Source organism: Mus caroli, unplaced genomic scaffold, assembly GCF_978045245.1.
Source record: "Mus caroli unplaced genomic scaffold, Mus_caroli_1 scaffold_18, whole genome shotgun sequence".
NCBI classification, from domain to species: domain Eukaryota; kingdom Metazoa; phylum Chordata; class Mammalia; order Rodentia; family Muridae; genus Mus; species Mus caroli.
In genome coordinates, this window is record NW_028227273.1 from 38,216,856 (window position 1) to 38,355,204 (window position 138,349).

Below are 138,349 nucleotides of genomic sequence, written 5' to 3' on the forward strand. Positions count from 1 at the left end.
GAGGGCAGCCTGATCTACAGAGCCAGGTCCAGGCCAGCCTGGTTCAGGGCTGCACACACTATGTCTTGAAAACAAACAAACAAACAAATAAGTAATAAAAAAGATGTATTTGTGTTTGAGTGCTATGTGTATGCAGTGCCTACAAATGGCTAAAAAAGGAAAGGCTATCCTGGAACTGGACTGTGGGTGACTGGTCTAAGCCAACTATGTAGGTGCTAAGAACCCAGGCCAGGCAGTGGTGGCACACACCTTTAATCACAGCACAGTGGAGGCAGAGGCAGGCGGATTTCTGAGTTCGAGACCAGCCTAGTCTACAGAGTGAGTTCCAGGACAGCCAGGGCTATACAGAGAAACCCTGTCTCAAAAAAAAAAAAAAAAAAAAAAAAAAAAAAAGAAAGAAAGAAAGAAAGAAAGGAGGAAGGGAGAATGGAAAACCAAACCTATATTCACCTTATACTGACATGACACCTGAAAGCAGCTATTACGTATTTTAAATCTTTGGGTATACTCCTATAGATCTGTGAGATAGGGAGACACTGTCACAGTGTAGTCCAGTCTGGTCTTGAACTCAAAATTCTCCTGCCTCATCTTCCCAAGTGCTGGGGCCACAGATATAGAAATATCTCTCTCTCTCTCTCTCTCTCTCTCTCTCTCTCTCTCTCTCTCTCTCTCTCTCTCTCTCTTTCTCTCTCCCTCTGTCTCCCCCACCCCCAATTTTGAGGATTTTATGTAGCCCAGGCTGCCCTCGAAATGGCTTTGTAGATGAGGATGCCCATGCACTTCTGATCCTCCTGCCGGCATAGCCAGAAAGTTAGGCTAACATATGTCACCATCAAACCCAGGTTCAATGGTTTTGTTTTTGTTTTTGTTTTTGTTTTGTTTTTGAAAGAGAGTGTCATTACCTAGTTCAGGCTGGTGTGGAGTTTTCAGTAATCCCCCGCCTCAGCTTCCAACTCCTGGGAACATGGATGTGTGCATACAACGCGCAACCTTCTGTCTCCCTGGTGTATGTGGTGAGTGTGGATGTATGTGCACAGCAAGTGCACATGAAGAAGTCGGGGGCTTGGGGGTCCTGCTCTATGTGTCTGCTTTATTCACTTCAGACAGCCTCCCTCACTCAACCTGGAGCTACACTGGGCTAGGGTCACAGGCCCTCCCAGCCATCCTGGCTTCTCACGTGGGTGCTGGGATTTGAACTCCGGTCTAAATGCTTTACCAGATGAGCCATTTCTCCTGGTCTTCACAGTCCCCTTCTCCCCTGTGGCCCTCCCTGTCTCTGACCCTGTGACCTTCCATCACTGTGATGTTTTCCTGAGTGCTGTATGAGCCTTGCACAGTGACTCAGTTATCACAGAACTTAATACCAGCACCCAGGAGGGAGGGGCAGGTGCATCTCTGTGAGATTGAGTCCAACCTGATCTACAGAGTAAGACCCTGTTTCAAACAAACAAACAAACAAACAAACAAACACCCAATAAACTCCTAAACTAGTTAAACTAGTGGACCTCGAACTTCGTAACACTGCAACCTTTTAGTACAGCTCCTCATGGTGTGGAGATCCCCAGCCATAAAAGCATTTCCTCGCTACTTCATAACTGTACGTTTTCTACCGTTCTGAATCATAAGGTTAGTAGTTGATGTGTGACCCTCAAACGGGGGGACCATGTGAGGACACTGCCCCAAGCCATAACAAAAAGATCTTTGTAAACTGAACAAGGAAACAGGCTGGAGCTACAGCTCCAGGGTTCTGCACACTGGTTGCTCTTGCAGAGATCCCGAGTTCCCTCCCCAGCACCCACATCAGGCAATGCACAAGATCCTGTAAAGCCCAGCTCCCAGGGTTGTGATGGCCTCTCGTGGCCTCCATAGGAACTGTGTTTACATGCACCAAACCCACGTACAGACACACAGATGTCCATATGGAATAAAAGAATAATTTTTTTATTTTAAAATTATTTTCTAAAATTTAAATTTAAAAATTTTAAAAAAATGTACTTTAAATACTATGAGCTTTCTACTCAGGTCCCTGGCGTACAAGTGGCCAGGCATGGTACCTTCTCCCTCCAGGGAGATCCCCAGCCATACAGTACCCAGGAGTTAGTTAGAATTGAAAATTAACAACGGTGCTGACATCCCTGTGTCAGTAAATCTCTGTACAGTCTGAAGCTATGTCACACGTCATGTTCTGCGACACCTTGTGACCAACTGCATAGAATCCAGCAGTGGCTTTTTGAGGGACATCAGGAGACTCAGGAGCTCTGGACCCAGTAGGCTAGGTTTACACTATGAGTTGATTCTGCTGTGGGTGGCTGGTGGCCTCCTGTCCCTCAGCCTTCAGTTCCACTCAGCCAGTATCCCAGGAAATAATTCTTCGTGACTGAGAACTGTGTGTAGAGGGGATTGAAATCTGGGCTGTAGCAGAATCGGCCGTACAGTCCCACAGAGTGCACAAGGCCAGGCTTCCATCTGCAGCACTGCATAAAACACACGCTTGTCATCCTAGCACCAGCATGCAAGGTAGGGGAAGTAGGGGTTCAAGGTCAACCTCAACTACACAGTGAGTTTAAGGTCAGAATGAGTTCCATGAGTTCAAATATAAAATAAGAAAGGCCCAGGCAGTGGTGGCACACACCTTTAATCCCAGCACTTGGGTGGCAGAGACAGGCAGATTTCTGAGTTCGAGGCCAGCCTGGTCTACAAAGTGAGTGCCAGGACAGCCAGGGCTACACAGAGAAACCCTGTCTCGAAAAAGAGAGAGAGAGAGAGAGAGAGAGAAAGAGAGAGAGAGAGAGAGAGAGAGAGAGAGAGAGAGAGAGAGAGAGAGAGAGAGAGAAGAAGAAGAAGAAGAAGAAGAAGAAGAAGAAGAAGAAGAAGAAGAAGAAGAAGAAAAGAGAAAAGAAATAGCTCAAGTTCTTTGGCTCACTTCTCATCCAGAAATAGGGGTCCATTTCATCTCCAGTAGGACATGTGTCAATCAAAACCAACGTAGCTTGTCTTCAGTGGAAGTATATCGCAGTTCCTACAGGGGACAGGAACACAGCTTCCCTTCCTTTGAGAGTAGGTTTGTCGTCTTATTATTGTTTATTATTATTATTATTATTATTATTATTATTATTTTGAGCCAGGGACTCATGCAGCCCGGGCTGGCCTCGCACCACTCCCTATGTAGTCGAAGATAAACTTTACCCTTTGACCCTGCTGCTCCAGTTCCCGAGCTGGGTTGTGAGGTGCATGTATGCCTTTACTGCCATGCGCTGGTTGGTTGTATTTCTGACACAGGGTTTCACACTAGCCCAGGCTAGCACAAATTTGTGGGAGATCCTCCTACCTCCCCTTGTCCTGTACTGGATATGTGGACAGAACCTGTGACGCCTCTAGATCCCCAAATCCAAACTTGAAAGAGGTTTTGCACAGTGACCACTGGGGAGCAGCAGAGGACTGCTATGTCAGAGCCAGAGCGCGCTCGTGCGTGAATGCCCGCCCATGCGTGTGCGTGCGCGTCAATGAGGGGCCAAAGGTAGGCATCAGGTGTCTTCCTCACTTTACCTAACGGTACCCCTGCGCCCTGTCCTGCAATCCCGGCGCCGTCATGTGCCGCCATGCACCCCGGCCCAGCAGCGCTGCTGTTCAGCTGTTGAGGGGAACAAACTGCAGTCTTAGGATCACAAAGCCCTTCCCGCACTGAGCCGGCTTCCCAGTTCTGAAGTCACAGACCCTGCATCCGGCTTCTCTGTGGATTCTGGGGAGCTGAACTCATGTCCTCAAGCTTGCATGCATCGGCCCTGCCCAGGACTTGTAGGTCGTCTGGGCGACATCTAGTGCTCTGGTCGCCAGCACCAGAGCTGTGCGGTGTTTAAAGGACTCCCTCATTCCGCGGAGAGCTTCCTGGACCCGAGAGTCCCGCAGGACAAGGGTGCACTGTTCAAGGGAGGAGGAGGGGGAGAGGGAGGGAAGCAGGAGGAGGAGGAGGCTGCGGCGGTGGCAGCAGCGACAAGGGTCAGTTCAGTCTTGGGACTGGGAATCCAAGGAGGAATGAAGGACGCATCCTCCACCCAGTCCAGTCTCGCCAGCATGTATGCATTGAACCAGGCGCTCTGTTCCCCACTCTGGCTACAGGGGAACTCAGCCATAGTAAGGAGATGGAGCCTGTGATCTGAGATTCCTGGAAAGGGAGAAAATCCACCCCTGTGGGAAGAATCTCTAAGACTGGTGGTTAGAACATCCGACATTAGAGGGTTGGAATGTTGCAGATCCAGAGCCAAATTATGGACTGTTTAGCCCCTTAACAGCTGGTGTGGTTTGCCCACTCTCCCTGCCACCCACGCCACCCTGTAGACTCCTGTGTGAATGCCTGGTCCATAGGAAGTGATACTATTAGGAGGTGTGGCGTTGGTTGAAGAAGTACATCTGAGAACAAAGAAATCTGCCTGCTTCTGCCTCCCAAGTGCTGGGATTAAAGGCATGTGATGCCAATGCCCAGCGGCTTTGAAGTTTTATCAGCTCAAATCTGGCTAGTGTATCCCAGTCTCTCCCTGCTGCCTGTGGATCAGGATGTAGAACTTTCAGCTTTGTCTCTAGCACCATGTCTGCTTGCATTCCACCATGCTTCTCACAATGTACTCAACCTCTGAAACGCTAATTCCATGCTGCCCTGTGGTCATGGTGTCTCTTCACACCACAGAACACTGACTAAGACAACAGCCATTCATTAGTCACTTCCGTGTCATCGCTGTCCTTGTATCAGCTGGGTGAGTCTTTTTGAACTGCATAAAGAGACCACTGGCTTCTACCTGTCCCAAGGCTAAGGATGAGGTCGGGCATCATCGTCTGAGACCCACAGCAGAAGTTTTCAGCTTTGGGGTTACTGGCAACCTAGTGTGCATGCCGATCGATGTCCTTGTGAAGTGCTGAACAGTGACTTTCCGCGTCCTCTTTCTATTAGTACTCTCCACGGCTGTCCCTTGTGGTATTTGGGGAACCGTGCTCTTGGCATCCGAGGCATATTCAGCTTCAGAATATAACTCTCTTATCCCCTATGAGGTGACAACTGCGTTTCTTTACATTGTCAAGCCCCATCCATGCTCCCAAGAATCTGGCTGGAGCCTCAAGAATTTCAACACAATTGATGTTGGCTGCAATTGGACACCAGCATAGACAGAATAATAATTATTACTGTTTTAGATGGGGGGGGGGCCTCATGTGATCCAGGCTGTCCTCAAACTCACTGCATGGCTGAGGAGGACTCTGAACTGACCCTCCTGCCTCTGCCTCTGCCTCTGCCTTCTGCTAGGATGACATGCATCATCATGTCAACACACTCAGCCTGGGTGGTTGGGTTTTCAAACCCCGGGGCTTGGTGCATGCTACACACTCTACTCACTGGGTCCAGGATCAGCTCAAAGACAGCTGTGGGTTTGCAGACAGAGATCTGGCGCAAATGTTGACTTAGCACTGAGCAGAGCCCAAATGCATGCAGCCTTTGTCCTGCCCAGCCTGAAACCTGCAGCTTCTCTGGTTTTTACTGGAAGCCCAGTTCATCATAGAAAGACTCTTCCCATGGTGTCAGAGTGAGCATGCCCCTCAGGCCCATATGTCAATGCTCAGTCCACAGTTACTGGACTGCTAGGGAAGGATGAGGGGATGTGGTCTTGCTGGAGGAGGTTCAAGGGCTCGCAGCAGGCCCCGTGTAACTCTCCAGCTGCTAACTGCTCCTGTGCCTGTCTGCTCCAGCCATGATGATTATGGACTAACACTCCTAACTGGTAAGCCAGCTCGCAGTTAAGAGTGGCCACGGTCATGGTGTCTCTTTGAAAGGATGACATTTGTCTCCATTTTAGGACCACACCTGATTTCAAAAAGAAAGCCACCAGTCCCAGGAACTAGGCCATAGGTCACCAGCTCCAGGAACAGACCATAAATTCCAGGAACAAGGTCAGAAAACTCCCTCCCAAAGAAGAGCCTAGAGATAGCCACAAGAAGGGAAAATCTCTTAACTTGGGCCCTCTGTGCTGGGCAGCCCTATCTCATCCTGTGGTTAAGGATGTAGACCACTGGGCTGGAGAGATGGCTCAGAGGTTAAGAGCACTGACTGCTCTTCCAGAGGTCCTGAGTTCAATTCCCAGCAACTACATGGTGGCTCACAACCATCTGTAATGGGATCTGATGCCCTCTTCTGGTGTGTCTGAAGACAGCTACAGTATACTCATATACATAAAATAAATAAATCTTAGAGTTACAGAGACAAAGTTCAGAGCAGAGACTGAAGGAATGACCATCCAGAGACTGCCCTACCCGGAGATCCATCCCATAAACCACCACCAAACCCAGACACTATTGCATATGCCAACAAGAGTTTGTTGACATGAGCCTGATAAAGCTGTCTCCTAAGAGGCTCTGCCAGTGCCTGACTAATACAGAAATGGATGCTCACAGCCATCTAGAAGACGGAGCACAGGGTCTCCAATGAAGGAGGTAGAGAAAGTACCCAAGGAGCTGAAGGGGTTTGCAGCCCCTTAGGAGGAACAACAATATGAACTAACCAGTAACCCCAGAGCTCCCTGGGACTAAACCACCGATCAAAGAAAACACATGGAGAGACTCATGGCTCTAGCTGCGTATGTAACTGAGAATGGCCTAGTTGGTCATCAATGGGAGGAGAGGCCCTTGGTCTTGCAAAGATCATATGCCCTAGTATAGAGGACTGCTAGGGCCAGGAAGCAGGAGTGGGTGGTTTGGGGAGCAGGGGGAGGGGGGATGGGATAGGGGATTTTTGGAGGGGAAACTAGGAAAGGGAATGACATTTGAAATGTAAATTTAAAAAAAGGAAAAAAAATAAACAAATCTTTAAAAAAAAATGTAGACCACTGGCCACCCAGCACAAGCCAATCAGAAGCCGACCCCCGTGACCCACCAATGAAATTTTAGATTACCTATCATGTTCTCTAAAAATAAAACTAACATAGTTGCCAATCAAAGCTGTATTAATGTTACTGCTTTGCCGCTGCCACATTAGAGATTATCTGGTTCTTCTAGAGAGCTCCCTTAGTTCCCTATAAGAGGGCCTGCACACCTTCGTCTGAGGTCGCCATTTTGCACAAGAGTTGCTGCTGGTTGTCTCTGCAGAATAAATGTTCTTTGTCTTTGTATACTCTCTGGGTCTGGGGTGGTCCTTCAGTGATTCCAGATCCTCACATCCTCACAGTGATGGAACAGTGACTGAGACTCCTCTCAAGCCCCACACATGAGCCGTGTGGCCGCTGGCTTATTTTTTTTTTTTAAAGATTTATTTATTTATTATATGTAAGTACACTGTAGCTGTCTTCAGACACTCCAGAAGAGGGCGCCAGATCTCTTTACGGATGGTTGTGAGCCACCATGTGGTTGCTGGGATTTGAACTCTGGACCTTCGGAAGAGCAGTCGGGTGCTCTTACCCACTGAGCCATCTCACCAGCCCCCACTGGCTTATTTTTAACCTGATCTCATCCCAGGCACCTGCACAGGCACCCTGCAATCTCATAAACCCCAAAAAGATGTGGAAAGGTACACACCTTTGACCCCAGCACTTGGGAGGCAGAGGCAGGAGGATCTCCGTGAGTTCAAGGCCAGCCTGGTCTACAGAGTGAGGTCTAGGACAGCCAGGGCTACACAGAGAAACCCTATCTCAGGAGAAGACATCAAAATCCAAGTAAATAAATACCAGTGAGATCATGTGACTTACTGTTCTCAGGGACACCCTATGAATCCCTAGCCTCTCTTCCTGTTGTCAAACACAGTGTAGGCCAAGAGGCTTCTCTTGGACTCTTCATTTAGGGTGCTCCATCACCATGGGCTGTGTGGGGGGTGATCTTGGGAAGTTTCAGTCAGGTGGCCCAAGTCCCCAGCCGTGATATCGGTACTTCCTGCTGGGTAAGCCATTTACTATTGTCCCATCCTTTCCCAGTGCCTTCACTCCACAGCTCAGCAATAAGGACAGTTGGAATGAGTCACCCAACCCAACACTCACTTCCCCCTACTCATGCTTCTGACCTAGAGGACCCTGCCCCAACTGGCTTCCTTCTGAGCTCTTCCCCTACAGTCTCACAAGCACTAGGAGAGCAAGGGAAAGAGAAAGGGAGCCAGGACAAAGAGGGGCGTGGTCAGAAGTGGTCCCCAGTGAGAAGCTGGAGCGTGCCTTGGCACTTATCAACCTGATCCCTTCATTGTTAACAATTTATTGGGACAAAAGCCAACATGGACACAAGTGGAGGGGAAGGGAAAGGCCTCTCACTGGAGCTCACTCTGAGTCTAGGGTGGCCCCTATGTCTCTGGATGTTTCTGGGCAACTCGCATCTTGCCTCTGTTCCGGTCTTTCACCCTTCTGGGGCGCAGCCACTGTCTCAGTTTGCCACGAAGCCAGGTGCAGAAGCAGACCCCTAGGCAGAACTGGAGTATCTGGTAGCAGAAACCCAAAAGTCGCTGGCCTTTCTCACTCCTCAGCTGTTTGGGGATAGCATAGGCCAGCCACGCAGTCAGCAGCGTTGTGGTGACCATCAGGAGGATGGTGAGCGATGGTTGGAACTTCGTCACCGGTAAGGCCCCGTGCACGTACACGCTGAATATGGTGTTCAGGTTGCAGTAGCTGCAGGGGACAGCGGACACAGCCTGTCAGGTTGTAAATCTGGGTCCTAGATGGCAACACTCATCCTTTGATCACACAGCTGAATCTCTCTGTGTGAGGGTGTTAAGGCTTGCTTGCTTGCTTGCTTTGGTTTTGGAGTTTTGCCCAGGGAATACTAGGACAATTTCATCAGAGATAGAGAGAAAAATGCAGTTAACAGGTCTTCAGCTTTCCCAAGAGGAGGACAATGGTGGGGGGAAGGACAAAGCTGAAGTGCTGAAGTTGAAGGTTAGTCACACAGAGGATACACAGCCTTGGCGAGGGGAGGGAGTCTTTAGTGAGGGCAAGAAGCCCCAAGTGTCAGGGGGATAGAGAGCAGGAACAGGAAGAGCAGGCAAAACCTCCCCTAGGAGGTAGCTACAGCGCTAGCTGCCTCTGTGTGTGAGTTTTGACACAGGTCTCTTGTAGCCCAAACTAGATATGTAGCCAAGGATGGCCTTGAACTCTAGGTCCTTCCTGTGTCTGCCCAGCTCCCTATCATTGGGATGAGTGAGGTGCACTACCACACCAGGATCTGTGCCGCACCTCTCTCTCCTCGAGGCCCCCCAGGGGCATTGTCCCCCCCACTCACCTGTAGTATGGATCCACCACAGACAGATGGAAGGTATAGATCCCATTTCTTTGGCCAAAAATAACCCTGTTGTTTGTCCGGCCACCTAAGACCTGATACTCGACATTCGGCCACAGCAGGGGGTTGTCCTTGTTGTCTTCATGGCAGCTGACATAGTTCTGGGGACAAGGACAGAGGTGCTATTCCCGATGGCCTTGGTCTTGGCCTTTGTCTTCACACAGCACATACTCACTTCCCCTCAACTTCTAAGCAAACCCATGTATGTAGGGTCTTGGGCTTCATAACCCTCGAAGCCTCCTCCCTCTGCCCTTCCCAGGACTCCTGGCAGGATATTCAATCGCCTCGCCAACCACACAGGCATGAATTGTGTGACCTCGGAATATGATCTTATTCAGAAAACCAGTCTTTTAAGTGGTCGTTACCTTATCTGAGAGACTTTTGTGAAGCCTAGGCTGGCCTCGAACTTGCTCTTCAGTCTCCAACACCACAGGGATATGATGGGATGACTGAAACCGGCGCACAGCGGCAAAGGTGCCAGGGTTTCATGTGTTCTGGTGACAGTGGACAGTGGGGGCAAGTGCGCCTACCTCTCTGTTCCAGAGGAAAGGTTCTTCCTTCTCAATATCCGATTCAAAGGTGCTCCAGTTCTGGGGCTGTGACCGGCAGTTTGCAGTGGCAGCTGTCAAGGAGTATGAATAGGTGGCTAGTCCATTTATCTCCGAGATGACATACTCTGCGTTCATGATTTCTTCTACAATCCCATTCTTCCACCTGCAACACAAGGCGAGGCTGACAGCCTCAACCACAGGACAGCGATGGGGTCAACCCTACAGGAGGACACTGACAGGGTCATCTGGACCGGAGGACACTCATGGGGTCATCGGCCAACCTAGACAGGACTTCAAGGCTATGGAAAGCCACGTCTGATGGTCCATGCCTGTGGTCACACAGCACTCCTGGGGGTGTCTGTGCAGGAGCTCCAAGCTAACCTTGGTTGTAGAGTGAGTTTGTGACCAGGCTAAGTGAGACACTGCCTTAAAACTGTCACAGGACAGAATCATGTTCCAAAGACAGCTCTTAGCAACATGGTCATTGAAGCTTCCAGATAGTCAGAGGTGATCGCAACTTATCTGACAGCTTCCAGCAACTACAGAAGTTCTACCTCCAGAAAGCTTTAGCAAGCAGTCACATACACTCCCCAAATTTCTGTATATTTAGGAGAAAGTCTGCATGTATTCAGCCTCCACACAACTTTTTAGCAAGATTTTCTTTTTTTCCTTTTTCTTTTTTTTTTTTTTTTTTTTTCGAGACAGGGTTTCTCTGTGTAGTCCTGGCTGTCCTGAAACTCACTCTGTAGACCAGGCTGACCTCAAACTCAGAAATCCTCCTGCCTCTGCCTCCCAAGTGCTGGGATTAAAGACATGTGCCACAGCTGCCTAGCAAAGTTTTCTTTTAAAGACAGAATCCTGCTGTGTAACCCAATCCTGCCTCAACTTCCTGAGTTCTAGGATCACAAGTATCTACAACTGCACCTATCTGAGTGTCTTTGAGTCTCTATGTGGCCGTGACTTCATTATCATCATCTGCCTGACAAACTCCTAATCATCCTTCAAAACCCAACAACCAATCATGGAAACTCAAACAGTGCTCCAGGTGGGGGGAAGGAGTTGGGAGTGAAGTAGATGAAAGGAAACCACAGACTGCATAGAAGGGGTCGGAAGAAAAGATGCAATCCTGGTAAAGTGGCATAAGACATTGCAGTACCTGGAAGGTTGAAGCAGGAGTAGTTCGAGGCCAGGCTGAGCTACATAGTGGGTTAGAGGCTGGTATCATATGAACAAAAATAGTCAGAGGGCCACTGTGTGGATCTCAAGTCAAGAGGAAGCAACCCCGGGGATGAAAGTGTGTCTCACACTACAACCTGGGGGTGTGCTGCCTTAGCTTCTGGCTCAGTAGCTGAGCCAGCTATGGGGCTGGCTCAGGACAGCCAGAGTTGGTGTGAAAGGCCAGTGAGGAGAGAGGGGCAAGGAGGAGAAGCTGTCCAAGGGGGAGGGAACGGCCGGGGTCTTACAGTTCCACCACAGGTTTCCACGGCTTGTCGTAGTAGACTAGGCGCGGGCAGCCCAGGTCCTTGTACTCGTAAAATACTATCAGGTCATCCTGGGCTTCACCATTGTGGTTGATGGGGTCATATGCTTCCCTTTGAAGAGACAAGGCACACAGTGACCAGCCGCCAGCCAGCCGCGGCAACTCACGTTTGTTTATTTTCTAAATCACAGGTTCCAGAAGTTGAACTCAGTCCTGACCGCCACTGAACTCTCCCCAGCCCAGGGCTGACCTAAAACTGAACCTGCTCCACCTTCTTTCTCCCAGACTCCTGTCTGGTAAGACTGATGGGGGAGGGCCCAGCCCATTGTGGGTGGAGCCATCCCTGGGCCAGTGGTCCTAGGTTCTATAAGCAAGCTAAAAGCAAACCACTGGGCTTTCGCATCATTGAGGCAAAAATCTTCTGAGAAGTGTTTCCTCACACAGAAGCTAAGGTTCCAGGCGGCCAAGGTCATACCTTGTGCTGCAGCAAAAACTTGGTAACATGCAAGGGTCACCCAGGTGGGGCTGGTTCTGACAGCGTGAAGGCACTGAGAGGCCACAAGAGGCCATTGATGAAGGTTCAGCCTCAGTGGCAGTTGATGGCCCCTGACTGAGGGGTCACACAGAGAGGGTGAGGCCTGGCCTCATGGTGAGAGCCTGTGCTAGGCCATTGGTCAAAGTGTAGCCTCTTTTCACAGAAGATTCCGGGACTGGGGGCAACCACTGAGGACAGCAGCGGGTGTGAGGTGGAACCAGCCTGTGTCTAGCCCACAAGCTGTGTGTGCTGCACAGGGCAGAGCTGTGAAGGCCCTGTGGAGCCCAGAGGGTCCTGGGTGAGTCCCAGATGTGGGGCACCGAGCTCGGGACCACATCTTCAATGCTGGATCTTGGTTTTACTTTGATTCGGGTGGCTGAGGCTTCGCTTGAGGCAACATGCCATGTCAAAGGAGAAGCCTTGTGAAGGGAGGGCCCCCTGTACCCACTAGCAAGGTGCCCCTGGGCCGATTCAGTTTTAAATCAATCACCCTTGTTCCCTGGGGTCTCTCTCCCAGGGTGTGGAGGACTGGGAGGTGTGCAGCATGGGACTTACTTCTCAATGGTGTAAGTGTAGTTCTTCTGCAGCTGCACGGGGTTCAGGATTCCCATGGTGCAGGCGGAGATCTTGCTGTAGTGGAGAGAAGTGGGCAGACCCAGCAAAGGGACTGGAGACTCTGGGACATGACAGTGGTGGCGGCAGGGCAGGGCACTAGAGGATCACCAGCCAGGCTGGGGGTGGGGGTGGGGTGGGCAGAAGCTGGGATACCTGGCCCCGGGCTTTGGAGGGCAGGCACTCATGATGATGCCAGGAAGGATCCCAAAGCCTTCTTAATCAGTTGAAAATGTGAAGCTTACAGAGATGGCTTACACTGGGGAGGGGCTCACAACATGTGTAATGCCACCTCCAGGGGTGTGACACTTTGGCACTTTGAAAGAATTTCTACTTTCACACCCACATGATCATACAGTCTCACACACACACACACACACACTTACTCACTGTGGCTGGCTAATTCCCTCCTGACCCAGGATGGGCTGTTTCCACGGATGTAGGGTTTTGGGGTTCTGACTTATTATAGAACCATTAAGCATATACAAAAGTAGATGGACTGAGGTCACCTCGCTATAGTGATGTGCCAGCCCCACCCTGCCTCCTCCAGCACCAGGGCTGTTACACTTACTTTTGCACAACAATTTTCTTTGTCATGTCACAGCCAACTGAGATGAGCGTGGACTGCAAGTAACCGAGGCAGAAAGGTGGTCACTCACTCCATGAGGAGCCACGGTCCACCCTGCTGTGCTGGGGTACTAAGTGGGACAAGCTCCCACACCTGATCCTGACACAGTGCCTTTTAGTGCATACCTCATCACCCCAAGTTGAAGCAATGTCTCCAGGGATTCCCCTCAAAAGTGCACAGCCATACACATTGTAACTTTGTGTAAAAACTGCATCTCTTCTCCTTTTTTTTTTTTTTTTCCAGACAGGATTTCTCTGTATAGCCCTGGCTGTTCTGGAACCCATTCTGTAGACCAGGCTGGCCTCGAACTCAGAGATCTGCCTGCCTCTGCCTCCCAAGTGCTGGGATTAAAGGTGTACGTACACCTGGCCTGTATCCCTTCTTGATGAGTAATATGTGATTGACATACAGGTCATATATTCTGTTTGTCTGAGTTTCCCCACCTTTTTCCCACTGTTAATAATACAGCTGCCAATAATGCATGCACAGGCTTTTGCTTGCAGGCATGTTATTTTCAAGACTCTGGAAGCATCTAGAACAGAGGTACTTGACCTGAGGGTTGTGGCCCCCTCTAGCAAACTTGTCTCCACAACTATTTACATTATAATTCTTTTTTTAAAAAATTAACCAATCAGATTTAAGTATCAATAATATCATAATTTACAAGATGCCAACATAAATTTCAGAGCCAATTGATAATGATAAAAGCTTTATCCCAATATTTCTAACCTTGTGAAATCATAGCTACTTGTGGCTGGAAAATGCTATGCAGGTACAGGTCAGCAGCCATCTTCCTTCTCCTCACATTACAGTTCTTAACAGTAATAAAATTATAGTCTATGAAGTAGAAATAAAGTTTTTGTTTTTGTTTTTCGAGACAAGGTTTCTCTGTGAAGCCCAGGCTGTTCTGGAACTTTCTCTGTGGACCAAGCTGGCCTCAGTCTCACAGATCCACCTGCCTTTACCTCCTGGGTGCTGGGATCAAAGACATACAGCACCACTGCCTGGCAATGAAAATAATTTAATGGCTGAGGGTCACCACAGAATTTGGAATTGTACTGAAGGTTCGTGACATTAGGAAGGCTGAGAACCTCTGTTCTAGAAGTATTATCTTCTCTTCTTGCCCACGGATGATTCTAGAGATAACCAGTAAGAAACAGCACTTCCGCTGAGGACTCTCAGGAAACCTCCGCAGAGGGTTCTAAGGAATGGCAGTGGGCAACAGTGACCCCAGCAACCAGATAATATCACTGTAATTTTGCTTCCAAACTAGGGCCTATCTAGTGTGGTAGGACCTGCTCCCGTGACTTAGCACAGGACTCAATGTTAGGCAACACAGATCCGCACATACCAGAGGCTTTAGGTCCACACACGAAAGTGTCTTGTCAGCTATGTCCACGGTTACGGAGGAGATGGCATGGCGCTTGATGCTGCAATGTGACAGGGACAAACCTTTCACCCATTCTGCCACACCATCCATCTGTCCACCCCCTCAATCTTATACCCTTTGTCCATCTGCCTGCTATCATATCTGTCATGGCTACTCTTGCTGGTCAACTTGACACTGGCATGAAGAGAGAGAACCTCAGCTGAGAATCTGTCCCAGTCAGATTGGCCTGTGTTTTTCTTGATTAGTGATGGATATGGGAGGGTTCGGCATAAAGTGGGTGTTGCCATCCCTGGGAGAGTAGTCCTGGGTTGTATAAGAAAGCAGGCTGAGCTGGGTGTGGTGGCACACACATTTAATCCCAGCACTTGGGAGGCAGAGGCAGGCGGATTTCTGAGTTTGAGGTCAGCCTGGTCTACAGAGTGTGGTCTGGGACAGCCTGGGCTACACAGAGAAACCATGTCTTGGAAAAACCAAAAAGAAGACAAAGAACAAGGAGAGGGGACTGGTGAGATGGCTCAGCAGTTAAGAGCACTAACTGCTCTTCCAGAGGCCCTGAGCTCAAATCCCTGCAACTACATGGTGGCTCACAACCATCTGTCATGAGATCTGACTCCCTCCTCTTCTGTAGTGTCTGAAGACAGCTATAGTGGACTCATATACATATAATAAATAAATATTTTTAAAAAGAACAAGGAGTGGAGGAGGAGGAGGAAGAGGAGGAGGAGGGAAGCAGCTGAGCAAGCCATCAGGAGCAGCCAATGAAGCAGCTGTCCTCTATGGCCTCTACATCAGTCCAACTTCATTTTCTGATTCAGCTTCCCTCAAAGCTGGACTGTGATTGGAATGTGTAAACCAAATAAATCCTTTCCTGTCCAAGTTCCTTTGGGTCATACTGTTTATTAGAGCATCCAAAAACAGACTAGGATACACACACACACAACAAAACACTTACACACAACACACACTCACACGCAGACACACACTCATACACACACACAGACATTAACATATACTCATACAGGCACACACTCACACACACCCATGGAGTGGGTTGGCTTAATACTGCTCATATTCTAATGCTAATTTGGGGACCCTCAAGACTCTTTGCTCTAAAGAGTCTACAAGTAACCCCTGAAACCCTGCTCCCAAGTTAATTCTGACTGGTGAATATAGATGCCATAGCCAATAGCTTGGGGAGAGAGAGAGAGAGAGAAAGAGAAAGAGAGCGCTGTGCTTGCTCACAAGAGCACCATCATGGGATAAGGGCCAAGACAACGAGGCCCAGAGGGCTGACTAATGGAGCTAAGAGCAACCCACATGAAACATAGTAAGTACTAAATGGGGTTATCAATAGGAGGTAGATTCTAACAGCATGGAGGGTGGGCAGCTGCCCAGCTCTTGTGCTGCTTAAAGCATTTTAGAATATAAGGCTGTGTGTGTGTCTTTCATACACATGGGAACATAAATGGTCTAAGGCGGGAAGAAACCATGTGCAAGGATTTGTTAAGTATTTTAACTCTACGCACTTCTCTCTCTCTCTCTCTCTCTCATACACACACATTCACACACACACTCTCTCACACACACAGACACACAGACTCTTTCTCTCTCTCTCTCTCACACACACACACACAGACACACAGACTCTCTCTCTCTCCCTCTCTCTCTCTCACATACACACACACTCACACACTTTTCTACCCAGGCTGGCTTCCAGCCAAGGCTGACCTCAAACTCCTGCTCCTCCTGCTTCCATAGCACTGAGGTCACAGCTACACGCTGCTGCACTCAGGACCTGAGGTGCTGGACCTAGAGCTCCATGCATCCTGGGTGAGCGCACCACCAAGGATGTCCGGGCCCAGACCCCGCACAGAACTTCAGATCAATTTTATCATCATGTTCCAAAGCTGAGGTTGCAGCTCTGCCCCGCTTCTACTGTGCTCTGGGGACCCCTGTAGATATCAGTGTGGAAAGCCTAGGGCCCCGAGACTGGGTTACATACCTGGCAGTGAAGTTGAAATCTGAGTTGCCCCAGTGATGCTGCTGTTTGAGTTCAATATCCTATGAAATGGTAGCAGGGGCAGACACCAGATAGACAGAGGGAGGGAGATAGACAAGACACACGGATGTCAGCCGGGCATGGTGGCGCACGCCTTTAATCCCAGCACTCGGGAGGCAGAGGCAGGCAGGTTTCTGTGTTCGAGGCCAGCCTGGTCTACAAAGTGAGTTCCAGGACAGCCAGGGCTATACAGAGAAACCCTGTCTCGAAAAACAAAACAAAACAAAACAAAACAAAAAAGACACATGTATATCAACCCATTGGGATGAGCTGGTAAGAAAGGGTGACTGGTGGGCACCATGGGGGTGCCTATCTATCAGCTGTCCAGCCCCACTATGTTCTATGTCATGAGTGACACCAGTCCTAGGTGTCCCCCATGAGCTGCAACTGTCTTCCTGCTCCACATTTAATATCCCAAGGTGTTGCTTGAAGTATAGGCTTGGCTAAGTCCTGCCTACCAAGGTGATGTCATGTAGACTGGCCATGTGTTCCAAGGTAGCAACACGCAAGTCCAAGCTCCTGCCATGATGGGTGCCAGGGGAACAGATAACATGGCTCTAAACATTCCTGTGTATGGTGCTTCCCTGACTTCCCCCGTGACAGGGCATGTGTGGGTGGTGGCTGCCTGTCTTGCTCAAGGAAGAGAAGTCAAGGCCTGTGTCAGAAGGGAGAAGGGAGATTGATCTTTTCAGAGCGCACAGCAATGCTGGCACAGGGGGGTTGAGCACAGTGGCCCATTTTTACCATCCAGTCCTTGAGAGGTCAGGGCAGGATGATATCTGCCAAGGCTGTCCTGGCCTAGAGAGCAACATTATGTCTCTCTAACACTAAACAAACAAGCAAAAAATGGTGCCTGGGGTGTGCTTGGGTTTTAGTCTAGACTCCCAACACAGACACGGACACATACCAGTTTGTACTTAGAGTTGCCGTCAAACGTATTGCCAAACTCATTGAGGCTTGCCTTAAACCCCAGGGCATGGGGATTGCTGACCATGACCTGAAACAGAATGCACAGACAGTTGTCCCCCAGGTAACAAGACACTGGGGGGACCCCTGCGTACCCTCAGCAAACAGAAGCCGGTTCTGAGCACAAGCTCCTAGGTGCAGCATAGTTAGTCACCTGGAATCTGCCTATTAGCTACAGTCTTAGAGCCCAAAGGTCACTGAGCTGTAAGGCACAGCAGAATGGCAGGGACAAGAGAGGGAGAGTGGGAGTATGCTGGAAGAACCCTGACTAGGAGCAGGAAAGAGACAAAAACAAAAACAAAAACAAAAAAAAAAAAAAATGAGCCGGGCGTGGTGGCGCATGCCTTTAATCCCAGCACTGGGGAGGCAGAGGCAGGCGGATTTCTGAGTTCGAGGCCAGCCTGGTCTACAAAGTGAGCTCCAGGACAGCCAGGGCTACACAGAGAAACCCTGTCTCGAAAAAACAAAAAAAAAAACAAAAAAACAAAAAAACAACAAAAAAAAAATGAGATGGAGGAAATGATAGAGGAGATGGAGGAGGAGATGATGGAAAAGGTGGAGAACGAGATGGAGGAGGGGGAGAAGGAAGGAAAAAGGAAAAGGAGGAGGAGGAAGAGGATTAATGTGGAGGGGGAAGGCAAAGGGAGAAGAGAGGAATAAGAACTTCTGGGGTTACAGCCTGGCAGCACTATGGAGTATGTAGCCTGTGGGGCAGAAAGATGTGGGGACAGGCTGAGGGTCCTCCTATGGTCCAGGCAAGCGTGTGCAGGCGGGCTCCATACTCACCACAGGGGTTGGGTTCTCGCCCTTCCGGGGTATCATGAGGGCAGACAGTTTCAGCTTGCTATTCATATCTATTGTGAACATTGTATTGATCATGGTGCTTTCCAGAAGTTCCACCTGGGGGCGGGGCGGGGGGCGGGGCATGGAGGAGATGGCAGGCTGCAGGAAAGACTGTTCCCCAGCCCAGTCTCCCGAGGCAAAGGACAGGTGAGGGGTGATGCTGTGTGCTACGCAGGGACTCTTCTCCTCCTTCTGCTGGAAGCCACAGCCAGACCCAGTGCTCCCAGAGAGCCTTATGGAGCCAAGCATCCCCGCTACACTTTTCTAGAAATCGTGGTCTTACAGAATGTTTTCTTTCGCTTGTTTCTTTCGCTACTGAGTAGTGAACCTGCACAGTGCCATAAGCCATGCATAGTCTCCACTCGTGTCCCCTCTCCCAGCTACTCACCAGGGCATTTTTGATTGGGGACCCACCCTTGAGCCACACACTTAGCCCCATGGTCATTTTTTTTTTCTTTAAAACAAAGTCTTGTAGAGTTGTCCAAGCTTGAAAAGAATTTGTAATCCTTTTACCATAGCCTCCCAAGGAACTGGGATCTCTCAGATTTTCTCCTTCAGTCCCCCCACACCCCCCCGACCATGCTAAAAGTAGAGATGAGCCCAAGGAGTACCACACTGAAAGGTGATTCAGCTCCATTGTACGAGGCCCTAGGTTCCCCGGGACACCAGCTCCCCGGAAACAGACAACCACAAAGCTCACGGGGTATTGACTTGCGTCCTAGGGATGCGTCACCTACGTTACATGGTTGAAGCGCCAGCTTTTCATCCATGAGAGAGGACTGCACATTCACTGTACACTTGTCAAAGTCATAGGCTGCAAAGTGTGGGTCAGCAACAGGGGTGAGGACCTGCAGTATGCCGATGTCCTCAAAGTGGATGCTTGTGTGTTTAGACCAGAGAGGCTGATGGGGCAGCTATGGGGAAAGCAAGTCCTGAGGTCAAATCAGATTGCTGCTTCTTTGCTCTCGGTCTTGTGTCAAAGGACAGGGTCTCACTTTGTAGCCCACTGGGCTGGCCTCACAAACACAGCAACCCTCCTGTGTCAACCCTCCAGAGAACTGTGAATGAAGTGTAGATCCAGCATAGTATGCCTAGCTGAGTACTTTAACAAGCACATTTTTATTGCCTTCATTTATTGTGTGGTGCACACATGGCAGAGGCCAGAGGACAACTTGGTGAGAGTCAATGCCCTCCTTTCAGTATGTGGTTCTTTCTTGGGGATAGAACTGAGGTCATCGGTTCAGTGGTATTATGAGTTGTGATCTCTGCAGTTCCTGAGTCCATGGGTCAAGTCTGCTTGGTGTGTGTATGAATAGAATGTGGCTTGGGCTTGGGATGAGCTTGGCCATACCTTGCATGCCCTCTCAGGAGCGACAACGTCGTCGCTGCTTCATATGTATATTTCACTGTTTTTCTTTGTTCTGCTTTATGGTTCTAAGTTTTTGGGGTTTTTTTTTTTGTTGTTGTTGTTGTTGTTTTTCTGAGACAGGGTTTCTCTGTGTAGCCCTGGCTATTCTGGAACTCATTCTGTAGACCAGGCTGGCCTCGAACTCAGAAATCCGCCTGCCTATGCCTCCCAAGTACTGGGATTAAAGGCATGCACCACCGCTGCCCGTTGGTTCTAAGGTTTTAACCTGGGGCCTGGTCCTGATTACATGGCCTGTGAGGTGTAGGGTGGGTCTCAGTGGCTAAAATGCTTGCCTACTATACATAAAGCCTTGGATTCGTGGGCAGGATACCTCCAAACTGGGCATGGTGGCAGCTGTCTGCCAAAAGAGCACTCAGGGGTGGAGGCAGGGTGATTAGGACTCCAGGGTCATTCTTGCTACATATAGGTCTAGCCTTAGCTACAAGAGACCTTGCCTCAAAACAAAAGGACACTTCACTGGCATGGTACCCAAGCTTAAGAAGGAAGGTTCACATCCCACTGTTAGCCAAACGCTCAGACACACTTTGATTACATAGGTTCCCATGTAACTCTGACTTCCATAGTACAGATGATCTTCTGCTACCAAAAAAGCCAGCTCGTAAGCATCTGGGGAAGAGAAAGAAAAAGGAGGGGTGATATGAGATGCAAACGATGGGGATGGAGTGGGGTGGGGTGGGGTGGGGGCTCAGCAGGTAGATGTGCTTGCTGTCAAGCCTGAAGACCTAAGTTTCATTGCTGGGACCCATTTAATAGAAGGTGATCCCGAAGTTCTGTAAGTTGTTCTTTGACCTGCACATACTAATCCAGGCACACATGCAAATAGCCTCACAGTTACCCTTGGCAAGAAATTAGCAGATGTCGGGCTGGGCATGGTGGCGCACGCCTTTGATCCCAGCACTTGGGAGGCAGAGGCAGGGGGATTTCTGAGTTCGAGGCCAGCCTGGTCTACAAAGTGAGTTCCAGGACAGCCAGGGCTACACAGAGAAACCCTGTCTCGAAAAACCAAAATAAAAAAAAAAAAAAAAAGAAAGAAAAGAAATAAGCAGATGAAAGAAACAAACAACAGAATGTAAACATCAGTCACCTCTCATCGGTAAATGGGCCAGAGGTCAGAGGCCAACTACAGCCTAGCTGAGAAGGCGTGGAACCCCAGCCAATCATACACACACTTTGGCCAAACACTTTGGCCAATCACAGGGCTGAATCTTAACCAATCATACTTGACTTTGGAGCTTCCATCCAAAGTGTGTGTGACAGGCAGGGCAGCGTTTCAACTAGTCAGTTGTATTGCTGAGCCTCAAAGCAAACAGGACAGGCAAAGCTTCAGCCAATCACAGACAGGGACGAGTAGGAGGGGTGGGGTTAGGGGGAGGCAGGATAAAAGCGAGCAACCTGAAACAGGTTGGCCACATACTTGAGGCAACACTGTAGATGCTGATGTTGGCAAGTTCGACATCTAAGTCCGTAAAGATCTTCTGATCTATCAGCCGCACGTGTTCAACAATCTGGCCTAGGAGAGGACAGTTAGGACTGTGATGACCCATAAATGTATGCCATAGAGGGCATCCACGGCGCTGCGGTGGGGCTTCCCTGCACTGCCTCCCTCTACCCCCCCCCATTTGGTTTTATGGCTTGCTATTCAAAAGAACAAGGAGAGAAGCTCTGCGGATACCTGATTTTTTTCAGAACACAAGAGACTAGTATACTCTAGGGAAATGGGACCCCTTTGAGTCTCTTTGGTGATTGGGCTCTGAAAAGTAACTACCGGACCCAATAAAAAAAACGAAATGTCCCATGTTCTCGGAGTGGGTGCCTCAGACTGACTTTTCACAGTCTATCAAGAAAAGGCTGGGGTTGGAGAGATGGCTCAGCGGTTAAGAGCACTGACTGCTCTTGCGAAGGTCCTGAGTTCAAATCCCATCAACCACATGGTGGCTCACAACCATCTGTAATGGAATCTGATGCCCTCTTCTGGTGTGTCTGAAGACAGCTACAGTGTACTCACATACATAAAATAAATAATTTAAAAAAAAAAAAAAAGAAAGAAAGAAAAGGCCTGCCTCATGGCTGGGTGGTGTCAAGCATTCCATGTGCGTTTGTGCACTCCATGTGCGTTTGTGCACTCCATGTGCGTTTGTGCACTCTTCATCCCTGACCCCTCCCCCAGTCCAACCCCTCTACCCTCCACCCCTATTACCCCCTCAAAGACAGTCTGATCAACTTAGTGAAATTTTGTATCAAATTAGCTAAGAGAGGCTTAGGGTGAGGTTTAGGGGTAGAGCACCCCCACCTAGAGTCCCCCAGTTGAGGAGCTGGGTACATAGCTTGGGAGTGGAGCCATCCTCCCAGTACAGCCCCTCTCCCCAGTGTAGACCTGACTTTAGCCCTTCAGCACCTGTGTAAAAGTCTAGACTGGTTTGCAATCCTAGCAAAGGATGCACCAGCAGGAGGATCCTTGGGACTTCCAGACCAACCAGCAAGTCCCAAGTTTGATGAAATTGTGTTTTGTTTTGTTTTTTAATGTGGAAATTAAAAAAAATAATTGAGCAATTGGTGAACCCCTTTGGTCTCTATGTGCACATATACAAAAGCCTGGGGTTCCCAGTCTATGTCCATCCCCACTGGTGGAGTCCTCGACAGGGTGTGGCTCACCTGAATTGGAGGACACCAATATACTTTTCTGATTCCAGAGGACCATAAACCCCCTCTGGTATGGTTTCATAATGACTTCAAGGAGATTCTTGTATGAAAACGATATCCCCATACTATGGTTCAGGGGGTACTCCATGTAATGAAATGTGCCCTGAGATAAGAGAAGAACAGAGTCACTGTGGCCTCAAGTCACCATGACAGTCCTGTATGGTCCAACCAACATCCTGAAGTGGCACAGAGACAGAGGAGCTTCAGAGAGAGAGTGTGGGGAGAGGCCAAGGTCATTGCCTAGCCCCAGGTCTTCCCAGGATACCACAGAGCACATGTCCTACAGGGAGACCTTCTCTGCTGTCTGACGTAATGAAGTGTGTGGCTTTTTCTTTTTTTAAAGACATCTAAAAATTACTGGTATATGTGTGGGGGTAGGTACATGTAAGTACAGGTGCCTACAGAGGCTCCGGATTCCTAGCAGCTGAAGTTGTAGGCGGTTGTGACCCAACCAATACAGATGCTAGGGACTGAATTCAGGTCCTCCTCAGTATTAACTGCTGAGTCACCTCTCTAGCCCTTGGTGGTCAGTGTAAATTGTCACTGACTGGATCTAGAGTCACCTGGGAGACAACCTTCCAGGCACCCCTAGCAGGGATTATCTGGTTTGGGGAGTGTGTTGATTAGGTTAATTGAGGGGATGATCCAGCCACTGTGGGTAGCCCCAGTACCAGGGCAGGAGCTCTCAGGCATGTAGGACAGTTGAGCAAGAATGAACGAGCAGCTGCATTCCCGCATGATTTCTGCTTCTGCTCTGAGTCCCTTACTTGATTTTTTTTTTCTAACACTCTGTGACTTGTATAACCTCCGTAAAGCCTTTAATCTCCAAAGTGGCTTTTGGTGGAAGTGTTTGTCACATCTACAGAAGGAAATTAAAAGGAACCAACTTCTTCACTCCCTATAGCCTGTGCTTTCAATGTAGGCAGCAGCATCCTAGGGCAGCGATGGGACAGGTGACCAGGGTCAGTGAGCGGGTGGCACAGAGTCTCTTGGGGTCTGTGATAGCTTTGTTAAGAGACATTTGTGGTTAGCTGGCATGGGAGATGGGGGTAGCAGGGATACCTGAGGCACCCAAGGGGAGGAGCTGGCTCCGCAGCCACAGCCCCGAGGCTGAGAAACCCTGAAGCTGCCTGTTTGGGAGCACAATCCTTCCTCAAGGTATATTCTGGCTGCCATTCTCACTGCCCAGGTTCCCATTATGCACAAGGAGGCTGACATGACCTTCCTCACAAGAAGAAGAAGAAGAAGAAGAAGAAGAAGAAGAAGAAGAAGAAGAAGAAGAAGAAGAAGAAGAAGAAGATTGGCTCCTTGTTATCATGTCCTTCTTCCAGGACAGTGACACCATGCAGCAGGCTTATGATGGGAAGCAGGGTCAGGAGGATCATGAAGTTACAGACCAGCCTGGACCTCATGTGAGATACCGCCTGCAGAAAGGCTACATGGGCTGGAGGCCAGGGCAGTGCTGGTGCACACCAGGAGACAGAGGCAGGAGGAGCTCTGTGAGTTCAGGCCAGCCTGGACTATAGTGTGAAACCCTGTTTTAACAAACTAAATAAAAAGAGGCTCTTGCAGAGGACCAGGGTTCAATTCCCAGCTCCATGTGGTGGCTCAGGCTGTAACTCCAGCCCAGGGATCCACTGGTCCTTTCTACCCTCCACATGCAGCAGGCAGTGGTGACGTGTGGTATTGACATACACTCGGGCAAAACACCCCACATATAAAACACACAAACACACAATTTGGCTGCCTCAGCTCTTGGCTTATAAAGGGTTAATGGTGTTGACTGGCATGGCCAGTGTGGAGGGAGCCATAAGGAAAGCCCACCTGCAGCTTTACAGACCCACAGGCCATGGGGTGAGGTAAACAAAAGGACTCTGTATAGAGTGAGGGGACAGAAAATCACCTTCAAAGTTTTGCTTTGGCTGGGGGTATGGATCAGCAACTGAGTTGTGCATAGGACACCCCCAAAAAGGGTGGGTGGGTGAGTGGATGGAAGGGTGGATATGTATATATGTAAATATGTATGTATGCATGCATGGATGGATGGATGGGTTGATGGATACATAAATGAATGGACAGTGGACAGATGGATGGTGAGTGGATGAATGGGTAGGTAGATAGTATGTTGGGTAGAAGAATAGACAGACGGGCAGATGGATGGATAGATGGATGGATGGATGGGTGGATGGATGGGTGGGTGGATGAATGTAGGGATGGATGGATGGGTGGGTGGATAGATGGTAAGATGGATGGATGGAGGCCTGGTCTCCAGTGGAGCTGAGGTCTTGAACCCCAGTAGGACCCGGTGGTGGTAATTTTCATCTACATGGGACGGTAGGCGGTCGATCATGTCTCCTGGACCCCTGGCTACTGTTGAAGTTACCACCCCCACAGCCACCATAGGAGAAACATGTGGCTAGCAGTCACATACACAATGTCCCGAGCTTCTGGGCTTCTGGCTAGACTCCTCCCCACAGTTACCCAGCAACAGCAAGATAAGCAGCCCACTATAAGAGGGGCTGCTTGGTCCCTCCTCGCTCTCTAAGCTCTCTCTCTCTCTCTCTCTCTCTAAGCCTTCACCTTTCTTACTCTCTAAATTTCTTTCTCTCTTTCCCTTCCCGCTTCTCTCCTCTTGGCCATGGCCGGTCTCTCTCTCTCTCTCTTTATCTTCTCTCTTTCCCCCTGCCTTTCTACAATAAAGCTCTAAAACCATAGACTGTCTCTGTTTACCAAGTCCCGGACTAAAGACACTCACCTGCGTGGAAACCACGTCCACCCCTCTTAACCCCTGACCTCTCTCCACTTATCTCAGGGGCTGAGTGCCGCCCCAGGGCCCCATTCTGTTCTCAGCTCCTCTGCCATATCCAGTGTGAGATGCCAGAGACTGGAGACTGAGAACCAGGAACTGGGGGCTTCCCCTTGTCACCCACCCCCCCCCGTGTGGGTCAGTGGCTTCACACAGCCAGATGCCCACCCAGGCTGCGTGGAAAACATCCAGCAGTCCTCCCGGGTCCGCCTGCCCAGAGCACAGGAACTCTGGCCGGACGTTGGCTCTCTCCCTCCCCTCTTCCCCTCTACCCACGGCCCCACCCCCCTCCACCCCCCTGCACGCGAGTACTGCTCCCAGTCTCTGAAGTAACTCTACACGCTGTGCTGTACTCACCAAATTATTTTCAACCATGAGTACCCCCACCTGAGACATGGAATGTAAGTGGAAGATGCCTCCTAGTGTTCCTCTCAGGTGACTCTATGAAAACAAAACAGAACAGGAAATGGTGCGTGCCAATTAAGCACAGTAGCATACTGATCATGCGATATAACACGGTATCTTGTATTTAGCCCTGAATATAATTTACATGATTCAACAGACCCAGGAAGGCAAGTTTCCTGCCGTAGGAATAACAGTGGCGACAGCAGAAGTGGGTCAAGCAAGGCAGCGGTCTTCTGGGAGGCAGCGGTGACACGGATGAGCCAATCCTGCTTTCTGTATGTCCCTGCTTCTTTAGCCCTACGTTTTTCTAAGATATAGATATATTTTTAAAGATTTACTTATTTATGTGTCTTAAGGATTTGAGTGCCCTATATGTGTGTACACCTGCATACCAGAAGAGCACATTAGATCCCATTATAGATGGTTGTAAACTACCATGTGACTGCTGGAAATTGAACCTCTGCAAGAGTAGCCAGTGCTCTTAACTTAACTGAGACACACACACACACACACACACACACAATTTTCAAAACGGGTTTTTTCTATGTATTATTCCTGGCTGTCCTGGAACTTGCTCTGTAACCACTCTGGCCATGAACTCAGAGATCTGTCTGTTTCTGCCTCCCGATTGCTAGGATTAAATTGCACTGGTGCCAGGCAGTGGTGGCACACGCCTTTAATCCCAGCACTTGGGAGGCAGAGGCAGGCGGATTTCTGAGTTCGAGGCCAGCCTGGTCTACAGAGTGAGTTCCAGGACAGCCAGGGCTACACAGAGAAACCCTGTCTTGAAAAACCAAAAAAAAAAAAAAAAAAAAAAAAGAAAGAAAGAAAGAAGAAAGAAAGAAATGCACTGTCACCGCCTAGCTCTGACATAAATATTCTTAAAAGATTTACTTTTTAGTCTTAATTTATGCCTGTGTGTCTACGTGTAGGTGAGTGCCGATAACATCAGAGACCAGAAGAGGGCATCAGATCCCTTGGGGCTGGAGTTCGAGGTAGTTGTGAGGTGTGTGATGGAACTGGTAGGATCTGAACTGATTCCTCTGAAAGAAAAGCCAGCTGGGAGGTGGTGGCGCACAACTTTAATCCCAGCACTTGGGAGGCAGAGGCAGGCCGATTTCTGAATTTGAGGCCAGCCTGGTCTACAAAGTGAGTTCTAGTACAGCCAGGGCTACACAGAGAAATCCTGTCACGAAAAACCAAAACCAAAATCAAAAGAAAAAGAAAGAAAAGCCAGTGCTCTTAACTAGTGAGCTATCTCTCTAGCCCTTCTGCCTAGGTTTTAGATATGAGGTTTTACCTGAGGCTGGGGCTCAGTCGGGGGAACAGTAGCCTTACATGCACAAAACACTGGGTTCCATGCCTAGGATCCCATAAACCAGGTAGAGGAGGTGGTGCTGGTCTTTCATCCCGGACTTGAGATGGGGAGCAGGAGGATCAAGAGTTTGTAGTCTAGAGGCTGAAGAGGTGGCTCAGTGATTAAGAGCACTGGCTGTTCTTCCAGAGGTTCTGAGTTCAATTCCCAGCAAATGCATGGCAGTTCACACCTGTCTGAAACGCCATCTCTACGAGTTCTGACACCTTTAACAGATACATATGCAGGCAAAGCACAAATGCACACAAAATAAAAAGAAACATTTTAAAAAGTTCAGTCAGCCCGGTGGCGGTGGTGGCTCACGCCTTTAATCCCAGCACTTGGGAGGCAGAGGCAGGCAGATTTCTGAGTTCGAGGCTATCCTGGTCTACAAAGTGAGTTCCAGGACAGCGAGGTCTACACAGAGAAACCCTGTCTCAAAAAAAAAAAAAATCACAGTCTGTAGTAATATAAATTTATGAATTTGTATTACTTTTGCCCCCCCCCAAACCTGAATTTTTGCTGAACCTTACAGGCAAATTCATAACATACATTGAGGTCACTTAAGACTTAAGGCTGAGGGCTGGAGAGATGGCTCAACAGTTAAGAGCACTAACTGCTCTTCCAGAGGTCCTGAGTTCAATTCCCAGCATCCACATGGTGGCTCACAACCATCTGTAATGGGCTCTGTATGTCCTCTTCTGTTGTATCTGAAGACAGCTACAGTGTACTCGTATAAATAATTTTTTAAAAATTAAAAAAAAAGTTAAGGCTGCTTAGCCAGGTGGTGGTAATTAACACCTTTAATCATAACACTGTGGAGGCAGAGGCAGGCAGATCTCTGAATTCAAAGCCAGCCTGGTCTACAGAGTGAGTTCCAGGACAGCTAGAACTCACTCCAAAGAGAAACCCTGCCTTGAAAAACAAAACAAATGCCGGGCAGTGGTGGCACATGCCCTTAATTCCACCACTTGGGAGGCATAGGCAGGCTGATTTCTGAGGCCAGACTGGTCTACAGAGTGAATTCCAGGACAGCCAGGGCTATACAGAGAAAGCTTGTTTCGAAAAACGAAACAAAACAAAGAAAAAAGAAAAAGAAAGAAAACAAAACAAACAAAACTTAAGGATGCTTGATGGGTGTGGCGCACATACATTTAATCCCAGTACTCTTAAGGCAGATGCAGGTGAATCTCTTGAGTTCAAGGTTAGCCTAGGCTACATAGGTAGTTTCAGGACAGCCAGGCTATGTAGAGAGAGCCTATCTCAATACATCTCGAACAACAAAAAGACTTAACACTGCTATCCTGTGTGGTCAGTCTGTCTGTTCAGCCTACCTTTTTAGAGAACAATGATATAACAGCCAATATTGCTATGCCCTAGATTTCCCATGTTACCATTTTGTACAACCTAAGGTCATACATAGCTGTATTTTTTCTTGATGGGGTGCCCGCATTAAAGTGTGCACCACCACACCCAGCCATAGAATCAACTTAAATGATGTACTCTTCCATGCCCTGGATGCAGGGGTGTGTGTGTGTGTGTGTGTGTGTGTGTGTGTGTGTGTTATGGTGATTGTTGGCTGTAAGCAGCCAAGGTGTTGGAAGCAACCTTAACAACAAATAGCCCACAGGTATCAGAAGTAACCTTTGCATTGTTATGGGGTCCTCTTAGATCCAACACAAATCAAACAGCAGCTTAATGCAGATAAAAAAATTTATTGTAATCAATCTGCTACTGATTGACCAGGGCCACAGAACAGACTCGGGAGCTGAACTGCAACCTCGAGCCAGAATACCACAGAATATTTAAGTTTCAAAACCACAAATATCTGTGCCAAGTTACTGTTATATTTTTCTCATCAAACAGGATTTAGGGATAGGGGCTTTTCACATGTGGTTCATTTATGTCAACTCATACAGAATGTAGGTTTTACGGTCCAGCCAATGAAATCCATTTGTTCTGCGTGGTTAGGAGCAGAAGATGAGTAACAGAAGCTGTGTAGATATTGGGAAGCCCCCCCGCCCCCCGCCCCCCGCCCAGCTCCACCAGGGACTGAAAACTTGGATTTAGTTTCCCCCATGATTAAAATGAAGTCTGAAAACAAAATGGCAGTACCTAGGAGGAGCTTCCTTTGCTTGTTCGAAACAGCATAGCACTTGGTAATGTCCATTTGCTAAAGAGTCATTTGGGGTCAGAAAAGTGACGTCTTCCTTGTAAAGTATGTTAGATATTTCTGTAGAGTCCTTTATCCATTGGTCATGGGGCTGTTTGCCTTTAATCCCAGCACTCAGGAGGTAGAGGCAGGAAGATCTCTGTGAGTTCAAGGCCAGCCTGTGATACGCAGGGAGACCCTGTATTTAAAATCAAAAACAAAATACCGAGAAATGTTCATCCCTTCCCTATGGTGCTTTCTGTAGTGTTCAATAAATGCAGGGCAGAGCCCTTTGTAAGTGACAGACCTGGGGACAGTCAGCCAAGCAGGCACAGACATATACAAGAGACTATAGATATAGCCCAGTAACCACAGGCTAGACTGACAAAGATATAGGGAGAGAAGTAGAGAATTCAAATTTGTGCTTGCTGTTGTTCAAATGAATCCAAGAGGACTTTGGCGTTTTCCTTCCTTAGTGGGACACCATGAACTTTGGTGCCTCTGAGGTCATTGTCTGTTGGTTGACTCACACAGAGGTCAGATACACGGCATGTTTGCGCCTGTCCTGGGTTACATGAGACCCTGTAGTCAAAAGCTAATTAAAATGCAGCATCTCTGTAATATGATTAATCTATTTGAATGCCACTCTTTTTCTTTTCTTTTCTTTTCTGTTTTGTTTTTGTTTTTTGTTTTTTCGAGACAGGGTTTCTCTGTGCAGCCCTGGCTGTCCTAGAACTCACTCTGTAGACCAGGCTGGCCTCAAACTCAGAAATCCGCCTGCCTCTGCCTCCCACGTGCTGGGATTAAAGGCACCACGCCAGCACACTGTTTTTCTTAATTTTTTAAAAAATATTATTTTTTTATATGTATACACTGCAGCTGTCTTCAGACACACCAGAAGAGGGCATCAGATCCCATTTACAGATGATTGTGAGCCACCATGCGATTGCTGGGATTTCGAAGAGTAGTCAGTGCTCTTAACTACTGGAGCCATCTCTCCAGTCCCTGAGTGCAACTCTTAAGGCAAGATTCCCAAATACATTTGTCATACTCTTGTCACTTTGACAAAGAATCTGAGGAAGGGAGCTGTAATGGGAGATTTCTTGTTACTCATCGGCTGAGAAGTTACAGTTCGTAGTTTGCTGGCTCGTTATAGGTGTGTGGCGGGGCATCTGCATGGTGGGAGTGAGGGAATGTGGAGAGAGAGACTTATGTCCTGGTAGCTACGAAGCTGTGCTGATTGTTTTTTTCTCAACTTGACACAAAGCCAGAAAGACATATCCATTTATAACACTACTCCCAAGAGGAAATCTCAATTGAGAAGTTGCCTCCATAAGATTTTCTTGTAGGCCGAGCAGTTGGTGGTACAGGCCTTTAATCCCAGCTCTCAGGAGGGACATAAATCTGTGAGTTCAAGGCCAGCCTGGTCTACAGATCAATTCTGGGACAGCCAGAGCTGCATAGACTGACCCTGTCTCGAAAAACAAAACAAAATAATAAAAAGTTTGCCTGTGCTGGGCAGTGGTGGCGCATGCCTTTAATCCCAGCACTTTGGAGGCAGAGGCAGGAGGATTTCTGAGTTTAAGGCCAGCCTGATCTACAGAGTGAGTTCCAGGACAGCCAGGGCTATACAGAGAAACCCTGTCTTCAAAAATCAAAATCAAAAATAAAAAGTTTGCCATAGTAAAGTCTATGGGGCTTTTTTTTTTTTTTTTTTGGACCAAGCCAGCCTCCATCTCCAACTGCTCCTGACTTCTGAGTGCCACCAAAGCAGACCATACGCATAGCCCAGGCTTGCCTCCAACTCAGAATTCTCCTGTCTCTTTCTCTTCAGCATATTCTACTGGTGTGTACCACGACAAATGGCTTATTCTTCATTGTGGTTGGTGTGGGAGGGCCCAGGCCACTGTGGGCGATTCCTAAGCAGATGCCCCTTGGGTACTATAAGACAGCAGGCTGAGCTAGTGAACAGTATTTCTCTATGGCCTCTGCATCAGCTCCTGCTTTTGGGTTCCTGTTCTGATGTCCCTCGGTGATCCAGTGTGACCTGATAGGTGTGAGGAGAAACAAACTCCTTCCTGCTCAAGTTGCCTTCTGGTCATGGTGTTTATAGCAGTGAAAGCAAAACTGAGACAGAAAGTGGGAGAGGGAGAGAGAACACTAGAGGGCTTGGCAGTAAGCTACATCTTTTGAGTGCATACTCTTTCAAGTCAGTCTCTTCCTCCCATCTCTTAGCTCCCAGTGCCTCCCAGAAGCACCAGTGAATAATAAGCCCATCAGTGGAGAAATCCATGAATGAAATCAGAGCCCCGGAGTCTCATCATCTGCCAACAGTCCCATGTTTAAGCAGTCCAATGAGATCCAAACCTTCACCACCCAATACTTTTGGGAACACCTCATACTCAAACCACAGCTTTCCTCTCACAGAAAGGCTTGGGGTCTCTCTCATGCTTCTGTTCTATGGCCATGTGCTCTCCCCCTCACTTCCATTAGCTTCTTTTTAGGACAGAGCTTTGAGATGCCATCTTGACATTAGAGGGCAGCCATCTTGAAATCAGCCAATTTAGAATTAGAGCGGTAGAGTCATCTTGGCGGTAGAGTCAGCAGGTACCTTGAACTGAGACTTCCTAGCCTCTGGAACTATGAGAAATGAGTTTCTGTTTTGTGGGGTTTTGTTTGTTGAGACAGGGTCTTTCTCTATAGCCAAGGCTGGACTTGGAATTTGCTATCCTCCTGTCTCAGCATGTCAAGTGCCTTTATACCCTAGCTGGTCTTTCTGTTTCTTATCTATCACCCACTCCTGGGTATTTTGTTACAGCAACCACAGAAAGCCTAAGACAGGCACTTTTGGGGGACCTGGGTGGACATAGATTTTTTTTGTTGTTTTTTTGTTTTTGTTTTTTTGTTCTCTCCTAATATATATGGGTGTTTTGTCTGCATATGTGTCTGCATATTTGTCTGCATATTTGTCTGCAAATGTCTGATACTGGTGGAGGTCAAAAGAGGATAACAGATCCCCTGGGAGTAGTGTTATAAATGGATGTGGGTGCTGGGGATTAAACCTGAATCTTCTAGAGGAATAGCCAGTGTGTATGTGTGTGTGCTTGTTTGCGCGTGTCTGTATGCACATGCACGTGCACCTGTCTGTCTGTCTGTCCTTAAACTCTCACTTGGAATCTTGCTACATTGCTCGACTAGTCACAGGCCCATGCAGTCAGGTCATCCTCCTGCTATGCATTCCTTAGTGGCTAAGACTACAGTTGCTTCATGCTCATATCTGTCAGTTTTTGTCTTTTGTTTTGCTTTGTTTTAGTTTGTTTTTGGTTTTTTGAGAAAACGTTTCTCTGTGTAGCCCTAGCTATCCTGGAACTTACTCTGTAGAACAGAGTGACCTTGAACTCACAGAGATCCTAAATGAACTTAGGGCAGGCGATGAAGCAGAGGCCACAGAGAAATACTGCTTCGTGGCTGCTTCTCACAGCTCACTCAGCCTGCTTTGTTTTTGTTTTTGTTTTTGTTCTTGTTTTTTTCAAGACAGGGTTTCTCTGTATCGCCCTGGCTGTCCTGGAACTCACTCTGAAGACCAGGCTGACCTCAAACTCAGAAATCTGCCTGCCTCTGCCCCCAAGTGCTGGGATTAAAGGCGTGTTGCACCACACTGGGCTTCAGCCTGCTTTCTTATATACCTACCACTATCTGTCTTGGTGGCACCACCCACGATGGGCTGGGCCCCCTACATCTATCGTCAATCATCAATCAAGAAAATGCTCCACAGGCCAGTCTAGCAGAGGCATTTTCTCAACTGTAGTTTCTTCACAAATGACTGTAGATTGTATCTGGCACACTGAGCCAATGAGTTCTACCAGGGTAGCCTGCGGGAGTGTGAAGCAGGCTTTATTCACAGAGCCACTGACCGTGGCTTCAGCACTGAAGCAAATGTCTTTCCTTGCTACCAGTGTTAACTGCCTGACAAACCAGGGAGGTCCGGACCTCCTCGAGCCACCTCCACTCTTTGCTTTGGACTCTCTTTCCCCAGCCACATACCAGTTTGTCAGTATTCATGAGCTGGAATGAAAATCCTCCGTTGTCAGAGAAATATATGTTGGTCCCAGGGATCTGGCCACCACGGAGATATGCAAACAGGTTATTTGATAACTCCTAGGGGGAGGAACACACAGAGGATGTCACAAGGATTCTCAGTGATGGACTGCTTTCCTAACCTGGGGGATGCCCTGGGTTCTACTCCTAGCACCACAGAAACCCTACTGCTGGCATATGCATGCTTCCCTGGAGCCTGAGAGGTCGGAGGGTCAGCAATTCCAGGTCAACCTTGGCTATACCTGAGGATTAGTTCCACTGACCTATCCTTGGGCATCTAATCCAAAAGAGGGGCAACTTTGTGTTTACATGGAAACCTATACACAAGTATAGGGACTATATATAAATTATTACCCATGGGAACATTCTCCCCTCACACCTGCCCACCCCAATTCCTCACCTCAGAGATATCTCACCACTTAGGTTATCTTATCAATACCCTAGGAGCACCTGACTGAGGTAGAGTTCACTAACTCCAGACCCTCACATGAACATCCTACCCCAGGGGCCCACACAGCTGGGACAGCAGGGAAGGGCCATGGCTTTGCCTCTAACAGTCAAAAGGGGAAAACAAACAAATTACTGGGCATTCTAAGGGGCTGAGGGATGAACGTAAACATAAGACTTGATGAGTCTCTGGTGAAGTTTGCTGATGCAAGCTCTAAGGCTACATCCTGTATGCTGCTGTTCATAGGCTCTGAGTGAGACCAGCCTCCATGAGCTCATGTCTGAACACTTGGTCCCCAGTTGGTAGAGCTGTTTGGGAAGGATCAGGAGGTGTAGCCTTAGTGGAGGAAGTGTGTCACTGGGGGTGACAGCAGGCCTTGTTTGCTCTCTCTTTCTCTGTCTCATACTTGCAGATAAGGATGTGAGCTCTAGCCGGGCGTGGTGGCACACGACTTTAATCCCAGCACTTGGGAGGCAGAGGCAGGCGGGTTTCTGAGTTTGAGGCCAGCCTGGTCTACAAAGTGAGTTCCAGGATAGCCAGGGCTATACAGAGAAACCCTGTCTCGAACACCCCCCCCAAAAAAAAACCCCAAAATAAACCAAACCAAACCAAACCAAAAAAGGATGTGAGCTCTAAGCGGCTACCCAAGCACCATGTGTATTGCCTGCTGCCATGCCCCCATCCTAATGGTCATGAACGGGCTCCCTGAAAATGTGAACCCCAAGAAACTCTTCCTTCAATGAGTTGCCTTGGCATGGTGTCTGATGACAGTGACAGGATAGTAACCAAGAGATAATTTCAAAACAGTGAAGTTACTTGGTGTGTGACTATTAAGGGTCTTAGTGAAAGGACAGTTCTGTGGAGAAGGACAAGATAGAGAGCAGTTTCCCCCACTCAGATGGCAGTGCTGTTGACCACGGCCCCATCTAGAGAAGATTCTTACACGATAAACAGAAACTTAAGCTCAGTGTTCCTCAGGAATCCCTCCGTGCACACTTCCATGTCAGGAAAACATCCCTTTCCTTGCCTAGCAATTTGTTCCCAACCAACTCAAACAGCCTGCATGAGCTTTCAGACCCTCAACTTGCCCACTCTCATATAAAACCCATGTGAGTTCCTGCTGAGCGGCTGCTCCATACTCTGGTGAGGCAGCCAGGCAGTTTGCTCCCCAAGAAACTGTTTTTCTACCCATGGAGTGATCTACCTTGCTGGTTTCATGGTACCTTGCTTACACCCTGTGATGGTTTCAACATGCTTGGCCCATGGGAAGTGGCCCTATTAGGAGGTGTGACCCTGTTGGAAGGGAAGTGTGTCTCTGCACAGATGGGCTTTGAGGTTTATTATGCTTAGGTTCCACCCAGTGCAGAAAAGACCCTCCTCCTGGCTGCCTTTGGATCATGATGCAGAACTCTTGGCTTCTCCAGCACTCTCTTCCCGCACACTGCCATGCTTCCTGCTTTGTTGATGATGGATTGAACCTCTGAAACTGTAAGCCAGCCCCAATTAAATGTTTTCCTTTATAGGAGTCACCACAGCCATGATGTCTCTTCACAGCGGTAAAACTCAAACTACCACACACCCCTTAGCCATGATTTCACTTTTGGTGGGTTCAGTGACACTCCTCTTCCTCAAGTAAGCCACAGTTCAAAAATATTATGTGTCAAATGTATAAGTAAGCTGTAAGCAATAGCATGTGTTTTGTGCTCCTCATACGTCACAGCTAACTGGAGGTGCTAGGCACATGGCTTCCCCGGCTACAGCCACCTACTATCAGCTTGGGACCGTCCAGTTCATCCCAGGGTTGCGCAGCCCCAGGATGGAAGGTTCTGTCCTGACCCACTGGGATGGGGACCTAAGAAAGACCTGTCTCTGAAAACCCCACCTAGTGAGGAGTTCATGAGGTGAGGAAAGCTGTTCAAACATCCAAACCCTCATCTCATACTCTCTTGACAGCCATATTTGACTCTTCTCTAGGCTGATGCCAGATTTTGCAAGGTTCAAAAACCAACTAATTTGCTTGCCCTGTTCTGAGTCTCCAGTGGCCTGAGTATGATGTCAGGATCATCACTTCTCACATTAAAAAAGCCTCCACCACCCCACTGAACCCCACTCAGACCTGTCCCAGCATATGCTGTACCTGAATCACATTTCTCCCCAGGGTTCCCACCTTGTACAAACTGCCTTCTCATTGGCCATCCTCAGGTGTCTCTTACTAGCTTCACATGGTTTCATGGGGCTGTGTTCAAGTGTGATTGCCTGTCTACATTCTATTCGTCTCTGTCTGTCTGTCTGTCTGTTTATCTGCCTCTATGTGTCTCTCTGTGTGTGTCAGTGCATATCTGTGTGTTTGTGTGTGTGTCTGTCTCTGTCTCTCCATTTGTGTGTGTATGTGTGTCTGTCTGTGTGTCTGTCTCTGTCACACACTGTGTGTGTGTATGTGTGCGTCTGTGTGTGTTTGTGTCTGTGTCTCTGTTTCTGTCTCTTTCTGTTTGCATGTGTTTGTGTGTGTATATTTGTCTGTTTCTGTGTATGTCTGTCTCTGTTCCTCTATCTCGCTATATGTGTGTCTGTGTTTGTCTCTGTGTCTGTTTCTCTGTGTATGTGTGTGTTACCTTTGCTCAGTGAACCCCTTGGGCAGTCTTTACTCCTTTTTGTTTGTTTGTTTCATTCTTGTTTTTTCTTCTTGTCTATTTTGTCTTGAGGTTCTCACTGTCTCACCAAGGTTAGTCTCAAACTCATGGCTACCTCCCTGCTTCAGCCTTTTGAGTGCTGCAATGGCAGGTATTGGCCCCCAAGCCCAGGCTCAATTCATTTTTTTAAAAAAGTGGTTTTGAGCTGGGTGATGGTGGTGCGCACTTTAATCCCAGCACTCGGGAGGCAGAGACAGGAGGATCTCTGTGAGTTCCCGGCCAGCCTGGTCTACAGAATGAGTTCCAGAACAGCTAAGGCTACACAAAGAGAGCTTGAGTCAAACGACAAACAGACAGACAAATAAACAGACAGACAAACAAACAGACAAACAAAGAGTTATGTGGGAGAGGGTCTGCAGCCTGGACACTACCATTCCTAGAAACTGTTGGTTATTATACAAAAGCCCCAAGCCAGATGTGCAAGCCTCCATGTGAGCCTTTGGTCAAGGGAGGCCCCGAGACCCCAAATAATCCAGGCTTCTTGGTCATCTACAGACCCTGCTGATGGGTGCCTATTGCTGGAGTTCCACACACCTTGGTCACACGATATAGAATAAACTAGCTGGATGCTTCCTCGTAGCCAGGAAGTGTGAGATGTAAGGGGATGGGGGGACAGATGTGCGACAGTGCACTTACCTGTGAGTGATAATGACCTTTGGGGAACAGCTGCTCTGGGGTGAGTGACAGTTCTATCTGAAACTGAGGCTCACTCCACAGAGGGAAGGAGCCAAAGCCTGAGCTTGGAACTCTGGGGTCACAGGCATGTGGGGCCCAAGACCATAGTTTATCTCAACTGAAAGCATCAAACGATCTCCTAGCATCTGTCTACACCAAAGCCAAACACTGCTCTGAGCCCCAGGCATGGGGAACTTCTAACTGGTGAGCAGCAGTGGATGTAGAGACTCAGGCAGTGCACCATCTTACTCCTCCTGGGGCACAGAGAGGGGCAGAGGAGTCTAAAAGCCGGGAGATAAGGTGAAGGACCGTAAAAAGGCTAGCTTCCAGACTCACAGCTATCCTAAGCTCCCAGGGGCAATCGGCAGTCGGACCTGGGGCAGGGCTTGCTCAAGCTGGCCCACTGCTGCTGCCCAGCTGTTGACCACCAGCTAGATCCTGAGAGAGACAATCCCTCTCTCTCTTCCTCTCCCCTCACCCCCATCTCCTTTCCTCTCTCTTTTTGAGACAGGCTCTAGAATGCCCTGAATAGCCTAGAACTCACTATGAAGACCAGACTGGCCTAGAACTCAAGAAGATCTGTCCAACTCCACCTCCTGAATTTACAAGTACATTAAAAAGAAAAAAGAGCTGGGTGTGGTGGCACACGCCTTTAATCCCAGCACTCGGGAAGCAGAGGCAGGCAGATTTCTGAGTTTGAGGCCAGCCTGGTCTACAGAGTGAGTTCCAGGACAGCCAGGGCTACACAGAGAAACCCTATCTCAGAAAAACAAACAAACAAAACAAACAAAAAACAAAAAAGAAAGAAAGAAAAAAGAAACCAAACAACAACAATAAAATCAGTGTAAAACAGTGTAAGCTGAGTGAGTCTGTCATCTTGACTCCTGGGAGGTGACACAGGGAGGATCAAGAGTTCAGATCATATTTGGCCTGGGCTGTATGAGATCCTGACTCAAAAAACAAGAAATAACCACACACAAAATAATAAAAGAAGACAGATTTTCAAATCCTGCTGACTGTTTGATCTACTCCCAGCTAGCTTTCCTGTGAGGTTGGGGGAAGGGACACCACCAAAGGTCACCACTACACAGTCTCTATTCCTAGGTCATGCCTAAGTGTTAGCATTTAGAACACTTTGAAAATGAAGGTTTCCAACTTACCAGGCAAAAGGAGCCTTTGAAACAACAAACGTCACCACTAATGTGAGAGACGGGTTCTGATATACCTGAAAGGAAGATAGGTTAAAGCATATACATTATAACCATATGCATTAACTCTTTCCTTTTGCTTGTGTGTTACGTGTATGCATATAGTGCAGGCACCTGAAGTGGCCAGGACAGGGTGATGGATTCCTGGAGATGGGGCCATAGGCCATTGTGAATCTCCAGTCCCCTCCTTCTTGCTTTTGTTTTGAGACAGGCTCTCGCTGGCCTACAATTGGCGAGACGCCCCTGATTGACATCCAGCTCATGAAACTCTTCCTGTCTCTGCATCCAAAAGGTTGGGCTGGGAGTCTTGTGCCAATGCATCTGGCTGAATATTTTGAATTCTCCAAAGTAAAACTTTAGGTTAGGCACATGCCTGTCTGTCCAGGACAGACTGAGACAGGAGAAGTTTGAATCTGAGGCCAGCCTGTGCTACATAGTGATGCCTTTTCTCAAAACACAGAGAACACCAACAAACAAGCAAAGAAACAAACAAACCAGGGGCTGGAGAGGTGGCTCGGGGGTTTAGAGCACTGGCTGATCTGTCAGAGGACAGGGGTTACACTTCTAGCACATGGTGGCCCGGGTGTTTACTAGTTCAAGGTCTGCTTGGGCTACTCAAGGCCCTGTGTCAAGAACAAGACTAAGCTCAGCAACAGAAAAGCAAAGGCTTAGGGCACACACCTTCCAATTTACGCCAGGTGTTCTCATGGTAATCGTAACTGTAGCCTTTTCCACTGATCACAAACAGGACTAGTGAGCCGGAGACAAAGTGGGCGCTTGTGATTGATGGCACCCCCACCTAAGAGCAGGGACACACACGGGATGAAGGTCTGCAGGGCTGGATCTAGGGTTTGTGCTGGCTCACAAGAGGGGGCGTGGTTCATCATGCCAGTGGGAGTGGGGGGTGGTTGGGGGATTGGGGGTCACAGCAGAGGTCAGGAGGCAGAGAGCTGGATGTCAGAACCCAGGTTGCTTTCATCCAGCGAAGGAACCCAGCCCATGGAGTGGTGGTACCCGCAGTTAACTAAGATGGGTTTTCCCACCTCAATACTGTCTAGAAACTCTCTCACAGACATGCCTGGGGCCGTTCTCCAAGGTGTTGCTAGAGCCCTTGTCCTGCAAGCTGTACCACTAGCAGCTGTAGCTAGTTAGAAGATTAGTTCAGAAAGCAATCACTGTAGATGCAGATTCCAAAACAACCTGGGTCAGTAGTACTCTAGGTTTGTTTTGTTGTTGTTTTGTGGAGTCCTAGCTGGACTCGAGACCTGCCTGCCTCTGACTCTCAAGTGCCTGGATTAAAGGTGTGAGCCAGCGATGCTTGCAGTAGGTGTCTGCTTGGTGTGTGTTTGCGCGTGCTCATGTGGAAGCCAGCGATTAATACTATGACCACTCTCCACCTTATTACTTATTAGAATTTATTATTTTTAAAGGTATAGCCCTGGCTGGCCTTGAACTCATGGTTCTTCCTGCCTCTTCCGCATACTCTTTTGATGGGGCTTGGCTTAGCAATTAAGAATACTGGCTGTAGCCGGGCGTGGTGACGCACGCCTTTGATCCCAGCACTCGGGAGGCAGAGGCAGGTGGATTTCTGAGTTCGAGGCCAGCCTGGTCTACAAAGTGAGTTCCAGGACAGCCAGGGCTATCAGAGAAACCCTGTCTCAAAAAACCAAAAAAAAAAAAAAAAAAAGAATACTGGCTGTTCTTCCAGAGGATCAGAGTTCAGTTCCCAGAACCTGCTAGGTGGCTTGCAGATACCTGTAAAGTCTCTCCAGGGGCTCCTATATTCATTTCTGGTGTTCCCAGGCACTGCACAAATGTGGTACAAAGACAGACATGGAGTTTCTCATACAAAAAAAAGAACACATCCTTTTAAAAAAAAAAAAGATATGTCCTTTTTACTTGTGTGTGTGTGTGTGTGTGGCTCATGGCTTTGGGTACCACCTTTTGGGTCAGATGAGGGTGTCATGTCTCCCAGAGCTAGAGTTATAGGTGGTTGCGAGCTGCCATGGGGGGTGCTGGGAATAGAACCCAGTGCCCTAACCCCCGAGTGAGCAACTCTGATTCGTATCCTGAGACCAGGTCTCACTGCACAGAGAGTTCTCTGTTTGGCTGGCCGGCCGCCAGTGAGCCCCAGGCTCCTCCTCCTTCTACCTCTGCACACCGAGTTTCTCTGTGCGTTTTGGGGGGGTTCGCAGTCATATCCTCATACAGTTATAGACTTAAATCACTCAGCCACTAAGTCATGTGCTTCTTCCTCCCTGGGGACCAGGGCTGTAGTTATCTGGCCAGATGCTAAGTTAGGAAGGCAAAGTTGCTCTTGGTTGACCTGTGTGCACCCTTCTTTTTCTTTCAACAGAAACTCCTGAGAGACTGGAGAGGTGGCTTGGTGGTTAAGAGCACTGGCTGCTCTTGCAGAGGACCCAGGTTTCCCAACACCCAAAGAAGCTTATGGACCACCTTTTAGACCACTTCCGGGGGATCCAGCACCATCCTTGGGTCTCCTTGGGCACCAGGCATGCAAGTGGTACACAAACACACATGTTGTCAAAACAACATACGTATAAAATAAAAGTAAACAAAACCTCAAATAAATATTTCAAGGGAAGGGAAAAAGAAGAGGAGAAAGGCAAAACCTACAAGTATGAAAGAAAAAAAAGAGGAAAAAAAGGATAGGGGAGGGACGGGAGGGAAAGGGAGAACAGGGGAAGGGCAGGACTCTATCAGAGATGGAAGAAACTAGATCCAGGCCTCCAACTTCATTGTAACTCAGCATCTCTAAGAGGATCCAGTAAAAGAACCCACAACTGATAGACCCCTTTCCTTGAACCCCAAGGTTTCCTCTGCGTGTAATTCTTTGGAGCTGCGGGTGAGGGAATATCTACCGCCAATGATTTGGGAACGGTGAGCGGCAAGAGGCTGGACTCAAAGTTGTTTATCGTCAAGAAAACTTTCTGCCTGTGATCAAGAGAAAAGGTAGAATTAGGATGCTTCTCCGCTGGCGGGCCTGTGACCATCTATCTCCCTGACAAGCTCCCTGCCAGCCAGAGTCACCCAGGAACGGTGACAACGTGCCTGTATGCTTTGTTTTTATTTTTTTACTTCAAGTGACATAGAGAGACAAAAGGCCACAACTGGAATAGGCAGGTGTTAAGTGACTCCAGCCTGCCTTCCTGGCACTTCAGAGGCCAAGGCTGAGGAACTGAGTCGCCTATGTGAGCCTGACTATCTTAGTTTTATCCCCAGAATTACCGGGATGGAAGGAGAGCAGTGACTCCCACAGATGAGCATCTGACCTCTACAGAGGCGCTGTGGCACACTCAGATAGACTCACAAATAAAGAAATGTAATTTTTAAAAATTTTAAGCCAAGAAAGGTTTCCTTTTTTTTTTTTTTTGGTCAATCTCTGGTTGGCAGAAGCCACAGGCTTGGCTCCTGTCCCCAGAATGGCAATGCTTGTGCCTGTGTCTTCCTCTTTATGTCCTACCCAGCCCAGCTAGGATTCCCTGTGGGCCAGAGCTGCTTAGTTTTCTTTTCTTTTCTTTTCTTTTTTTCTTTCTTTCTTTCTTTTTTTTTTTTTTTTAAGAGAAGCAGGGAGAGGGAAGGAAGGGAGTAAAAGAAAGTGGTGGAGAAAGAGGAGCAGGGGAGGGTGGGGGCAGGGGAGAAAGAGGGTTAGGGAGAGGAGAAGGGGGGAGAGGGCCGGGAAAGGAGAGGGGCAGGAAGGAGAGGGGTGGGGAGTGCTAGGCTCACCCTAGATACACAGAAATGTCAGCCTTGCATGCGTTCTTGAGCACAAATGTGTTGGGGAAGGCGTAGAACAGTGGGTCCTGCAGACAGCACAGACGGTCAACCAGGAGGAGGCGAGCACCAGAGGATCAGAGCTCAGGGCATCCTCGGAACATAAACAACAGAGGCCAGTCTGAGCTATGGAGACTGTGCCTCAGGAGAACAGAAAGAAAACGCTAGAAACCAACCTGCTCCCGCCCATCGCCCAGGCAGTGTAGGGGAGCTCCCTCGAGGTGGGGGGGGGGAAGAGCTGGCCCAGATCCAGGGCTTTGACTTGCTTGGCCTACCCCACCCACATCTACCCCATCCTGATCTGCTGCAGCGCTTAAAGGGACCAGTCTTGCAGATCCAAAGTTGCAGAATCTCCATGACACAGGGCAACAGCAGGGTATCTGAGAGGAGTCCCAGTGAGCAGAAGCCAGAGGCCTGGGATCAGACCAATGTCTCACTGCAGTGAACATTTGCAAGTCAAGATGCCCAAGCAGAAGCTTACACTGAGACACACTGCACAATGAGATTTTTTTTTTTTTTTTTGAGTTTTAGTTTTCTTGGCAGGGTGGGTGAGTTGCAAGGCCAGTGGGTGGATATGGAGGGACAGTTGAGTGGGGTTGGAGTGCATGATGTTAAATCACAAAGAATCAAAAGTCAAAAAGAAAAAAGAAAGGAAGGAAGAAGAAAAAGGAAATGCTCTGCCATATAGCCATGCTGATATGTAGGGGGCATGCAAGGGACCACCTACCCCTTGAAGTTGTACATTGGACTTAAACACTTTCCCGGTCCTCACTGTGTGTACCCTAGAGTGATTGAAACACACAGCCAATAAGTAATTTAAAACACACACACACAACTAAAAGTCAGGTTTTGTCTTCTAATTTATTCTATTTTCAAGAATTTTCCTATTTATTTCATGTGTATGGGTGTTTTGGCTGCACACCACATGCATGCTGTGCCCGAGGTGGCCAGAAGGGGGCGTCAGGCCCCTTTGAGCTGCAGTCAACACCTGGCTGTGAGTCTTCTGTGGGTGCTGGGAACTGAACAGGGTTCTCTGCAAGGGCAGCTAGTGATCTAACCACTGAGCCATCTCTCAGCTCCTTAACTTTTATTCAATATTCATCATGGTCTCTCCTGCCATGCTGCCTTTAGATGTAATGCACAGAATGAAGCTTTGATACTTTGAAAGGTCTGGGAGTTCTACAGCTTTGGGTAGTGATGGGAGATAGCTGCTGCCTCAATCCCCAGAACAAGTGTAAGAGACAGGCAGGGTGCTGTGGGTCTGAAAGCCCAGAGCACCTATCACAGAGGCAGGAGGCACAAACAGGAGAATCCACAGAGGCTTAAGGGCACTGGCCTGGTGTATTTAGCAGCAAGAAGAACAAAGCACCCTGATTTAAGCAATGTCGTAGGAAAGGTGTAATGCTCTTGCTGAGTCTGCAGAGTTTGTCCTCTGACATCAACATCGACAAACATATAACATCTGGGCTAACCACTAACATACACAAAATACTGGTCAGTGAGATGGCTCGCTACATAAAGGGGCTTGCTGCAAAGCCTGACATCCTGAGTTTGGCCCTGGTGGAGAGAAATGACTCCTGCCAAGTTGTCTTCTGACTTGTGCACATGCACACCTGTGCACATGCACACAGACACACCCACCCACCCGCCAATACATGCATATGAGAGAGAGAGAGAGAGAGAGAGAGAGAGAGAGAGAATATAAACTATCAGTCAGGTGTGGTAGCACGCCTTTACTCCCAACCCTTGTGAGGCAGATGCATCCTGTGAGTCTTGAGTCCAGCCTGGTCTACATTGTAAGACCCTGCCTCAAAATAATAACAACAGAAATTCAAATGAGGAGATGGATCTGTGGCTAAGGGCACTTGTTGCTCTTCTGGAGGACCCAGGTTTGATTCCCAGCATCCACATGGTAGCTTAAAACACCTTTAACTCCAGTTCCAGGGGACTTGCCATCCTTCTCTGGTCTCTGTGTGCAACGCATATGCATACAGATAAACGTAATATATACGTAAAATATATACGTAAAATAAAAGTAAATCTTGGGGCTGGCGAGATGGCTCAGTGGGTAAGAGCACCGGACTGCTCTTCCGAAGGTCCAGAGTTCAAATCCCAGCAACCACATGGTGGCTCACAACCATCCGTAACGAGATCTGGCGCCCCCTTCTGGAGTGTCTGAAGACAGCTACAGTGTACTTACATATAATAAATAAATCATAAAAAAAAAAGAAAAAAAAAGTAAATCTTGTTTTTAAAAAATATAGATGGGTGCTCTCATAAGGAGATAAAAGGACTCAAGAACGCCTTCAAAGGGCCCTAACATGTCCAGACTCTCCCTGACAAACCCAAGCGAGGAGGCCTTCCATGCTCTGCTTGGGGATGACCCAGGTGGTGGGGCCCTCACACTTCCTGATCTGGGCTCTCTGCCTTTTACCCACCCCTATCCCATCCCATGTACAGTGCTGGGGAATCCAACCCAGAACCTCCATGGGAAGGGGGCTCACTTCTTTGGGGGGGGTCTCCCCAGGCTCTTTTTATTGTTTATTCAGAGACAGGCTGACTAAGTAGTCCAGGCTAGCCTGAAACTCCCAATCCTCTTGCTTCCACTTCCTCACTGCTGTGATGGCAGGCATGGGGCACCTGCCAGGTTTCTGTGGTGCTGGAGTCGGCCCTGGCTTCACCAGGTGGGTCAGCCCTCAGCCCAGTGAACTCCAACTCAAGCCACACCAGCAATTACTTTTCACAAGTATTTCTTAAATTTCTCTACTTTGTTGTTGGTGAGCTTTTTTTTTTTTTTTTTTCTGGTTTGCAGCAAACAACTGCCTTTTGGGTGTGATGAGCCACCTGCCCAGGGCACCTATACCTCCCAGGTCCCATGGCTCTTTGCACAAGTTATCTTTACATGTAACATTTACTGAACTCTACAGATGGCCTGGGACACACAGATGGTGGAATGTTACCTATTACCACGGTACTTGGGAGGTTGAGGTAAGGCATTGTTGTATTCAGACACGGATCCAGCTATGTTGCACAGGCTGGCTGCAAAACTCACAGCAAGGGACTGCCTTGCTGAACTCCAGTGATGATAATCCAGAATTCAGGGCTTAAGAACTGAGGTCCCGGGCTGGTGAGATGGCTCAGTGGGTAAGAGCACCCGACTGCTCTTCCGAAGGTCCAGAGTTCAAATCCCAGCAACCACATGGTGGCTCACAACCATCCACAACGAGATCTGGCGCCCTCTTCTGGAGTGTCTGAAGACAGCTACAGTGTACTTACATATAATAAATAAATAAATCTTAAAAAAAAAAAAAAAAAAAAAAAAAGAACTGAGGTCCCCAGGAGACAGTTAGTTAGCAGCCTCCACGACAGGATGGCTTTCTGAGCTGGGCACCAAAAGTGGGAGACTTTTCCTTTCTCAGCAGGGCTTCCCTGTCTCTTCCTGTCTTTGTTTGGACAGCGTCCTTAAACACAGGTGGCTGGCCTCTGAAAGTGACCAGCTGCAGAACTCAGCACACACAGCCTGCTCTGGCTTCCCACCCACATGACCCATTGGCCCTTTCCACCTGTACCCCTCAAAAAAGCCCTTAAAGCCAGGCGTGGTGGCACATGCCTTTAATCCCAGCACTCGGGAGGCAGAGGCAGGCGGATTTCTGAGTTCGAGGCCAGCCTGGTCTACAAAGTGAGTTCCAGGACAGTCAGGGCTATAAAGAGAAACCCTGTCTCGAAAAACCAAAAACTAAAACCAAAACCAAAACCAAAAAAAAAAAAAAAAAAAACCAAACCAAACCAAACCGCCCTTAAATACGCTCTCATATCTGGAAGAATACAGCAGACATCATTTTGTCCATATTCATGGCTGTCTGAATCCTGCTCTCCACCTCTGCTCCTTTTGTCCCCTCAGGCTGGTGACCTCCGGGGAGAAAAGTGGGAAGGGGGAGGGCATACAGAGACATACTTGCATGTTAGCGATCAGAGATACTGCTGAGCCAGGTAGGGATGGATGGTGGGACAGATTGCAGACTGCACAAGGAATTTGGGTTTGACGCATGTCCAAAGCCCTGGCTCCACACCCAGAAATGGATTTTAGTGATTTGCTTGGGAGAGATATGCCAAATTTGATTCCTACAATTGGGCTGGAGAGTATGACTGGGCTCCAACAAGAACCAGCCCCATTCCTCCTGTCATAAACCTCCTAGCAGCAACCCAACCCAGTTAGGCAGTCGTACCGGCACAGTGTGTGAGCCCTGACCATGGTGGCCACTGCTGCTGTTAACATCAACACCAGCATCTTGCCTGGTTCTCCACAGCTAACACTGCTCTTCAACCGCCAAGCTTGAGAAAGTGTCTGAGCATGCGTGAGGTTAGGCCGCTTCTCTCCTACCCGCCTCTAGTCTGGGCACGCGCACCAGCTAAGAAGGCCACTAGCAGGACCTTTTGGACATGTCCGACAAAAGCCCTCTTAGGTCTAGGCAGAGGAAACTGGAAGGAGTGGGCATGTGCAATATGGAAGCAGAGCTCGCACATTTCAAACCTGAAAATTACATCCAGGTTCCCAGATCCATAAGTCAAAATCCAGAGCATGCCCAAACTTCAAGGAGGTCACCACAGCATTGGTATGAGCACACGTGGGTGTGGAAGCAGAGCTTTGGGCATGCATGAAATCCACTCCCTGCTTTGTGGAGCCGGAGCATGCACACGGGTCTCTTGGGACGTGTCCTGGAAGCTTCAGTGTTTTGGTAAGTGCCTCACGGACCACTGACAACAAAGGCAACCCTGAGCAGGAGCACCTGAGCACGGCCTTTAGCATGCCTGCTATAGGAGAAGCAAAAGCCCTCCAAGCACGCCTCCTCCAGTGTGGAGTGAAGATGCCACCAACTGCGTAAGGAGATGTAGTAAAACCTGTTGTTGTGTATTAACAAAGAACGCTGAAAAGACTAAAGTTAAAGGAGGGGTGCGCTGTACTTTTCTTCCTATACCTTCAGAACACAGAATTTACCCTGTAAAACCTTTTTGATGGCAGTAGAAAAACAGAACGCAGTTCTAAGGTACAGCTAGGACAGGACAGACCAGTTGTTGTAGGAACTGGGAGGGGCCACGCTTCTTCCAGGCCCCCTTCCTAGAGCGATGCCCCCCGCCCCCTCCGCACAAGCCTCAGTCTGGAGTCACCGCTCTGGCCACGCCCTCACATCAAGCCCCGTCATATCCCTGATTCCAGTCCCTCCAAGCCCTGCCTGGTGGAACGCCCCTCATCCGGACCACACACCAGTCCTGCTTTCTCCGTCATGTTTCCTCGAGCTTACTACAACACCTCTCACTTTTTCATCCAGATCGTCAAAGTCCTCTCTAGAACATCCTTCATCGAGCCACGCCCCCTTGTCGGCCAACTCCAAGCCCCGCTCTGAGCCTTGAACCACGCCCCTACTCCTCCCTCCCACCCCCAAGCCCAGTCTCCCTCTGACCACGCCCACTCACTCACCTTATTCAAGCTCCGCCTCTCCAGCTCGAAGCACGCGAGCGTCATCACGTGCGCAAACGGGGGGCGAGCAGAGATGACGTAAGTGCGGTGCGCCGTCAGTATGGCTGTTCCATGGCGGCGAGCACAGGCTACGTGCGGCTCTGGGCCGCTGCGCGGTGCTGGGTTCTGCGGCGGCCGCTGCTGGCTGTCACCGGAGGCCGGGTCCCGAGCGCGTCCGGGTCGTGGCTGCGCCGAGGATGTCGGGCCTGCGACATGTCAGCTCCCTGGGGCGGCCGCGTTCCTCCCGGCGGGGTCCAGTGGCGGGGGCTGTGGGACTCGGGCAGCCGCGGTGGCAGCGACGAGACCTCCGAGGGCGGTGCGGAGGACGGGGCCACGGCGAGCACCGGGGAAGGCCCGGTCGTCACAGCGCTCGCGCCCATGACCGTCCCGGATGTGTTTCCTCACCTGCCGCTCATCGCCATCACCCGCAACCCTGTGTTCCCGCGCTTTATCAAGATCGTGGAGGTAACCAGAGCCCCCGCTCCCCTGCTCTGCTAGCTGGACCGAGTGGTCTCTAAGCTCCCTCGCGTCTAAGAAACTTTTGGAACCGTACTCCTGCTTGTCATCGCACCACTCTGAGGCAAGAGGATATATACCACAGTCCTTGGTGGCTCACTTGGACACAAATTCTTCCCTTTTTTGGGTCCTTCAGGACCCGAGGTAGTTGAGTGTAGAAATCCCAGGCCGACTAGCAACAGTGTATAGTTATTTCGCTTCCATCCTGGTGAAAGTTTTGTAACGCCTTCTCAGCCTTTCTTGTTCAATGGTGTGGCGTTTATTCATTGAGACAGTCTTATGTATCTTGTCTTGAGACATTCTCTCCTTTCACACCGTTAATTACCCGCGTAATGAATCGGGCATAGTTGTGGGGATACAAAGTTACAGGCTTTGGGGACTACATTGTAGGAGTAGGAGAAAGGCCGGAATTACTGGAGTCTGAGTGGTTTACCAAAAAAAAAAAAAGAAGAGGACAGGATTTTTTTTTTTTCCCCTAACACTGTCCCTGACATCTGCCTCGTATTTACCCCTAAAAAGAAAGAAACTTCAAACAGCCTTTTAACTAAGGGAGGAAAATTCCACTGCAGGAAGCTGATCCCATCTGATCCTTTCAAATTAGCTGGCCATGAAGAGGGAGGGAGAACAGGATGATGAAATCAACAGAAAGCAGAGACTTTTAAAGGGGAATTTTCAATCTGCCATCTATTCCCCTATGTCTTGAGTTCACAGAGAGCAGTGGTTATCAGTTAACCTACTAGCAAGGTCATACAGTGAGTCACAGCCACATCACCCGCAGTCTCCCTCCATTCTCCTTGCCCTTCCAACTCTTGAAGGGAAGTGTATCAGCACAGATGTGGGGAGGGTTAGAGCGAGCTCCTCCACGTACCTCCACTCCCATGCTTCCAAGGCCCATCTCATGTTGTCTGTCTGGTAGAAGGACACACACATTTGCCAGATAACTTCTGTAGGGTGACACGACATCATTACCTATCTACAAGTTGCTCCCCGGGGCCTTAGTTTTCCTCATCTGGGAAATGGACATAATAGCAGTTCCTGTCTTGGAATCAAAGAACTCTTGTGGAACTCACACAAATTGTATGTAAAAGGCTATTTTGGTTTTGGTTGAGGCAGGATCTCATGTAGCTCAGGCTGCCCTTCTAGTTGCTGTGTAGTTGAAGTTGGCCTTTAGCTCCAGGTCTTCTATCTCTTTAGCTTTTGGGTAAAAAGTGCCTCATCTGGTCCTGAGTGACTGAGTTATAAGTCTCTGCTGTTTGCTGCTTGGAGGGGGTTTCTCGTACCGTGATGCTCATAGGACTTGTTATGTCTGGCAGGCTCTAGTAGTGTAGAACTGCTCTGGAGGCCCATTCTGTATCCTCTTTATTCTCAGGGCTTCTCGGACCAGGGCTGCCCACACCTGGTTCCTTAACCCTACTGTAGAGACAAATGTGTTCTGGGGCAAGAACAAAGAGATGCTTCTTCCAAGTGAACCCAGTGTGCCATTGGGAGCTAGCTATCAAGGCTGTGGTGTTGAGACAGTGGTGTGTGGTTTCCTGTTGGTATCACCTCATAAATGACCAGAGTCAGGGAGAAAAAGATGCTGAGACCCCATCACAGAACACTTAAAGGGAGCTAGTGAATAGTTTTTTATTTTTTTGTTTTTGTGCAAAACTCAGCTTTTAGTCCACAGCCATCAGACTCATGTGCTGTCTTTGGCTCTGCAGGCTGGTTAGGGTTCTGTGTAGACTGTTTGCTTATCATGCACGAGGCTCACACAGACCGGATGTAGAGTCAAACACATGTCATCTGAATGCTCAGAGAGTAGAAGGAGGAATCTTCCGATCAGGAATTCAGGGTTATCCAAGGCCAGCATGAGTTGCTGTGAGGAGACACTATGACCAAGGCAACTTTTAAAATAAAAGTTTTTACTTGGGGTTTGCTTATAGTTTAAGAACATCAAAGTGGGAAGTGCAGTGGCAGGCAGACATGGCACTGGAGTAGTTGCTGAGAGCTTGCATCTGATCCACAGCTTGAAGGCAGAGAGAAACCTCAAAGCCCACCCCAGTGGTATACCTCCAGCTAGGTGACTCCTCCCAATCCTTCCTAAATAGTTCTATGACCGGGGACCAATTGTTCAAATATATGAACCTATGGGAGCCATTCTTGTTTAACACCACAGACCCTATCTCAAAAAACAACAACAACAAATAAATAAAATCCACCTAAACTCAGAGTGGTACTGTCTGTAATCCCAACACATGGGAGGATGGATTAGAAGAATTGTCATGTGTTAAAGCCAGCTTGGACTACAGTGTGACCCCTGACTCAGACCAACAAAAGATATCCCCAAACACTGAGACCAAGGGTGTTGGGGGCCCCCTTCCCAGCCTTGCTATGTCAGAATTACACAGGTAAACTAGGTGTGGTGACTTATCCTTGTATATTGTACACTTGGGATAGTGAGGCAGGAGGATCACCCTGGGTTCCCAGTTAGAGTCAACTATGTAGTGTGTCCCAAGGAAACATAAATTACAAGGTGACTGGGGAGAGATTCCACAGATGACACCTGTCCTCAAGTGTGTGTGTGTGTGTATGTATGTATGTAAATGTGCATATATGTTTGTGCTTATATTTATGTGTATGCATATTTTCCTACACGTATGTACACCACTTGTATGCTTGGTGCCCATGTAGTTCAACATTATTGGATCCCTAGCAACTTGAGTTAGGGTTGATTGTGAGACACTACGTGAACCCAGGCCTCTGTAAACAACTGCTGAGCTGCCTCTCCAGCTCCATTGGCTTTTTTGTTGTTGTTTGTTTTAAAACAGTATCTCCAGCTGGTGAGATGGCTCAGTGGTTAAGAGCGCTGAGTGCTCTCCCGAAGGTCCTGAGTTCAAATCCCAGCAACCACATGGTGGCTCACAACCACCCATAATGAGATCTGACGCCCTCCTCTGGTGTGTATGAAGACAGCTACAGTGTACTTACATATAATAAATAAATAAATCTTAAAAAAAAAAACAACCAAAAAACAGTATCTCTGTTTGGATCAGGCTGGCCTGGAACTCACAGAGTTCCATCTGCCTTGTGTCCCCAGTGCAGGGTGCACCCATGATGGCCAACTAATCATCAGTTTTAATCCGCACCTGCTACAGGTGGTGAGAGGAGTTAGCACCAAGTAGCTCACAGGATTACTAGGAAATGGTGCTCATGAAGCTGGATGGAAACTGCCAGTCTGCAGGACACAGGAGGCTCCTGTTGGGACTCTGTTTTAGCCTGGGTTTCCTTGTGTAGCCCATGTTTACAGTCTCGAGCCTCCTGCTTCAGTCTTCCTGGTGCTCCAGGTCTGTGACACTAGTGAAGCTGTGACGCTGCCAGTAGCATTGGTCGTGCAACTAGATAGTCCGTTTCTCCTGTCAGAGTGCAGTGTCCCTGAGTCCTCACTTACTGCTCTCCTGCAGGTTAAAAATAAGAAGTTGGTTGAGCTCCTGAGAAGGAAAGTCCGACTTGCACAGCCCTATGTTGGCGTCTTCCTAAAGAGAGATGACAAGTAAGTTTTCCTCCTTTTCTCTACTCAACTGTAGTCTGAACTTTTCACATTGAGCTAAAAGGAGCCAAGGGCCAGGCCAGGAGTCTAACATACTGCCATTTTACTCTAGGACAAGGAGTTGGCTATAAAATCTCTCTGTGAGGAGTGACTTGGTGGGGAACACTTACCTAGCAGGCAGGAGACCCTTTCCCCATTCTGTGAAAAAGAGACTTCTGTGCTGCCCACATGGGGAATTGAGTTGCTAGCTCCCTGTAAATGTTGGAGCCTCTGGTATATTTGAGATTTTCGACTTCAGCATGGGTGCCATAGCAGCAGAGAAGTCCTGTATGGGTTCTCTATGGAGGCTGTGTTAGTCACATGTGCCGCCCAGGATTATAGTGCTGAGCTGGGAGTTGTTCCATTGCCCTGAAGGAGCCAGACAGCAGCCAGTAGTGACATGGCAAGTCTCTAGTAGTGGCCTGTAGAGGCACTTCTGTCTCCCTCCTACCCTTAGCCACACACTGCACACTGTACACTGCACACTGCTGCAGCCCAGCCAATGTGCCTTGTTCCATCTCCTCAGCAATGAGTCGGACGTGGTGGAGAGCCTGGATGAAATCTACCATACGGGAACATTCGCTCAGATTCATGAGATGCAGGACCTCGGAGACAAGTTGCGCATGATTGTCACAGGCCACAGAAGGTACAGAGGCCAGGGTGAGATGAGATGTGCCTGTCAGCATGCACAGAAGAGATTGTGGCTTTTATGGATTGTGGACAAGACCTCCACCCTAAGGTCTTGGGGTACAATGGGGTACAGTGTCTTTTCACTGAGCCTTAATGTTGGTGACACTTTCCAGTGTTCTTTGCTGTCTTGGATTTTTTTTCCTCCATTTTTTTTTGGAAGGCCCCGGGGTGACAGGGCCTTTGAAACACAACTCTGTAGCCCTGGTACTACCTGTGCCTGTCTGTCTGTCTGCAGGATTCACATCAGCCGGCAGCTGGAGGTGGAACCAGAGGGTCTAGAGCCAGAGGCAGAGAAACAAAAGTCCAGGAGGAAGCTGAAACGAGGCAAGAAAGAGGTGGAGGATGAGCTGGGCCCCAAGCCCCAGCTGGAGATGGTGACCGAGGCTGCCCCTGACACATCCAAGGAGGTGCTCATGGTGGAGGTTGAGAATGTAGCCCATGAAGACTTCCAGGTCACAGAGGAAGTGAAGGTAAGCAACAGTCACCTTGTGTGACCTACACAGATGGTGGGACATGTGGGCAGGGCTGTGCTGTGCTGTGCCACACCAGGCCCTTGGCTATTCACAGGAAAGGCAGGATTCAAACCCATCCCACTCTGGTTCATGACCACCATGCACAGGCTTCTAGCATTCTGTAGACCATGCACAGGCTTCTAGCATTCTGTAGAGTGTCCACCCTTTGCCTCCCTACAGCTCAGGAGGCAGGGCCCACTCTGATCCCAGATTAAGCTATCCTGCTGACTTAGTCAGGGTTTTTATTCCTGCACAAAACATCATGACCAAGAAGCAAGTCGGGGACGAAAGGTTTATTCAGCTTACACTTCCACGCCGATGTTCATCAGCAAAGGAAGTCAGGACTGGAACTCAAGCAGGTCAGGAAGCAGGAGCTGATGCAGAGGCCATGGAGGGATGTTCCTTACTGGCTGGCTTTCCCTGGCTTGCTCAGCTTGCTTTCTTATAGAACCCAAGACTATCAGCTCAGGGATGGCACCACCCAGAAGGGGCCCTTCCCCTTGATCACTAATTGAGAAAATGCCCCACAGCTGAATCTCATGGAGGCACTTCCCCTACTGAAGCTCCTTTCTCTGTGATAACTCCAGCCTGTGTCAAGTTAACACACAAAACCAGCCAGTACACCTGCCTTCCTTAAGGTCTCTATGGGTAGGATAATTAGTCAAGTTAAGCTGGAGCCTGAAGTGTACCCAGTGTTGTTGGATGCATCAAGAAGGGAACAAAGGCCTCTTCTAGAGGCTGATCCATCCGTACTGGTTGATTGAAGCTATGGGAAAGATGTCTCTGGACTGATTGTGAGCTATGTGGAAGGAATGCTGGAATCCCTTGGTGATGTCTGTTGTGAACTGGTGCTGTGTGGAGAGAGGAGGCCTCTGGGGTGATGTTGGTACTTTGAATTTCATGGGATTGCAGGCAGCCTAGGTATCGATCATGGCGGGGGGAATCATTCTGTGTAATAGAACACATTTCAAGTTAGAATAATGTCCCATGCTGGTGGCACTGTGCCAGCTTTACTGTTGGGCTCTACTCTCAAGTCATCAACTCTCAGAATAGGCTCCAGAGCCCAGAGCCCTTGCTCTCTTGCTCTGGTTTCTTTCTTTGGCTGTGGGGGACTTGGGCGGGGTGGGGGGGATTGAGGGGGGGTTTCTCTGGGAAGCCTTGCCTGTCCTGGAACTTGTTCTCTAGACTTGGCTGGCCTTGAACTCACAGAGATTTGCCTGCTTCTACCTCCTGAGTGCTGGCATTAAATGCCTGGGCCACCACTACCTCTGATCTCATCTACAAAGGTGAACTCAGTTGGGAACTAGACACCAGGCAGGGTGTTGTCCTATCTGGCTGTAATAGTGTGTGCCTGCAGTCCCAGGACCCTGAAGCTGAGGCAGGAGAATTGCTGGTGTTAGTATAAGATCCTGCCTGAAAAACAAAAAGCAAAAGCTAAGGAAAACGTGGAGAGTGGGGCAGTCACCCCATGCATCTGGAGGAGTGCTGGCTTACGTCCCCATTTTATCTTGTTTTCATATTTACTCATGGGGGTGAAGTGGGAGTACACAGTGTGCACATGGAGGTCAGGGGATGACTTTTGGGTGTCTAGGAGTTGGTTCTTCCTTCCACCATGTTGAGCCCACCAATTGAACGCAGGTCATCAAGCTTGGCAGCAAGCATCTTTATCCTCTGAGCCATTTCACTGGCCCTGGCTTTAGTTTTTACATCCCTTGCCCTGGGTCTTCCCTGCTGCTGACCTTAGATTCTGCTCTGTGGTCCCAGTGGATGGTAGTTGGCTGGGATGGGAGACTTCCCTTCTTTGATCTCATGACTCCTCATGGTTCCTGCCTGCCAGGCCCTGACTGCAGAGATTGTGAAGACCATTCGGGATATCATCGCCTTGAACCCTCTGTACAGGTCAGTGTCTGCAGGGCTGGGGAGGACAGGGACGGTCACTCAGTGACAGCTGCTTGACCCCGGTGCACCACACTGCACACTGGCAGAGCTATTTATCACTGAAGCCAGAGTATGTGTAAGGGGCACAGGACAGCACTCTAAGGCACTGGCACTGAACCCCTACAGAGAGTCAGTGCTGCAGATGATGCAGGCAGGCCAGCGTGTGGTGGACAACCCCATCTACTTGAGCGACATGGGTGCGGCACTCACTGGAGCGGAGTCCCATGAGCTGCAAGATGTGCTGGAAGAGACCAACGTGAGTGTGTGACGGGGTGTCTGTTCCTGTGCCAGCACCACTCTGGCTATGGTGGACCTTGTTCAGATACCCCGCTATCCTCTGTTGTTTGCAGATCCTTAAGCGGCTCTATAAGGCCCTGTCTCTCTTGAAGAAGGAGTTTGAGTTGAGCAAGCTTCAGCAGCGCCTAGGCCGTGAGGTGACAGGAGGGAAGAGGAGGTGAAGGGGGTACATCCCGGCTCTAACACTTTCATTTCAGGGTCCTCTCTTTGAAACAGGCTGACCCAGAACCTTGTACTTGTGCAGTCCTCCTGCCTCAGCCTCCAGTGTGGTGGGACAGGGGGCATATGCTGTCTTTCATTTTTCCATAGCAGATCCTCCCCTACTGAGGGCTATGCTGCAGCTGAGTGAACACAGCATAACCGAGGCAAGATGGACCAGGAGGCTCAAGAGTTCAGGGCTAGCCTCAGCCATATAGGGAGTTTTGAGGCCAGTTTGGGCTACCATGATCTGGCATAGACCAAAGACAAACAGAACACCTACTCTCGTGTATTGAGTGTGTTTGGGCATTACAACAACAGTCCAAACAAACTGCAAATTCCATGTCAGGGTGTCCTGTGGGAGCCTACAGGGTAGAAGCCTGGTCAGTGAGTGATTTGGGGTTCAGGTAGCATGTGTGAGGACCTCCAGTTCCTAGCACTACTTTAGATCTGGGCCAGGGGTTTCTGTGGAGGGGCTGTGTCCTGCCCTCCCCACCACACCCTGCCCAAGCTCCACCTGCCACAGGTAGAGGAGAAGATCAAGCAGACACACAGGAAGTACCTGCTGCAGGAGCAGTTGAAGATCATCAAGAAGGAATTGGGGTTGGAGAAAGATGATAAAGATGCCATTGAGGAGAAGTTCCGGGAACGCCTCAGGGAGCTTGTGGTTCCCAAGCATGTGATGGACGTGGTGGATGAGGAGCTGAGCAAGCTTGCTCTTCTGGACAACCACTCCTCTGAGTTCAAGTGAGTCCGCACAGCCATGGCCCATAGCCATCTCTGCTTGCTGTGTCCCAAGCCTCTGTCTTGGTCGTGTTCCTGTGCTGGGAATGTGCAAGGCCTCTGGGACCCTGTCCCATCCTCAGGCTTTGTCTACAGCAGCCCAGGAAGCAAGTATGTGGTAAGTCCACGTAGTCTATGAACACACAAGCCTAGCACCCTTGTGTGCCTGGGCTCCATGTCTAGACTCTACACGTTCTTTTCCTCAGGTTCTAGGCATTGCTTTTTTCCTGCTCAGGGACCCTGTGGTAGCTCTGGCCAAGATACTCCACGCTAACTGGTACTGGGACCCTAAGTTCAGTCCGTTCAGACAACGCCACTGAGTTGAAATTCTGACCTGAGGATGCTCTGTGACCCTGCATTTAGTCCTTCTTCTGTGTTACTATGGCACCTGACCTCCTTCAGTGACCACTTCTCAAAGGTCCCTGACAGAGCACTGCTGCTGTCCACAGCTTGGGGACTACCCAGGGCAGCTTCAGACTGCAGCAGGCCTGACTTCTGACCCCCCCAGCCCCTCCCCCGGAGGGGTGGTCACTCACTTGTCCTGGGATACCATATCCAGGTTCATTGATGTGGTTCCTGCCAGGTTGGCTCTGCAGCCCTGCACACTGCCTCACTAAGAGCATTTGGTCACCGTTCCTTGTCCCTGTAGTGTCACTCGAAATTACCTGGACTGGCTGACGTCCATCCCATGGGGCCGGCAGAGTGATGAGAACTTGGACTTGGCTCGGGCCCAGGCTGTGCTGGAGGAGGACCACTACGGCATGGAGGACGTGAAGAAGCGTGTCCTGGTGAGGCTCATAGCATGTGCACGATCATACTGCCCAGGGCAGGTTGCCTCATTTTGTCCTTATTCCTCCCAGTAGAGAACCAGTCAGCTATCCACTGGGACTCACAATGTCCCTGGTGGATGAGTGGCAGAAGCCTGGTGTACTGGGTGGGGTTGTTGTGACAAGGTATGCTTTGGGCCAGGCTATGGAAGAGGGGCCCCTAACATGATTAACACCCTCAACTCCAGCCTGTCTGACTTCAGCCCAGGGAAGCCACACGCTCCCACAGCCACAGCTCCAGTCAGCCCAGCCTTTGTGACACCGTGAAGCTGCTGGATGATAGCCCCTTAGTCTTTGCTCTGGGGGTCTGCATCCTATGCACTGAGCCATCTTGGCTTCCACAGGAGTTCATTGCAGTCAGCCAGCTCAGAGGCTCTACACAAGGCAAGATCCTCTGCTTCCACGGCCCACCGGGGGTGGGCAAGACCAGCATTGCACGCTCCATTGCCCGTGCCCTTGGCCGAGAATACTTCCGTTTCAGTGTTGGTGGCATGACAGATGTGGCAGAAATCAAGGGGCACAGGTAGGTAGGCTGGGCCTGCAACCCACCTGACTGGGCAAACACAGTGTGACCCAGTCTACAACCGTGATCCTGTTCTCTTCAGGAAGATTGGGGTTTGGATTGGGCAGAGTAGAGTACGCCAGGCCTGGGTGTCCATATGGTGGGGGTGGGGGTGGGGGCGCAAGGAGGTACACTAGTTGTTGGTCAGCCTGGACTTTGTTTTGCTTCTTGAGACTTGTTATGTAGCCTTTGCTATTATGGAATGCCCTAAGTGGACTGGTTGGCCTTGATCCTCCTACCTCTTCCAAGTGTGGGATTAATGACATGCATCTGAACTTCCTTTTTTTAAAAAAAAAAAAAAAGAAGTACATCCCCTAAATACACAGCTAGTGGGGGATCCTGGATGTGAGGAGTAGCCAGCTGCAAGAGTGTGGGAGGTGCTGGGCCATGGTGGTGCACATCTTTAATTCCAGCACTTGGGAGGCAGAGGCAGGTGGATTTCTGAGTTCAAGGCCAGCCTGGTCTACAGAGTGAGTTCCAGGACAGCCAGGGCTACACAGAGAAACCCTGTCTCAAAAAACCAAACCAAAACAAACAAGTGTGGGAGGTATGGGAGCCTAGCAGGCTTTGAGTTGAGCAGAGACCAAGCTGAGTGCAGCAGACACAGATGCCTTCATTATAGGCCTGTGGTTGTTCCAGGTCCCAGTGTGGGAAGAGGCTCTGTAGACAGAGGCCGGCACACTGTGCTGAGGTCTGCCCAGCTGCTAAGGCAGTCCTATAGTCTTAACTACAGGAAGTGCCTGGTGTGGGCAGAGCAGGTAGCCTCACAGTGCCTCATTTACCATCCCAGCACTCAGGGTTAGGCAGGTGACACACTGTGCTCTAGAGCGCTAGCCCACCTGGACTACTCAAGACCCTGCTTGGGAAACAAGAGCGGAGCTCCCATGGCTCCCACTGCCCTAGACCCTGCCCAGCACCATGGACCAGAGTCTCACTGCTCCCCTAGCTGCCTGGTCCCTGTCCCATGTACCTGTACTATCCATTCAGTTCCCTCTGGCCTATTTCAGCCTTGTCTTCTTTGTACCTCTCCTGTCGTCTCATGCATCTGTTCCCAAGCTTAGATGACATCCTTGTTCATCCCTTGCTGTCTGCCCTACTGAACCTGAGTGTGGGTCCATGCCCCTGTGAAGATTTATCCAGGCCAACCCCCACCTCTCAGTGCATAGGGAAGTGAGGTGGGCATAACTGCAGACTGTGTGGCCAAGTGCTGGCTAAAGGAGAGCATTGGTAACTACCCTGTGTGAGGTCAGAACGGCTTCCAAGTGGGCCATGTGGTGGTATCAGCACACTGACCCATACTGAGTGTTGCCTCCCACAGGCGTACCTACGTGGGGGCCATGCCTGGGAAGATCATCCAGTGTCTGAAGAAGACCAAGACAGAGAACCCACTAGTGCTCATTGATGAGGTGGGGTAGGCTCTGGGGACAGGAGGGACAGGTCACTGCACTGTTTATCCTGTAGTGTGGGAGCCAGGTATAGTCGGTCCTATGGCGCCTGCCTTTCCCAATTCAGGTGGACAAGATTGGCCGAGGCTACCAAGGGGACCCGTCATCAGCACTGCTGGAGTTGCTGGACCCTGAGCAGAATGCCAACTTCCTAGACCACTACCTGGATGTGCCAGTGGATCTGTCCAAGGTGGGTGTGACTCATGTGGCTAGGTGCTAGTGCTATGGGAGAGGGGACACCCAGCTTCCAGCATCCTGAGCCCCCCTTGTCACCCAGGTGCTATTCATCTGCACGGCCAATGTTATCGACACCATCCCAGAGCCACTGAGGGACCGCATGGAGATGATCAATGTGTCTGGCTATGTAGCACAGGAGAAGCTGGCCATCGCAGAGGTATGTGGGGTCCTGTGGGGTGGAGGGGCACAAGATCAGACTTGGCTCTCACAATAGTCCTGAGTGCCTGGCAGGTGATGGGCAAAGATCTTAGGTGAGCACTTTAGGACTTTTGTCTTCAGGACAGGGCTGTGATTCTCTACTCCTGGCCTGTGGCACAGGAGTCAGCCTGCTCCTCTGTGCTTCTGAGAAGGGAGGGCTGGGTTGGTACAGAGGGTGAGGAGATTAGGACCCTAGGGCACCAGGAACAATATGGTGGGTGAGGACAACAGGCATTGCTGACAGCGCTCCCCACAGCGGTACCTGGTGCCACAGGCCCGCACCCTGTGTGGCCTAGATGAGAGCAAGGCCCAGCTGTCAGCAGCAGTGCTCACACTGCTCATCAAGCAATACTGCAGGGAGAGTGGTGTGCGCAACCTACAGAAGCAGGTGGAGAAGGTAAGCCCGCCCACAGGCCCACCCACTACACAGGGCATGCCTCTGCCTAGCAAATGCCCACCTACACCCACCCACCCACTGCAGGTGCTGCGCAAGGCTGCATACAAGATCGTAAGTGGGGAGGCCCAGACGGTACAGGTGACACCTGAGAACCTACAAGACTTTGTAGGGAAGCCTGTGTTCACAGTGGAGCGCATGTACGAAGTCACACCCCCTGGCGTGGTCATGGGTTTGGCCTGGACTGCCATGGGTGAGCAAAGCACCCCACCTTTCTGCCTGGCCAGCTGGCTGCTACAGCTAGTGTAAATAAAGAGGGGCCTGCATTGGTAATGCAGGCTACCAGTGCAGAGTTGGAGAGTGTAAGAAACAAATTTAGCTTCTTCCACCTTCCAGGAGGTTCCACATTGTTTGTGGAGACATCTTTGAGGCGGCCCCAAGTTAGTGGCAGCAAGGAGGACAAGGATGGCAGCCTAGAGGTGACAGGTCAGCTGGGAGATGTGATGAAAGAGAGTGCCCGCATAGCCTACACCTATGCTCGTGCCTTCCTGATGGAGCAGGACCCTGAAAATGACTTCCTGGTCACATCACACATCCACCTGCATGTGCCTGAGGTAGGCCAGTCATTCACCGCCCCCCCATAGCACCCATCAGCGCAGCAACTCACCACTGCCTCTCCCCGCAGGGCGCTACCCCCAAGGATGGTCCCAGTGCTGGCTGTACCATTGTCACTGCACTGCTGTCCCTGGCTCTGGGCCAGCCAGTGTTGCAGAACCTTGCCATGACCGGGGAGGTCTCCCTCACTGGCAAGGTGTTGCCTGTGGGTGGCATCAAGGAGAAGACCATTGCGGTGAGTGTCTGCTGCCTGTACCCCTGGCCACCTCAGGGTGGGAGAGCACCCAGCTGACACATCTTTCCACAGGCTAAGCGTGCAGGTGTGACCTGCATCATTCTGCCTGCCGAGAACAGAAAGGACTTCTCGGATTTAGCTCCTTTTATCACAGAGGGCCTGGAAGTTCACTTCGTGGAACACTATCGCGACATATTCCGCATTGCCTTCCCCCGGCAAGAGCACAGGGAGGCACTGGCTGTGGAGAGATGACACGGGGGCCTGGGACTAAATAATCATGGTGTGGCGGAGCCACGAGCACAGCTGTAGAATCATGAATAAAGAAAGCCTTTCCAAAAGCCCCGAGCATGTGCCTCCGCGCCGCCGTGAGCACACACACAAAACTGTAGGAACCATCTTTTATTGGGGGAGGGTTATCAATCCTTCTTGGCCGCCGCCTTCCTCATGGCTGCCAGCACGTTGCTCAGCTCCTCCCGCTTTCTCTTGGCGCGGATGTGCGTGCCCACCTGCGAGGAGTAGTCGCATGTCACCCAGGGCCACTGCAGCCAGCCACCCCCCACCCGTGCTCAGTGCAGCAGGCTGCCTACCCTCTTCTTGATGAACTTGAGTGCGCGCTTGTCCTTGGACACTTTGAGCAACTCCATGGCTCGCCGCTCGTAGGGCGCGAAGCCGCACACCTCCCGGATCATGTCCCGCACGAACTTGGTGTGTTTGGTGAGGCGCTGCGAGAACAGCCTCGAGGTTACGAACCCCAAAACGGGCCTTACAGAGGGCCGAACGCAACAGCCCACACCCCGACTCCCAGTCTCAGACGCCCCATCAACGACGGGGCCCACGAACCACTACCACTCAGACCTTCCCATTCCAACGACACCGAATCTACGCAAGTGTCGATATCCCCCGACTCCACGCCCGTCCCCATCTCTGACGAGGCGGTCGCGTCCCCAGCACTCACCCCGCGTCGCCGGCTGTGTCTCGGCTTGCTGACGTTTTTCGTCACCTTGTGGCCCTTGTTGAGGCCCACGGCCATGGGGTAGCGCAGAGCCATGGCTGTGGGCAGCAGGGAGAAGACAGCGGCTGAGACACGGTACCTCAGCCCGCGCCCGCCCGCATGCCCGCACGCAGGGATTCCCCGCGGGGCCGGGAGGCCCGATGGGGGCAGATGAGCCCCGACGAGGCCCACTTACCTGCTGCTCTCCGATGGCGGCCGGGACAGGAAGAACGGCACCGCGCAGAATCCTGGGATATATGCCGCTTGCAGGCCTTTCCGGCTAGAGAGACAGGCGCGCTACGGGCGACCTCTGGTGGCCGGAGGTTCTACGGCACCCGTGAGACCTCGGCTTGGGAATCATCCCTTAGGTTAGGAGTTGGAAGGAATACTGCCTCACACTGTTGTTAGCTGTTGAAGTAATTTAATCGTTGACAATAAAAGTGCTTTTGAGGGGAATGGGCTCTGTAGAGATGTCTCAGAGGTTAAGAGCACTGTCTGCTCTTCCAGAGGTCCTGATTTCAATTCTCAGTTAACCACATGGTGGCTAATAACCATCTATAATGAAATCTGGTGCCCTCTTTTTCCCTGACTGCACACATGCAGGGAGACCGCTGTATACATAATAACTAATTAAGTAAACAAACAAATCTTTTTAAAATGACTTTAAAAAGTGCTTTTAAAAGTTTTTGTTTTTGCCGGGCGTGGTGGCACTCGCTTTTAATCCAGCACTTGGGAGGCAGAGGCAGGCGGATTTCTGAGTTCGAGGACAGCCTGGTCTACAGAGTGAGTTCCAGGACAGCCAGAGAAACCCTGTCTCGAAAAAGAGAGAGAGAGAGAGAGAGAGAGAGAGAGAGAGAGAGAGAGAGAGAAGCACAAGCCACCACAAACTTGCAGAGGTCAGAAGTCAGTTTACAGAATTCCGTTTGCCTTCGTCATGGAGGGTTCCGGATCGAACAGATCAATAGATCTGTCATAACAGTCACAACAAATCTGTCCGGATCAACAGACTTATCCTTATGAACTGTTTCGTTGAAGGAGTTTCGCATCCCCTGGAGGCCTTGGGGTAGAGAGGGCTATAATTTATCTAGAATCACAGGCTGTGCCCCTCACTCCTCTCCTTCCTCGCTCTTTTTCCGTGAGCTATCGTCTCGTGAAGCCCAGGCTGTCCTGATATTGACAGACGTGTAACACACCCATCTTAGGCCGATCAAGTGCTCCAGCAGCTGAGCTGTACTCGAGCCTCCTCCTCTCTTGCCTCAGCTTCCCACACTCCACGCTCTGTCAGCCCGATGAATTCCAACAGTAGAGAACATAAGAGAATCCAACTCTCATTACGAAGCAGGGCATGGGTGTACCAGGATGCACCTCTGGAAGGTGCAGAGGGCAAAACTCGTCAGCAGCACAAGTACTTGGACAAGAGTAGGAGGGGCCAACCCAGATAGGCGGGGCCTGTGGATAGCATCACCCTGGGATGGAGCCAAGGCGAGAGGCCCTCATGGGGATCCTCTGCCTGTGTGCCAAGAGGGTCCACCCTAGTACCCTAGGGTGGCTGTGCTGAGGATCAGGCCTGAGAAGAGTCCAAAGAGGGCAGGAATCGGGCCTAGAACACAGGAGGGAGAGGAAACTTGAGCAGGAGATGGGGCGAAACAAAGCTGGGCAGGGGCGGAGCCTAAAACACAGAAAGAGGGAATGGAGGAGAGGGGGCGGAGCCAACCTGGGCAGGGGCGGGGTCTTTTACGCAAGAGGGAGGGGAAACGAGCAGGACCAGCTGTCCAGACCAAGGTGGGGGTGGGGTGGGGTGGTAGAACACAGCAGGGGCTGGACTTGAATAAGGGAGGGAGGCTAAACTTGAGTGGGAGCTGAGGGCAGAGATCAAGTAGGGCAAGGGCGGGGCCTAGTATCCAAGAGGCAAGCCTCTGGCCCATAGGGAGTAGGTATTTCTGGATGCTCAGGGCGCCATCCTCCAATGTCCCCCTATATTTGCAGGTACACAGAGTATTTTGCTGTATCTCTATCCCTGCAGTTTCTGTTAACAAGCACACACTGAAAGGTATATTCCTGTTGACATTTAGTCAGAGAAGAAACAGCCTCAGGTCTGGAACAAGTTATAAGGAAGTTGGATGAAGAAAGTGCTCTCAAGTTCTCCCATTCCTCCCTCCCCATTCACTCATTTCCTACCCCCATCCCAGCCCTGCACCCACACACAGGGAGGCTCACCTTCGGTGTGTGAGCCTTGGTGGGACATAATGAAGATGTCCTGCTGCCAACATCCTTCCTTCTTCCTCAGACCACTCACTCTGGTCATTCTGGGAGTGGGGGAAAAACAAAGCCCTGGGCCCCTGGGGCCCTTAAAGGGTCCTCCAGGAGCCACTCCAAACTGCCCAGTCTGCTCAGCTTTGTCCCAGGTCCTGGGCCTGTGCACTGGCTGAGTTCTTGCTTGGACGCTCTTCCCTAAAACTTACTTCTTTCAAATCTTAGGTCCAAAGATACACTGTCTAAGCGCTACTGGCAATGCCACATGCTACCTTGCCATGTTCTAGGCTCCTCTCACCCATTCTTTTCTTAGTCATGAGGGTTGGTTTATTTTAGTTCTGGGTGAAAAAGGAGAAAATGTCACCATAGACACTGGACATGTCTGTAAAAGCAGGAATGAGGAGGTCCAGGCAGGAGAATCCAGCTTGGTCCATATGAGTTCCAGACCAATCACGTACAAAGAATAAGACCCTGTCTAAAAAAGAAAAAACCCCACAAAGCTGGGTGGTGGTGGCACACACTTTAATACCAACACTTAAGAGGCAGATGCAGGCAGAGCTGTGAGTTCGAGGCCAGCCTGGGCCACAGTGTGTGTGCGTGTGGGGGTCTTATGTATGGTTGAATCGGAATGATCCCTACAGTTTCATGTATTTGAATGCTTGGTCCCCATTTGGTAGAACTGTTTGGCAAGGATTAGGAGATAAGTTTTCTTGGGGCAGGGGTGACACTGGTGTGGACTTTAAGGTTTCAAAAGCCCACACAATACCCTGTAGTCTCTTTCAGCTTATGAGCCACAATGTAAGCTTTCAGCTGCTGCTCCAGCGTCATCCCGGTTTGCCTGCTGTCATGCCCCGCGTTACGATGGTCATGGTCCTCTGAAACTGGAATCAGTAAACTTTTCCTTCTATGAGTTGCCTTGGCCATGGTGCTTTGTCAGGACAACTGAGAAGTAATTAGGACAGTAGGTCTCCATAGACAATTACAAGGCATCCATGCATCCATGGTGCACATCTGCTCAGGCTCACCTTGCAACCGATGATGTAGAATTGGCCGCTAACCCCTCCTGCCGCACCTCGCACCCCAATGTAGCTCCTTATACTCCGGACCACCCACCGCCAACCCGTTCTCACATGGCCCCAAGACTTCTACCGGGCAGGGACCCTCCAGCGCCCTGGCCTTGGCAAGTCAACAGCCTCGGCAAGCGTCCATCCCACGGGCCATCTGTAGCCTCTCCAATCCTCCTAGGTTAGAGCCACACCCCTAACCGCTAACGTGAACGAAAGACCTGCTTCTCTGGAACAATCCAGTCCTCGCGTTGCCGTGGTAACCATCACTTAGGCTTGCTTCACCTGGGGGACACTCAATTCTCCGCGCGGGCGCGGGGAATCCGACCAGTGTCTTCGGAGGGCTCGTCTCTGTCGTGCCTCCAGACTACATTTCCCAGGAGCCTTCGCGGCCTAGCCCTTCTTTGGTCTTCTGCCTAACTAATACATTTCCCAGAAAGAATTGCGGCAGCCACGGACCTCGACCTACAGAGTCTAAGTCCATTGCGGCTGACAGCGACCACTACATTTCCCAGGAGTCTCAGCAGAGACACCAACCGGAAGCGGTGGGCGAATTACTTGTCCTTGCGCGGCGAGTGAAGCGAGAGACTAACCATGGTGGCTCGAGTGTGGTCGCTAATGAGGTGCGTGGACAATCGTGGAGGCCTTGAGAAAGTTCCCTGCTGTAGGCACCTCTGCCTCGTGGCTTAGGGTCCTGCGACGGCTCACTTCCGGTCGTGTAGGGACTTTTCTCACGGTCTGTGTAGGGAAACTGGCTTCAGCCAGCCCTTATCACCCTACTGCTTCAATTTACTCTTCAGTGCAATTGAGATGCGTAGGCAATCCTGCCCTTCTCCTCCCTCCGTAGCTTACTTGAGTAACTTGCGGGGAATCCCCGCCAGACACCCTGGAAGGTTTTGTGCCAGGGATCTTGAGTGTCCATTATCCTTTGCAGGTTTTCGAATGACCCACCCTGTCTCTCTATAAGACTCCGTTTACTACTAAAAGTCGTGTCACAAAGGCAAATGAAATGATCAACTGGCCGGGCGTGGTGGCGCACGCCTTTAATCCCAGCACTTGGGAGGCAGAGGCAGGCGGATTTCTGAGTTCGAGGCCAGCCAGGTCTATAGAGTGAATTCCAGGACAGCCAGGGCTACACAGAGAAACCCTGTCTCGAAAACCAAAACAAAACAACAAAAAAGAAATGATCAACTGTCTGACCCCTGAGACCCTGTCCCCCCACAGCGTCTCCCTTCATGTATTCCTGAAGGTTCCTCATTAAGGGAAGTGTGGCTGGAGGAGCAGTCTACCTTGTTTATGACCAGGAGCTGCTGGGGCCTAGCGACAAGAGTGAGGCTGCCCTGCGGAAGGCCGAGGAGGTTGTGCCACCAGCAATGTACCAGTTCAGCCAATATGTGTGCCAGCAGACGGGTCTGGAGATGCCGCAGGTACCTTGGCTGGGAGTGGGTGGCCTACAGGTTGCTTCAGGGTGTCCTTGGGGCCTCCTCTACCCCTGCTTGGTGGAGTTTTGTGTTTCTGGGTTTGGGAGACAAGGCTGTGACCTGTTCCCCGTGTCAGCCCGTGTTCCTCTTTCTTCCCAGCTCCCAACCCCTCCAAAGATTAAGTTTCCAAACTTCCGTGATTCCTGGAACTCAGGTAGGCTCCTTTGCCCCTGCTTGGGGGGGGGATGCCTGGGCACCCCAGCCTCTCTCCCAGCCCTGTTTACCTCATTGATCCTTTCTATTCCTCCATGTTTGCCTGTTTGTGTGCCTGTATATCACCTATGGAACTAAGTAGAAAGGACTGGGTATGGTGGCCCATGATTGTGACTTTAGTATTTGGGAGGCCGAGGCAGGAAGATTGTAGGTTCAAGGCCAGCTTGATCTATAGCCAGGACTACACAGGGAAATCCTTTCTCAAAAATAGGAAAAACAAAATACTTAAAAAAAACCCCAAGGGGTTGGGGTTGTAGATCCGTGGTAAAGATCTTTCCTAGCATGCATAAAGCTCTGGGTCCTATCGTCAGCACCCCATAAATCAGGCATGGTGTTTGTAGGTCTTTCATCCCAGCACTCAGTGCAGGCAAGAGGATGAAGGATTTCAGGATCATCTTTGACTACATAGGGAATTCCAGGCCATGTGGCATATATGAGACCTTGTATCCAGAAAAGCTGGATATTGTTGGACACACCTATAATCTCAGCACTGGGAAGAACTGAGGCAGAAGGACTGAGAGTTTGAGGATAACCTTGGAATATATTAGTGAGATGAAATCTACTTTTAAAACAGGGCATAGGGAAGGGGTCGTGGTTTAGATCCACACTGGAGCTAGTCCCATTCCTGCTCCATGCACTGCTCCATGCACAACTCCCCAGGGGTTGGCTGGCTGAGAGTGGCTCTGGCAAGGTGGGGACCTCATGGCACCTGTGTGCTGTCTCTGCAGGCATCATCTCAGTCATGTCAGCCTTGTCGGTGGCCCCCTCCAAGGCCCGAGAATACTCCAAGGAGGGCTGGGAATACCTCAAGGAACACAGCAAGTAATGGATGCCACCTGCCCCAGCATTATGGGAATCAAGACCAGGATGGTACAGATATCCCAGTGGGGACCTCACTCTGAGGGCAGCTTCCAGCATTGCTGGCCCAATAAAGGACTTGGGAATGGTCCCCAGCTGGTTTTCTGGTGTGTGGGGTATATAGAGCCTTAGGGACAGATTCCTGGCTAACAGGGATCTCTATGTTCCAGATGTAATGTTTGGAGCCCAGAAAGATTTTAGTTTTTATTTTTTGTTTTAACTTTTAAAAACTTTGTGTGATAAAAAACCATGACCAGAAGTAGCTTGCATAGGAAAGGGTTTATTTCAGCTTGTTATTCTCAGGTCATTCTCCATCACTAAGGGAAGTTAGGGCAGGAATCTGGAGACAGGACTGAAGCAGAGGCCTTGGAAAATTAGTTTATAGGCTTGTTCTCCATGGTTTGCTCAGCCTGCTTTCTAGTAACACCCAGGACCACCTACCCATAGTCATCAATCAAGAAAGTGCCCCTCAGCCCAACCTGACGGAGGCCTTTTCTTAACTTAGTGCTTGTGTGGGTATGCTTGTATATACACACTGGCACTGTAGGTTGTGAGCTCCCCATCATGGGTGCTAGGATCTGAACTCCTAGCCATGGAACCATGCCTCCAGCCTGTACAATGGAGCAGGTACTGTGGTCGGGGGAGCCTGGACTTGCGGTTGCCCTTAATAAGGGCTTCACTTGCAGTGGACCAGTTCCTTTTGACAGCCCCATTGCCCAAACTAGTCACAGCCACTCAGGACTCCCAGCCTTGCCCCGAGGGTCCCCTTTCCCAGGGACCCTGCCCCAGCATTCCTGTCCCATGCTGCACCAGCTGTCTGAGGCCTGAAAGTCTCCTCCCCTCTATTAATATCTCAGAAGTCTGTGACTGGCAGCCATGCCCGGAAGGGGCTGGAGTCATGGAGAACAGTAGCCAAGGTGGGAGGACTCCAGGCCTAGCCTCTGCCACATGGAGTTCTGCAGCTTGTTATGTGACCACATCCAACAGGATATAAGCCACTTTAGGAAACAGCCCATTACTCATGCAGTGTTCCCAGAGGCTGGGTGACTGGATGGACACAGGACTGTCAGGTTCACCCTGGTCTGTGGAAGCATATAGCATTGAGCTTACGGGATCACACTAAGTCCAGAAAAGCTGGTGACATGTTTTAAAACTCTAAAACCAGGGGCTACCTCTGCCTGTGACCCAGAGTCCTATGTAGGCCCTGTACTTCTGCCCTATAATTGTCTGTGGCCCACTCCAGCACCACTCTCAGCAATTCCAACTTCAATACCAGTAGCAGGTATGCTATGTCAGACACAGTAAGGAGCATAGCTGGCCCCAAGCCTGAGCTCACTTGTGTCAGACAGAATTGAATAGGCACCACCTCTGGCTGATGGTAGAGTGCCACTTTCCTCATGGAAATGAGAGGTTGAAAGTTTGAAGTAAAGGGCACTTAAACAGAAACACCTTTATTACAAAAAAAAAAAAAAAAAAACCACGAACAAAAATGAAAACAAATTCACATCGTAACAAGCTACAATATGGCAGCAGATTAAAAAAAAATTCCTTTGTACAATGGTGGGAGGGAAGTCCTAATAGGACTTGGAGGTCACGGTTGGGTGGCTTAGGTGCTCAATAGCGGCGGGTGAAGCGGGCATCACTGGGTCTGCTTCCCCGGCTCTGTCCTCCAAAGCCTGCCTGCATCCCTCCACGTGGGATAACATGGCCACGAGAAGCTCCTCCTGGGGCAAAACTGCCTCGCCTAAGGAGAAGCAGAGGACTGTTAGATCCTGAGGTCAAATTAGTCAGTGGTCCCCAATCAACCACTACAGAGCAACACTGCCCCTGCTTGGTTGGCAGTGTGGCACTCACCCTGACATGCCACCACGGTTCATCATGTGACCAGGCCCCGAGTGGCCAGACATGCTCCTCTCACCACCTGCAAGACAAAACACAAGTCCAAGTGGGCAGTTTGGCAAGTATGGAGTCAACAAGACCCACTGGCTGCAGCCAGCTCCACTTCATCACAGCCCTGATCCCCGCTCAGCAGGCAGCCCTGGCTCCCACCCGGTCCTCACCTTGCCACCTCTTATGATCACGCTCCATCATGCCTCCATCAGCCGTGCCCTGCCATGCCCGGTCATCTTCAAGTCGCCGGCCATGCTCCCCCCAGTCACGCCTGCCCCTTGGAAAGAGACACCTCTGACCTATGCTGCCACAGTATGGCCTCTACAGACAGTGAAGCTAGGGGGGCTCAGGTTCCACCAGGCAGGCTGACAGTCATACCACCACCACCACCACGTCTTAGTAGGGACACAAACCTGGGAGGAGGGGGCAGCCCCCGGCCTTCACTCAATCTCTTGTTGGAACCATAGCCCCAGCCATCTCGAGAGTCCCGGCCATGGCGTTCAGGTCCTCCATGGCGTTCAGGGTAATGCTAGACCAGAGAAAGGGGTGAGGTCAGTAGCATCCCTGATTCCTCAGGTGAGAGAACACCTGGTTTCACAGGTAACAACCTAGGTGGCTGGTGTCACAGCGCCCTCCCTCACCAAGGGTCAAGTTTATAGGAGCCCCAGCCTGTGCACAGCACCCTTGCTTCAGGAGAAGACTGAGCACACTGACACCCACACCCATGAACTCGTATGGTGAAAGGCCTCACTCTGTAGCCCAGGCTATCCTTGATGTTCCAGTTATGCCCAGCTCAAATCCTGGACTTGAGACCCTGCTTCAAGGCCAAGGCAGGAAGAGATCTGATACCTAGTGAAGCCCAACGTCCCCGGCTGCTGGGCCATCAACAGTCCTGGGACAATGGAGCTAAGAGCCAGCTCTAGCTCCCTTCCTAGCCTTCTGACCAGACACTGTCACCTGCCTTTTGCAAGTGAACAAACACATGGGGAAAGGGCCACTGCTAATGACCAGCTCCCACAGAGACAAAACAGCTGTGTGGAAAGTTGCAAAACCAGGATGACAACCTGACACCAATGGAGGCCCAGGGATAAGACACCCCTCATGCCAACCTGGGAATGGGAAGCTAAGGGTGTAGGATGGTAACTGAGAGGCAGTAAGGATGGCACTGTGCAGTGAGAACTTGACACAGTGGGTGAGCCCCTATCCTACAGACATGCTAGGTGCCTCTGGTCACCCTCTCTAAGGAGCAATGCAGCATACACAGAGCCGCAACCTCCCTACTGGATAGGGTGTACTGGATAGGGTGTACTGGATAGGGCATGTGGGTTATCACTACTACTTGCCATTGTAGGAAGGCTCAAGAGTAGCATTATGCTCGACTGGCAGTCAATAGACATGGGACCCATTCCACAGCTGAAGCAGCACCCTATGCTCACCTGTCCTTCTCTGTCTCCCATCATCGACCGTGAACCTTCTCTCCTAAAAAAGGTGGTTTCAGTGAGACCCAGATGGGGAGGGTTTGTTTGCATGCACACTGCCCTCCCAACATGGCCATGGGCTCACACCTATCCACAGAATGGTTGGGATAACGGCCTCTGTCTCTGTGGTCAAAGTCGTGAAAGCGGTCCTGGCGGCTGAAGTCTGAGTGGTAACGGTCATCCAGAGCAGCCCGTTTAGCTTCTGGCCAATAGGCATCATCTCGCCTGTGATTGGGTGGGAGGCAGAGGTGTGATCTAGGTGCTCATGAGGCACCCTAGAGCTTGAACAAATCCAGTGTGGCTCCAAGCCCTGACTAAACACTCCCACCTATGCCTCAGTGCCATTGTAGTGCTGAGTGTCTGGTTTTTGGCAAGGCTCCTCCTACCCTGAGCTGGCACGGAGAGAGCATTTCTCACACACTGATAGTCACAGCAGGCCCTGAGTAAGGTCAGTGAGTGTGACACATAGTCTGAATACATGGGGCCTGCCACATTGAGCACAGATCTATTTTGACATAGGGTCTGGTAGCCTGTATCTGACTACTCACCGGCCATCCACTTCATAGGGCCTGCGCACAGCAGGCCGGCGCTCCTGTTCATAGCGCAGCTCCTGCTGACGCCGAAGCTCCTCTCGCTCTCGGTGAATGCGCTCTTGCTCACGCCTCCGCTCCTGTTCCACGTGCATGCGCTCCCGCTCCAGCCGCTCCCGCTCCATGCGTTCACGCTCTAGCCGATGGCGGTGGAATGCCAAGCGCTCACGAGCAATCTCCAGCCTCTCTCGCTCCTCCCGCTCCCACTGGGCCTGCAGCCTCTGCTCCCGCTCACTGCGCTCCCGCTCCCTGTGTGAAGAGGCCCAGGTGAGGAGGACAAGTGAGGCAGAAGTCTCCCTGGGAGGAGCTGAGGGCATGCTAGGGACATTAAGGACAGTATCCCACACAGGTTAAAAACCAGAGGCAATACTTCATAGCAGGTGGGTCCCCAGCACGACAGTTGCTGCCCCCAGTCTGCCCCCTCCTTTCTTCCTTAAATAGGATTGGCATGACAGGTCTGCCATCAACCTGGCAGCCAATCAATGAAGTGGTTTCCTCCAGCACACTGGGAACCCAGTGAGAGGTTTTGAGATTATGTGCCCTAGTGTCCACTTTCAACACACACTCCTTGGAACAAAAGTAATGTTTTAGGAACTGCCTTTTGTCAGCCACACCAGTGCTGTGCCTAGCTGGACAAACTATACTTTCCCTGATCCTCCCTAGGTGAGTGAAGTCCCTTCTGGACAGCCTCACTGTCCCTTGCTGCTCCTGCTAGCTTTCTATGGTCTCTGAGGAGGGCAACCACCTCAGCACAGAGCCCTGGATGTACCTACATCTAACCAACACAGGCACACTCACCTCCGAGACTCTGAGTCTCTGGACTTTCGAGACTCTTTAACTTTGTCAAAGGACACAACAGACCGCTTCTCCCGGCTGGCCGACTTCCGGTCCTGACTTTTGGAGGCCTGGATTAGTAAACAGAAAGAGGATTAAAGCAGGAGGAACAGAGGAGCCTGGCACAGGGACAGTGACTGGCAGGAGGAGGCACTCACAGGAGAACCCAATGACTAAAATCAGTCTTTCTCTCCTTGAGACTGGGTCTTACCATTTAACCGTCAATGAACCATGTGGTCATTCTGCCTCAGCCTATCTTAAAGAGAAGCCTCTGCTGGGCTAATTCAAAACTTTTCCTCTACAAGCCTTCCATCTATACTGAAACTTTCTGGAGATGGTGTCTCACTGCCTATCCTTGGTTGCTGCAGTGTGTGGCAATGCTCCAGTCTTAATTCCTCCATGCAGTGCAACCCTACATGTATGCCCCATTCCTCAGGTAAATAGATGCCTACTGCTGAGACCACCCACCTCGGCCTGGAGCCCACCGAGGTGGAGCTCTGTTCTCACTGTCTAGCTGCTCTTTCCAAGACCAGAGGTAAAAGGCAGCCTCCTTAAGAAGCCAGTACATGGGGGCTGGAGAGATGGCTCAGCGATTAAGAAAGAGCAGTGACAAGCCAGGCAGTGGTGGTGCACACCTTTAATCCCAGCACTTGGGAGGCAGAGGCAGGTGGATTTCTGAGTTCAAAGCCAGCCTGGTCTATAGAGTGAGTTCCAGGACAGGACAGCCACGGCTACACAGAGAAACCCTGTCTCGAAAAACCAAAAAAAAAAAAAAAAAAAAAAAAAAAAAAAAAAGAGCAGTGACTGTTCTTCCAGAGGCCCAATTGAACTCTTCCAGAGTTCAATTCCCAGCAACCACATGGTGGCTCACAACCATCTGTAATAGGATCCGATGCCCTCTTCTGGTGTGTCTGAAGACAGCTACAGTGTACTCATATATTAAATAAATAAATCTTATAAAAGAAAAAAGAAGCCAGTACACATGAAAATGGCTAGAAATCTCCTGGTCACTTAGTAGTGTGCTATGCTTTGAGAACCTCAAAGATACTACAAACATATGCCAACCCTAGCCTGCTTGCTTTCCTCTGTCTCCTGTGGCTCCAAGGAACTTGGCAACCTATAATGCCTATAGTCCTCTAGGGGGGCTTGGCATGTGGGGATGTCTTGGGGAACCCAGACCCACCTACTAAAGTGGTCAGGCCTAAGAGTTCAGAATCCACCCGGGTCTGCAGCTATCCCAACTGTGGGTTTCCAGGAGGCAGGGAAGAGATGTGGCTAAAAGCCGCTATCAAAAAGAGCAAGTAGGCTGGCTCTAGAAGCCATTACACCCCTCTACATTCTAAAACGCAGCAAACTTCCCTGACAGGCCACTGGCCAGGAATCCCTGGAGCAAACAGGATGCTGTAAGTGCTGATACTTACTCTCTCTTTAGACCCAGATGTCTTCACACTGATGACAGGCACACCTTTGGACTTGTCCATTACCACAGTGCGTTCAGTGCCACGACTTCCTGTAAGCAGAGGGAAGAAATGAATTCAGACAGCCACATAAGCAGCACCCGACAGGAGGATGTTGTCATGGCCTACCTGACTTGGTCGTTCTCGAGCGCTCTGAAGGCCCAGGTTTCTGGTCATCTGCATCCTTGCTCTTCTCTGTGTTCCCATCATCTGTCTTCTTGGCATCGTCTTTTCTGTCACCTTTCTCCTCCCTCTTAAGGTTTGCAGATCTAGGATCAAGTGATCCACAAGCCTCAGAGCAAGCCCAGGACATGGGGATGCAGGAGACCCACCAAATGGTACGTGGTAGTGCTCTGCAAGAGTACCTGTCACTGGTGCTGGCCTTCTCCTTCTTGCTGTCCCCATCTCGCCTGTCAGGCACTCTTTTGCCAGTGGGCTCACTTTTGGCCTGCAGGAGAGTCAAAAGCTAGTGCCATCATACACTGGCACCACTGCTGGCACCACTGCAGCGTGAGACCACCTACCTTTTCCACTGAGATCATCTTGCCATGCAGCTCAGTCTTGTGCAAATGGCTAATGCATTTTGTTGCCTCTTCAGCTGTGGACATAGTGACAAAGCCATAACAGCGAGCTCCAGGACTCCGGGCGTTCGTCACAACCTTAGCACCCACCACCTGAAGAAACCAGATCACCTCAGAAACATATATAGGTGCAAACCCAGCAGCCACAGTGTAGTCACCGGAGGGGCTGCCTTTTCTAGGTTCTTGAGGGGGCTTAAAATGGTCAATGCAAGGCTCTGCCATGTTCCCCTAACAAGGTTTAAACTGCTCGTGGAAGCAAAGTCACACTACGGTCTGAATCATGACATGGCCACACATCTACAAACTGGTGAATGCAGAGGATAGTAATACAAATTACTGATGTGACAAGTGGCAGCAGTGAGCCCTCTGTAGCCACCGATGGTCACAACCTGCACCACATTCACTGCACACTAGAACCCTGGCCCTGACAGAGTTCCAAACTGTGTCCAGGACAGAGATTTGTTCAGTGAGATTCTCCCTGCTCACTCTTGGGCACTGGTGGCTCACCTTCCCGTATCTGCTAAACAGGTTCTTCAGATCCGTGGCTCTGGTTGTAGATGAAAGGCCACTAACCCAGAAATTCCTACCACAGCTGCTGCGACCTGTGCAAAGGGAAGTTCCAGTCAGAACCTTAAGGGCCACAGAACGGCCATCCCCAGCATGCTGGGGGCATGTGCCCAGGATCCAGCGGCATGGCCAGGCCAAGGAAACCCTTCCATTGCTAGTGTTGGCCTGGCCACAGAGGACAGTGACACGTATATAACACTGAAAATGAATCTCAGGATCCCCAGCAGCCATGCAGGTATAAACAACTGACCTGACCCCAGCCCAAGATGGCTTCTGCCCATGCAGCAGCCAGGGAAGGGGGGTTGGTATTCTTGCTGCCACCTTCTCAAAGCCCATGCTCACGTGCCTCCCTCCCCACACCCTGCATGGTCCGAACTGCTGGCTTGGGTCCATTACTCCCTAGCCTGCAAACTTTTTTTTTTTTTTTGACAGGGCCTTGCTGGGAAGCTCAGACTAGTCTGGAAGTTGTTACCAATCCCCCTGCCTCTGCCTCTCAAGAGCTGGGAGGAAGAGCCTGAGCCACCACACCCTGCTCAGCAAGTAACTTACTTTAGTACCTGCCAACTGAACCATACTCAGAGAACATGTCAGAATGACCAAAGATTGTGAACACACTCAGGGACCACGGAGTTAAAAGTGGTGCTGGGATTGGACATGTGTGTGTATGGGAAACACCGACCATGATGAACCTGAGACCCACCATACTCCAGGAGACCAGTGTCACCTCAAGGACCTACCCTTCTCTTCTCGGGAAAGCCTTTTTGTATCCGAGTCCTCCTCCACAGAACTAGAGACAAGAGACAGTGTCACTCAAGGAGGCTGCAGCAATTGAAACATCCCAGAGCTCTAAGGACCCGCCAAAGCTGCATACCTACCCGGCAATTAACCTCAAGAAGGACACCCTGACAAACATGTTTTGGATATCTGATCTAACATTAAGATTTCATACCCACAGGAATTAATTAAGTTTCTGCCGGGCTAAAAATAATTAAGAATTAAAAAGCAAACAACTGTGGTAGGTTGAAGGGGGTGGGGGGAAAGGTTACAGAACCAGTGCAAAATAAATAAGAAACTGCCTGAAGGAGCTAGCTGGGCAGTGTGGCTGCCGACTGCAGGCTCTAACAGCTCATGTGTATCCTAGTGACAATGAAAGGAGATAGCGTCTGGTCTAGGACTGAGAATCAACAAACCTCATTTTCTGATCAGCGCCCTCACTGGCTGAGGACTCTTTAGGAGGCGCAGGGACGTCATTACAAGCGTCAAAAGCAAACTTCTTCACGTCGTCTTTGCTATCTTGGGGCTCAGGGCTCAGGGCTGCCGTGGGCGCTCGCACCAGCTCCTGGCTGGTGGCCTCCGGGAGCTGGGCAGCCGTGCTACTCTGTTCAACTGGCTCCTCTAGCCCTACAGGCTCGCGGTCCATCCCAGTGCCTCCGCCAGGCGCATCTGCTGGCTCCCTTTTCACTACTGCTAACGGGGCATCTGCCTCGCTCCACTGACACCGAGTGCTTGGAGACTCAGACTTGCTGCTGCTGGCCAAAGCTAAATCTCCCTCCTCCTCCTGCTCCTCTTCCTGCTCTTCTTCCTCCTCTTCCTCTTCCTCTTCCGGGTGGCCGCAGCTCTCAAATAGGTCCTCTTCTTCCGCCAGCTTCCTGTCTGGCCCCACGCTACTCGTGGCCTGGGCAAAGGGCTGCTCCAGCTCCGAACCTTCTTCTTTTACTGGCTCAGATTTACAAGTTTCCCCCAAAATGTCGAGTATTTTCTCATTTTCTACGGATTTAACAGGAATAGAATGGCACAAGGTTTAATCACCAGGGAAATAAAGCAATCACAACTGCGGCTCGGGCGCTGCGGCCCTGCTCACACCGACAGAACTGCTGGCTACACAGAGATTGGAAAACCCGCTACACAGCGCCTGCACCCTACCTGCGCCCACGGCCATGGCGCCCCCAGCCTGAACTAAGGGCAGAGGCAAGCATCCCGGAGACTTCACCCCACAACCTTCTGAGTCTTGAGTCTTCGTTCTGTGTACTGTGACAATGTATGAATCAACTCTTCTCAATTCAGCTTGAGTCCAAGTGCGTAACTGAGTGCCTGGCCTTCATGCATCACTAATTGCCTGATGCTTTGCCTTCCTTACAGAGCAGTTAACGTGCGGAGCGCCGGGTCTTCTGGCATGTGAAGTTGGGCAGCCCAGAGGGACAGTGTTTGTTTGCGATTCTCTCTCAGAAGTGCACTCCTCTTCGGGGGTATCCAATCATGTCATGTTCATGTGGCATTCCCTATGCTACCTGCACTGCCTGTACCAACACCACATGGTGACATGCTACCGGTATCACAAGATCTGCTGGCAGCACAGAGCACACGATTCTGTTTAAAGGCAGGAGACCGAAGTCTTCACCATGTGGGCAGGATGCCGCACGATTGCTGGCCATATACACAGATCTTGTGATACAGCTGGGTTTCCAATCTCTATGTCCTGGTGTGCTCTGGACTGTAAGCTCTAGAGCAGTGCATGCTAGAGTGCGGCCACTGGTTAGCAAGAGCCTCCCCACTGTGGGTGGAACCCACTGCTGAGCCCTGCATTGACAGTACCTGGCTCCAAAGATGCCTCTTCCATCTCCTGCAACAGAAAGCACAAGTAAGATACTGCCCCAAGGCTCAGCCCCACTCCATCACCAACTTTCATGGAAAGTAAAGGAGGCTGGCCACAAACTAGGATTTCAGGAGACAACCTGGACCCAGAGAGGAGGCCCTGCTTGATCAAGGCAAGCTGCCCCAATGGCCTCAGCCTTTCTCAACTCCATGCCTGTTGCTGACCTTGTTTCAGGGCACCCAGCAGTCCCCCTGTCTTCCCAATGTAGTTCCCTCAGGACTGAACTTGATATCAGGAGCATGGCTCACATATATTTCCATGTATGTCTAACTGCCTGGCACAAAGCCCTTGACACTTTTTTCACCTGCAAAAGCCTTGAGCTGACTTTTTAAAAATATAGGGCCAAATAGAAATGGGTAATCACAGTTCTACCCCAGCACTCCCAACCTCCCTCAGCAATGACTCAGATTCTCCCAGGAGTCCTGTCTTCCCAGCTGGGCTCTGCCTTGCCTAACTGTCTTTTTCAGGACCAGTGTGAGCCACACTGCTTGGCTCCACACTACAAAGCAGACTTCCCACACCCTTTAGGCTGCAAGCAGAGTTTGGGCTTCTCTATACTGGCCACTCAGATTCTGTCCGCTGTCCTCTAAGAACCACACACTCGAGGTACAAAGAGACACTTGAACTCTGAATGACTGTCAAGGACATGAACCCCTATACTCCAGGCATGAATACAGGTGTTTTTCAAAGAGGCCAGTGGATGACAGCCCAGAGTGAAGCAGGATGGCCAGTATGTGTGAGGCAGGGTCTGTGAGTGGGTTTGAACCCCACGTCAGTGCCTTGTATGCTCTTAAGTAGGGAGGCTGCCTTTGATGGCACTCCTTCAGTTCTATTCTCTGGTGTTCAGGTCCCTACTGGAGACTGCAGGTCCAAACTGAATGCCTTGGGAGGCTGAGGGCTTGGCTGATTCCCCAACACGACCCACCTGCTCTAAAAACTAAACTCTAGAACTGGAAAAGGAGCTACGTGGCAGAGTGAGACTTGAGGGGATGTGCTATAGTGTTTCACTTTAACACACGAGCCTGTGACAAAAATGTACTAAGACAAGCAGACACAGCTGTTCCTTTCCGACACATAGGCTCCAAGTGGTGGACACCTCCATGAAATAGACAGTGGTTTGCCTAGAAGCCCTCTGCTCAAGTGGCCCAGAGGACAGACAGAAAACTATATACCAATACTCTCTTTCTCACAGCATTTCCTAGGAGGCCCAAGGCCCACACAGACCATCTCACTCCTTAGTGCTCACCTTGTTTTTTCTCCTGTTTTGAGTCAGGGTCTCACTATATAGCCCTCGCTGGCCTGGAAGCCACTAGACAGACCAGGGTGGCTTTGAACTCACAGAGATCTGCTGCCTCTGCCTCCTGAGTACTAGAATTAAAGGTGTGCATCACCACACCTGGCTGGTTCTGATGTTTAGTATTTGCACTGATGGTCACCAAACATAACCAATCATCGTTATCTGGGAAACCTGGACAGTATCTGTGGAGCTGTCCACTCCTCCTATCATGTGCCACTTCCAGGGTGACCCTATCCCAATGTCCTTCTCTAACAATGAACTTATAGACCAGATGACCCCACCCAAAATGCACAAAGCTTGGCCCTACAAGTATACATCTCTAGGCAAGTGAGATGGTAGGCAGTCCCCACAGCTTCTGAAAACCAAGCAGGTCTTCAGGCTGCTACAAAGCCCCAACATTTGGCCCTATACCCAACCACAACTCATAGCATCAAACTAACATCCCACAACTGTGGAGGAGAACCAAAAAGGAAAGGCCTACATCGGAACCAGTGTGCATTCTGCACTGCTGGGATGGGTCACAGGCCTCACCCTCGGCAGCCAGGGAGCTGCACTGGGCTTTCAACCTCTTCCAAGCAGGTCCTCAGGAAAGACATTCTGCTCACAGCCAGAGTGCAGTGTGTGCTTCCAGCTCTGCTAAGGGCAGACTAGAAGACAACTGAGACTGCAGTAGTGTCATACACAGCCTCTAGCACTTGTTGTCTAGGTAGGTGACTTTAGTTGGTAAAGCTGCCAAGCAACAGGAGGTGTCTGAGAACCTAGGGCTACACTGAGGGTACAATTGAGACATGTGACAATTTACCTGCAGCATGGTGAAGTCAGATGATGATGTATCTACATTGTTAACAGCGTCCTTGTCATCTATCTGTGGAAAGGGAGAGCAGTTTAAATGTAATAGGTGAGGGGACAGTTCCCATCACTTAGAGTGCTGCCCCACTGTGGTGAGGTGGAAGACACCACCTGACAGGATTCTCCAGGTAACCAGAATAGTAGGCTTGTGGCCAATCTTCCAGAAATGGCTTTTAGAACTGGGCTGCAGAATGAAGCCTGGTGCCTCACATCTGCCTGAGTCTGGGTACTGTGAAGCCAGGCCTGCTGTTCCTAGACACCAAGTACCCAGACTCCTATGGCCCAATGGTGTGTGTGTGTGTATGTATGTATGTATGTATGTGTATACACACACACACACACGTGTATATATATTATAATCTATATACATACACATATATAGATTACAACATATACGTTGTAAAAAAATAATATATATATACATATACACACACTCATACATATTACAACCACTGAAGACCAATCCCCAACTCTTTCTTCCCTAGAGCCAACTGTCTCCCATCATGAAAGCCACACACAGCAAAGAGCACCCCAGCTGCTCTTTGTTCCCTCATGACACTGCCTTCATTGCTATGGATGCTGGGTTTGCTCTGTGACTATGCAGTCATTGCACTTGCTGTGACAGGCATGGCTACCACTCTAGGTCAGGTAACTGGCTTGGTTGTAAGAGATGGCTGGTCTTAGTTGTAACACTGACCTCTGGCCCTGCTGAACAATAGTAAGAGGCAACAACACAATTTGCTTGTAAACTTCACTCAGACACAGGCACATGAAAGGCCATGGCAGCAACCATTCACCTGTCAGACCTAGAGTTTGGGACCAAAGCTTAGAGGAATTGAGGGTCAGCTAAAGATCACAGTGCATTGGCACTGACACACTTTACCCTGATGCTCCCCTACCCTTCCATTCTCTTCACATTGCAATTAGCTCCGACCAGCCAATTGGCATTTTCCTAAACCCTGGCCTCTGTGTTACTTTCCAACAAGGAGCCCACCACTTGGGACGTACCTTTTAGAAACAGATTATGACACCTTGTTTGTATCTTAACAGTGCAAAACCCTTCCCTCAAAGCCAGTGTGCTGCCCACAGGCATAGGCTCTCAGTCAATTCTCATGGCAGGGGACAAATGCTCACTGTAGGAGATCTGAGGTTTTGTTGGAATACCAGAGGCTTTTGGTCACCAAAAGTCCAGGTTTGACAGGCCAAAAAGATGCCCCTGGGTCCTCAATGCCCACTCTCCTTTCTCTAGGCAGACATCAACCCTGTAACCATAAAATCCTTCAGCACATATTGCCTCGAGGCCTGGGAGCTTGAACTTGTACCCTGCAGCAAGTGCCTGAACTCTCACTTACCAGAGCCACACATTACCTAGGGATATAACACAGTGCTCAGAAGGCCAGTCTAAACCACTCTAATCTGGTCTCATACATGTCTAAACCATTCTAACCATTGCTCTGGTCTCATACATGTCTAAACCACTCTAACCTGGTCTCATACATGTCTAAACCACTCTAACCATTGCTCTGGTCTCATACATGTCTAAACCACTCTAACCATTGCTCTGGTCTCATACATGTCTAAACCACTCTAACCATTGCTCTGGTCTCACACATGACTTGCATGGAGAGGCTGCATCGATGTTGAACAGCTAGAGGCAGCAGCCAGCTGAGCAGAGTGGTTGCTCCAGTTGGCTGTACTCACACACCATACATAAATCAGGCTCCCCTAAGGGACAATGACCAGCAGCAGCTGTCCCTGTTACTCTGCTCTGTCATGAACTTTGCACCAGGCCACCCAGTGCTCCACCCAGCACCAGCTGCTTACAGCATGCTCCTGCAGCTGTTCTGGGAGCCCTTTCAAATCGCCTTCTACCAGTTCAGTGCTGTCTGCTAGGCCCTCAGGGAGTGTGGCCTCCTCCTCTTCCTCCACACAGTCTGCCACACTGCCATTGTCAATGTCAGCCTCATCCAGCACACTGATGTCCATCATATCCATGTCTTGCAGGTTCTCCAGGCTGGTCTCCACATCCTCCTGCAATACAGAGGACACTGTAATGGCACACCGCCATCATGGCTCTCCCTCTCCTCATCCACTAAAAAGTTGATGCATACCTGTCCATCCCCAGAATTCTCTTCGAGCCCGTTGTCCTCCACACCCTCGTCTTCTGGTTTCCTCCCTGAAGAGACAGCATGTAGGCATGAGGCCAATAGTCTGTGTTGTGCAAGCAGGTGCCTGAACTTTTGTAGGTCCCAAGCTCTGCAGTTCACTGCACAGACCTGGCCTCTCATCCTAGCCAGGTCTCAATGCACTGTGTTTGGGATGCTTAGCGTCAACTTGACAGAATGGAGAATCACCTGGGAGATGGGCCACAGGCAAGCAAAAGATGCACACATTGGGCCAGCAAGGGGGCTCAGCAGGGAAAAGGCACATGTTGCCAAAATTAACCTGAATTCAATCTACAGAACTCATATGGTGGAACAAAACACCTAGCTTCAGTAAGTGCACTTCTGACTACACACACACACACACACACACGAGTAAAGTACATGGAACAGAGATTGAAAAGCTGGCTCAGTAGTTAAGAGCATGGGCTACTACTCTTCTTTGTATTCAGGTTCAATTCTAGGATACAACAGAAGAGTTCACCATGCCTGTCTCTTGTGGTGTTGAGCACGCACGGGTTCCACACTTGAGGGTGTGTGGGCACAAAACATATTTTGAAACAGTGTGTTATCCTACATCAAAGCCCACATGACTCAGGGTGTAGGAAAACATGTAAGCAGGCCATCACATGGGCAGGCTACCCTCACAGGTCTTTTCTCCTCAGGGAGAGCAATGACCTGTCTTCAAGCAGTATCCAATGTCTCTCTGTGCTGGGGATGCTCTACCATAGAGCTGCACTGTACTCCTGGACTCAGATTAGATTAGTCTGAAAAACTGGTCTCCCACAGAACTGAAGTAAGGTTGTATGTTGTCCCAGTTACCTACCTTAAGCTTGCAGTAATCCTCCTGCCTGTGCTTCCCAAGTGCTGGTCATGGGAATGAGCCAGGAAACCTAGCTGGAACCTCATTTCACTGCTCATGAACATCAGACCCTAGGATCTTGTGCACCTGTTCTTTTACTCCACCCTGTAATGGATACACTCACTCACCAGCTCTGACAAGCCTGGCCAAGTGGGATTTTGTTATTGTAGCTCTTCCCTCCAAAGAGTGAGCACCATTTTTTCCTTCTCACTATGGAGCAGTATGGAATGTTCTTATAGCTATGGTACTTGGCATGATCTCCATTACAGTTAAGTTCTGTGGGGCTGCTGAATTTCTTAACTTCTTTATTAAGTTTTGTATGTGTGTATGAAATGTGCGGAAGGGTGGAAGCCAGAGTGTCCAGCTCTCTATAAAGGCCTACACAGTGTGTTCTAGGCCAACCAAAACTATATATAACATGCATCTCCAATAAATAAAACTAAAACATGAAAACCACTCTCAGCTATTTTTCCAATATGCTAAAGCATTGTAACCAAATGCTGATGAAGGAAGAGCTGGCTTTGGCTGCAGAAGGACCATCTCACCTGGGAAGCACAGCAGAAGAGGAGGTACAGTAGACATGGGGAAGGGGCAGGCAGCTGAGCTGGTGGGTGGGTAGATGGTGGTAATGACCACAGACAAATGGACAGATAGATAGACTCAAATCTCAAAGTTCTCTGCAGTAACAAACTGCTTCCAGCAAGGCCATACCTCCTCAACCTCCCCAAATAGTAGAAGGAACTAGGGGCTAAGTGCTCAAATGCCTGAACCTGTGGGGACATTCTGATTCAAACCACTGGAGAAGCCATACTGATACTTGATATTTTTTTCTAAGCATGAAACTAACCATAAACACAACCAACCCTCAAAGCAGAGGTCAGGGTGAGGCCATGCCCAGGACATTTGGCCTTTTGTCCCCAAACATGTTACCCCACCACTCCCATCAGAGACAGAGAAGGATACACTAAGTGCTGGGATTAAAGGCTAGTACAGTCTTATCCACCTTCAGCCAGAGGGGTTCACCCTGACATTCTAAGATTCTGCAAAGCCTACCATGGAGAAGCACTGAGATAACCTGAGACAGACCTTTCTAGAATTTCAAACCACTGAGTTTAATTCATGAAGCAAGGTAACATTTCTTGCCAAAAATCTTGATCAAAACCCAACTTGAGAACTCAGTGACACTTACACAATAACCTGTGTGGCAAAAAACTGAGGGAGGAAGCAAAGAACAGACCCTTGCCCTCTGCTGGGCTACAGCCACACAAATGTAACATACTCTCAAACTGCAAATCAGCCCTAAGAGTTTGTGGCTCTAGTGCTACATTGGTGAGATTCTAGAATGAGCAGAGCCAACAGCTCCAGAAGGCGGTCAGCACCCTGTATTCTCGAGGGTGACAAGGAGGTGAGATCTTCCTAAAATGGTGTTTCCCCCCCCCCCTCCTCACACCCTCACACAATATGCAGAATTAAACCACATACATTAAACCATCTACATCACCCACTGACAAGGCTGGGGCCTTCCTAGTTTACATAACTCCTATCAATCACAGTGCAATCCCTGACAGCATGGCCACTGCAATTAGCACATACACACAACACAGCCCACAAACCCAGCCATAACAGCTTGGGCCAACCATAGATCACCCACACCCTCACAACTCATCACAAACAACCAAAGGCAGGCAAAGGTGGGAAAGAATGCAGTACACAGGTGGCCAGAGCTCATAGGCCAACAGACCAGGACTTCAGGGTCAATCTGGACCACACTACTAGGTGAAGGCCAGCCTGGGCTACAGCAGGACCCAGGTTAGTATTTACTTTGAAGTACCAAAGTTTTCTCTTTTTGTGAGTTTCAAAAGAATAGCTATTCATTTGCTAGATGTGACAGTAAGCACTGCCATCCTCTGGCCTCTGTAGCACCTATAGTACATTTGCACATACTCCCCAATATACACATAATAAAAAAACAAAATCTTAGCCAGACGGTGGTGGTGCACACCTGTAACCCCAGCACTGAGGAGGTAGGCAGATCTCTGAGTTGGAGGTCAGCCTGGTTTACATAGTGAATTTAGGACAGTCAGGATTATATAGTCAAACCTTGTCTCAAAGACAGGTTCAGTTAATTCATCCATAGCATTGGGTAAAGTTTTCATTTCTACTGATGCTTACATGTCTGCCACAGGTGCACTAATGCTCACTGAGCCAGATTAGGCATCAGGTCCTAGGCCCTGGACTCACAGGTAGCTGTAGGGCACCTGGTGTGAGTGCTGGGCACCAGAGTCAGGTCCACTGCAAGAGCACATGTGTTCTTAAGCACTGAGCCAGTTCTCCAGCCCCTTGGTGATTTTGGTTTTTTGAGAGTGATGTTCAAACTGGCCTCAAATTTGTGACAACCCCCCTGCCTGTACCTTCAGTGAACCTCTTGTTTTGGTGCAGTGTTGGAGCCAAGCCCCAGTGCCTTGGAAATGTTAGGCAAATGCTGTCCACTGTGCCACAAAGCCAGCTGAGGAGAGATAGTCTGAGGGAAATAGAAACAGTAAGGATTTTGCAGAACAAGACCATGTTGTGTAGAGTGCACATGTGTATGTGGCGTGTGTGCCCGAGAGGTAGGACAGCAGGTGTCCTCTATCGCTTTCCAGCCACTCCCTCCCCCCCTTTTTTTTGGTTTTTAGAGACAGGGTTTCTCTGTATAGCCCTGGCTGTCCTGGAACTAACTCTGTAGACCAGGCTGTCCTCGAACTCAGAAATCCACCTGCCTCTGCCTCCCGACTGCTGGGATTAAAGGCATGCGCCACCACTGCCCAGCTCTCCAGCCACTCCCTTAAGACAGGGTCTCCCACTCACTCTGCAGCTAGGTTGGCTCACCCTGTCTCCACCCCCAATCACAAGTGTTACAGGTACATGCAGCCATAGCTGGCTTGTGAGTGGGCACTGAGAACTCTAACTCACCCCCAGACTTATGCAGCAGCACTGTCATGCATTGTGCCATTGCCCCAGGCCATGACCAGTTGTTTTCTTTGTTTTGAGAGAAGGTCTCACTACGGAGTTCTGGGTCTGAAACCTGCTATGTATACAGGCTGACCCTGACCTCAAGAGAGATCCTCTTGCCTCTGTGCCACCATGTCTACCAATGTCTTTTTTATTTTCAGATTTTAAGGAAAGCACATATATCTATTTCCAAGTGACTCTACTGTGTCAGCTCCCACTAAGAAGGAATATCAACTTTACACTTAAACTCATGCATCTAGTAAAACATCAGAACAAGCATTTGTTTTACTAAGGCAGAAAGCAAGAAGGATAGAAGACCCAACCCTAGGGCACTTCCAACCAAGGCTGTCTTAATCATTTCCCATCGGTGGCCCAAAGCAGTGCATTAGGCCACACAGTTCAGTGGACCTCCCTTCAGCACAGGCCCACATGGGTAGCATGGCTACTACTGTGCCACCCCACAGCTAGCAGCTCAGCCTCACAACGACCAAGGTATCATCCTCAAGAGCCTCAACCCTTCCAATTCTGTTTAGTTCCTAGAATTGGAGTTCCAGAAAGATGACAAGTCAGTGCCAAGGACAGACAGCAAGATGTAGTAGGTGACTGGGTGCCCACTGGCTGGAGACAGCAGTTGTGAACAGAGGCGGGGCAAAGGTGGTTGAGTGGGGGCTGTCAGATGGGGAGGCCTGCTGCATGGTTTTAAGTGGACTACATCTGTGCTCTGTTAGTACACGGGCCTTATTTTCTGACAGACAAGGTAATGAGAGGCTATGTGAAGCTGGAAGAACATACCCAAATCCATCTTCACTATATGCTCTGATCCTGTGTGACAGAGGGACAGCAGACTCTGCACCCATAGGGTACCTAGGGCACTGACACAGTGGTTTAGGGACTCCTTACCTTTGCTGGGCCTCTTAGGCATCTTCTTGTTGCCTTCTGAGGTGACTTCAATTTCATCAGGATTCCCACCTTCGTCTTCAATGGCCTGGAGGGACAGCAGAAGAAAGGCTGACCAATAAAACCACAGGTAGCAGAGACAGGAAGCACATCTAAGCCTGCAGTTTGAACAGCCTGTTCAACACAGGGAGTGCCCAGCTCCAAGCCAATCACAAAGGACACCTGGTACAATGCCCAGGCTGGTTCTCAGGGCATTGAAACTCAGCTGCTGCTACCTGCCACCTTAACCCTACAAACAGCAGTCCTGCTTCTCATGGAAGGAAGACTGGCACAGCAGGGCCCTTGCATTATCACCTAATGGGTTTTCTAGGATAATACAGCTCTACATTGTTTTTTCTCATTTTCTTTTCCCTAGCTCCTCGACAGACAAAGGCTTTCTCTCTGAATGTGAGACTAGGCTGGCAGCCAGCAAGGTCCTGGGGCCATAGTCACATGTAGCTAAGCCCAGCTTTCTATAGGGATCCTAGGAATTTGAACCTCAGGTTCTCATGCTTGTATTGTAAAGGCTCTTTCTCTTGGCCCTTAATGATAGCAGTCAGCATTGCTGGAAGACTATCCTGAGGACTCCTTGAGTCGTGGATGCAACTGCTCAGAACTTCGGACTCCTCCACCTCTTGTGTCCCTGAGGAAAGAAACTCCAGCTTCCTTGGCTTAACCCAGTAACTAAGGAGGGGGAGGGGAACAGGGGACAAGGCTTGGACCTTGCTGTCCCCTTCTGGGACTTGTAGTGGAAGGACCCCATAGAAGTCCCATTTCACACTCAAGAATGTCATTTGTTCATCAGTGGCCAACTCAGCAAGGGCCTCTCTGTCTCACACAGCCCTGTCAACAGTACCCCCCAAAGGAGTGAAATGAGACACCTTCTAGCAGCATGCCTCTCACCCTGGGGATGTTTCAAAGTTGACTGTCCCCAGAGAGAAGGTATCAGCAGTGCCCTCAGAACTCCAAGCTCCGGCAACTCTTCCAGATCCCCAAGGGCTTCCTGTGGCACTCCATTAGGGGACCACAGACAAACCCGGAAGAGCCCTGTCCTCTCTCCTCTGGGGTTAGTCAGCTTTCAAACAACTCCAGGTAAGCTGTAGAAAGGTATCTCATTTTACCCCTTGGGGCTAAATGACAGAGCTGTCCCTCCCAGGCTACCTCAGTAAACCCCCTCTAACAGCTGCTCCTCCACACCACCTCCCTCTTTAAAAATCCAACCCCGAGATGGTCACAACAAGCAGGCAGAGGGACAGTACTGCAGACTTACCCTCTGATCTGACAAACATACAGGGGTGTGAGTGGAGACAAGCACAGACCAGGGTCTCTCTGCAACCCTCAAGAGGACAATGAGAACAGCACCCTAAAGTCAACCCTCAACTTCTAGTCTTGAGAGAGCTTGGTAGTGCCAAGGCTGCACAGCGCCTCACCAGCAGGCCGAGCATCACCCTGGCCACCCCCTTTCACACCCTGTATGTTCTGTAGGTGACACCAGTGTAGGGAGCTTCTTGCCCATTCCAATAGAGATGTAGTGTCCATTAAAAAACAAGCTGGGCAGTGATGGCGCACACCTTTAATCCCAGTATTCGAGAGGCAGACAGATTTCTGAGTTCAAGGCCAGCCTGGTCTACAGAGTGAGTTCCAGGACAGCCAGGGCTACACAGAGAAACCCTGTCTTGAAAAACCAAACCAAAACCAAAACAAAACCAAACAAAACAAAAAAACCCAAAATGCCACCAAACCAAACCAAACCAAACCAACTGAAAAGAGTGGCCTGACGTTCAGTAGGTAGTGTGCCCGCCCTGGCCTCTAACTCCCACACCTCATCTCACAAGCAAGTATGTTATGTGCCCAAATAAACACTGTACATGTTCACAGTACATGAGAGGTCAGAAGACAACCTCAGCTATCTCTTAGGTACCATCCACCTTGTCTTACAGACTTGACTAGTCAGGCAGTGAGCCTCAGGGATCGTCCTGTGTCTGTGAGCACTGGGATTGCAGCTGGCACCCCACCTGGCCTTTACTGTTGGTGCTGGGCACAGAGCTCAGGCCTTCACATTACTGCCCTCTCTGCTTGTCTCATTGTCTTCTCTCAAAAGCAACTGGTGACTGATGGCTCTAGGAGGGTTAAATCTCCAGCTCCTTGTGCAAGGGAATGACTGGGCAGATGACAATGTCTGAAAGCTAGAGGGGACAGCTTTTCAAGTGTAACACACACAAAGTATGCTTTCTAAGGTGGAGTAACCAACTACAAAAGCCAAAAGGGGGCCCTGCAGAGACTGAGCTTGTTTATCTGGACTAGGCTGCAAGCCAAGCAATGCCTACCCTACCCTGAAGGCGAGCTACTACTCTTGATCTGAGGACACTCAGAAGAGGTTAAAGGTCTTCCTGACAGAGAATCTAGGCCACAAAGGAAGGTAATAGAAATGAGCCTCTTTCTCAGGGGGCTCAGCTGGAGGCTGGAACTAAATCCTCTGACCCCCACCTGACCACACAGAATGGAGTGTTATAGCAGTTGTGTGACAGATGGTTCTAAGGGCCTCTGCAATGTTGGGCAAGCACGTTACCACTGTTCTACGTGTCCAACCCCCCCCCCCTTTTTTTTAACAGAGACAAAAACAAAAACCTACTATGTTTTACAGAAAGGCTTTCACACATCCCAAGATGGCCTCAAACTTAGGATCCTTCGACCTCCACCACTCCCAGCCTTAGGAAGTATTTGGGATAAAACTTAGGGTTTTGTGTATGCAAGGCAAGCACAATATCAAATGAGTAGCACACTACCAAATGAGTAGCTCTTGGAGCCTACTTTAAACTTTGAAACAGGCTTAGCTAGTCCTGAACTCTACTATTCAGGTTGGTTTGGAACTCCTCTACAGCCCAGGTTGGCCTTGAACTCACATCTGACTTACCTTTATCAACAGAAAAAAACGTTCTTTCCTTCCATCTCGTATCTTCCCCTAGCTTAGTTCTAGCAAAGAATTAGAAACAATTTATTTTTCCGCTTTTTTTTTTTTTTTGTCTCCCTGGGCTACCTACATCCTCGGCTGTCTGAGAACTCTTAAGAGTTTCTCATGTTTCATCTCCGCCGCCCCTGCCCCCAATGTCACTGTGTCTTCCCAGATTTAGGAAAGAAAGAAAGAAGAAAGAAAACAAAAACCACCTGTTCTGCCTCGGGGGCCGAAAAGGGACTTGGGATCGAATCCCGCCACAAGTTGACCCCTCTGGATGACCTTGGCCGAGTCCCCTTCATCCCCCCTTTGGGGTTGGGACTAAGCAGTTCAGGGAACGCGGTGTCATCGATCCCCCGAACCCGTTCGTGGTGTTACTTCCTTCTGGTCGCATCGCTGGGGCGTCGGGATTCGAACCCTCGCACCCGGCGCCCGCGGAGCCCCAGTATTAGCATGCAGCGCGAAGGCCGCTCTAGGCCCGGCGGTGGGTGTCGCCATGACGACCATGGGGTCCCCCCGCGAACCTCACCTTCTTCAGCCGCTCCATCAGCACGCTCTTGTTGCCGCTCGAGTCGAGGTTCCGCTTCTTCAGCTCCGCCCGCAGGTCGATCACCCGCAGGTCGCTGAGCCGCCGCGTCCCGGTCTCTGACGCCGCGGAGCTCACGGCCGCCGCGCCCGCCGCACTCGCGTCTCCTAAACCCGACAGAGTCTCCGCCATTCCAGGGACCCTGGTTCCGTCGCCCACTTCACACAGAACCGGGTCAGTGGGTTTGCGTGAGTGTGTTTTGTTTGGATTTGTTATTATTATTATTTTTTTGAATCTCGGCCCTCTTACCACAAAATGGCGCCGTCTGAGAGAGAACCGCTTCAGCCTCCCCGGAGGCGCACCTCGACACTGCGCAGGCGCCGCCGGCGCGAGCCCTACGCTCTCAGACGCCTTTACCCAAGCGCCGTGTGCGCGGCGGCAGAGACGACGTAGGCGCGCCTCGCCGGCTCGCGCTTGGCCGCGGACCAAGACGCATGCGTGTTACAGGTCATGCGTCTGCGCATTGAGGTGAGAGCGTCAGGTCACTGTCGGAGCGCCGGCCGTAGAGAGGTGGCGTGCGCAGCCTGGCAACGCTGCAAGAGGCAAACGGGGGTCTGCGAGCTTAGCGAAGCGGTGCGCATGCGCATTAAAAACGGGGTGGCGACGGGGTGTGGGGGGGGTGCTTACGACCGGTTGCGCATGTGCATTTGTACGCGCGAGGCTCGAGACTCCTTTGGCGTGGGACCTAGGAGGTGCGTCAGAGCTGTGCGCCTGCGCAGCCGCAAAGGGAGGCGGGAGGAAGCGAATGCGTTTTCCTCTTCGGCAGCGCCATTTTGTATTCCCTCCGAGCCGCCACAGCTGGTGCCAGCGAGTGGAGGGGGTTCCGGAGCGAGTTGGGAAGTCGCGGAAGCGAGGATGGCGGAACCCGGGACCGGGTCGGGCGACCCCGCCTTTGGTCCTGGCGCCTCGGAGAGTGGGACGCGGCGGCTCAGCGACCTGCGAGTGATCGACCTGAGGGCGGAGCTGAAGAAGCGGAACCTGGATACGGGAGGCAACAAGAGCGTGCTGATGGAGCGGCTGAGGAAGGTGAGGGGACCCGGGTGGCGCCGTGGACCCGGGCACGTAACTACTCGCGCAGACTCGGGCGGGCCTTCCCACCCCGAGGTCCCCCCCACTTCGGTCTGTGCTGTCAGTTACCGAAGCAGCCGAGGCTGTGTGACCTTGGCCAGTCGCTGCCCCTCTCTGTGTCTCGCTTCCCACTTGCCACGGGATTTGCAGGAAGCCGGGCCTTGTTGAGTAATCGGGTGGCTCTGGACACGTCTCCATGATGACCTTGCACCTGCAGCTGTCTTTTCCGCCACCCCAGTTTTACTCTTCTGGGGAATCTTGTCAGTCAACCCCAATGTTGGCTCTGCCCAGTGCCTCTGCACAGACCATGTTCGCTCCCAGGTCCGGTCCCCTCGCGCTTCCCTGGTCTTGGAGCCTAGTTGTCATCTCGAGTCAGCGTAAGATGTCACTTTCCTCCCCCTAGACAAGAAGTCTTGTTTAGTGCCCTTCAGCGCTTGACACAAGCTTGCCTCTGTGAAACAGGGTCCTTGAGGGTTAGGGACTTCTGATTGGCTGCAAGTGGAAGGCGCCAGAATACTTTGAGGGAAAATTGGCCAGCGCTTTCTTCCTCGGCCTATGTTGTTTTTTCCTTATCAAAAACCAGCGCCTCCCCTCCCACGCAAAACTTAATTTTGGAGAGCTACTGTGGCCCAGTGTGGCCTTGGACTTGCTGTGAAGCCCAGACTAGCCTTGAGCTTTTGGTCTCCTGCACCCCCCCCCCCCCCGCCCCCTTCACTTCCAAAATGCTGGAATTAAAGGTTTGCTTTGTTATGGGAGGCCTTTTGAGCGCCCCATTCAGCTCTTTGCCCTGCCTGAATCAAGGCCAGGTTTCCTATCATCATCCCTGTGTTTGATGAAAGAGCACACAAGGTGAGCAGTCACCAACCCTGATTTGGGGTTAATACTTGGATTTTGTTCTATTTTTTTTGTCTTGTATTGGGGATTATATCTAGGGCTACAAGCTGCCAGGCCATGTATGACCACAACCTGCTGACACTGACTCTGCAACCCAAGCTTTCAGCTTCCCTTTCTCTAGGTTTTGGATCTTGAGCAGGGAAGGGGAGCTGGCTGCTAGATGTGGTCTGAAGCCAGATTGTGAACACTTGCAACTGCAAAGTTGCTTCTTAAAGAACACTTTGTGCCAACCCCTCCTAAAAGATAACTTTATTTAAAACTCCATACTCTTTCCCCTCAGGCATTTAAGGAGGAAGGACAAGAACCTGAGGAGATTGGAATCAGCTGGGGAGCTGCGAGCAAGAGGGCTGTAAAAAGAAACACCAAAGGTACCTACCTGCCTGTGCTTGACACTGGGCCTGGGGAATGGGTGTCAAGACGAGTAACTGCTCTCTGTATGTGTAATATGCATACTTAGATGTGCATGTGTGTGGGACAGCCATAGTGTTGCATTGTGCCCACCTTAGGTTTTGTTTTTGTCTTAAGGTTTATTTTTTGTGCGTGCATTGTGTGTGTGTGTGTGTGCTTGCCTGCATGTGAATGCACATGTGTTTGGTGCCCACAGAGGTCAGAAGCAGGTCTTGGACCCCTTAAAACTGAAGTCAGGAATGGTTACCAGTCTCCATGTGATTCCTGGGAGCTGAAGCCCATCCTGCATGACAGCAGTTAGTGCTCTTTCTTAACCACTGATCCATCTGTCTACATAGTGATTTGGCTGGGCTGCTGACCTGTGAGGACCAGTGTCCTCCATCTTCAAACCCCAGCACTAGGATTATAAGTACCCTCATGCCCAGCTCTTCACGGGTGCTGGGATTGAGCCCAGGCCCCCAAGCTCACAACAGAAAATGTTTTTGCCAGCTGAGCCATCTGCCCATTTCCCTGAAATCAGGTTTTACCAGTGGCTTCGAGGACAGCTTTTCATCAGCATTCTAGGCTGAGGCAAGAGAAGGGCCAATTCCAGGTTGGCCTGGCTACATGAGACTCTTAAGGGCCAGATATGGTGGTGCATGCCTTTAATCCCCAAACACCACTGCTCCAAACAAACCAATAACTGAGGGCTAGTGAAAAGGCTCAGCTACTGAAGGTAGAAGCTCCTGAATCTGAGAGTTGTTTGATCCTTGAGACCAGAAAGAAACAACTGGCTCCCAAAAGTTGATCTCTGGCATCCACATTCACACTGAGGCACATATACGTCTAACTGTGCTCACAGAGACAGCCATAATCTTTTAAAAAGCACTAACCTGGAGGCCTAGTATAAACCTGGCTGCTTGTGTTGCAGACACTTGCCTAACCTGACACAAGCATATCAGATCAGTGGGCAGCATTGTCAGATGAGCCTGGGGGAGGTCTGGCATGGTTGATAGGGTGCCTCCTTGAGCAGAGCTGTGCCTGTCCATCTCTGGAGGTGCTCAAGAATGTGGTGTTTGGTGTGATGTCCTAGCCCATGGCTTCCAGGCCAGGCCAGAGGCTCTGTGATGGTAGAAGTGAGGTTTTAGCCCATAAGACACTGTTAGTGGTTCTCTGAGCACCACTTTCTGGCAGAGTGGGAAGAAGTTCCAGGAAAGTCACAGTCACTCCCTCTCACAGTGGGGCTGGCTCAAACAAGGGGTTTGGAGTGGGCACGTGATTGCCCTGCATTTGTCCCAGAGCCTTTCAAATAGGTGAAATCACTGCATGAAGAATAGTTCTGACCTGTTTAATTCTTGTTGAATTGGGTAGTAAATATGTCCCTTGTACTGATGTTAAACAACCATTGGTATGTCCTTTCTATGTCCCATGAAGGTACTGCACCCACCACAGAGGGCTTGAGTATTCAGAGTCCTACTCTCCGGTTGAACTGCTCTGAGAACCATAGAGGTTATCTGGTTCTGAGAATTTAACCAGAGCCACCAGGCACTGCCTAGGCATCAAACTATAGTCTTGGCCAGGATTTGGATATCTAGTCAAAGTCTTAAGGATTATTAAAAGTTGACATTTCTTTCTGTGTCTGTGTGGATTGGTGTGCACATATAGGAGGTACAAGGTTAACAGTGGGTTGACCTCAGTTGTTGTCCTTGTTATTTCATGGGGTAGATTCTCACTGGCCTGGAGCCTGCTGATTCAGCCTGGCTGGTTGACCATCAACTTTAAGGATCCTCCTGTCTCCACCTCCCCAGCATTTCTCAGATGACATCTACCCTAACTAGTTTTGTGGGTTTTGCATTTTATTTAGTGTGTGTATGTGCATGTGCGTACCCGTGAGGGCATGTACACACATATAACACAGTGCAAGCACAGAGACCAGAGAGGACTATCTAGGAGCCATTTCTTTCCACCATGTGTAATCCAGGAATCAGACTCAGGTGGTCAGGCCTGGCAGCAACTGTTTTACCTACTGAGCCATCTCATACCCCTTTTAGCCCCCCTCCACCTCTCCCCACCCCCGCTTTTGTCTTAACATTTTAATAACTGTGGTGGCCCACATGAGGTATCAGAGGACAGCTTTATACAGTTGATTCTGTGGGTTGAACTTGGCCATTTGATTCCAAAGGGAGAGTTGGTATTGTTGGGGATGGCACCAGTGGGTAGCTGGATCAGGAAGCTGGATGGTCATGTTTCCATCCATGCACAGGAAGCTGAAAGAACAGAAATGAAGTGAGGCTCTCAGAGCCTCTCACAATGACAGACTTCTTTAGCAGGGTTCCTAAACCAGCAGTTCTCGGTCTGTGGGTCACAACCCTTTCTGATCAAATAACCCTTTCTCAGGGGTTACCTAATACCTAAGACCATTGGAAAACAGGTAATTTACAATTCATAACAGTAGCAAAACTACAGCTACAAACTAGCAATGAAAATAATTTTATGGTTTGGGGTCACCACCACAGGAGGAACTATATTAAAGGGTGATAGCATTTTGAAGGTTGAGGACCACTGTCCTAAAGGGTTCCTAGTCTCCCCAAACAGCGTAGTGAACTGGACACAAAGTGTTCGGATACCTGGCATCTGTCATTCAAAGCTGGCAGGGGCTTTTATCCACTGGCCTGGGGCTGCTGATTCAGTGTCCAACACTTTGTCTGCACCTCCCCAGCCCTGGGATGACAAGTGGATCACCACACCCAGCATTTACATGGATGCTGGGGCACTGAGTTCAGAGTCCATGTTAACCACTGAGCAATCTCCCCAGACAACTGTTCTTTTAGCAGACGATGTTCAGGTTTTGTTTGTGGTGTTAGGTCTTTCCCAGTATTCAGTGTTTGGAAGTTGTTTGATGTGTTGGCTGTTGAAACAATAAAACAGATGGACAGAAGGCCTCCGGGTTTGAGGACCCACTGTGTTTACACTGTGGTAGTGTTGAAGTCCTGTGTGATGCCGGGGTGGAGGGTTGAGGAAATGAAGAAGCATCCTGGGCATTGCATGGTAATCATATCCATCAGAAATGATGGCAACTACAAGAGGCTGCACCTGATGCTGCTCCCTCCTCCTCCCAGGTGTCAAGCTTTGAGTAACTCTCAAGAGCTGCCTCTGTCTTCCTTGGTATAGTAGGACACCCTACAGAATTTGTTTGTTTGTTTGTTTTTTCCACAAAACCCTTAGTGGTGTTCTGTGTACTGCAGATTTGCCCACAAAACAGTTGTGTAGCTGAGGGGGCTCCATCAGCAGAGCTCTTGCCACAGAAACATGAGTGTGGGACTGAGCTCAGATCCCCAGTAATCATGGGAAACCAAGTGTGCATCCATAACCACAGTGGTGGGGAGGTAGGCACAGGAGGGTCTGTTGGGTTTGGTGGTCAACTAGCCACGCTGAGTCAGTTGGCTCCAGGCCGACTGGTGAGGTACAGGTGAGACCCTGTACTAGGAAATAATATGGGTAACAACTGAAGACCCGTTGTTGACTCAGAACACCCCGTGCAGCTGTGCACGTATCTCACATGACCAGTGCTAAGTTGCAGAGTAAGCATGCAAGCAGGTACCAGAATGCAAGTAGACCCCATCAACAGTCCAGTGTGTCCACAGACAGCACTGCAGGTGTCCCACAGGCTTGCATAGTCCAGCCCAACTAGCAGTGAAGTTTCTATTCTCAAGTGTTTGTTGCCTGGTGTGATGGGGAGGCACAGCTGCAGACCAGCCTAGCTTTTTTTCCCCTCTGTTTTTTGAGGTGTTTAGTTTGGGACAAATATGAGCTCTCTTAAAGCTATTTTTAGGAAAAGTCTGAGCACTGTGCTATGGTGATTGAAGCCTTGGCTTAGACACCGACCAAGACAGAGTCCCTGCAATATGGGCAAATAGCTAACAACGTGGAATTGTATTGTCCCCTGTCAAAAAATTGAGACTGACTCTGGTTTCTAACCCAACTGACACTATTCTATAACTAGGATCCAAGATGGAGGAGGAGGGCAGCGAGGACAACGGCCTGGAGGAAGATTCCAGATATGGGCAGGTGTGTTGGGCCTGGGGGCGGCACATCTTCCCATGCCCTAGGGTCTTGGTGACTGACATCCTCACTCCCCTCATAGGATGGGGTTGTGATTCTTCAGAGTTCACAAGACAGGGACACCATGGATACAGGTGTGCCAGATGGGATGGAGGCTGAGGACCTCAGTGTGCCCTGCCTGGGGAAGGCCAACACCGTCAACCAGATTCTTCATGCTTTTGATGACAGTAAAGAGTACGTGGCCGCGCAGCTGGGACAGCTTCCAGCTCAGCTCCTGAAGCATGCTGTAGGTAACTTGCAGCCACGTGTGTGCCAGCGGCCCCAGGGGCTCAGCATCATGGCTACCTAGGCCCTGGTAGAAACAGACCCCGAGTTTAATACCTGGTAGGGACTGTGGGCCAGTGACCACTGCTGCAGCATAGTGCAGGGAGTGCTGTGGACTCACAGGAGATGGGTGTGTGGGTGGCATGAAGGCTGTTCAGGTCACAAGGGCTTTTAACTGCTCTGGAAACACACTCAACAGAACAGTCTGTTACCTGGTGGTGCTGCTGTCTGCTCTGAAGACCTGAGGCCAACCCAAGTCTGCAGGTTGGCTTTGCTGATGCTCACAGTTGATTCCAGTGGTATTGTGGTTTTGTTCTTGAGGGACTTGCTGAAATTGAGCCTCAACTGAGGTCAGGGAATATAGGAACATCCAATGGGTCTTAGATAAACTGGAGGACCTCTGCTCAGCATAATCTGAGTGTATGGCCCTGTGGAGGCTCTCTGGGCTGCAGGAATTATCATGGATCCCAGGGTGAAAGGAGAGCAACACTCCCGGTCCTCTGACACACACACACACACACCCGAGCATGCACACAGCAATAAGTAAGGGTAAACCTGAGGTAGTAGAGCTGGAGTAGCACCTGTTGGGGTGTGAGTCTCCTGTACTTAGAAATGTTCTCACTCAGCCAGCACATGCCTGAGAACTGCCATGAGCCTCAGCCTGGAGTGAAGGGTGACTCTGCTGTCTGTCCTCAGCTGAGCTGACACAGTGATGGGCACTGGTGAGGAGTGGACATAGGTTGTGTAGGAAGCTGTGAGGTACAGGCTGAAGTGTTCACAACTCTGGCCTCCATGAAGTCATGTTCTGATTCATTTGCCAGGTGGATGAGGAGGTCTTCAAGAACAGTCTGGAAGCTTCTGTGTCAGATCTTAAAGTAACTCTGGTGAGTGGAGTCTCCCTGTGGTTCTTGCAGTTTAGGAGACACTGATGTTCCAGAGGAGACTGTGTGTGTGTGTGTGTTTGTAAAGCACAGGTACACTGGTTGGTTACCCTGTGGCAGTTGCCTGAGGGACAGTTAGGGGAGCAGTTGTACCTTGGCTTACAGTTCCAGGGACTTTAGTCCAAGGTCAGGTAACTTGCTATATGTCTAAGAGGAGGCAGACTATTATGGCAGTGGAAGAGTATACCAGAGAAGGCTGCTCCCCTTCATGTAGGCCAGGGAACAGAGGGAGGAAAAGACAACAGAGGCCTCTCCTTCCCCAGCCAGTATCTTCATGTTGTATGTTCACAATTCACCAAAAGGAAGCATTGGTGGGACCAGAACCCTGTAGTCTAGTCACCTCCAACCTTACAGTGTGATACAGATGGTAACTGGAGCCTGAATTTGGAGGCTGACATAGGGATTGTGGAGATACTGTGAGGTGGGGCCAAAGGGCCAGACAGCTGGGTTCTGTAAGTGCCTGGGTGGTTCCCAGAGAAATCCAGGCTTGGAGTTAGAGTAGCTGAGTTCAGGGATGAACTTAGTGTGGTGGTAGCCCTGAAGCAATAATGGGTATAGCTCCTGGTGTGCAGAGATGCCTGTGCTGGAGACTGTGAGGTCCCAGGCCTCTGCAGGGAGTGCAGCTGCTGTCCTGAGTGAGGAGGCAGGCTTCCTTAAGTCCCAAGCTCACTGGGAGAGGTGACCACTGCCTAGTCTCTCTGTGTCTTTGCCATTGGCTTCTTTGTAGATTAGGGTTCAATTTCAGGCCCAGAGGGGTATTTCAGCCTGGTGCACAAGAGCACTTTTTCAAGGTGTGTCCACTGAGAAGCCTCTAAGTGGATGAGGCCTTGGTGATAGATGTGTGCATGGGATCTGTGGCTGTGTTATTTGGAGTGATGTGTACCCTTCTATTTTCTCTCCAACAGGCTGATGAAGAAGCCCCCATGGAACCAGGTACTGCTGAGACAGGCACAACAGTGTGGTTTGCGCCCCTGCTGCTCGTACTTAAGTCCTGTCTGTTCTCAGCTGTGTTATGGTTTCATAAATCACCCCAGTGGTGGACCATCCCAATCGCACAGGATCAGAGATTGGAAACCCACTGTATCACCAGATCTGTGCGTGTGCTGTGGCAGCCCAAGGCAGTCTTGGGGGCAGATGTGCCGCTTGCATCAGGCCATGCAGAGTGGCTATAAGTGGCCACAAGGTGAGGCAGCGAGTCCACACACAAGACAGATCTTGTGATACCTTACCAAGCCAAAGTCATGGGGTTGATGCAGTTCAGGCAGGCTGAGGCTGTGGTAGGGGACTTACCCCAGAAGCCACCAATGCCAGAAGATAAGCAGGTTTCTGCCAAGATGTTCATCATCAGCCCCTATGGACTGCCATGTTCCCAAAGGTGAAGAGCGGTTCAGTAGCCTTGGACTGTGGTGCTGACCGCGCGCAATCCATCAAGCTGAGAGCAGCAAGCTCCTCAGTAAATGGTGACTGCCATGGCTTCAGCACTGTGGACATTGGGAAGGAATGTGCTTGATGGAAGACACAGGCATGATGGAACCTCTGAAGAAAGCCGTGGAAGCTGCGCTGTGGTTGTAGGGTAGAAGTATGGGGGGGGACCCACCTCTGCCACTAGTGCAGGCTGGGGGTGCCATGGCCGTGGGCGCAGGTAGGGTGCAGGCGCTGTGTAGCGGGTTTTCCAATCTCTGTGTAGCCAGCAGTTCTGTCGGTGTGAGCAGGGCCGCAGCGCCCGAGCCGCAGTTGTGATTGCTTTATTTCCCTGGTGATTAAACCTTGTGCCATTCTATTCCTGTTAAATCCGTAGAAAATGAGAAAATACTCGACATTTTGGGGGAAACTTGTAAATCTGAGCCAGTAAAAGAAGAAGGTTCGGAGCTGGAGCAGCCCTTTGCCCAGGCCACGAGTAGCGTGGGGCCAGACAGGAAGCTGGCGGAAGAAGAGGACCTATTTGAGAGTTGCAGCCACCCGGAAGAGGAAGAGGAAGAAGAGCAGGAAGAGGAGCAGGAAGAGGAGCAGGAAGAGGAGGGAGATTTAGCTTTGGCCAGCAGCAGCAAGTCTGAGTCTCCAAGCACTCAGTGTCAGTGGAGCGAGGCAGACGCCCCGTTAGCAGTAGTGAAAAGGGAGCTGGCAGATGCGCCGGGTGGAGGTGGAGGTACTCTGCACAGGCGGAAGCGCAAGCGAAGGCGGAAGCTTCAGGCGCAGGCAGAAGCCCTGGGCACAGGTGGAGGTGCCGGGATGAACTGCGAGCCTGTAGGGCAAGAGGAGCCAGTTGAACAGAGTAGCACGGCTGCCCAGCTCCCGGAGGCCACCAGCCAGGAGCTGGTGCGAGCGCCCACGGCAGCCCTGAGCCCTGAGCCCCAAGATAGCAAAGACGACGTGAAGAAGTTTGCTTTTGACGCTTGTAATGACGTCCCTGCGCCTCCTAAAGAGTCCTCAGCCAGTGAGGGCGCTGATCAGAAAATGAGGTTTGTTGATTCTCAGTCCTAGACCAGACGCTATCTCCTTTCATTGTCACTAGGACACACATGAGCTGTTAGAGCCTGCAGTCGGCAGCCACACTGCCCAGCTAGCTCCTTCAGGCAGCTCAATGTCTCTGCATATATTTAATGGGTGATTGGTTTTCCCTTACTCAACCTGCCATGGTTGGGCTCTTAAATTGATGACTGGTATCGTCAGCTAATCTGAATTGCTCTATAGGGATTTGACATTGTATGTGGTCAGATTTTTCAACATAAACTCACAAAAGGTGTCTGTCAGTTTAATGTGAGCCTAATTCCCTGGTAGGTATTCAGCTTGAGCACATTTCTATTGTAAAATTCGTTCACTTTAGCTTTTCTGTGTTGCAGTAACATTCATTTTTGTCTCTAGCTCTGTTAAGGAAGAACAAGATATAAAGCCAGTCATTAAAGATGAAAAAGGTAGGTCTCTCTTGTCCTGTTGCCATGTGGTAACCCAGGGAGGGGATGGGCTCCAGGCTGCCACACGTGCCAATTGTCCAGGCACATGGCACTTCCCTGAACCACTGTCAAGATTCTGAGTGTTTGTGTGTGTTGTTCTGTGTTGTGCATCATGGTAGTATGTCTAGACAGGAACACCTGCTCTGTAAGTGGCAAGGAGGCACCTATAAGACCCCTTGAGCCATCTTTCCAAGGCTTCTCTGCCATGGGGGTGTTGCTCTGATTATTTCTTGAGTGAAGAGCCTGCTGGCTTCATGTAAAGTGCCTGCAGTGTGAGCCCAAAGACTCTTGATTTATCCCCGGTGCCATGTAGAAAGCTAAACAGATGTGCATCCTTGGAGAGGTGGTGCAGGAGGAGCACTGAGCTTCACTACTCCACCAGTCCAGACAACTGTGAGCTTCAGGTTCAGTGTACTGTGTCTCGGAAAGTAAAGTAGAAAATTATTTGAGGAAGACCCTTGGCCTTCACACTCATGCACAGGCATGGCAAGGGAATCTTGCAGTTTATGCCCCATGGGGATAGGTCCTGCCACAATGGTGCTGATAACCTCCTCTCTCCAGGCCGTGCCAGCTGTAGCTCAGGAAGGAACCTGTGGGTCAGTGGGCTGTCCTCCAGCACCCGTGCTGCTGACCTCAAGAGCCTCTTCAGCAAGCATGGGAAGGTAGGGCACCCTACATCTGCCTGCTAGCAAGGTGGGGTTGGAAAGGCATCTCGCTTCCTAGCTTTTAGTGTCCATTTCCTCAGTGTTTATATTTTCTCTTATTCATGCTGAAGGTGGAACCTGGGACTTAGTGCATGCTTGTGACATGCTCTGTCACTGATTGGACCCACCCTCTTGGTATGAATTTGGGGAAGACTCTTGTAGCCCTTGGTGGCCTGGAACTCACTGTCCAGACCAGGCTGATCTAAGACTTGGACCACTACTCCCAGCTCCCCTGCCCTGTCATTCTGAGTTCTCACAGTTGGACCGTCTGCCTCCTTCCATATGTGGGACAGCTGTGGTGACAGGCTTGTGCTACTACTTGAGTCCTGAGGGCAGAGATGAGTTTGTAGAGTGCCTCCCTTTGGCTGTCAGGAAGTCCTGGGGTTCATACCCAGTACTACATAAAGTAGATCTTGGCATTCCTAAGGTGGAGACATGAGAATCAGTTTTATCCTAGGCAACATTGTGCTTAGAGCACCCAGGTTCCAGCAGAGAGTAGCTTCATTCTATCTTGACTCTTCTCAGGACCATGTGAGGACAGTTCCCTCTGAAAGGTCCTTTAGAGTCTAAAGCCCAAACATTATTGTGTGCTACTGATCAAGCTGTTGGACTCTATATCCTTCAGCCTGAAGCACTAGAAACTTGAGCAGGAGACTGGGTTCAGCTTCTCAAGGGGATACACTTGAGAGCTTCCCTCAAGCACTTGGGGACAGAAGAGATTACCCTGCGATAAATGAGTCTGAGCAGTGGTACACAGTACTCTGGGCAAGTGCCTGGGCATGGGTGTGGTCACTGCAGAAATCTTCATTATCCCTGGGTGCAGTCCTAGGCACCTTTCCCACCCTCAGCAGTTGTCATACCCACTACAGGTGGTGTCCTAAGACAGACTCTTAGACCATAGTTAGTTTTTGGTTGTTTGGTGCTGCTGTCCTCCATGCACTTTGGTATGTACAGAGGCACCTACACCCTGAGAGCCAGTGAGTATATATGTGTCTGCATAATTCTCGAGAAGGCCAGAAGCATGAGGACAGCAGGACGAAGGTCAGGTTTCACATACAGTGGTCAGAGGGTGTTCCCAAGGCTCAGACTAGGGGTGCAGCAGGCCAGTATGTATCTAGACACAGCCATACCTCCAATATATGAGAAAATGCAAAGGCTTAGAACTGGATGGTGTTGCCCTGACTTAAGCGTTGTGTTCCAGGACACATGCTTCTTTGTGTTAGATACTTGGTGCCTGGGGTTCAGAGGGCACATGGTGCCATTCTTCTCTCCGACTTGGGTCCCAGGGCACTATGCCCCCAGGTCCCATCTGTTTGTATGAATTTCAAACCTTTTGGTGCAAGTGTTCTTCTGGTTGTTTGACTCTCTGGATGCTGTTGAGCACATGTGTATGTCTGCAAGGGATGTTCTTGTGCTGGAGTATAGCCCCAAGTTCCAGAGCACAGGGTGATGCCAGTTCCTGCTTTGCCGTGTTTACTTTAGCAGTTATGCTTGACACTAAAGGCTCAGGTCTGCAGCCCACTGCCCCAGGCTCTTCCTGCCCTCAGGCCTCCTCCCTTGTGCTTCCTGACTAAGGAGGGCAGCCTTGCTCTTCAGTGGACAAACACGCCCCGTCCAGCTGCACTTGATTTTTGTCTTTTTCAACTACCCACTGCCTTTTTCTCCCTACATTTTCAGTTCATTCTCCCTCCTTGTCTTGGAGTGTTTTCAGAGGAATACATTGGGTTTTCTGGGCTCTGCTTTTCCTGCTCCTGTACTAGGGACTCACATCGTGGACCCTCTTGGAACTCTGCAAATCATTGTTTTCATGGGATTGAGGCAGGTGCTAAGTCTGTGGCCTTGGACTGGTGCCAAGTTCCCTGCCCTTCCTCACCTCCCCAGCCCTGGTTGCTATCTCCCAGTTCTTTTGTTCCATTCTGGTAGATTTCTTTTGCACTTTCTGCCACGGTCTCTACTATTCAGTGCCAGTCACTGTCTTTCAGTTCAGATGGTTTGAGGGTTCCCTACACCTTCCTGACATAGTGGGCTACTTCTTGGCTGAACAGATTCTGACGTCCACCAGGTTTGTCCCATTTTACCTGTGGCTGGGCACAATAACCCCCTGTCCATGTGGGCAGGTGTACCAGCTGCTGACTGTCCTGTCTGAACTGTGAGGGTCCCTCCTGCATAGCTCCCCATGCTTGAGTCAAGGTACCACCATTCAGTTCACAGCCTCTGCATTTTCTCATGTCACCTGTAACCCACTTAAGTTTCCCTTCCCTGTCCATGTCCTGAAAACTCCGGGTCTGCAAAGTGTCAGCCCTTCCCTATGGTACAGTGGCTGCTGCCTTCAGGGGGCATGGCAAGGAAACTGGGGCCTGGCAGGGGTCAGGTACTACTGAGCAGGCACTTTTGGCTATGCAGGGTCTGACTAGGTTTCATATCTATCCATGTGATGCTCTACTGGCTCCGTCCGTGTACTGTTTGTCACCGTAAGACAAACTGCTCTAACAGATGAAGATGCTCTAGAATCTACAGAGGTCGACTAACTAGAGCTGAGTACCAAGGATAACAGCAGTGCTGGGTCTATAATAAGCCCTGTGATTTTGTGACAGAGGCTAGATGCATCTTTATATAGGTGTGTTCTTTCCCTTGGAGGTCATCGGAGCCAAGGTGGTCACCAATGCCCGCAGTCCTGGGGCTCGGTGCTATGGATTTGTGACCATGTCCACGTCAGATGAGGCCACCAAATGCATCAGCCACCTACACAGAACTGAACTACATGGGAGGATGATCTCTGTGGAGAAGGTGAGGTGTCTGGCGGTGTCAGCCCTAGCAATAACAGGGTTGTGTTGCTCTCATGTCCACCACCACCCCTTTACATTCTAGGCCAAGAATGAACCCTCTGAGAAGAAGTCGTCAGACAGGAGAGCGTGTGACCAAAAGGAGAAGGTGCCAGGGCCGGACAGGCCTCACCCTGTGAAGATCAAGACGGAGAAGTACAGTGACGTGGCGGCCCTGTCCTTTGGGGACCCAGTGCCCTTATACACCCCACTTCCTAGCTGGTAGCCATGGCACAATGCAGTCCTAGTCAAAGCCTAGAGCCAGACAGCTTGTTAGCTTTTTCTTCTTAGCCATGAGAACTTTCCAGACTTGGAAGGGCTTCTTGGGCTGACTCTTAGCCCAAACATGCGCCAGCTTTCCCAGCTTGCAGCGCTGGTTGCCACAGTATGGACTTTGAGCAGGTCATCTGTCCTATCCTGACAGATACCAGGTATTCCCTTTTTTATTTATTATTTTTTCTTGAAAATAACCCAGTATGTCATGTATCCTTACAGCACCCTGAGATGCCTTAGCAGCTTGGAGCCCAGAGCCTCAGGATTGCTTTTGCCAAAGGACGTGGCTTATGTTTTCAGCAGAAATAGGCACAGATTTGGAGGTCTGGCGAGTGCCTGACAGTCTCTGTTGTCACCATTGAGGAGACTTTGGCAGGAGGGCTCTGCTGTTGGGTGTCACATGGGTAGTGTCAGTGCAAGTGGGGCTGGGCTTTCTATGCAGGTCATTGGGGAACAGGCTGGCCTCGAGTGCTCAAGTACCATAGTGAGGATGGCAACAACTAGCCATAACACTGAGAATGTCAGTGTCACTGGGATCAGGCATCAGGTCATGAGTGTGGGGGAGGCAGGCTCTGGGGAATACCCAGCAGCTGTCCACCAAAACATAAGTGAGGTCACGACTCACTCTAGGAACTCCTGGCTATAGCTATGTGGCCAAGCATGGCAGGTGGTAGGCACAGCATGCAGAGGCTTATTCCAGTGCTGCCATCTTCAGGTCTGGTAATAGAAGAGTGGTTTTTTTTTTCTGCCAATGAAAGGATTATGAGTGTTACCAAAAATCTTCCATTATATGATGCCTGGAAAACCTCTTGGGCTCGGAATCTCATTAATAAACAAATTTAGGAACAGACTTATATGCAGCCGGGCAGTGGTGACGCACACATTTAATCTCAGCACATGGGAGGCAGAGGCAGGTGGATTTCTGAGTTCGAGGCCAGCCTGGTCTACAGAGTGAGTTCCAGGACAGCCAGGGCTACACAGAGAAACCCTGTTTCGAACCACCCCCCCCCCAAAAAAAAAAAAGAAAGAAAGAAAACAGACATATGCAAGCCTGTAGGTGTGATGTATAGAGTTTAAAGGGAGAACAGGATCACTGGAAATCTACAGATGAGATGCCAAGAAGAAGGAGAATGGGGGAAGAATAAGGGCGCCCAGAGCAGAAGGGAGTGTAAAAAGTTCAGGCTCTTGGCAGCAGCTGAAAGGGGCAGCTGAGAAGAGAAGAGACAGCAGTGTGCTCTGCCTCAAGCAAATACAGAAGGCAGATGCAACCTACCCTACAGTACTAGCACTCCATTGAGACGGTGCTTCTGGGAAGATAGAGGGCCATGCCTAGGTAAATACATGTGTGCTTGGTGTGTAAGAGTCTAGAAACTATGGGAAGCAGGTCAGTCCAGGCTCCCTAAGTTGCCTCTGGACTGGCATCATGGGTACTCTGCCCTGCTTGTCAGCATGGAAGTCAGTTGGTGTTAGTTTATTATGAGATAGTGTCTCACCTTATAGCCTAAACTGGCACAGAACTCAATCCTGCTTTAGTCTCTCAAAAGCTAGAGAGACAGGCTTACCCACTATGCTTGATTAAAATTATTTTTCTATAAAAGTATAAATATTTTAAGGTGGCTCAGCTGATAGGGTACTTGCCACCAAGCCTGATGGCCTAAGTTTGATTATTAGAATATGCATGGCAGAGACAACCAGTTGTCCTCTGTCTTACATGTGTACATTGTGGGTCTACCCACACATGAAAGCAAACTCTTGGCTGGGAGTGTAGCAAGCCCTGAGTTCTGTCTATAGCACCATGAGGAACCAAGTATGATGTTACACCTGTCATCCTAGCATCTAGAGACAGATGAATCAGGAGTTTGAGTCCAGCCTCTGGGTTCACTGAGGAGCTGGGTTTCAGCAGCACTCTGCCCTGATGTTTCCAGCTTTTTAGGCTGCCAGAGGGGATCAGGAGTGGTGTAGGCCACAGATCCTCCCTTTTCCTGCTGGGTGGAGTTGTGTGGTTCCTGTGGAAACCACTGGGAGCTATAGCTGACTATTTTCAACAGAACTGTGATCAAGAAGGAAGAAAAACTGGAAAGAAAGGAGGAGAAAGGGCCAGAAGATATTAAAAAGGAGAAGGATCAAGATGAACTCACACCAGGAGCTGCTGGTCATTCTCGAGTCACCAAATCAGGTAAGCAACATCTTGGATGCTAGTGGAAGACATGGAAGCCTGATGAGGCTCAGGGTGTCATGGGCAAGAGGCAGGCAAGAGTTGTCACTTGGCTGGGTCAGCTGCAGACCATGTGATGGAACTGAAGGATCTGTTCTGTAGATGAAGCCTAGTGGCCCTGGTCATCACCCCACTGCTTAGAACTGTTGTCAGAGAGATTGTGATCAAGGCCACCTTGAACAGCCTAGTGAACCCCTGTCAAAAAATCAGAGCATCAGATGTACAGCAGACTGAAAGTGGAGTCTAGTAGTAGTCCACACAGGAGGAAAGGGGGCTTGCTCTACAGCAGAAGCCAGCCCTGACCCTGGGCTGGTCGTCATTGGACACAGGGTTGTGTGTGCAGTTTCTCTGGGGCCCTGTCCTGTGAAAGGTATGGTAGATAACCCTAGTGCACAGGCTGCTCTCAGGGTCCAGGCAGGAGGGACATTTTGGCCCATCTTAAGATGAGTAAAAAGCTGATAGTCATAGCCCACCTCTTCCTGGGACAGTTCCTGATGTGTTTGTGAATTTACCTGTGCTGTATGTGTGTGGGTTTTTTTTTTCCACTGAACTCTAGTTCCAGCTAGCATTCAAGTGGTTCTTGAGTTCTAGGGTCTGGTTCTCAAGGCCAGTGTTGAGCCATCTACCTGGCCCCAGTTCTTGTGTTTATTTCATGCTGTTTGCTCCCATGTTATAGTGATTTATTGTACTTCCTGTTGTAGAGTTTGCCCAGGGCTGTTTCATCTTCTGTTGAAACCAGTGGCTCCCCTTCCTAATGCTGGAGGGAGCTGTATTGTGCCATGTGGCTCCTTACCAGCAGCTAGGGACACTCTTCTCAACAACAAAAGCCAAGAGTTTAAAATAAAACTAAAATTGCTGGGCATCTTTAACCCCGGTACTCAGGAGGCAGAGGCAAGCAGGTCTCTTGAGTTCAAAGCCAGCCTGGTCTACATAGTGAGATCCAGGCTAGCCAGGGCTACACAGAGAAGCTCTGTCTTTAAAAAATGAAATACCGCTGCTTGTGTGGTGATTCTCCCCAGAGTCACCACCATCGTCCTAGTACTTACAGCCAGGGCAAAGCAGTGCAGTGACACCAGCCAGCTCCTTGGGGACAAATGGGACGACGCACTTGCCACCCACTGAGGAAATGTGCCCATTGCTGGGAGATACATTCATCAGGGACACACTTGTTATGGTTTGCAAGGCAGAAACAGCATTGAAAACTGAAGAGGGCCATGGACACAAGGCTGAGGTATAGAGTACCAGTATGCTCATCATGGCTGTGCTTTCCCTGCAGGAAGCAGAGGCATGGAGCGTACAGTCGTGATGGACAAGTCCAAGGGCGAGCCCGTCATCAGTGTGAAGGCCACAAGCAGGTCAAAGGACAGAGTAAGCATTGACAGGCAGATCTCTGAATTTGAGGCCAGCCTGGTCTGCAGAGAGTTCCAGGACAACCAGAGCTACACAGAGAAACCCTGTCTACAAACAAACAAAGATACTACAGGTTCAGAAGAATCTTAGTCTAAGCATGAGGTATACCCTCCCCTCTATCTGGAAGGTCTGGCTTGGCTCTAATCTGATGTTGGATTTTTTGGCAGGGGCTCTGCTACAATCTGTATCCTAGGCTGGCCTTGAAATTTTAATCCTGCTGCACCCCCAAGTGCTGATGTTACTAGTGCCCATCCCCCAAGCAGTTCTGTAAGGTTTAGAATAGCCTGACTTTAGATGTCCTGTGGCACCTGTCACTACTCTTTGGTGAATACTGAAAAGCATAGTACTTGGGATCTAGGCAGGCTGGTGTGTGCCAGGCTGGCTGTGAAACCTCAGAGAGACCCTGACCTTCTGCACTGTGCTGCAGCTGCTATTGGAGCCACAGCACCCTGCCTATTTGGTTCTCACTGAGTTGTTCTGGTCAGCAGAGCTCCAAAAGTCAAGACCGAAAGTCAGAGGGCAGGGAGAAGAGAGACATACTGTCATTCGACAAGATCAAGGAGCAGCGGGAGAGGGAGCGTCAGAGGCAGAGGGAGCGTGAAATCCGGGAGACAGAGCGAAGACGGTGAGCAGGGTTCTGGCGGTGACTTGCCTTGGATCTTGTCTGCTTGGAAGTAGTTCCTAGTACCATCAGATAATGTGAGGGTATTGACCCTCCCATGGCAGAGAAAACCAAGGCCTTGGCTATACATGGACCTTTGGCCTCTGCAGACCCTGGTGGGAGGGCAGGGACTCAGCCAAGGCCTCTGGAGTCTGGACAGGAGGCCAGAGGCTGAGCATGGGCAGCACTCAGGCCACAAACTGAGGCTTCAGCCACCCGTGTGCAGGGAGCGGGAGCAGCGAGAGCGGGAGCAGCGTCTGGATGCCTTCCAGGAGCGACGGGAAAAGGCTCGCTTGCAGCGAGAACGGATGCAGCTCCAGTGCCAGCGGCAGCGGTTGGAGAGGGAGAGGCTGGAGAGGGAGAGGCTGGAGCGGGAGCGCATGAGAGTGGAGCGTGAAAGGCGCAAGGAACAGCAGCGCATTATGCGTGAGCGGGAGGAGCTGCGGCGGCAGCAAGAGCAGCTGCGTGCTGAGCAGGAACGGCGGGCACTGCGCAGACCCTATGACCTGGATGCTAGGTGAGTACAGATACCAGTCCCGCCCCCCTCTCCCCAGAGGACAAGCATGTAGTGCTTTTCATTGGCCAGGACCTTGTATTGCCCAGCCACTCAGGGAGAGGCTTGAGGATCCACTGTTGTGCTCATGCAAGTATTCTTGCTGACAGTCAGCTCCCAACAGCCATCCTGAGGTACCCTTGGCAACTGTGGGATGCTGCTGCTGCTGCCACCTTGAATTAAGTATTTTTGCAAAATGCACACCAGGAGAGACGATGGCTACTGGCCAGAAGGGAAGCGTGCAGCCTTGGAAGACAGATACCGAGACTTTCCACGGCCAGATCACCGCTTCCATGACTTTGATCACCGGGATCGTGGCCATTACCAGGAGCATGTCATAGACAGGTGAGCATGTTCCCCTGCACCAGCTCCAGCTCCCCAGACATTATCCAGTGCATGGTGACGAGTTCATTGCTTCCTGGGGACCTCCACAGGGCAGCCACAGGTGGCACTGGGGAATACCAGGTCTAACACCGACCAGGTGGACCCACACCAGGCACCCTGTGCCTGCCTAACTCTTAGTATTCACATGGTGGCTCCACTATCCTCTCATATCTCCCAGTGGACCCTTGGTTGGGCAGGACAGCCTAGCTTTCATATTCTAGAGGAGGGAGCAGGTTGTAAGGGGTGAGGGGTCACTGACTTTGATCTTACTGGCTGGACCTGCCTCCCCTCAACTGTAGTCCCTTTCTTTCCCTGAGGACTCCTCAGACTCCCCAGACTATCTGTATTTCAAACTATCTTAACCCTGTGCATGGATGGGAATGTGTGGCAAAGCCTGCCTGGGGCAGCTCCTAGACAGTCTCTCTCAGTTTCTCACCTGTTGGAGACTTACTTCCTGTTCTGTCTTGGTTCCCACCTCCAGAGGAAAGCCTTCCACCTACCATTGCCATCCCTGGTACTGTGTCCTAGCATATAGCCAGTGCTTGGGGAAAAGCCAAATCTTTTCCCCAAGGGAGACTTCTGCTTCTACCCCCACACACCCACCTGCACACGGCCATACCAATGCCCTGTTCCCTTTGCAGGCGGGATGGGTCCAGAACCAGAGTGGAGGAGCGGGATGGGCAGGTAAGTCCGAGTAGCCACCTGTAACCCCCTGCTGTAGGGTGGGGGAGAGGGGCTGCTCCATTCTGAGTCTCATCTAATAAAGACTCAACTCAACTAGTACTTGCTTGGGAAACTGGTGTCTTTGTTCTGGAGACCTGCATTGCAATGGCAGCTTTACAGCCCTGTGGGGAGTTGGCCATAGGCTTTGCCCCATCTGATTTAGCTGGTTGCTAGGGTCCTGACAACACACTGTGGCCCAAGTCTCCAAGGAGGAGGTTGGGTCCTTCAGGATGGGCTTGGGTCAAGACAGGGATTTAGAAGTAGATCATCTCCTGGGGGCCCCCAGAGCATGTTTTCTCATCACCTGTCAGGAAGGCTGGTTTTAAATTACCAAGAGAGCCCTGGTGGTTTATGCACAGGCTGAGCTACCATGTTCAGCCCATGCCACCTCCTGCAGAGCCACCTCTTAGGCATGCTTGCCATCCAGCCTTGTAGCACTTCTAGGGGACATGGATTTTAGCTCAGTGTGAGCAGAGGCATGATAGAATACAGAAGCCAAGCACTGTGGGCAGACCCAGAACCCATGCTCTGTCTCGTGTGCCTTGCAGTACTACCCAGACGACCAGCACAGCCATGGAAGGCTCCTAGAGCACCATGCTTGGGATTCCGGAGACGGCTGGCATGGCTACAGCTCTGACAAGAAGTTGAATGAAGGCCAAGGGCTACCCCCTCCCCCCAGGTAAGTATTCTATATAGGAGGAACCTGAGATGGGTTTCTGGGGTGTTCTCAGAGGGAACTCGTGAAAGCACCTGCTATCCCTGGCTGCACCATAGAGACAATGATGGCAGGTGTGAACCTTGTCCCTGTTCTGTGGATGGCAACAGGGTGTGAATCTTCACTGCAGTAGGAGCCTGTCAATGCATTGACAGGCAGTAGGAGCACTCGTGGTTAGGTGGTTTGAGGTGGAGCACAGGCTGGCTTCCACATAGTCCTCTTGCCTTAGCCTCCCAAGCACTTTCCTGCTTCCCTGTTACATACTGTCTGCTGTCAGTTCCTAATTCCAGCCTGGATTATACTGCTTTCATTTTGGAAAGCACATACTACCAGCAGCCTGCCCCTTACCCACCCAGGTCTTGTACCCACAAATCCACCACCATGGCTTTGCAAGCATATACGGTGAAATGCACACATACACTTGATCTCAGTGAACACCGTGTCCTGGAGACCCTTCCATGTTGTGGTGTGTTTGGAGGCAGTGCTCCTGTCTACTGTCAAATTCCATGCTGTGGACATTCCCATTTTCTACCCATCAGGCAGTAAAGCAAAGTGTTAATGTGCTCCCTTTTAGCTGTGGATCATGTTGCCAGCACATGCCCATGTGTTTGTATCAGCATGTTTCCAGTAGTGGGTAGGCCCAAGTGTCGACCACTGTGGCTTCTTGTGGCCCTACTGTGTGGCTGCCCTGGTGGTGCCTGGTGTCCTCATTGCCCACCCCTGGTCATAGTCTGACTTTGAAGATGTCCTAGAGTTGGGCTCACATCTTTGGTGTGATGGGAAGCGCCTGGGGCAGCCGTTTGTCACCTTGTATTTGGCAAAGGGTCAACCGAGAGTGGGCAGAGCACAGCTCACAGTTGGAGGAGCAGCAGGTTCCTGTCTGGCACAGTGCTGTGGACACAAACATGACGGGCCATGAACACATACGGTGGCGAGGTACCAAAGGGTTGCAAGGAATGGGTGAACGCCAGGCCTACCGTGCAGGCAGAGTCCACAGAGCTCTCTCTCTCCTGCAGGTGCTGAGCGGGGCCTTGCAGGAGGACCTGGGCATGGGCATGTGGCAGCAGGCCGGGGTGGCATGGCTGGGTAAGAAGATTTCAACGTCTGCCACTGCCTTCCTCCTTTCTTCCCTCTACATGTGTGCACCCTGGTTGGGCTGGCATTGGCAGGCATGGCCCTTGCAAACTATCTGCCTTTGTTCTAGGCAAGGCAGCTTTGCACACGGTGGACATTCCCAGGGCTATATTGTGCCCAGTGGTAGACTGGAAGGTGGTGGCATGGCCAGCCAGGACCAGGGTGGCCGAGTTCCCAACCCCCACCCTCACCCCCACTTCACCCGCCGCTACTGAACTGCTCTGGACCAAACCCTGCTGCTGCAAGTAGGCAGAGACTGCAACTCCAGCCACCTCCCACTGTGGTACCACTAGCAGTCACAGGCTCTGCCAAGTGTCGATGTGAACTCACTCTCCTAGTGTTTTTAATAAACACAGTCCTGTTCTGCTGTTTGTAAGACAAGGTTTCTGCTGCCGGGCATTCTGCGTCCCTCTGATCCATTCTACCCTGCCCTGTTCTTGTGGCTACAGCTCTGTCCTGCCCTTGGCCCATGCTCAGGGTCCAGGTATTCTGCCCCACATCTCAGACATGGCGGCGCTGGAATCAAAGCTCAGAGGCTGTAGTGTTAGAGACAGCTGCAGAGCCGCCAGCTGCCCTTTCTTCAGGACCAGTACAGAAGCCTGAGCCGGCTTTCCCTAGCAGCCTCCTTGAAAGGCCGCAGCCTGGTGGTGCAGGCACTATGTGCCTTCTCAAGCAGTGTCGTCGACCAGGCTATGCCAGCAGAATAACCCACCTCTGGATTTGTTCCTTCCAGTCTGAGCACAGGCTCAGGAGTGAGAGCATCCAAACCCTTGTGGCTGTGGCACTGGTGGCTATGGAACTGGTGACATCTTACATAGTGAGAGGTCCTTGCATGGTGACTGATAAGTCTAATTGGTTTTTTTTTTTTTTAGTACTTGACCCTACCACTAGCTGGCTAAGAAGTCAGAGTCCTTTAAGCCACAAGTTTAGTGCCCAAACCTGCCTTTGGCCATCTCTGAGGCCAGGATACCATTTGTCCTCTTGGTGTCTATCCACCAGTGCTGAGTGGCACCAAACCTGCCTCTGCATATCTCAGTCTGCCAGAGCCCACCTTGCCACCAGCACTTCATTCAAGTGAGTCTCCTTTCACTAGGGCCCTGGTCATGTGGGCACTCTGCATTCTCTACACCAGGTAGGCTTGACCTGACAAGATCTGTCTCCAAGGCTGTATTTGATCTGTCAGAATGGCAAAGCTAGCCTAGGCTTAGCAGGTAGGACTGAGGGCTACTGAGCATGTCAGCAGTTCCAGTACTAGAGGGTGTTAGCAGTTCACGTGTCATCCCACCACCCAAGGCTGAGGCAAAACCAGTTCAGGCTAGCCTGGGCTATGTAAGAAGACCCTGCCTCAAAACCAGACAGGACATTGTACTTCAAGGACATAGTGCTCAGTGGAATGAGCCAGACACTACTGGGCCCACTACCAAAACATCTCCGAAGTCCTCAGCCACAGAAAGGAAGTGGCATTGTGGGTGGTGGAAGTTGGGAAAGGGTACAATTAGTGTGAAAAGTAGGCATAGCTTTGTTGTGCTGAGATGGAATCTTTAGGAGTTGGGTGGTGGGCATGGCCACCCAGCCTAGAGAATGAGCTTTCTACCCTCAAGCAGTGTCCTGAAAAGGCTAAGATGGTAAGTTTGGGCTGGCTGTCCTCAAACTCATAATTCTGTCCTCCCAGTGTGTGCCACTGTACCTGTCCTGCTTGCTGGAGGGCTTCTAACAGTGCAGAAAAGATTTATAGTGCCTAGTATACAGCAGAAAATGGTGACTGCTGTGACTGCTTCCTGTATCCAGGTTCCAAATCCTGTCTACTTGCCCATCCCTATGGCCTGCATCTTTTCAGATGCAAGAATTAGGATCCAGAGTGGGTATTTTGCCTGTGACTTTGTACAATCCACTTTAAGAAACCTGATCACCAGGTATGATGGGGTAGGCCTGAGATCAAGGCTATCCTGAACAAACTAGCAAGTTCCAGGACAAGAAAAAGAAATCTGATGGCAGTGGTCAGATCAATCACGCCAGCAGTCCTTGTGTCAGATGACACATGGAAATGCTATCCTGGTAACCTTAGACAGGTGTGGCTACATTCTTCAGGGACATCAGAATTACCTAACACTGGTTCTCGGGGTTCTCACTTCCCAGGTGATCCCTGCTTCTCTTTAGACATGCTAGGACCCCTCATGGGACAAGCATTAAGGAACCTGCACCTACTGTGCACACTGACTGGTTCTTTATGGAACTGCTGTGACCTGTATCCACTTGCTCCTGGTCCCAGTTCTCTCAGGCCTACCCCTTTCCAGATACCTGCCTGTCCCCTACCCCTGACCATCCTTAGGTTACTTTTTTTTCTTTTCTTATTAAAACAAAGTTGTTCTTTTCTTGTTAGTTTTTATTTTCCAAGGCAGAATTTCTCTGTATATCCTTGACTGTCCTGGAACTCATTCTGTAGTCCAGGTTGCCTGGAACTCAAGAAATCCACCTACCTCTTCCTCCTGAGTGCTTGGGATTACCACCCAGCTGAAACAGTTTTTCATACATTTTCCCACCCCTCATATCCTCCTCTACCCTTCAAACTAACTTCCCTTCCCTTTCCTTTTCTTCCCCCCATCCCCCACCCTTACAGGGTTTCTCTGTGTAGCCCTGGCTATCCTGGAACTCTGTAGACCAGGCTGGCCTCGAACTCAGAAATTAGCCTGCCTCTGCTTCCCAAGTGCTGTGATTAAAGGCGTCTGCCACCACGCCTGGCTCCCTTCAAACTTTCTTCTTTCCGTTCTGTTCTATTTTTAGTAGCACAGACACAGAAAAACCACAAAGGTGGAAACAAAAATATAGAGGTAAACAATAAGATTTTTAAGGATGCTCCCAAGCAAAGAAAAGTGTGTACAAAAATACCACAGTTCTTTTTGTGTTGGCCAACTATGGGGCATGGAGCCTGGCCTGAAGTGTTGCTTAATAAACCCAGGGCACTTCAATGGAGAAAGCTGATTTTCCTTAATCTGTGGGTGTCAACTAGACATAGCTTCTTGGGTAGTGGTGGGAATGCCAGCCCTTTTCAGCAGTGGAGCCCTGTCTTCCTTGAACCTGTGCATTCTGCTACTTTTGCTGAGTTCATGTGTCAGACCTGTTGTGTCTGGAAGACACTGTTCCTTGGAGATTTTTCCCACCTTTCTCATAGTGCCCTAAGCCCTGGGGTGTGATGGAGAGATCCCATTTGTGCCTGAGGTTTCCCTTTCTGCATTGTCCAGCTGTGGGTCTCTTAGTTCTTGACAACAATGGGAGGAACCTTCTGTGACGGTCTACCAAGGCTCTGACCTCTAAGGGTTTTTTTTTAAATTAGCATGAAGCAGCTCTTACCCCATGACACCAGACACCATCATTTGGAAAGGCAGGAGGGCTGTTAGTTCCAGGCCAGCTTGAATTGTGCAACTCAACCTTGCCCAAGTAACAATGGCTCTTGCATGTAGCTCCTGTCTCCTTGTTAAAGTATTCATGGGCTGGGTTCTGGTGCAGCTGTCATCTGTAATGTCATGTTAGCAATCTTGAAAATAAGGCCCTTGTCTCTAGCCCTTGGGGCACCGCTCCCTATGGTGGCATTAAGTGCTAAAGCCACCAAAAGTGTCTTATCTCGTCTAGACCCATCACACCCACTTCATGGGGACTGAGAAACTATTAGGTGCCAACGAAATGACGTGAGCTTTGTAGCAGACTCCTAGGAGGCACTGGTCATTTTCCCAGGCATAAGTGAGCATTTAGAGTCCTCTGGAATAAAACCAGTAGAGTGGCTTTCATGGTATCTCCAGTGTCTTGTCCCTGGGTCACCAGAAAACAGGCAGTGAGCCGTCCTGAGCTGGAGTTTCCTGAGAAAGGGAAACCCAGGCCCAAGTGCTCCCCTCTGGTTCCCACTTTCTGTCATTCACTTCCAAATGCTTCTTGTTCACTTGGGGACATGTCAGTGACTTGTACTCCTGGAGAGAACCAGCTGCAACAGCATATATAGGAATCTCAAGGAGAGAGCACTGGAGGGTGTAGTGGGCAGAAATCTGCAAGACAGGTGCAGACTCTGGCCTGGAGGGGAGATACTGAAGGGTTTCCAGTGTCTCTGTGGTACCACCTTGCTAGGAAATTCAAACCTTAATGTCACTGTCAGGGACTCAGCAGGGAGGAGGGAAGGTGAGCTCACAGGCCCTTTGATGAGCAGAATCTGTACCCTGAAGACCTGACCTGGGATCCATAGGAAAACCCTGTCTCAATACAACTGGGGCTGGGGTTGGAACTGTGTGACAATAAAACTATCCTCAATATCAAATACAAAAGAGAGGAGGGGGCCTGCAGGTTATTCAGTGTTGTAGGGGGAGCCCCCGGTTTCTCACATCACCACCAGGTGGCACCCAAGAGCCACTAAAAGATTCCCCACAGGTCCTTCAGTAGGATCCATTTCTGCCTAGCTAGTCCCTGGGACTTCAGTAGCAGCTGGCATGAGATCTTCACTGGTATCCAGAAACTCCTGGATCCAGGCTACAGTTTGGGCTGAATCTGGAGTTGCTATCCATCCTTGGCTACATCACAAATTTGAGGCCAGCTGGGCTTAGTAGTGTTCCTTTAATCTCAGTACTGTGGAGGCAGAGACAGGCAGATCTCTGAGTTTGAGGCCAGCCTGATCTATAAAGTGAGTTCCAGGACAGCCAGAGATAGACCCTGTCTTTAAAAAGCAAAACAACAACAAAAAGACCACTTGGAAGCCAAACCTGTGAAAATACACACAAATGTAATTTTAAAATTAGGACAAGGGTGCACATGGTGGCATATACTTCCCAGCACTCAGGAAGCAGAAGAATCTCTTGAGTACCAGGACAGCTTGGTCTATAGAACAAGCTCTGGGACGATCAGAGTTACATAACCACTATCCATTCCCTCCCCCAGCACCCAGGAAGGGAAGTGCAAGGTGGTGGCAGTGGTGTCTATTATCCTGGGACTTGGGAGATGGATACAGAAAGATAGCAATAAGTTTGAAGCTAGCCTAGACTACATATTGAGACCCTGTCTGTTTTAATAAACACAACACTGTTCTGCACAATGGGCTTCTAAAAGATTAACAACCAGCAATGGTTTCAGGATACAGAGAATGTCAACAAAGGATAATTACCTAAGACATGATAGACTGCTTTCATGAAAAAAAATGCCTTTGAATAAGATTCAACAGATAGCAGAAAAAAGGTGTGAACTATTTGACTTTAAAAGCAAATTCAGGGGGCTGGAGAGATGGCTGGAGGTTTGACTGTTCTTCCAAAGGTCCTGAGTTCAATTCTCAGCAACCACATGGTGGCTCACAACCATCTGTAACAAGATTTGATTCTGGTATCTGAAGATAGCAACAGTGTACTCACATAAATAAAATTTTTTTTTTACAAAAGCAAAACAAATTCAAATGTCCCACAGTTGACTATTTCAACAGTACTGTGACCTAAGCCACAGCCTCTGGCTTTTCAGAGCTCAGGGATTCTCCAAGCTTGCTGCCATCAGCCTGGGTCTTCCACAATTGCCTAGAACATACCACCCTGTCAGACACAAAAGCCTTGATCCCTCCAAAGAGCCAGGGCAGAGAACTCGTGGGCCACAACCACCTTGCTTATTTCTGCTTTAGTGAGAAATGGGCTGGCACTGACAGTGGCTCAGGTGGTCACCATGGCCTCCACCTGCTGCAGCCCTATGGCCCCAAGCCCTCACAGTGACCAATGGGTGCCCACGAGTGTAGTGGGTGCCCATGAGTGTGGTGGGTGACACTCGAGAGCTTCATCTGTGAGTGCTGGGTAGGGCCATGCAGACCTGGTCTTGATGGTGAAGCCAGCCACCCACTCACTATCATTGCTAGGACTCAGTTTTCCTGTGTCCTGCAGGTTGAATGTTAGACGCTCAGCAGGTGTATCAATGCCCTGGTCTGACTAGATTTGGAACCAGAAGGCTGTTCTGAGAAGGCAGGCCATTCCACCCTCGGAAGCCCAGTGGTTAAGACTGATTTTTTTTTTTTTTTTCGAGACAGGGTTTCTCTGTGTAGCCCTGGCTGTCCTGGAACTGACTTTGTAGACCAGGCTGGCCTCGAACTCAGAAATCTGCCTGCCTCTGCCTCCCAGAGGGATTTAAGTGCGCCACCACCGCCTGGCTAAGACAGACTGTTCTTCCTCAAATGAAACAGCTTTGAAGGGGGATGAGATCCTGTCCTGAATCTCGTAATTCTCCTAATTTGGCCTCTTGAGTGCTGGGATCAAAAAATGTGTGTCAGGCTGGTGAGATGGCTCAGTGGGTAAGAGCACTGACTGCTCTTTGGAAGGACCTGAGTTCAAATCCCAGCAACCACATGGTGGCTCACAACCATCCGTAATGAGATGCCTAAAGACAGCTACAGTGTATAATAATGCCTAAAGTGTGCCTAAAGACAGCTACAGTGTATAATAATAAATGAGTCCTTGGGCCACAACGAGGGAGCGAGGCCAGAGCAAGCAGAGGTCCTGAGTTCAATTCCCAGCAATCACATGATGGCACAAGCATCTGTCACAACCATCTGTATAGCTACAGTGTACTCCTATACATAAAATAAATAAATCTTTAGAAAAAAAATGTGTGTTGCCACAGAACACTACGCAGGATCCTGTCCATCGATCTCCACCAGAGAAGTATAAAAACAGACTATTTGGTGACCATTTTATTGCATTCTAGTCTCAGCCTGTGAGACACCAAGCTTTGCTTTTTTACATTTACAAGAACATTATCTAGGAGGTGGTAATGCATGCCTTTAATCCCAGCACTCAGGAGGCTGAGGCAGGCAGATCTCTCTGAGTTTGAGACCAGCTTGGTTGACAGAGTTCCAGGTCAGCCAGGGCTACACAAAGAAACCTTGTCTCCAAACAAAAAAGAATTTCATGGAGGCTGGGGGTGAGGCTCCCTGGTAGAGCCCCGCCTAGAATCTCCCCACTGAGGGGCTGGGGGTGTGACCAGGGGTAGAGCCCTGCCTATAATTCTCCAGTAAGAGCAGGGAGCATGGTCAGGGGAGGCCTTTCCTTGTCAAATGCCCACCCTTGGTTTCCATTTTTAGTTTTACATGGAGGATGTGCCATTTTTCATAAGCCTGTTAAGTTGTCTATCCATTTTTCTACCTTCTTGTTGGTTCTTGTTGGTTTCCAGAAGCTTTTTACGTACGGTGGAAGTCAGTCTTTTTTTGTCTATTTTGACTATTGGAAATTTTCAATGGCTTTGTTGCAGTTTTCATGTGTGAAGTGTTTGTGTGTAGGTGTTTTATATTTGCATGTTGTCAGTTATTAATCTTTCAATTAAAGGCTCCCTTTACAGACACTTACTGAACTGTGTGGGTGGTGAATGTGGGCAAATGGGACAATTAATGTCACCCTACACAGCACACTGAGACATATATTTTTTCCTATATATTCTCCCACCTGTCTTTTTTTGGGGGTGACGGGGGTCATGATCTCTCTTTGTAGATCAGGTTGGCCTCAAACTCACAGGAATCCGCCTGCCTCTGCCTCCCAAGTGCTGGGATTAAAGGTTTGCACCACCAAGATATCACTTGTGCTAAATTTTTAGAACGTTCAGTTTGTTTTTCTTTGCGGAGTCAAAGTTAACACCTAGAATGTTCTCTCAGCATTCCCATTCCTGGGTAAGTGTAGGTCAGGGCCTTGTAACAACAATGTCTTTTTACAAGACCCCAGTAGACAGGCAGAGACACTGAGGTAAGGGGAGGAGAGGCTGCGGCAGGGGATGACAGGGTTAGAGGCCACACAGTGACTACTGCATTGTTGCTGGTGACAAATGCCCAGAGTTTGTGTGTCAGAGGCCAAGTGCAGAGGACAAACTGCTCTATCCAGTCGGGGCAGCGAGAGCATCGGGGAGGGGAAAGGCGTGCTTTCCGAAGTGTGCTGGAGAGGTGGCTGACTCCCAGAAATGGTTGTAAGGATCGGGAGGCCAGAGCTTGCTTCTCTCCCCATCAAGCACTTGCTGAACTGTGTGGGTGGTGAATGTGGGCAACTGGGAATATTGAACTCTTACCCATCCCCTGGAGCCCCACCTCCAGTGGCCACGTGAACTTTCAGGCCAAACCCAGACGTCTGTCTCCCCGACTTAGACCCTGTTCCTAACTTGATGGCCATAGAGGGCTTTAAAGGCCCAAGATTGAGGTTTCTTTGGAGTCCACAGACACAAAACAAGTACAGATACAGATTAGGGAGGAAGTTCTAGAGTGTCCCTGGAATAATAAATAAATGGGTGGGTGGGTTACATTGCCTTCCTTGCCACCCTTCTCTCCTCCTCACTTCTGCTTCAAAAGCAGGACCCAACTCCACTCCTCCAACACACCAGCCTCTCCATCCTGCCACAGTGCTTTTGCGTAGCTGCATTCTTTGCCCCAGGGCCTTTGATGTATGCTGTGCACAGGAGAAATGTTTGTCATGAAGGCCTGGGCTGGGCCAGCCAATGTCACCACCCCTGTGGGCTGCTGCTGTAGCAGGGCGTGCCTAGAAGGGGTGGAGGCAGGTGGCTCAGCCGGTCTAACAGGTGCTGACCTGCGAGAGAGTCTCAGGCTGGCAATGGCCATGGAGGAGCTGCGGCGAGGGCTGTCCCGCTGGAAGCGCTACCACATCAAGGTACACCTAGCCGACGAGGCATTGCTACTGCCACTGACCGTGCGGCCCCGAGACACATTGAGTGACCTGCGCGCACAGCTAGTGGGCCAGGGCGTAAGCTCTTGGCGCAGAACCTTCTACTACAACTCTAGGCCTCTGCCTGACCATCAGACAGTTCGCGAGGCTCGCCTGCAGGACGGCTCAGTATTACTTCTGCTCAGCGACACCAGGTGACCAGGGATCTAGGCTGGGACTTGGGCTAGAACCTGGTAGGATCTTGAGCTCTGGCTTATGGAGGTTGGCCCAGTGGGGTGGTGATGTGGCTTGGGGACATGGTGAGAAATGCCTCTGTGACTGTGCCTGCTTCCTCTCCATTAGCTATGTCAATATGTGGTGCAGGCTCCAGCGGTGGCTCTGGGGACTCCCTTCCTGCTCTCCTTTCTGTGTACCTGGCTCTGGCTCTGCATGTCTCTCTGTATGTGTCCTGGTCTCTGTCTCTGTCTGCACACCACCCCTATCTGTTTCTTCATGTCTCTGAGTGTCTCCATCTCTCTCTCAGTTTCTGTCTACTCATCTAAGAGGTCGGCGGGATGAGCAGCCCTGGGCCACTACTGCACTCCCCATCCCAAGTCTGTCACACCCGGTGTCTACATTGGCCTCAGTGTCTCTTGTGGGGCCAGGCTGACAATGCATCCCCACCAGTATGAAGACACTTCAGAGCAATCTTGGACTAGCTGGAAAGGCTTTAGTCCTCACCACGTGTCTTTATGTTCACCCCCTCAGGTAGGAAATGGAGGAGATGGAGCGATGATTTTAGGGACACAAGATGCTGGCTGAAGGAGCCAACTGGCCCAGGCACCACACCTCTCTCTTCCTGGGAGTCCAGTCATACTTCAGGTAAGCCATTCAAATGGGAGGCCTGAGAGATGGTGGGGAAACTGAGGGCCTCATGAGGTGGGCACATTAGCCTTATCCTTCCATCTCCTAATGTTGGCTCAGCACTGGTGTCCCCATATGTGTGACTTTGAGAAGTTCTCTACTCTCCTCTGGACTCTTTACTTTGATGCAGATATAAACAGACTGCACTTTGTGGGCTTGGGTCCACAAGTGCTCTGCCTGCAATTCCTGTAACAGGCACTAGGACAAACGAAGCCGCTTTGCCTGCAATTCCTGTGGTGTCCACCAGGGGGATCCTAGCACTGTGCCTGCTACAGAAGGGCCTCAGGATTGTGGGGGACCACTTCACTCCCTTCCACGCCCAGATCCAGGCTATTTGGAGAAGGGAAAAAGGGCCATTAGCTTGGAAACTGCTGGTTGACATCCCTGGGCCTTTATGTCCCTTGCTGATCCAGGTGCTGGGCTTCCAGAGAGATGCCACCTCCCCAGCCCTGCTGATGCCCACTGCCTCTGGTGTTCCTGATGGTGACTTCTGACACTGTCGTCCAGCCCTCCATCCCCCCACCCCCAGCAAGGAACCTTCTGGTTGCTCTGTGGCTTTAGGACCCTCCCTTGGGAGCCTCTGCTGCCTGGATCGTCCTCTGTCCATCCCCAGAGTACAGCCTCCTCGGGGAAGCTCAACATGCACACTTCCTTCTTTGGAGGACCCACAGGGCTCCAGCTATGAACAGAACAGGAGGACACTCTGATCCAGGGGGGTCTTGGTGAGCCCATAGGTGTGCAAAGTGGTCTGAGTATTTCAGCACGTGCTGTGGGCGCTCTACTCCACAGCTCCAGTGTTGGGTGCTGTGTGACCCTGTCCCCCATTGTCCCTGTTTCCCCCCACCCCTTCACGTGCTGAGGGACTACACTGTGAGCCCAGAAGGAAATAATGTTTTAATTAAGAGTTGTGCAGGAGGCAGAGCAGGGCAGCTGGGGACTGAACCATGGTCTTTGGAATCAGGGTTGCTAGACATTCGCAACTATGCAGGCCTTGGGGGTGTGGGTCCCTCTCTGCCTCCCCAGTCTCCTTCCAGATCCACCAGGTTGTTGTTCAGCTGTGGGGGAAGCTGCTGGCCCTCTGGGAGAGCTGCTGGGGAGTGGAGGGGAAGCTGGCATTGAGGGGCAAGAGAAAGCATTTTGACATTTAACAAACCCTATGCAAATTGCATGCAAATTACATGCAAATCACTATTCATTTCTTCAGGCGGACAGCCTTAACGTGTTCAGAAATAATAATGTAGGGCCTGTCCCTTGGTCCCCATCCTGGCGGTCTTCCCTCCCTGCCCTCCTCCCTCCCTCCCTCTCTCTCTTTCCCTCCTACCCTTCCCATCTTTGATCCAAGGCCGCCTAGCCCTGAAGTAGATGTAAACAGCCCAATTGGCTGCCTTCATTCTGTTTTCTAGATCAGAGAACCAAGGCCTGAGGTCCCAAAGCCACAATGTGGAGAGCATGTGACCTCTCTCCAACAGTCATCAGAAGCCAACATGAACAGAACCTGTGACCCACAAAGAAAAGGTGACATGAGGAGGCTCCAGGCCTGTGATAGCTTGCAGCAGCACAGGGGAATTGTGGTGCTGAAGGTCAGGCTGCTGAGTGTGGGCCCCCCACAAGCTCACCCTGTTCCTTGTGTCCTGAGATCTCCCTGAATTCCTGCCACAGGACCATCAGCTTTTTTTTTTCTCCACTCCACCTTCTTTTTGTTTTTTATAGACTCCTATTTATTCTACAAAAGCCTACCTTCAGTGCCCCATTTATACACAGTCATTCCTGATACTCCAGTGATAGCCTCCAGTGTCCTCCGGGTCCCTGCTATGCCAGCACTATGCTCCTGTCCTAGGCCTGAGTCATGAGCCCAGGTTAGGTAGGAGGCTCATTCCATCTCTGTGAGCTCACTTCAGGAGACCCAAGGTCACGTGCCTACTCCGGGCTCTAGGTGCAGAGGTGCCATTTTGAATGTGTATCAAATAAAGACTGACAACAAAGCAGGAGCCTGCTGTGACCTGGCTTCCTTCTCTGTACTGTCCTCCCCCACGGTCCCCACTCCGGGTGAACCAGCCAGCTGCCCATTCTCCCTTCAGGGCCTGGCAGGTTTCAGGCCCCACCCAGCCAGCAAGCCCTAGCTGGGGTAGGAAGTTTCAGGTGAGACTTGGCAGCTTCTCCAGTCTCACTGAGGCCTATGGCATCCAGGGAGGGGCCCGCCTACGCTGGGTCCCAGCAGTCAGTAGCAGCAAGGATAGGGGGTGAGGATCCCACAGTGCTCCCCACGCAGGTGCTCCCCCCTGCAGTTTGGCCCACTTGGCCAAGCACTAGCAGGGTTCTGTGCCATTTGCTTGAGACCCAACCCAATTGGGCTTTTTGAAGGACCCAGCCAGAGGCCACAGAGGGGACGACCTTCCTGTGATTTTCCTGAAGATCTTCTGTGCCTGGCGTCATCTGTGCAGAGTGTGGTCATCGGTGGAGGCCTGCCAGGAATCCCCCAGTGAGGGACTGGGGCATGGTCAGGGGTGGAGTCCCTTCTTGGAGGCTACACCCGTACCTCCTTGAGGGACTGTAGGGGGAGTCTAACACTGATTGACCCCCACCCACCCTAAACCTTATCTACTCTGAGCTGGGATCTCACTGCCCTTCCGACACTGAGACTGTTGTGGGAGCTGTAGGACCTTGGCACAGTTCACTTTGCCCTCTAACCTGCCCCCAGCCCCCACCTTTTACCTCCCCCCCCTTTGTTTTTAGCTTTTACTTTTGTTTGTCTTTTTGAGGCAGAGTGGTCAATGCTTTAGGTCAGGGAAGCCTTAAACTGACAACAGTTCTCCTGCCTCAAGATCCCTTCACCCTTCAATTTCAAAAGTACTTCTTCGGGGAGGTTCCCAAATGATTCATGTTCCCTTAGTTTAAAAAAATTGTTTGAGTGAAGGTCTCAGCTGGTCTGGAACTTGAGGTTTAGACCAGGCTGGCCTTGAACTCACAGAGATTCTCCTACCTCTGCCTCTGGAATCTGGGATTAAAGGCTTAGCTACCACATGGCTGTAATTTTTCTTTTTTTAACTTACATGTATGTATGTATGTATGTATGTGTGTATGTATTACACTGTAATTTATTCATAGCTTGTTTCCCTGCAGCTGGGGCTGGCATTCAGTAACCAGGTAGCAGGCATGTGGGGTACACAGCCCCACCCCCATTCTGCTTCTGTCACTGTGGCCCCAGGATGCCCTGGTTTCATTGAATCAAAATCCTCAGCACCCAGCTCCCTGTTCTGTGATAAATGGGGAGAACTCAGAATTAGTCACTGATTGGATGACCGCGAGCCCAGAAGAGCATCTATCTGCACAGGGAGTTGATGGAGGAACTCTCTCCACTGAGCTCTTGTGTCCTCACAGAATCTGGACACTGCTGAGCGTTGGGGGACACCAGTCAAAGGGCAATCTGGGTTATAAGAATTTAGTGGCAAGGATAGAACAGTGCTGTGATCACCGCCATTTTGCAAGGACTTACCTAACTCCTGAGTTTAAGATTCTGAACAGGGAGGGTTTGATTTTGAGACTGTTTAAAACTTGAGACAGGGCCAGGGAGGCATCACAGATGGTCTCTGGCTCCAGCTCAGCCCAGGATGCATCTCTCTGTTCCGTGTGCTGGAGCTACAGCACCTCTCTGGGGCCAGGATCCTAAGAGATGGAAGAGCAAATGATGTGTCTGTGTGGTATCAGAGTTGGGGAGAGCTGAGACATACCTGCCATCGGCTGGGGGAACTAGAGCAGGACGGGCTTTCCTCTCAGATCCTATCTTACAGTGGAGCACACTGAGGCAGAGGCCAAGCTGGGTCAGTTGCATGGGGAAACTGAGGTACCATGACCATGATAACTGATGATACATAGAGGCACAAATACATAAATACATTTACATAATAGAAAAAATTAGGAGCTTGGTACTGTCGGCAGGGCCACAAACCTATGTACATGGTTTCTTATCAGTTACATATTTATTTAAGCATCTACATTCTCAATATTATGTGTGCCACAAAGTCAGCGAGTGGACCAGGAGCCAGCACGTTGAGCCCCTGGTTCTGTGCCTGTCGGGTACCCTTGATAGGCCATCTGAGATGGAAGCTGTAGATTCTCAGTCATCAATGTCACAGAGTTCTCAGCCTTCCACAGGTCCCAGGCCACCCTGAGCATACACGCACGCGTGCGCACACACACATACACACACACACACACACACACTCAGCCAACAGTCTGAGACATAGAAGGGGCCTGATAAGATGGCTCTGTGGCAGCTTGCCACCAAGCCAGACAACCTGAATTCAATCCCTGGACCAGGATCGTGGAAGGAGACAGACCCACCTTCTATAGTCATCTGACCTCCACACACACGATACTTAAATAAATGAAAAACAAAGATGCTTGGGCCAGCAGGAAACCTTCCCCACCATGTCCCCTCCCAAAGCTCCTGCACAACCTATTCTCGGCCAGCTGTCTGGGGACAATTACAGTGTCCCAGACACCGCACAGACAGGTCTCATGTTTAATTCATCCTGAAATAATGACAGCTGTAGGGAGAAGGCAGCAACCTGAACCCTCCACTCCTGGCCAGCAGTGCTTGGGGGTGGGTGCCAACTGGGGGTTTATGTCCTGTACTTGGCCCAGGGTCCCCAGATGTAGGGCATCCTTCCAGGTGGCATGGGGGGGGCCTGTAAAGGAAGATGCTGACAGGGGCTATGGGATGGGGGATGCTAGTGTAAGCTGAAAAACACAATCCACACCTGACCCTCCCATGGGTGCATATCTGCACCCTGGCACAGGTCATGTGACCAGTGTGTTGCACATACAGGTGGGTCAGAAGACTGGAACAGCTGGGGATGAAGCAAACGGATGTTGGAGTCACAGGGAGTGGGCACCATGTCAGAACTGAGTGGGCCACACTGAGGGGCGGTGGCTGTTGCTACATCAGCTGACCCCTCCAAGGCAACCGGCAGGATTAGTGAAGAGCCAGGGATAGAGGTGGGAAGGGACAGGACAGATGTGAGTAATCACACACATGCACACACTGAATCATCATAGTGTATGTATAAAATTTACTTGTGTAAATTACTTGTGTCTGTGTGTGGGATGGTGCACGCATGAGTATAGTTACCTATGGTGGCCAGAAGAGGGCATCAAATACCTGAACCTGGAGTCATGGGATTCGTGGACCTGAACTCAGGTCCTCGGCAGGAACAACAGTGTTCCTAAATGTTGAGCAGCTCCATAAAAACAAAAATAAAAAATAAAAAATAAAAAATAAAAATAAAAAGCCAGACATGATAGTGGCCTGTGCCTTGAATCCCAGTACTCTGCCTCACGACTGGCAGAGTCGTGAGGATCTCTGTGAGTTCAGGGTCAGCCTGGATACACAGAAAGTTCCAGGCTAGCCAAGGATATGTAGAGACCCTTTCTCAAATAAGTATATGCAAAACCACTCTGGGCACTGCGTGCTCCATACTTGTCTGGAATCCACCCTGTCTCCAGGGACCGGGAGCTGCCCCTAGGCATGTGACGTGAAATCTCTTGCTGGCCAAATTTCAAACCCAGAGTCTAGCCTGGGGTCGCACTGAACAGTCAGGAAGTGGGGCACTGCGCTCAGGACGTATGGGAAAACTCAATCTCTGTGGCTCAGAGAAGGGCAAAAGAATCCCTGGGCTGCACAGCACAGCAGGCAAAGAGGATCCTGGCCCATTGGCATCGTCCAGAGGCCTGGATCGGGGTGGCAGCAGCAGACTGGGATGAGGATGCACCTAGCAGCTGGTGGTACCCAGCGTTTCCATGGTAACCTGGCAGGGGCCAGGCCAAAGCGATTAGGTATCCTGAGGAGCAATAGCTAAAAATAGCACAGGCCCCACAGGGCTCATTAGTGCTGGGCTTTTGGCAGCCTGTCTGTCCTGTCTGCCCTCCCTGCTCTTGGGGACAGGACATGAAGATTGTTGCCCCAGACCCCATTCCCACGCACGCGCACGGTGTACCCCAGCTCCCTCTCATTCCCATGTTACTGCGCCCCCGGGACCCAGTGATGAACTAGCACTGCAGTCCTGTTTGTTTCTCTCCACGGGCTGATGGCGGGTCTCTACTGAGTCTGTGAGTCCCTGAGGCAGGAAGAACGCGTCCTGGGCCTGGCTCCTCAGAGTAGGACTTGGCACAAGAAATGTGGAACTGACACTATACACCTGAAAATGGATCCGTTAGAAGAAATTACAATGGACTATTTTACTTTATTTTATTTTCAGACAGACTCTCGTGCAGCCCAGGCTGGTCAAACTCACTGTGTAGCTGAAAATGAACCTGAACTCCTGATCTCCCGGTGCCCACCTCCTAAGTGCTGTGAACAGGCATGTGCCACCATTGCCCCACTTATTCAGTACTGGGGCTGGAACCAGGGCCTTGCTCTTGCATGTGAGCATGCTCAGCTCTGAGCACCACCCCACCAGAGCAACAGCACCCACAGATCCAGTCAATCACAGTCGATGGCCTGGCTGTGTGATCTTAGGCAGCTGACTCATGTCTCTGATCCATTTCCACCAGAGAGAACCTCAACAGCGAGAAAGAGGAAATTCTAGAATCCAAAATTTGAGCATCAGAAGGACTCAGAATCCTCCATCATTTGCAGCTTATGGTACCAGGCTCCCATAATTCCCTTATTTAACTGAGAGACAAGTTCCAGATCCCTTGTCCTATGTCCTAGGCATTGGTTCAGGCTAGCAGCAGATTACAAAACCAGCCAGGACCCAGGCACTGATTCGTAACTCCCGACTTGCATGTTAGAGCACATAATGGCTGCCCAGTACTGCTGTTGTGGCTACCATGTAGGTTGTTGTTGGTGATGGTGGTGGTGGTGGTGGTGATAGTGGTTGTTGTTGTTGTTGGTGGTGATGATGGTGATGGTGGTGGTAATGGTTGTTGTTGTTGGTGGTGGTGGAGGTGGCGGTGGTAGTGGTGGTGGTGGTGGTAAGCAGAAGCAAAGGTTGCCATCAACATAGCTGGAGGTTAAAGCCTGGGGCTAAACACAGGGTTTCTTCACTGGTTATGTTGTTCACAGTCAAATGATCTCTCACTGCAGGAGAAGCTGGGAGATATAGTTTTCCCTAATCTCAACTGAGAATGAGGGGTGGCCACTGGAGCCCATCATCCTTATCAGTGTCTTACTGGAGTTAGATGCTCCATCTGGACTGGGGCCTTTGCATGGCTATGTATGCCCCCCCCCCCATTTCCAGGCTCTCTCTCTCCATTTTTTTAGGTCTTTTCTTCAACAGCCCCTCCCCATTGTTGTCTGACCACACTGTTTAAAGTCTCAGCTCCCTCCCTTCCCTGTCCCTTCCTGCTACTAGTAAGTGGAAAATGGGGTGGGGTGGGACTGTTCATTTCCCGTTGAATCCCTGCTGTTTCTCCTCCTGCCCAACCATCTTCTCCCTCCTATTCCCTTCTACCCTGAGAACTGGCATCGCTTTATCCCTGTTTGTGCCTCCTGGAAGCAAAGAGCCCGAGGAGAATGACCCTGGGGGCCCAGGAGGCACTCCAAGCTAAGGTGTTCCCTCTCCCCCTCCCCACCCCATGGCAGCTGCCACATTGAATCACCACCCAGAAAGATGAAATTCCCACTTCAAAACACGGCCTGAGCCTGGGAGGGAGTCACTCTGAAACAGGGCTCCATGTCGCCCAGGCTGCCTTGGAAGCCCTTGTGTGGCCAAGGATGACTTCCTGATGGGACTTCCTGAGTGCCAGCTTCTGGTATGTGGGATAGAACTCAGGGCTTTGTGTCTGCTTCTTCAGGCTGAAGTCTCTACCCACAAAACCGCACCCCCAGCTTGCTTGGCTTTGTTTGTTTGTTTGTTTGTTTGTTTGTTTGTTTGTTTTGTGAGACAAGGTCTTGCCTTGTAGTCCAGGCTGCCTTCAAATCAACATCCTCCTGCCTCAGCTTCCCCGGCAGTGATGACAGGCATGTCCCCAGCGACAGTTCTTTTCTTCTTTGGACATCAAAATTCTCCTGAGAAGTGGAGTTCCTTGCTTAATTGAAGGTCACCCCAATGTCCCACTCCATCCAGGACCCGCAGAGTCCGCACTCCACACCTCCTCCACCTCCCCCCACCACTGGGCCTCCCTGTGCCAGGATTCTGTTTAGTTTAATAATCTTCTGAAAGTTTAATTGTTCTTTTATTCATCCGTGACCTTTCTCTCTCATCTGGAGATGTATTTATGGCTAATCTACAAACTTCAAGAACCAGATCTATTTGCAAAACCAATTACCTGCATATGCAAATGAGCTTTTTGCTGTCCAGGTCCCTGGGCCAGCTGGTGGGGGCGGTGGTGGGGAGGGGAGTGTGGCTCTGACCTGGGGCTCCTGGAGTTAATGAGAATCCTAGGAATCAGCGAGGACCCAGGGCCCTCCTCCCTAACAGGCCTCCTCAAGTGATGGGTAAGAGAGCTGTTCCCTGTCTTATCCATGCATGCATGCATCCATCCATCCATCCATTTGTTCATTCATTCAACCATTCTACATTCTGTGTACTAATGCACTGCTGTCCATTCTGGTAGCACGGATGGGAAGAACAGGCTGGAAGGGAGAAAGCTCCCATTTGGAACAGAAACCACAAGAAGAAGCAGCCAGGGATTTGGAAACAGAAGAGGTTGAAGCAAGGGAAGGGGTGAAGCCCCACCTAGAATCCCCCAGTGAAGAGCTGGGGATATGTCTCTCTGGTGACCTTTGGCCCAGCAGGAATGAGACCCTGCCTCAGGGCCTTTGCACTTGATGTGTCCTTTGCCTGGAATATTCTTCCCAGAGATCTGGGCCAGGCTGCATCTTCCTACCAGGGTGGCTCATCAACTCTTGCTGCCGCAGTTGATGAGTCTTGTCTGCAGGAGGCTGGAACTAGCTGAGAGCTTGACTTAGTCATGTAGGCCAAATGTCCCCATTTCTCAATTGAGAGCATCCAGACTGCTACTGGGGACTTGTGGCCTGGCCAGGGAGTCCTGGGTAGCAGGGCAGGCTAGGGTCTGAAGCCAGCTACTGCAGACCACCGCTTCAGGAATTCACAGGGGCTCTGAGGTGAGGAGGTCACTTCTGGATCCTGGGCTGGAAGTGAAGACCCCCTTCTTCCTAGACCAGCCATCATTTCTCCTCCCGAGCAAAAGGCAGCTTTGGCCTTGCTTCCCATGTCTCTATCCTGACACTGGGGATTCTCTCCTTGGGCTCCATCCTACTTCAGGTGGCCATGATTCAGCCCTATTCTCCCTGTTAGCCACTGTGTCTGGTCACCACCTCCCTCTCTTACTCTCCCACAGTATACACAGGGACATCAAAGCTGAGGCTGACAACTGCACCCAGCTTGCTCCCCATCCTGGGCCCCACCACAGGGGGGGCGAGATTCTATTCCAGAGTTTAACAGACATCTTCCTTTAGCATGCAGTTCCATTGGCCTGTGATACCGAGACACTCCTGCAAGAACTGCCCCTAAGAACTAGTCTCAAAGAGGAAGGCTGGCTGATGCTTTGTGATCTTGGGACGAGTCCTGATGGGCTTAGCATACATGTTCTTAGCCCACATGGAGCCCATTACCCAAACCCCTTGGCCTGCTTGTCTAAGAACATCTAACCCAGCCTAGAGGGGGCTCAGCAGGTGACAAACAGGGTCTGTAGAAGGCACTGCCTGAGTGGAAGTAGGATGCATGGGTGGGTGGTGACTGAAAGGATGGATGGGTATGTTGGTGCCTGGCTGGAGAGATTGTTGGTGTGGTATTTCCAGCTGTGGGGTCTGTGAATTGGAATGAATGGTTGCGCGCATGCGTGTACAGACAGATTTTTGGAGGTGGTGAATGCATTCCTCAGTGTTGCTGATGCTGAGCAGTGTTTGCTTAGATACCAGCCAGGGATGAGTAAGGACGTTCATAGTAGTGTCTGGAGCTAGGTGGGGAATGAAGCCTGCTGTCTTCATTAACATGTGGGCTTGGTGCCCTTGTGGGCTGGTAGGTGGAATGGGTGATAAATATTGGGCACTGAAACTATTCTGTGACCAGCTGAGGTTTGGGGACAGTGAAAGTCCCAGTGTTTAGGGGCCAGATGCCATATACACTCTCCATTCTGCTTTTCGGTTTCAGCTGCACTGGAGGAACCCCCCACACCTCCTTTGTACGGCACAGAACCCAGCACACCCCCCTGGCAACGGCCCTCTCAACTTCTCTGTCCCCGCCTTCCAGGCCCTTGATTCCATCCTGGCCGCCTGCAGATTCAATTACTAGACTGCGGGGTGTGGGCAATTTGCTTTCTGGGCTGAGAAGCTGCTCCTGTGTCTTTGTGACTTTTAACAGTTCTGAGAGGAGGGACAAAAGAGAGTGGAGTAAGAGACAGACAGAGAAAAAGCCAGAGACAAGTGAGAGACAGAGATCCAGCCTTAGAGATTCCCCCCAATCCCAAAGGAACCCAGTTCCCAGAGTCCAAGTGTTCCCTCATGATATGTAGGCAAGCCTCCAGAGACAGGCAGGCAGGCAGGCAGGCAGACAGACAGATCGACATGCACACAAGCTCTGTAGGAGGAACACCACAGTTCCAATTCCTATGGGGAAGAGTAAGAAGACTATGTAAGCACCCAGCTAGGGAGGCATCCAAGGTTCACAAGCATGCTGGAACACTCCTTTGAGGTCTCAAATACATTCAAGGTCACTGTTGATTCTGGAACAGGCTCTGAGATGGGTAGGGCGAGGGCATCCAGGTGGAGCAGCAGAGCCTGGTAGGCGTGCCATGGAGGCAGGTGGAGCTGAGGGTTGGGCACACAGTGGGGCCTCACCTGTTTCCTGAGAAGCCTGAACCATTTCCATCCTGAAGCCAAGTTCACAGTTACGGCCTCTAATCCTCAAGGGGTTGCTACCCAGTGGGGCTGTCCAGGGTCCCTGCCCTTTCTGCCTCACCCTGTGCAGAACTTAGCCAAGGTTGCTCTCCCAGGAAGCCTGGCCTTGACATTGACCAGTTCATGGGCTCTTGTCTACCCTGTCTGTTCCTGGCATTTGTTTCATGGCTTCTAGGGGAAGCCAGAGGTCATCCCAAGAGGAAAGGTTTTTCTCTGTGGCCCCTCCTATGAAAACTAAGATGGTGACAACTGGGGTGAGGGAGGGTTTGTTGGGGGAGAACACTTTGCAAGCAAGCGTGAAAACTTTGAGTTTGAATCCCCAGAGCCCATATAAAAAGCTGGGCATGGTTGAGATTGTGTAATGACCTGGGACCCCAGAACCCGCACAAATTTTCAGGTTGGAGGGTCACATTGATCCTATCAGGAATGACCTAGTAGCCTAAAGTGGGTTGGGACAGGACTCACAGGCATCTCTGAAGACTAAGCCTGGTCTTCCCGACTCCAGCTGCCGCCACATCTTCTTCAGGAAACCCCCGCACTGCTGCTCCGGCTCAGAGACTCCAAGGACACTCAGGTGTGCCCCCCCACCCCGGACCCCATCACAACACAGTGTCTTCTCATTAGGCATATTTCTGGAAAGGACTGGTTACATTTTCCCCTCCACTCCACCCTCTCTGACCTTGGCTGGAAGCAGGAAAAATTATTTTGGCTTTAACCATACTTAAGATGGCTCAGCAGGGCTGCCACGTGCGCCCACAGCCAGTGGCTGGGATTGTGCACTGTGTAAATGTTGCACCCTACTTCCAGAGCCACCCCAGCTCCACAGAGTCTTACAGTTGGGGATCCAGGCCCCCTTTCACTTTCAGTCCCTGATTTTTCATCTCTCCCTCTCTTGCTTTTGGGGAGCTGTAAGTAACCCTCCCAACTACCTACTGTGGACCCACTTTGGGTACCGACAACTCACTTCCCTATCCTGGGCACCTTGTATACATACCCTGCGACTGTACCTTTTTCTCTGTGCAGGAGGTGAGTCCCAAAGAGGTAAAGGTGTTTTTCTAAAGTCACACAGCAACATAGCAATGAAGAGATAGAACTGGGGATAAGGGCATAGATGTGGGCTTTTGAGCCCATGTCTGCTTATCATCACTGAGAAAAAAAATTGTACCTGTTGATCTCTGAAAGAAAGCTGTGATCTTCATGGCTTTGGAAGGTGCCAACCTCCTGCTTTGGTCTAGTTTAAACCTTTATATGAGTGTGAATTTCAGGGCATGGAACCCAGGGCCTTCTCAATGAAGGTAAGACCACACGCCCAGTCCCTCATTGGGGGATTCTACACGGGACTCCATCCCTAACCAGCCCCTCACTGGGGGAATTCTAGACAAGGGCTCCACCCCTGACCACGTCCTCAGCCCCTCATAGGATTCTAGGTGGGGCTCCACCCCTGACCACACCCCTAGCCTCTTTCTGCGGTAGTCTACTCTGGTTGCTACTCCTGATTCCACCCCAGCCCCTCGCAAGAGGATTCTAGGTGGAGGCTCCACCCCTGACCACACCCCAAGTCCCTCACGATGTGTGTGGGGGATTCTGGGCGGGGCTCCATCTCTGACCTCGCCCAGCCCCTCTGTAGTGTTCCAGAAGGGTGGAAGTTTCAGAATATCATTTACATACACAGTTCTGGGCTTTGGGGGCCTTTTCTGGTACAGCCATGGTTTCCACAGAGCACCCTAGAATGTCTGAGCCGTCGAGCCGTCCCTTGGGCCCTGACCTCTTGTGGCAAGGCTTGCCACGCCACGCCTTCCATGCTGACACAGGATACCACCCATCCTGCCCACTGTGTCCCAGCCCCACTTTGCCACCGTGGCAGCCAGTCCTAGCGGGCTCAAATAGACCCGTTCTGAGTTTCACTTCCGATATCAGTGAGTCCTGGGTGAGCTGGTCATACCCCAAACGTTGTTGTTATTGGTAAGGGTTTAATTGATAGCAGCCACTTTCTGAAGCCCTCCATCACGACAGGGCCCATCCGTGATCTTCCATAGGGGCACTTCCTGGCCCTGGGCCGACTCTTTCCATTATGGAATTGCTTGGGCAGCATTTTAAATAACAAAACGCAATATCATTTAATTTTTTCGAACCATGGAGATCAATATGCCGTCCTTCAGGCGGCCGAGACCCTGCCTGCAGTTAATCTCATTTCCCTGGTCTGCCTGGGTCCAGTGGGGGTGGGCACTCAACGAGGGATTCTAGGCAGGGACTCCCTGTCTGGGTGTCCCCACCTGGGTCTGCACTGTGTGGGGACAGGGCTAATGAAGGCAGGGAAACTGAGTCTTCAAACATCTGCTGGGAGGCCTTGGGCTATTCCGACTGTGGATAGAAACTGTGGTTGAGTGAGTGGGCACAGGGCTATTACCCAGCCTCCCACAGGGGCTGGGACACCCCACAGAGATCGGTCTAATGGAAACCCTCTGTACGTGTGACAAGAAAGGCAATCTGGCACCTGATTTTTTTCTTGCCTAGTTTTTAAATCTTTAAAACTTTATTTTATTTTAGGTTCTGTGTTGGTATGTGTTTGCAGTTCCTAGGAAGGTCAGAGGATGGCATTGGATCCCCTTAGCTGCAGAGGGCAGTGAGCTGTCCCGAGGGTGCTGGGACCCAAATTCCCAGAACTCAGCAAGCTCGTAGCTGAAGACAGGTTCTTCCTATGTAGGGCAGATTTACCTTCAATTCCTGATCCAATTTCCAATTCCTGTTTCCTTCCAGTTGCTATGGTTATGTGAATTATCATTTCATTCATATGTGTGTGTGTATATCTATATATCTATATATATATATATCCCACCCTGTGAGGTTTTATAGGTCAAGAGAGAGCCTGGTACTGGATTAGCTGGGTGAGTCTTGCCAGGAATCTTCCATTGTCCCATGTCAAGGTGTGAGCCTGGAGCCCAGTGACCTAGAGATTGGTTTGGGGCTAGAGGAGCCAACACCGCAGTCATCCATGGAACCACAGGAAGGGACATGGGTTTATGAAATGCAGTCTTAGACATCTCCGAGATAAGAAGTGGTATCAAAATCTCACTCTATGAGGCAACTGGGCATCTCTACTGGTAAGAGAAGGCAGGCATTGCACCCCCAGTCCGTGAGGTATCTGAGTGTCTCTTGAAGCCTTTGACAGCTCTCTCTGCCTGATATGGCTTGAATGATCTTCCAACATGACTTCCACTGACTCAGGAGTGTCGACCTGAGATAGACTAGAGAGGATGTCGGAGAGCCCCGTGTTGTGACACTTTCATTTAGACCCATATGTCAACCCCAATTCAATGCTGAGAGGATTGACCCCTCAGCCTTCGCAATGCCACCAGGGAGCCTCCCAGGGCCATGCGGGAGGTTTGCTGCTGTAGCTGCATCACTGGCCTGTGGTGATTCGGGAAGCTCTCCCTCTCTGAGTCTATTCCTACCACTGTAAAGGAGGGAGACAAACTAGTCAGGTATATGGAGGAACCTGGAAGAGGATGCGACTTATTTGTAGTTTGGAGATAGGGTCTCTTGTAGCCTAGGCTGGCCTCAAACTCACTGCATAGCCAGGAATGGTCTTGAATTCCAGTTCTGCCCACCAAGTCTCAGTCCCTTGTTTCATTGGCAAAATGCAGAGCTTGGGGTAGGAAGGAGGGACTGCATTCTCAGAAGCGAATGCGAATCCTGATTTTCTGTGGACGGTTGACCACGCTGGATCACCATGGACCTGCAGTCTGCTCCAGCTCTAAAATCAATGTAGACCTGGCCCCATCTCGTCTTTCAGCCACTCAAGGTGATGACCGCTGAAAAAGCCCACAAATCTGAGGGGCCACAAAGCTGGTAGAGGTGGCTCCCCCTCCCTTGGTGTCGCCATCTCTGGAGATTGGACTCTTTGAGAGTGACATAGCCTGCTAGGGTCCAGAAACTCTTGAAATCTGCAGTTACTCAAAGGCAGCCTTTGTCCTGTGCCGGCCGTCCAGCTGGAATCCCCCAACCACCACCCCCAGACCCGCTGCTGGGCTATCATCTCGGCAGGAATGCTTGGGAGGCACAGACAAGAATGACCCATGATTGTGGAAGAGGCCTCCGGTCTAATTTCCCAGAATGGGTTTTGAGCGCTTAATGCGGCCCCTGCTGGGCATGAGAGGCTGTGCCTGGCAGGGCTTCAGGCTCCAACATTCAAGGCACCAGAAATGCCAGAGCCCCCACAAAAGCTCTGGTTCTGGGGAAGAAGGTGAGGGAGAGCCCTGCCCTCAGTGTCCCTGGGTGACATTCAGGATACCTCAAAGTTTACAGGTGGCAGAACTGGGGCTTAGATGGATCAGGGGTCACACCCAAGGTCAGTGCTCCGTCCCCAGGCATGGCCCTTTGGGTACTAAAGACTCAGTCGATGCAGCTCAGCAGCATTGAGATGCTTTGGAGTTTGAGGTTCAGGTCAAGTTCCAAGCCAAGGCTGTGGCCCAGTCTAGAATGGAGTTTAATTTAGATTTCAAAATGGCATCAGGGTGGTGGGGTTTTTAGTGAATAACAGATATTCTCAATGATTCAAAGATTGCCTGGCTTTGGTGATACACACCTTTAATCCCAGCACTCGGGAGGCAGAGGAAGGTGGATCTCTGTGAGTTTGAGGCCAGCCTGGTCTACAGAGTGAGTTCCAGGACAGCCACGGCTACATAATGAGACCCCGTCTCAAAAACAAAAAAAAAACAAAAAACAAAAAACAAAACAAAACAAAAAAAAACCCAATCAAAACAAAAAACAAAACAAACAATAAAGATGGCTGTGATATACGTGAGGGGACGCTTGTTCCCTCTTCCTGATCCCAAGTCCCAGTCCAAACAGGTGGAAGGACACTGTTGGGAGTCCACTGATCTCCTCCAGGACCAAGCCAGGTCGTCAATGCAGCTCACAGGACTCTGCCCTCCCAGCCCTATCCACCCCGCTCTAGCCTCTCTCTCTCACCCTCCCTCAGATTCAGCCACAAGGGTCTCCTCTATGCTCCAACATGCTACCTCCATCCTACCCCATGATCTGTGCGTACCTGTGTCCCCTGCCCCAGGGTCTTTGTATGGCTGTGCCTCTTCCTGCACTTCTCTTAGGCTGACCAATCCCTGCGTTGAACTCCCTATTCAGCCATCATCTACCCACCCACCCTGTCTCCTCCCCTCCCCTGGCATTAAAAGCCTCCCACTGCTTCCTGACATCTTCCTGGCATGTTGGAGCATAGAAGAGACATCTTATTATTTGGTTCCAATCGCTTGCTGGCTGAAATTCCCTTGTTTAGTTATTCAAGTGTATGTTGGACACAGGGTCTAAAATAGTGCTTAGCACACAGTAGGTGCCTAATGTATGCCTATTGCTGGTTGGATGAGTCTCACCTCTGGAGCACTTTGAGTTAATATTTCAAAATAAACCCGTTGTTACCGATGGGTTAATTGCCTCCATTTGTGGGTATTGAGGTCTACAAACTTCTACAAGTTAAATATTTTCAAGCCAGCCAGCAATTGAAG

The 138,349-nt window shown here is 50.4% G+C and overlaps 7 protein-coding genes across 17 annotated transcripts; 4 read left to right on the forward strand and 3 right to left on the reverse strand.

The window, feature by feature from the left end:
- Positions 1–8,107: 8,107 nt before the first annotated feature.
- Positions 8,108–47,443, reverse strand: Catsperd (catsper channel auxiliary subunit delta). 3 transcript variants are annotated; one of them, XM_021149715.3, is made up of 22 exons: positions 46,336–46,445; positions 42,837–42,891; positions 42,062–42,138; positions 41,197–41,269; positions 38,996–39,113; positions 38,267–38,331; positions 33,240–33,353; positions 25,642–25,725; positions 22,431–22,581; positions 21,193–21,288; positions 20,302–20,384; positions 19,087–19,263; positions 18,293–18,406; positions 17,448–17,537; positions 16,484–16,542; positions 14,443–14,521; positions 13,035–13,087; positions 12,407–12,481; positions 11,300–11,428; positions 9,816–9,999; positions 9,229–9,386; positions 8,108–8,618 (listed from the first exon to the last, which is right to left on the reverse strand). In XM_021149715.3, exons 1-22 carry the CDS (start codon positions 46,395–46,397, stop codon positions 8,297–8,299), a joined length of 2,418 nt encoding a protein of 805 aa, XP_021005374.1. In that variant the 5' UTR covers positions 46,398–46,445; the 3' UTR covers positions 8,108–8,296. The 3 variants fall into 3 exon arrangements, with proteins under 3 accessions (XP_021005374.1, XP_021005376.1, XP_021005375.1); XM_021149716.3 differs by lacking the exon at positions 46,336–46,445 and adding an exon at positions 47,425–47,443 and having other exon boundaries at positions 8,110–8,618; XM_021149717.3 differs by lacking the exon at positions 19,087–19,263.
- Positions 47,444–47,670: 227 nt separating this feature from the next.
- Positions 47,671–60,977, forward strand: Lonp1 (lon peptidase 1, mitochondrial). Its single transcript, XM_021149714.3, has 18 exons — positions 47,671–48,089; positions 51,584–51,672; positions 52,235–52,354; positions 52,634–52,868; positions 54,748–54,809; positions 54,975–55,104; positions 55,199–55,282; positions 55,870–56,090; positions 56,776–56,914; positions 57,298–57,476; positions 58,834–58,921; positions 59,028–59,150; positions 59,238–59,354; positions 59,652–59,792; positions 59,877–60,042; positions 60,186–60,403; positions 60,475–60,639; positions 60,712–60,977. Exons 1-18 carry the CDS (start codon positions 47,697–47,699, stop codon positions 60,889–60,891), a joined length of 2,850 nt encoding a protein of 949 aa, XP_021005373.1. The 5' UTR covers positions 47,671–47,696; the 3' UTR covers positions 60,892–60,977.
- A 46-nt stretch (positions 60,978–61,023) lies between these two features.
- Rpl36 (ribosomal protein L36) lies at positions 61,024–62,166 on the reverse strand. Its single transcript, XM_021149718.3, has 4 exons — positions 61,827–62,166; positions 61,595–61,689; positions 61,227–61,361; positions 61,024–61,145 (listed from the first exon to the last, which is right to left on the reverse strand). Exons 2-4 carry the CDS (start codon positions 61,685–61,687, stop codon positions 61,056–61,058), a joined length of 318 nt encoding a protein of 105 aa, XP_021005377.1. The 5' UTR covers positions 61,688–61,689; positions 61,827–62,166; the 3' UTR covers positions 61,024–61,055.
- Positions 62,167–65,295: 3,129 nt separating this feature from the next.
- On the forward strand, positions 65,296–67,590 carry Micos13 (mitochondrial contact site and cristae organizing system subunit 13). Of its 2 annotated transcripts, XM_021149079.3 has the most exons (4): positions 65,316–65,570; positions 66,197–66,374; positions 66,528–66,582; positions 67,370–67,590. In XM_021149079.3, the coding sequence occupies exons 1-4, from the start codon at positions 65,542–65,544 to the stop codon at positions 67,465–67,467; spliced, it is 360 nt and encodes a 119-aa protein (XP_021004738.1). In that variant the 5' UTR covers positions 65,316–65,541; the 3' UTR covers positions 67,468–67,590. The 2 variants fall into 2 exon arrangements, with proteins under 2 accessions (XP_085689118.1, XP_021004738.1); XM_085832992.1 differs by lacking the exon at positions 67,370–67,590 and having other exon boundaries at positions 65,296–65,570; positions 66,528–66,734.
- A 1,355-nt stretch (positions 67,591–68,945) lies between these two features.
- LOC110312624 (scaffold attachment factor B1) lies at positions 68,946–90,544 on the reverse strand. Of its 4 annotated transcripts, none has more exons than XM_021186379.3 (21): positions 90,129–90,542; positions 86,611–86,695; positions 81,807–81,871; positions 81,520–81,726; positions 79,649–79,711; positions 77,489–77,516; positions 76,087–76,663; positions 75,634–75,683; positions 74,837–74,931; positions 74,273–74,422; positions 74,114–74,196; positions 73,878–74,017; positions 73,713–73,801; positions 72,256–72,362; positions 71,416–71,706; positions 70,955–71,092; positions 70,826–70,868; positions 69,803–69,918; positions 69,560–69,666; positions 69,354–69,420; positions 68,947–69,243 (listed from the first exon to the last, which is right to left on the reverse strand). In XM_021186379.3, exons 1-21 carry the CDS (start codon positions 90,315–90,317, stop codon positions 69,114–69,116), a joined length of 2,820 nt encoding a protein of 939 aa, XP_021042038.1. In that variant the 5' UTR covers positions 90,318–90,542; the 3' UTR covers positions 68,947–69,113. The 4 variants fall into 4 exon arrangements, with proteins under 4 accessions (XP_021042036.1, XP_021042038.1, XP_021042037.1 ...); XM_021186380.3 differs by having other exon boundaries at positions 68,948–69,243; positions 69,560–69,660; positions 90,129–90,541; XM_021186377.3 differs by having other exon boundaries at positions 68,946–69,243; positions 73,878–74,196; positions 90,129–90,544.
- A 275-nt stretch (positions 90,545–90,819) lies between these two features.
- Positions 90,820–112,787, forward strand: LOC110312435 (scaffold attachment factor B2). 2 transcript variants are annotated; one of them, XM_029471170.2, is made up of 21 exons: positions 90,820–91,211; positions 92,428–92,515; positions 96,538–96,602; positions 96,679–96,882; positions 97,742–97,804; positions 98,767–98,794; positions 99,660–100,320; positions 100,724–100,773; positions 101,374–101,474; positions 104,154–104,303; positions 104,385–104,494; positions 106,660–106,787; positions 108,103–108,194; positions 108,722–108,861; positions 109,124–109,414; positions 109,658–109,795; positions 110,476–110,518; positions 111,106–111,236; positions 112,096–112,208; positions 112,289–112,358; positions 112,477–112,787. In XM_029471170.2, exons 1-21 carry the CDS (start codon positions 90,825–90,827, stop codon positions 112,619–112,621), a joined length of 3,198 nt encoding a protein of 1,065 aa, XP_029327030.1. In that variant the 5' UTR covers positions 90,820–90,824; the 3' UTR covers positions 112,622–112,787. The 2 variants fall into 2 exon arrangements, with proteins under 2 accessions (XP_029327030.1, XP_021041674.1); XM_021186015.3 differs by having other exon boundaries at positions 90,821–91,211; positions 108,725–108,861.
- A 7,906-nt stretch (positions 112,788–120,693) lies between these two features.
- Tincr (TINCR ubiquitin domain containing) lies at positions 120,694–124,973 on the forward strand. 4 transcript variants are annotated; one of them, XR_015045840.1, is made up of 4 exons: positions 120,694–121,257; positions 121,811–121,924; positions 122,380–122,688; positions 123,370–124,973. XR_015045840.1 is itself a non-coding variant. In XM_085832697.1 (1 exon), exon 1 carries the CDS (start codon positions 120,992–120,994, stop codon positions 121,259–121,261), a length of 270 nt encoding a protein of 89 aa, XP_085688823.1. In that variant the 5' UTR covers positions 120,968–120,991. The 4 variants fall into 4 exon arrangements, 1 of the variants encoding a protein (XP_085688823.1); XR_015045841.1 differs by having other exon boundaries at positions 120,694–121,048; positions 121,180–121,257; positions 122,380–124,973; XR_015045839.1 differs by having other exon boundaries at positions 122,380–124,973.
- Positions 124,974–138,349: the final 13,376 nt, after the last annotated feature.

Excerpts from the sequence above, each read along its gene's own strand:
- Catsperd (XM_021149715.3), bottom strand. The coding sequence starts at position 46,397 with ATGCTGGTGTTGATGTTAACAGCAGCAGTGGCCACCATGGTCAGGGCT. Across the intron at positions 21,289-22,430 it reads ATTGGTGTCCTCCAATTCAG|GCCAGATTGTTGAACACGTG; the intron begins GTGAGCCACACC and ends GTCCTCTCCTAG. Across the intron at positions 10,000-11,299 it reads TGGAAACCTGTGGTGGAACT|GTGGAAGAATGGGATTGTAG; the intron begins GTAAGACCCCGG and ends CTTGTGTTGCAG.
- Lonp1 (XM_021149714.3), top strand. The coding sequence starts at position 47,697 with ATGGCGGCGAGCACAGGCTACGTGCGGCTCTGGGCCGCTGCGCGGTGC. Across the intron at positions 51,673-52,234 it reads TTCCTAAAGAGAGATGACAA|CAATGAGTCGGACGTGGTGG; the intron begins GTAAGTTTTCCT and ends CCATCTCCTCAG. Across the intron at positions 59,355-59,651 it reads AGAAGCTGGCCATCGCAGAG|CGGTACCTGGTGCCACAGGC; the intron begins GTATGTGGGGTC and ends CGCTCCCCACAG.
- Rpl36 (XM_021149718.3), bottom strand. The coding sequence starts at position 61,687 with ATGGCTCTGCGCTACCCCATGGCCGTGGGCCTCAACAAGGGCCACAAG. Across the intron at positions 61,362-61,594 it reads GACACAGCCGGCGACGCGGG|CGCCTCACCAAACACACCAA; the intron begins GTGAGTGCTGGG and ends CTGTTCTCGCAG. Across the intron at positions 61,146-61,226 it reads TCAAGTTCATCAAGAAGAGG|GTGGGCACGCACATCCGCGC; the intron begins GTAGGCAGCCTG and ends TACTCCTCGCAG.
- Micos13 (XM_085832992.1), top strand. The coding sequence starts at position 65,542 with ATGGTGGCTCGAGTGTGGTCGCTAATGAG. Across the intron at positions 65,571-66,196 it reads CGAGTGTGGTCGCTAATGAG|GTTCCTCATTAAGGGAAGTG; the intron begins GTGCGTGGACAA and ends GTATTCCTGAAG. Across the intron at positions 66,375-66,527 it reads CGGGTCTGGAGATGCCGCAG|CTCCCAACCCCTCCAAAGAT; the intron begins GTACCTTGGCTG and ends CTTTCTTCCCAG.
- LOC110312624 (XM_021186377.3), bottom strand. The coding sequence starts at position 90,317 with ATGGCGGAGACTCTGTCGGGTTTAGGAGACGCGAGTGCGGCGGGCGCG. Across the intron at positions 86,696-90,128 it reads TGATGGAGCGGCTGAAGAAG|GCCATTGAAGACGAAGGTGG; the intron begins GTGAGGTTCGCG and ends CTGTCCCTCCAG. Across the intron at positions 79,712-81,519 it reads AACAGCTGCAGGAGCATGCT|ATAGATGACAAGGACGCTGT; the intron begins GTAAGCAGCTGG and ends CCCTTTCCACAG.
- LOC110312435 (XM_029471170.2), top strand. The coding sequence starts at position 90,825 with ATGTGCATTTGTACGCGCGAGGCTCGAGACTCCTTTGGCGTGGGACCT. Across the intron at positions 100,321-100,723 it reads GGCGCTGATCAGAAAATGAG|CTCTGTTAAGGAAGAACAAG; the intron begins GTTTGTTGATTC and ends TTTTGTCTCTAG. Across the intron at positions 100,774-101,373 it reads AGTCATTAAAGATGAAAAAG|GCCGTGCCAGCTGTAGCTCA; the intron begins GTAGGTCTCTCT and ends TCCTCTCTCCAG.
- Tincr (XM_085832697.1), top strand. The coding sequence starts at position 120,992 with ATGGCCATGGAGGAGCTGCGGCGAGGGCTGTCCCGCTGGAAGCGCTAC.